Source organism: Carassius auratus, unplaced genomic scaffold, assembly GCF_003368295.1.
Source record: "Carassius auratus strain Wakin unplaced genomic scaffold, ASM336829v1 scaf_tig00031568, whole genome shotgun sequence".
In the NCBI taxonomy this organism is placed as follows: domain Eukaryota; kingdom Metazoa; phylum Chordata; class Actinopteri; order Cypriniformes; family Cyprinidae; genus Carassius; species Carassius auratus.
In genome coordinates, this window is record NW_020525933.1 from 1 (window position 1) to 108,557 (window position 108,557).

A 108,557-nucleotide genomic window follows, 5' to 3' on the forward strand; every position below is an offset into this window, starting at 1 on the left:
AGAAGCAGCACTCAGCCAGAAAACTCATGGCAGGACCCCACAGTCAGGAGGACAGGAACATCAAAAACTCTCCAGTATGTTCGTGTTTCTCCTCTTCTCCTTCCTGTATATCTTTCTTCATCTCCTTTATTAGATTCTGACAATATCTTCAATCTGGTTTTCCCAATTTTACAGGAATCGCGGGATCTCTATGTCACTAGACGATGTGTCCAAAATAGGCTTGGGCGGTTCATCACAGGTAATGTTGACTTGATTTAACTAGGTAACACGATGATGATACATGAAGAAATATATCGATTTCTGTGCCTTGAAGTTTATGTTTGACTGGATAAAGGGGTCATATGACGTTGATAAAAATAATTTTATGCTATTTTGTGTATTTGGTGTAATGTGTGGTTTAAGGTAAAAAAACAACATTATTTTCCACATTCTGTACATTATTGTTTCTCCTCTATGCCCAACCTTTTCTGAAATGTGTCGATTTTTACAAAGCTCATCCTTCTGAAAAGCGATATGTGCTCTGATTGGTCGGTTATCTAGTGTGTTCTGATTGGACGAATACCTCAAGCGTGTGACGGAAATGTTATTGCCATTTTAGTAAGGCATGGGCTGAGTTTTCAATTTTATCAAGAATATCGTTTTGGGTTTGAGACTTTAATCTTTGCGACTTTGCGGATCTTCTGAATGCACGAACACTTAACATTCCGAAGACAAAGGTAAACATGATGTCGCATCATATGACCCCTTAATTTCCACTTCAAGCTTCCCATTTGTATGCAACCAGACAATCATTACATTTGGTTATTTAGTATTATAATTTAAACATTCGCTTGAGTTTAAGTGATCATGCTTCTCTGGCTGATTCAGGGCAAAGCTCGTCAAAGACGCAGGCCACGGCTCGCCCTTGCACGTATATGTTTGCCCATTAAAAGTGTTGAAATGGAGGATGCAGAGTACTGGACTTATCCTCTTCCCCCCATGAGTCCATTAGAGGTGGTATATTACAGCCTGAAATTAGATGTTGTCCTGGGATCTGGTGGTGTGGGGGCTGCTGGTGGATTAACCAAATGGAGTCCTGGTGGATTAACTTGTGCTAAGGAAAAATAAATTATACTGGTGCGGAGTGAAGGCCTTAAGTCTGTTTGTTATCCAGTATGCGGTTTTCAGACACTTTATCAAAATTTCAGATACTGTGCTGCACTGACCTATTGCCATGGCAACACAGTAGAGCTTTCTCTGATTGGCTAAAACTTCCTTCACTGTGAATTCTGAAAGCTCAATGGCCTGTAAAACTGGATTTACAGGATAACAAACTAAAATCTCAAAATGCCATGGCAGACAAATTTCAGACTCTGGACTTTTCAACTGTTCTTTACTCTTTTTCAAGTAAATAATCATCACACTTTTTAATTACTCAGTTTGGGATAAATAAAGTGAAGCATTGACCCACTTCAGCTTCCTTTTAAGGTGTTACCCTACACAGGAAGAAGGAACTTTCTCCTTGACCATGTGACAGGGCTACTCATTATGCCATTATCTAATCAGCGGAAATGGTTATGTTCCTGTACACTAAACTGTGCTGCATAAAATTAAGACATTTGCCTGTGCTCATACATTTTTTTGTAGAAGCAGCCCAGCACTGAGGGTGGCACTGATAAAGCGAAGGCCAGCACACTGAAGGAAAAAGCTCATGACAGCCAAAGCCTGCAAGATGTGCCATCTGTCCAGCCATCGACCCCAGAGAGGTACTGTCACACCTACCAGTATTACCAGTTTAACTATCTTCTGGTGTTGCTAAACCGTTGCTTGTCCTAGACAGAACAGATTGTAGATTAAAGCAGTTTACTCTAACATCCTCTACAGCAGAGAGAATGTTAAAATGTTGAGAATGTTATGTTAAATGCATTGTGTTATGACTTGCTTGTTTTTATGTCCTGTGAAGTTGAGCATAGCTACAAATTAACTTTCACATGTTTCATGTCTTTGCTTTATCTGAAAGACTTTCTTTCTCATCCAAAAAATCTTATCTGTATTAGAATGTGGTCACACAGGAAATCTGACTCATTGGTACTCATGGGAAAATATGGCCTGTGATTTACCCTCAGCAGTGCTGACTCGTACGTCCGACTCCTGGCATAGTTTACAGATTCCCTTTTATAGATGCACAGCATCTGCAATGAGAAAAATGGAGAATCCTGAAATTCCGTAGTCTGTGAAAGTTTGGCATCTCAATGTTGCTACAACTAAACTTTATGCAATGGTGCATTTTTGTTCAACAGGACAACAGGGGTTTTTCAGAAAGATTCTGAAGAAGCGTCCACATAAAGAAGCTCAGACGCCGGAAGATGGAGACCTGAGCCTAGCTTCCTTTTTGGATCAAAAAGAAGGTACACACTGCAGAGACCACATGTGATTCTTTTAAATTGTCATACTTTTACTCCATTAATGTTTTTTTTTATGTTTTGTTTTTGATAGCAACTTCTCCATCACGCTCGCCACAATTCAAAACCTAATGCGAGTCGACCCACTCGGACGGCCAGCATCAATATCAGTCACTCAGCAACTCGGGCCTCTGAGCGGTGCAACTCCTCGCTCAAACCGTGTGATCACCAATTCGAATGAGCTACGCCATCTTGATGAGTTCCTAGGCAATCAGGTCTAAAGAATAGATAGGAATGGAAGATGTTTGATTGTGTGGTTATGCATAATAGTGCAATCAATTGATGAGTGATTGAAGACTGTTAAGTCATGTTTATAATGTATACAATTTTCTGAAAAGCTTTATTCTTTCTCTTCTGTGGTGTAGGTGAATGATCTGCGTTCAAGGGAAAGCAGCTTTCAGGAAACAGAGCACATCTTCATTACCGCCACAATGCAGTTCAGAGAAAACATCAAGGGATGTACTCATTCTCTGTGAGTAGAGCTAATACAACACTCCCTAAAACTACAACCCAAACACTACAGTATATACCAAATATGCCATGACCTATCTATGATGCCACTACACCAATTTGTTGGTTTGCTAGGTCAATATGTATTATGGGTATAAAAAGAAACTTGTAGTTCATGTTATTCATTTCTTCTTCACCCAACAGAAACCACAAATTGGGTACGAGGCTTTGATGAAGAGCTACCACAATAAAGTGATCAATCTAGCTGGAGAAAAGCAGAAAGGTGAGGTGCCACTGGTGGTCAATCTCTTCCAGTCAGTTCTGGACGGCTTCATCAGAGCGGAGATTAAAAAAGAAGAGGCCGAACCAGCCAAGGTGAAAGTTCATGCATGCCCTGTTACCCTCTAGACTTTCATTAGCTGATTTAAATGGAAGTTATTTATCATTTGAATGCATGTTATCCTTTTGACTTACCTCGGATAAATCTGTCTCAGCCCCCCAAAGGTCGTAAGATGAGAAGGAAGAAGGACAAGGGCGTAAGTATCCTTTCATCCTTTCATATTGACACTGCTTTGTGAATTGTGAAGGAATGTAAACATCTTGTCTGAATTTAGTTGGAGAATCCATTGGACCATGTGTTTACGAACTACCAAGTCAACATTATGCAGTCTTGTGATCAGTGCACGTCCTACATCTGGGGCATGGAGAAGGCCTACATGTGCAGTTGTGAGTATCTCTGATACATGCCCTATGGATTTGCTTCCATTCAGGCTGAGAACATTGTATGATGAGTTCCTTCTGTTTCAGATTGCAAAATGGTTTGCCATAAGAAGTGCATTTGTAAAATCGCCATAGACTGCTCTACTTTCTGCTCTAAGAAGGTAAGAATCCAATCTTCTAAGCAGTTTGGAGAAGCAGTCATTTCGAAATCTTGTTCAATTGGTCGACCTTTGTGTGCTGTGGGTCTAGTGTGATGATGAGCCAGGATCACAACACTTTGGTGTTCGTGTGGGCCACCTGGTCAACAACAAGACCCCTGTGCCAATCGTTCTGGAGATAATGATGGAACACGTGGAAATGAATGGCCTGTACACAGAGGGCATTTACAGGAAGTCCGGCTCAGCCAATCGCATGAAGGAGCTACACCAGCTGTTGGAAACAGGTGAGCTATCATGGATGGTACCAGAATTCATTGGCACACTGGGAAGACGACCTCTCTGTAGTCTCACACAGTCATGTTTTGTAGCTTATCCTGCCCACTCTTGATAACTTTATTAAATAACCCTGTTTAATGACTGCATGTTTGTGTAGGCCCAGAGAACGTTTGTCTTGAGGATCACCCAATCCATGCCGTAACTGGCCTGGTCAAACAGTGGTTAAGGGAGTTGCCTGAACCGCTCATGACCTTCACGCACTACAACGACTTCCTCCGTGCAATAGGTTGGTCCCCACAACACCCTTTTGGTAGCCCTTAGACATGCTGTAACTCTTTTGTTGTCCCTCATAGAACTGCCTGAAAAGCAAGAACAATTGCAAGCCATTTACAGAGTTTTGGAACAGCTTCCGGCTGCCAACTTCAACACCTTGGAGAGACTCGTTTTCCATCTTGTCAGGTACAGATGACTACATGCAGTCGAACAAATTCTGTTAGTGCAAAACCATGTAGCTAGCCATAAAGTTAACGATCTGGTGTCATTTCAGGGTTGCAAAGGAGGAGAAGAGTAATCGGATGACGCCAAACTCTCTAGCCATTGTTTTTGCCCCCTGCATCCTCCGTTGTCCGGACAGCGCTGACCCACTCATGAGCATGAAAGACGTCGCCAAAACCACCACGTAAGGACTTCATATCCACACTGCAAATTAGAGAGTGTTGTTAAGAACAATGTGAATGAAGTCAAAAGACTTAACCTTTACCTTTCCTCAGTTGTGTGGAGATGATACTAAATGAACAAATCCGGAAATACAATGAGAAAATGGAGGAGATCGAGCAGCTGGAATACGCTGAGGCACTGGCAGTCAATCAGCTCAAGCTTAAAAGACGAAACACGGTACACATGACTTACCTGTCCTAGCAGGATGTCTTCTAGCATTGCTGTATAGTTATTTGAAAGTGGTTTGTCTCCTGATGCCTGTGGAAAAACGTCTATATTTCGCCCCCTGAACAATCACTTTTTCCAACAGTCTGCAACCTTCCATAAGGCTCCTACAGAGAGTAATTTTCGCAACACTTTTTTGCTTCTCGTTTTTATGTCTTTATGTAGAGCTGGAATTTACCTCTCAGGTTTATCACTCCTTACAAAGAAGTGGCGGTACGTATGACCCTGTGGTGTTGTGAAGCCCAGTGGTTTGGCATGTTCATGCATCCGGTGTGCATGCCTCACCAATACTAACTCAAACCACTGCATGTGTTAGTGTTAGTTTAGATCTGTAGACAAGGGTGTCGGGTGGATGTCGGTGTAGATGTGTGCTGGTTTTGGTTGGGCATTGCAGTGAATGGCATGAATTTCAAAGCTACGCAAAGTAAACTGCTGAAGATTACACAATAGGGGGATTCTGTAATGTTTCTTGTTTGTATAAATGCAGACAATAATGCAGAAAGATAAGCAGTCAGGTTTGACTGTTAATCTTTGTTTTTGGTTTCTACAAACCTTTGAAACTCATGCCATTGTAACTTAGAGACTTTTTTAATTGTGTTTAGTTCCACAATATAATATAACATCCATCCAAGTGTTTGAAATTCTCTCCAGTAGACCTTTTCTCTTTCTCCAGATTGACTCACCTTTGAAACATCTCTAGCACTCCTCATTTTCAATCCACAAGGGATTGTTTTTCCCCCTTTTACCTCGTAGACTAACCAAATGGGCACAGACTTGAGTCCAGTGAAAATACTTAGTACTGTAGTCCCTTTACTGAAGAACCTCCTGTCTTTATGTGCTTCCTTTTTTATGGCAACATGGGGAAAAGCATGGATTCATCTGTCTTTATCTCCAGTTGAAGATTGTATCTGTTTGAACTCTAGATCCGGGAGACGCCAGGTTCCGACCTTTGTGCTGTACCTGAGGATGAGCCCCTGGATTCAGATACAGAAGCTGAGCGAAGCCTGATGGAGCGGATCAAGTCCATCAAGCAAGAAAAGTATGTAAATGTAGAAGTAGTCTCAGGACCACATTGCATGACTCTTGAACGTCTTTTTCTGGTTTATGTTGCAGAGAGGACCTTGCCTGCAGGCTACCTGAACTAGAACAGCCCGGTTCTGACCAGGAGAACCTGGACTCGGAGGCATCTGTCAGCTCTGAGAGCCTGTTGGATGAGCGAGCAGTCTGTTCGGACACGGAAGGTCAGTATTAAGGTACAGACTCTCTTTGTTTCTGACCAGTCCTTTGGTTTTCCTCTGCAGTAGTCACCCATGTGTGGGTCCTGTCCTTGTTGTGTGTGGCGCAGGTCTGGACGGGATGCTCCTGGCACATTTAAAGAGGGTGGCGGTGCCATCCGCTCTGTAGCAGGTTGTGATCTCATCTAACCCAAGTGTTTTTATGTGCATGTTTGCGGTGATGGAATAAGACGCTGCATGTTGACTCTCTTTTATGACTGTTGGTGGCATATCTTGGGTTCTGCTCTGGGCTTTCTTCTACTTTGGGGGTTGATTGGTTCTCTTTCCCTGTTGTAGGACAAACAATCGTAATCCCAAGATTATCCAAACCAGCTTGCCTTCCTAAGTCTGTCACCCTGGCCCAAGGAGGCAGCACATGGGCTGACGCCTCCTCTCTTCCTTCACTGTCTTCTCCCAGGCTTCAGCTCCAGCGTCGCTGCCCTGTCATACCCCAAACGGTCAAGCTGCCCCCAGGAGTCTTGTGCCACCCGGCTGTACAGTCCCTCCCTCCCCGCAAAGCCCGGTCCCTCACCCTCGTCCAGCGGCGCGAGCAACCGGGCCGCCGCAAAGACAGCATCCAGTCCCTCTACATCGCCGCTGGAGTAGATCTCCTCTTCCCGCCTTCACCTGCAGCCTCAGACACCGCCAGCGCACAGGAGCTCCAGACCTCCTCACGACGTTTCTCAGACCCAGACATTGCTTTCGTAAAGGACGAGGTTTGAGTTGCAAAGTGGCATGCTCTCGAAAGAGCAATTTGATTTTATTGACGTCATTGGCGCGGACTACTTGCCCCGGTCATAGTGACTGATAAAAGAGAATGGTCTCACCTAGCACTTTTCCATACTAATAATATATTGGATTTTTAAAGATACTTTTTTTAAGACTCAGATTTGGGCGGCATATAGGCATTGACATGCATCAATGCTTTGCTTTTTTTTTAACAGTCTTGCACCTTTGTGTCTTTTTAACGAAGATGAAAACTAATTCAACCATGAGGAGTGATCCCTTGATGGTGTTTTGTGGATGGATTTATTCATACACCCAAAGCTTTGTTCATCTTAAATGGACTTTTAAGTTGTAGATCCTACTTCAATTCCTGCACAAGAACTCAATGGACAAGTTTTGACTAGAAGGGGGAAGGATGCAGCACTAGCCACTTTCCTCTCGGACCAGAATGCCATAACCGAATGCAATTTTACATCATAACTCAGAACTTTTTCTTCTTTTCATTTTGGTAAACGATATGACACTTTGGATCTGCGTGGATGTCTGTTCAGAATAGCTTTGTGTAGGACAGTTATTGGCCAAGCCATTGTGTTGAATACTAAAGTCAAGAGTTACGAGTGTTGTTGATTGTTGAATGAAAAGTATGGAACGAATGCCGGCTGGATGTCTATGATGTAAATTACGTTTTGCATCATGAGGACCGTATGTGCCTACTAGTATCGCTGTTTTTGAGTCCTCAGTGACGTTTTTTGCATTTAATGGAGAAATGAAACTAATTATTTTCCTACAATACAGTTTGTACTTGCCGCAAACCTGTGTGCTTTTCCTGTTTCTTACCCAGAATTCTTTGTAGCTTCCTTTTTCTCCGGAGGTACCACCGACCATCTATTCTTGCTGCTCCTGTCCTACACAATCCTTAACATCACCTTTAAATGAATGAGGACAGAACATTAATTAATAAACACACAAATTATTCATTCATTATAGCTTTCGTATAAATTAAAACATACTCATTTTTAATGCATTATTTAGTTTGAGTTCATCAAAGAGCTGCAGATTGGTGGGTAATATTATAAACATTCCTGTTGTCATTGTGTCTCCAGTGGACTGTCGGTGGTTTTTCAAGTTCAATACGTCTGTGACTGCACTTCAAGATGACCGTCTTCTCCAATGCCTCCAACTACGTGATTCAAAGAGGCTAGAAAACATGACTTTTCTTAGTTACAGAACTTTAATTATTGACTATTATCCTGTCAGCTTAAAGGAAAAGGCAAGCTTATTTATTTTCAAAAAATCCCCACGTTATGCTATTTCATTTTAAAAATGTCAGTCCGAAAAACAACTAATTTCTTGAATGTGTAAACATACTTGATTCTGATATGTCGCCAGCCGAAAAACCCTTCCAAATCTCATGAGTAGCCTACATCTAACCGAAAATGAACACTGAGAAACAGTAATATATTACACTTAACGTGCTGTTTAAATGGATGAAGTCTGTACATGTTGTAGTCTGCTGTTGCTGTATGATAATGATGAGCTGTTAAAAAAAAAAAAACTTGTCATCTCTCTGCTTAGACAAACTGGGTTTTAAAAAAAATCGACTCTTGATTTCTCTGCTGGGGGAGACTTTGTTGTTTCACCTCCTCTCGTAGGAGGAGCGATAAAGTAATGGCTAGACCTACAAATAACTCAATAGGTGCACATCATCTAAATAACATGAAGTCTAATATACTAACATTACAACTAAATAACTTTGCTTTTCTCACAAAAGTTTCTGAAGTTAGAAATACCCAGAAGACAATGCGTTTACCTTGAACTGAAAGAAGCTGATCCATTTCTTCACACGGCATGTGAAAACTTATGTTTAGAGGATTGGTTATGTTAATTTTATTCATTATTCTTTCTTTTTTTCCCCTTTTTTTTTAGGGATATCAATGCATGGTCAAATCATTTTTGAAGGACAATTTGACTGCAGTTCAGTCATAATCTTGAAAACCCCCAGCATGCATTTCTTTAAAAAGAATGTTCTCTTTTAAACATAGGAAGAACCAAAAACATATTTTTGAATTTAAAAATATATTTATTTTATTTACAAGTGTTTAGTAATATATATATATATATATATATATATATATTTAGTTGTAGAAATAAAGCTGTACACATTTTTATATTTATACACTCCCCCCCCCACATACACACAAATTATTCCAAAATAGTGTTATCAAACAAAGACAGTAAATGCAAATTAAATTACATTGATTTTCTTCTTAGATGTGTGTATATATATATAGAGAGATATCTATCTATATCTAGAGAGATATCTAGATATAGATCTATAAATGTAGTTATATCTAGATCTATGTCTAAATATAGTTCTAGATCTAGTTATATCTAGATATAGTTCTAGATCTAGTTATATCTAGATATAGTTCTAGATCTAGTTCTAAATTTATATCTAGTTCTAGATCTAGTTATATCTAGATATAGTTCTAGATCTAGTTATATCTAGTTCTAGATCTATATCTAGTTCTAGATCTATATCTAGTTCTATGTCTAGATATAGTTTTAGATCTAGTTATATCTAGATATAGTTCTAGATCTAGTTATATCTAGATATAGTTCTAGATCTAGTTCTAAATTTATATCTAGTTCTAGATCTAGTTATATCTAGATATAGTTCTAGATCTAGTTATATCTAGTTCTAGATCTATATCTAGTTCTAGATCTATATCTAGTTCTATGTCTAGATATAGTTTTAGATCTAGTTATATCTAGATCTAGTTCTAATATAGATCTAGTTATATCTAGATCTAGTTCTAGATCTATATCTAGTTCTATGTCTAGATATAGTTTTAGATCTAGTTATATCTAGATATAGTTCTAGATCTAGTTATATCTAGATCTAGTTCTAGATCTAGTTCTAAATATAGATCTAGTTATATCTAGTTCTAGATCTAGTTATATCTAGATATCTCTAGGTCTAGATTAGGGCTGGGACAACGTGTCGAATTCATCGATGATGTCAACGCAAAATATGCGCATCGATTCGTCGACCTGTTTTTATTTCTCTAAAAATGTTTGCAAAACTTTTACCTTATGTGCGCTGAATATACGCGATGGCCGGATCAACATTCTGTCCAACGTTAAACCAATCCAGGGGTTTTTCTGCATTGATCTTTTTTTTTTTTTTGGCGGCTGTCAAAGCCTTATTTGATCAGTGAGTGAGGCCGGTGACACACTGGCTGCGTGGCGTCTCTGCTGCGTGCCAGAAGCGTGGGGGCTGCTTCGCGTTTTCTGTGTCTTTACACTCCAGAAGCGTGAAAAATAGGCGTTGGTTCTATTTCTAGCATGCACGCGTTTTCCGCGCGGCTCGAGCCGACACCCGTCTCACGCTGGCAGTCTGCATGCTCTAACCTGTTAACATGTGAGCCGAATTAAAAACAGACACGCCACGCAGCTGAGACGCTTGCACCACGCATCCAGTGTGTCGCCGGCCTGATGTAGAATAGAATGACTGCTGCGCCTGACAGGGCGCGTACGAGAGAGAACCCCGGCTGTGCGCGCACACTCACAGTCTTCAAGCAACATGAGCGCTTCTTGCTCTCTCCCTTGTGCATATTAATCAAAATCATTAAACACGACAGAAAAAGGGCGGAACGCCAAAGTTTCACATGGAGCATTCAGAGATTTTTTTTTTCTCCGTGACAGGCTGCTGGCTCCCACTGTTAATTTTATTTATTTATTTTTTTGGTAAAGCACTCTCTGTATTAGCTTAAAGCCCTCAAGTTTACATTGGTTACTGTATTCTTTCAATTGCTCTAAATAAAGTATTTTGGGTGACCTTTTTTATTGAATGCTTGAAAAATGCATCGAAAAAATTATCACTAGATTAATCGTTTAAAAAATAATAGTTTATCCCAGCCCTAGTCTAGATATCTATCTATCTATATCTATATATATATCTAAATCTCTGTATATCTATATATATATCTCTATATCTCTCGCCTATCATTAGAGTGTTTTGTGTTTAGGGATGTAGGGGGTGTTTATTGTTTTTGGCAGTTGAACTGCATGTGGATGCGATTCCAGTCTTCATACACGGGAAGGTCATCGGTTGTAATCAAGGGCAGGTTTGTCTCCTCTGAAAAGAGCTTAGTGTCCGTTCTCTTCTCATTAGATCCTGTAACAAAAGAAGCATAGAAGGTAAAAATAGTGTTTAAATGTTCCCATCAATCCAAAAATGTCATTAGTTTCCCAATACAGTGATGAATAACTATTCACAATGAATTAAGCCACACTGACAAAGACAACTATTTTCATTAACAGCTTCCATTGAAATGATTTGACCTACTCACATGAGCAACAAAACTGAACGTACGAACGACCATCGCTCCTTTTCTGATGATCTGTAGATTATAATATCCGTAATGTTCAGGGGTGATGCTTGAGATGGTCAGAGATCCGGTACTGTAGTCCAGTTTCAACTTGTCTTTGAACATTTCTTCATTACATAGGTATTCCTCATTGTTGGTTTTATTCAGTCTAGCTATGATAACAAATTTAGCACTATTAGCATCTTTGGAATCAACAAACTTCCACCATATTATGTCAGTTTCCTGTGTTTGAGTCAGATGAGTGTTTAGTTTGACTGAGTGGTCTTCACTCATTTGCACCAAGGTGACGTCATCTTCTTTCAGAAACACACCTGGAGAACAAACAGAAACGGACAACATGATTCAACACGCCGGAGTCTCCTCATCTCTCGCTCTATCTATAGACTCTTGAAACGCCTGTCAGTTGTCAATGAAGCTCATCATCCTTGGCTTGAGAAAGACCCAGCAACACCCTCTTTCTCCCACAACTCCTGCCAAACAAGTGCTGATTTGATAGCTGTGCAATGCAGCATTTCACCAAGTCACTCCCTATAGGATAAACCGCTTAGATTGCTTTGGATAAAAGTGTCAGCAAAATGAATGAATGTAGTCCGAAATGTTCAAACCATCTGTTTGATTTCTGAACGGAAAAGCGAGATGAATCTGTAACTTACTATCTGCCTGCAGCAGACAAATGCAAGTTAGATGGTGAGATTTAGTTTGCACAGTTATGCTATATCTGGGATGGATAATACTCCAAAAACAGTGGCATTTATAGCAAAGTGTGAACAGTTTTGGAGTTTCCACTCTGTCTCAGTCACACCTTTCACCTGAAGACAGTCTGGAACCAGTTCCTCCTGTTATCTGTTCAGCCTCACACCCAGCTAACACAACTTTACGTTCTGGCAAGTTCCTCTCAAAGTGTTCTTCCAGTAACACGAATAGAATGTTCATTCAAAGTTATCTGCTCTTTAGTAGCGTTCAAGAAAAATAAAATGCTTAAAAAAAAAAAAAAAACCTGACATTCACAAACTTAATAAAACATTCAAAAGTTAAATTTGCATAATGTTCATTAAATTATAAAATGGAATGTTTTCTTTTAACATTCTCATAACCAAGAACCTTTATTTTTAAGATTTAAAAGAAAACGCATTTTAAACACTTCAAACGGTTCAGGGAACATTTAAAAAGTAACATTTGCTTAAATGTTTGCTAAATTATAAAATGTAGTGTCCCCTTAATGTTTTCCCTAACATTCTCGCAAGAGAAAAATTGGACATTTTAAATCAGGGAACATTCACAAATAAACTTTAGAACGTTCCAGAAAACATTAAAAAGTTACATTTGAATAATGTTTGCTACATGTTCAAATGGAATGTTATCGTACAGGGATAGTTCACTACAATTTATTTATTTATTTATTTTCCATACAATGTAAGCTGTTTTGTTACCAATATTCTTCAAAATATTGGCTTTTGTGTTCAACAGAATAGAGAAATGCATACAGGTTTAGAACAGCTTGAGAATGATTAATTATGACTGAATGTTTTATTTTGGGGTAAACTATCCCTTTTATGCTGCCTCAAACATCCTCATAACAAAGATTTTTTTTTATTATTATTTAAAAAAAGAATTGGAAGTTTTAAACATTCCGAAGATTTTGCCCTGCCATTTTTGATTTTATGCTATTTATTTTCTAATCAGCTTTACAAAAAACGTTCCCAATATGCTTAACTTGACAAGAACCAGAAATAATAACCACATATTATCACACAGTATCTTACCATTTAGCTCCATAGCTAGCAAAGGAACTAAAACAAAATCACAGACTTCATTAAAAAACACTATTTGATCGGTCTAGTAAGGTACACACAGTTGGACGGTAACTTACCGTTTTTTGAATCAATAGACATTTCTCCATTTGCTGAAACAAACACAGATCACAATCCCTGTGAGTGTGTGGATTTATACAAACACGAGAGATTCAGTAATGAAGTATCTTTAACATTCATCACATGACTTAAATTTCATTTTATCATCTATAGCTATAATATGATTACTTAAGCGTGTAATGATGTTTGAGAATAAAGCCACATACGAGTAAGTTCACATACGTTAAATTGAACCTTACCTTTATTTAGCTTGATAAGTTCTGCATTAGGTTTGTCTGTATAAACAATCAGTTATTTTAAATAAACTGATAACTTCATGCACAACTATATTTTGTAATATTTGCTGTAGGTAACACACACTACCTTCGACTTCTTGTGTAGGCGTCTTGTGCTGACAGTAATAATAAATCCCACACAAAACTGCAACCACAGCCAAAGCACCAGCACAAACCAGTGCCACATGAGCTCTGGACAAACCTGGTGCTATAAAGGAAAGACAGAGACGATATTAATGTAGGACTGAGGTGCTAGAACATGACCGGCTGATATCAGCTCTATGAGAATTAGCTAATAGCTGCCATACCTGGACATGTGTGACAGAGCTGAGTGATGTCCAGATGTTGAGTCTGGTTGCTGATGGGATTGTTGAGCACACAGCTGTAGCTGTTTTTATCCTGATATTCCACCTCCAGAGGTAGAGAGAGACTGATGCTGAGATCAGACACACTGATGCTGGACAATAAACTGTTTCCTTTGTACCAGGAGAGAGTCACATGACCCACATTCACCACTGAACACACCAATGAACAAAATGAAGATGATGAAGAAGAACAGTTTCTGCTGATGACAGGAACAGGAAGAAATGCTGGAAAGCATGAGAGATTAAGGTCTATAATGGATCCACACTGCAATGCAATGAAATCAAGCCGAATGCATCGAGAAAACGACTCACCGGAAACAGCAATGCTGAATTTTTTGGGTGTGACTTCATTTCCATCAAAGATCTGTAGAAATCCATAAACTCCAGTGTGTTCAGTTGTGATGTCTGTGATGGTCAGTGATCCAGTTTGATCGTCCAGCTTCAGTCTGTCTCTGAATCTCCCGTCAAGAACATCCTCATATAATGAGATCTTATTGGAAATTCGGTTTATTTGAGCTATTCGAGTGCTGTCCGATCCAAACGTCCACAGTATCAGATCAGCCTTCTGTATCTCAGTAACATCAGTATATAAAGTGACAGAATCTCCCTCCATCGCTGACACTGACTGTATTTCAACCACAAAACTAAACACGTCTGCAGAACAGAGACTGTTTTAGAGATTTAGTCTAGTCGAAGGGTTAATATTGTACTAATTAATGCAATTTCTTCTCTATTCAGTCTTATAGTGTGGAGAAGAGTGGAGTCCACATTTCAAGGATATTGTGTTTGAATACAATACAATGAATTATTTTATTTTTTATTTTTTACTTAAGCTCCACAAAACAGACCAACAAATTATGTTAATGAGTATAAATAATATCTGTGACCCTGGAGCACAAAAGCAGTCTTATGTCTCTGGGGTATATTTGTAGCAATAGCCAAAAAACATTGTATGGGTCAAAATGATTGATTTTTCTTTTAGGATAAAAATCATTAAGATTAAAAGTAAAGATCATGTTCCATGAAGATAATTAGTAAATGCCATACCGTAATTTTCGATTAGTAATAAGCATTACTAAGACTTCACTTAGACAACTTTAAAGATGATTTTTTTTCAGTATTAAATTTTTTTTAGCACCATCAGATTCCAGATTTTCAGATAGTTGTATCTCCCCTATCCTAACAAACCATACATCAATGGAAAGATTATTTATTCAGGTTTCAGATGACGTATAAATCTCAATTTCGTCCTAAAATTGACACTTAAGACAAAAAAGGTTGTGTGGTCCAGGGTCACTTGATATATCACACAGATATTAAAATTTTTGTGTTTAAGTCTCGAAACCATTTAAATCCACTCACCATCCACGAGCAACAGAATAAAAAATACAACAAAAGTCTCCATATTTCTGAACACCTGAGAGAAAGATCAGTAAAAGTTGTCCATAGTTGTTAAACTGTTCCGTTGAGCGTTCGATCGGTTTCTAAACGAGCTAAACCGCACACGGAGAGATTAGCATAATTACTTTTGCACACGTGATTTTCTCATATTCAACTCAGAGTGACGCTTTGACGTGAATCAATGGGTGTGTTAGAAACGACACCAGTAGGTCAAAGTTCAAGGTTTAATTCAAATATCATACTTAATACAGTTAGTCCTAGGTTTACAGAACTTGACATAAATTCAACATGATAAATGTCATAAGATAAACATTTTATTATTAAAAATTAAGTTGACAACTGTTTGAAACAGTGCAAGTTTTAGATTGTCCACTAGAGGACAGAAAACGATTAAATATTACTCTTTCGTTTATTTACACTAAACAATATTAAAACGAACACTACAAAAAGTAAAAGACATGCAATGCACATAAACCTGCATAAAAAACAAGGTCAGGTTACATCGACGGTAAAATAACAAAAAGTTCGTGTTGCAGCTTCACGCTTTTCACCTGTTTGAAAGCTGAATTGTTTTTTTTTTTAATTCGAAATAAGGATAATGTAACTGTCACTTCATATGCGTTTTCAACAATCTCTCCATTCATCAATGATTTTGCCATCTCTGGCGCATTCATTTATTCTGTAATAAATAAATAAAATAAAAAACATTGACAGATTGTCGTTGGATTAATTGGTCGTTTCAAATCATCTGACTTGTTCAGTGTTGATGGATCTTTATTCTAAATGATCTGAGATTCTCAGTTTCAACCTGTTTTTGAATCTTTCTTCATTATATAGGTCTTCCTCAGTCTTCATTTTATCCCATTTAAACATGCAGGAAAGTCATTTTGGTCAATTTTATCCTCCCACATAACTTCTCCAACTTTTATCTAGTTGCATTGACTGTCCATTGGGTCTACTCTGGCTTCACCACTCTTGTGCTTTTCTGAGCTTTAATAGGATAAATGGTTTTAAGTTGCTTTGTAAATGTAAATGTTCTTTGTAATGGTATCAGCCAAATAGACCCAATTGGGAACCTTTAAATTGTTTAGCTGTCCGATAACTTACAGTTGTGTGAATGTCTCTGCTGATCAGGTGTTTCTGCACCTGCTGAAAACAAAACCAAAAACCACCAATAATAATAATAATAATGTCTTGTGTGTGGATTAATATGAACACAAACATGCAGAGAGATTCAGTAATACAGTATCTTACCATTGTTTGGATGATCAACATCCCCAGCATTCACAGGAACTATAACTAAACAATCATCTAATCCAATAAAGCCATTTTTCATAATTTCAATATTATAACTCTATAGAGTTCTTTGTAAAGAGGTTTGATATATGTGACCGGAATATGAACGCAACACGTAAAGTCTCAAGTTAAGCGTTTTCCTCCCTTTGAAAACCCTTATTTGAAAATGCTATTGCTTAATGAATTAAGAACAGTGATTAAAAAAGCAAAGCATACACCTTATTGATAAAGCATAGTGTAACACTCCAATAAAATTCAAAGGAGTAAAGGAAGAGACAAACAGTTTCCTGACTGGACAAGATCATTTATTTTGGGCATCGATAGCCAAGGAGACTCAAGCACACAACCATAATAAATACAAATATGGCGTTCATTCTTATACAATACTACAAATCATATTAAAGCCTCAAAAGGGCAAAGCAGCTGCTTAAACTGGGTATCACATATAATTAATATTGTATTTGAAAGATCACAAGTTACCTAGAATAAGTAAGCAATCAACGAGCAGAAAGGTATTCAGCAGAGGGTTTCAACATCTAGAAATTAGTTCATGTGCCACCAGTTATACACAATTTCATTGCACAGCAAACACCAAAGGAATCAAAATCTATATGTGCATCAGTTAAATTACACACTTCAATACACACCAAAAGGCCACTCAATACATGCCTACTATAATACTCCCTATACACACACACTAACAATTACAAACACATACAAAGGCCAGAGGACTGGTAACAATTAATCAATCAGAATAAGAATTAAACCAATCACCAACTTGTTTTGGGGCTTGATAATAGGCCGCCACTAATCTCTTTTGATGGTTATGCACCCAGCTGTCAACTGTCCCCAAAAATCTAGCATAATGTCAATAGGCAATTTTGCATGACAGACAAACATGAAAAAATATGGGATATAGCCTGCAGAAGGGTGAAGGGTTTTATTGTAGGCCTGTACCAATTCTACCACATACTGGTCCCAAGCCTTGGTCTGATCATCTTTTAAAGTGTCCAGCATACTCAACAGTGTCCAATTGAAACAAGACTTACTGATATAATACAATGAGCATAGCTCTTTAATGACCCTTGATTCAAAATTTGGGCCCTGGTTAGATTGCAATTGATCAAACCCCCTAAAATGACTGTAAAAAATGTTTCCACAACACCCTTGCAGTAGTCACCGCCTTCTGGTCTGTAGTAGGCACTGCAACTGAATAATTTTTATTTAATTTTTTTTAACCAGGGAAATCCTTTGAGAACAAGTTTCTTTTACAAGGGGCCCTGGCCATGGAAATCATGACCAAAAGAGACCAATTATCAAGTATTAAATCATTCTGTAACAGGTTCCATGCTGATGGGACAGAAATTCTAAATGCTTGCTTCCCCAATTCTGTGCGAGCCCTAGGCACAACCAGGTTAAAATAATCATTAGAGTGTAGAGAGCTAGTGCTGACTTTAAAGGACATAAGCCTACATAAATAAAGGGGCAATGTCCCAATGATGGATTTATATATTAACAATCGCCACCGGGTTAGCCTGCGCTGAGAAAGGGAGGGCCACTGGACTAGATTATACAGTGTGCAACTGTGTGAAAGGCTTGCACCCTGTAATAAATTTCAATGCACCTTGATAAGCTGAATCCAATTGGTGCAAATATTTATTAGGGGCGTGCATATATAAAAAAATCTCCATATTCCAAAAGAGGCAGGAAAGTAGACTCAACTAATTTCTTCCCTGTTACATAAGAAAAACAGGCCCTATTCCTAAAATAGAACCCTAGTTTTAATCTAAGTTTCTGGGCAAAATTTTGGATATGAGCCTTAAAAGTCAAATGGTCGTCAAGTAAAAGTCCTAAGTACTTGTACTCAGCCACACACTCTATTAGATTTCCCTGCAGAGTAATAATGTTTGGAAGGATAGTTGTGGAGTTCCTAATATTTGAGAACCGTACCATCTTGGTTTTACTTGCATTCAACATAAGCTTCAAGTTGGACAGCCAAGATTGTACAGTGTCGAGGCATCCTGCAGATACTGAAAAGTCTGGTGAAGGGTTTCTCCACAGGTGTAAATAATTCTGTCGTCAGTATAAAAATTAAACAGAGCATTATGGACATTTTAACCAAGGTAATTTACATAAATGGTAAATAAAACTGGGCCCAGCACCGATCCCTGTGGGACCCCTGATACAACTTGTAAGTTGAGTCCTGCCTGAGAGGTAATTTTCAAACCAACCAGCTGCCTTCTCAGAAATATCAATATTGAGCAGTCTCTGTTTTAAAATACAATGGTATAATGAGTGAAGTGGTCCATCATAACCAATATATTACAGAGTGCAGTCTCCAGTGACAAAAAAATAAAAACAGAAACATTCTGAAGAGGTTATTCTGATTGTTTAGATACAAGAGGGGCACTCACTTTATTTGCAGGATTCTTGTGCAGGCTGCATCGAACACACTGAAGGCACCATCTCTCCACTTCTCGTACCAGCCCCGGCCCAAAGAAAAAAACGTTGACGGATCAAACCCTGTCAACCAGGCGTCCTGCATGGTCATGCAACCGTTCCAGAACTTGTGAATGCAGACACTGCTATTTGCTTGCATTCGTCAAATGTCTTTGGATCACATACCTCCCTACACAGCAGTCACTGATCCACACAGAGGCGGGCCCAATGTTGCAACAACACTTGGGTAGACCGATCTTCTGCTGCTCGCTCTCTTGGAGAGTGCCCTCTCCCTCTGTCCGCATAGATCCAGAGTCGTAATAGCACTGGATCAGTCCGTTGGGCCCTCCTCGTTGGGTCCTCCTGGTTAAAGAACCAAATCTAGATGGGCAATACGGACCTCCAAAGTCTCATTAACCAATGGTCTTAACTTTACATTTCCCTACGACCTTGATGGACACAACTCAACATCAGACATAACCGACAACTCTGAAAAAGCATCAACGGAACTGGAGAAAGGTTTAAGATTCTGACTATAACTCTACCATTTGAAACCGTGCTCAATGATCGTGCTACCAATAACTGGCCTGGCAATACATCATCTTGACATGGTTCTACCAAGCTCACATAAGCCTTTCTATCAGGCCGAACAAGTGCGCATGCCTCGATTACAACCTCTGACTGTGCTGGTATTATTTTTCCTTTTCCCTGGGGCCAACAAATAGCCCTTATCTGCCCTGACTCAACAAAGTTTACACAGAAAACATTTGGTTCCACACCTTGACTTGTACTTCACTTTTCTACCACTAAACAACCATCCCCAGACTGAAAAAAATAACCATAAAAACAAAAACTAAAAAAGAAACCCCGTCATTTTACTTTTCACAGGCTAATAGCATGCAGTATACATTTTAGAAAAGTTTCCAGTTTTAAAAGCTCATAAAAGCAGAAAGGTTTTATTTAAATGCAACAGTCACTATATAGAAGATAGGGCTCCCTATCAAACATCGTATAGATTTTAAAATATTGCTTATTACTTATAAAGCCCTGAATGGTTTAGCACCTCAGTATTTGAATGAGCTCCTTTTACATTATACTCCTCTATGTTCTCAAAACTCAGGCAATTTGATAATACCTAGAATATCAAAATCAACTGCGGGCGGCAGATCCTTTTCCTATTTGGCGCCTAAACTCTGGAATAACCTACCTAACATTGTTCGGGAGGCAGACACACTCTTGCAGTTTAAATCTAGATTAAAGACCCATCTCTTTAACCTGGCATACACATAACATACTAATATGCTTTTAATATCCAAATCCGTTAAAGGATTTTTAGGCTGCATTAATTAGGTAAACCGGAACCGGAAACACTTCACATAACACCGTACTTTCTACATCATTAGAAGAATGGCATCTACGCTAATATTTGTCTGTTTCTCTCTTGTTCCGAGGTCACCGTGGCCACCAGATCCAGTCTGTGTCCAGATCAGAGGGTCACTGCAGTCGCCCGGATCCAGTACGTATCCAGACCAGATGGTGGATCGGCACTTAGAAAGGACCTCTACTGCCCTGAAAGACAGCGGAGACCAGGACAACTAGAGCCCCAGATACAGATCCCCTGTAAAGACCTTGTCTCAGAGGAGCACCAGGACAAGACCACAGGAAACAGATGATTCTTCTGCACAATCTGACTTTGCTGCAGCCTGGAATTGAACTACTGGTTTCGTCTGGTCAGAGGAGAACTGGTCCCCCAACTGAGCCTGGTTTCTCCCAAGGTTTTTTTCTCCATTCTGTCACCGATGGAGTTTCGGTTCCTTGCCGCTGTCGCCTCTGGCTTGCTTAGTTGGGGTCACTTCATCTACAGCGATATCATTGACTTGATTGCAAATAAAAACAGACACTATTTAAACTGAACAGAGATGACATCACTGAATTCATTGATGAACTGCCTTTAACTATCATTTTGCATTATTGACACACTGTTTTCCAAATGAATGTTGTTCAGTGCTTTGGCGCAATGTATTTTGTTTAAAGCACTATATAAATAAAGGTGATTGATTGATTGATTGATTGATAGAAGTGTTTTTCATAATCTCTCCATTCATTAATGCTGTTGTCTCCTGTTGGACGTTCTCTCCATTTTCTGCAGAATCTGTATAAAAAACATCAAAAGATTATTGTATGGAACATTTATCTCAGATTTGGTGAATTCTACATGAACTAATCAGTCATTTCAGATCATCTATCTTCTGTTAATGTATCTTTACTCTCCTAAATGATTTGAGCTTCTCACCTTGGACGATAAATGTCTTGGAAATCACATTTCTCCCCTTCCTGGAGATATTCAGTTTATACATTCCAAAATCTGTGGATCGGATGTCATTAATTGTAAGATAACCAGTTATTTTATCCAGTTGTACTCTGCTGTGCGTGGATTGCCCATCACAACCACTCAGTTTGGCGATGACGGTGAATGGGCTTGTGTCTTCTGTGTTTAATTCTCCAAACCTCCACTGCAGCACGTCAAAACTTTCTATTTCAGTAACACCAGTGTTTAGAGTCATGGACTCTCCCAACCTCGCGGAGACTGTCTTCAGTTTATGTGTCTCTGTTAAATCATCCGCTGGAGAACCCAGACAGAGAGTAAACATTCAGTACAAGCATTATATTTGATTGAAAACCATGGAAAACCATTGTTTCTTTGTAACTGCATTCAAATGACAGAAAAGGGAGAAGACTGGAGGCGTGTCAGTACATGACATCCACGCATTAGGTCTTAAAGTGACAACAGCCTAACCTGTTGCTCTCTGTCATTAATGTTTACAAAACAACAAAAGAAAAAGCATTAATAAAAATGTATGTATATTTAATTCATATGCTATTGTATTTAACATTTGATTGTTAGAATTATTAGAATATTAGAATTTAAATCACTGTTTATTTCATTCGTAACTTAGTTCTATGGTGTTTATTTGTTCTATTGCTGGTCTTTTGTTTGTTTGTTCTGACGGTTCACTTGTTTTAATTATATTAGTTAGTCAGGTAGGAACTGCTAGTTTTTATTCATCTCAGTTTAGTCTTGTTTAGGAGTCAGACATAAACAATGAAGTAAATCAATTACTTAAATGTGGTTGAATTATTTTGCATTCTTGCACAATAAAGCTAATCTTGCTCTATTTACCTGTTAACTGTCACCTGTTCCCTCGGTAGGACGCCTACGTGTACTTCACTATATTACAATTAAATCCTAATCTTAAACACTATTTATCATTGGAAAGGTCTGAGTTTCCTAAATAGATAGTTTACCAATCTTTTTTATGAAAAATTATGTAGGAAAAGTAATAGATTAATTTATGGCTAGAGTGCACCTCAAAAACCATACATCATAACAGAAGTTTTGACCTTGCCTTTTTCTCTATCACACTTTAGAAATCATCAGAAATTATATATCAGTTGAAAACTGAAAATCTCAAAATTCATCCTTTGAAACCCATTTTCTTTCAAGTCTATGTTCAAAAATGTGAGTGACGGTTAACAGGTTAAATGTGAGTTAACTTACGCAGTTGATCTGTTTTTTTATATTTCCAGGAGTTAATGAACAATCCAACCACAGCAAAGACTGGTACAGCAATTACAACAACAACGCAGATCAGCACCATGTGACCTAACGATAAGCCGTCCGCTGTGGTTAAACTTGATGCATCCACTACAGAGAGAACAGAGAGAAAGAGTTAACAAATACAACTTTTGATGTGCTAGAAGAACAAGAGAAGAACAGAACAAATAATATCATCTCTGCTGTACCTTCACATGTGTGACAGAGTGTAGTGATGTCCAGGTGTTGAGTCTGGTTGCTGATGGGATTGTTGAGCACACAGCTGTAGCTGTTTTTATCCTGATATTCCACCTCCAGAGGTAGAGAGAGACTGATGCTGAGATCAGACACACTGATGCTGGACAATAAACTGTTTCCTTTGTACCAGGAGAGAGTCACATGACCCACATTCACCACTGAACACACCAATGAACAATTCTGCTCTGAGGATGAGGAGGATGATGATGAAGAGCATTGTGAAGAGTTTCTGCTGATGACAGGAACAGGCAGACGAGCTGAAAAATAGATTATTTATTTATCTAGTTCCCTATCAGTATCAAAAGCAATATTATATTACATAAACCATATATTAACCACATATTCCAGAAAAGTATCTTTTTAGATTTTTAAACAGATTTTTTACTTACACAGGTATGGATCAAATTCAGATCACTCACCAGAAACAACAATACTGAATTTCTTAGATGAAACCTCGTTTCTGCTGCTGATCTGTAGTTCATAGACTCCAGTGTGTTCAGTTGTGATGTTAGTGATGGTCAGAGATCCAGTTTGATCATTAAGCTGCAGTCTGCCTCTGAATCTCCCGTCAAGAACATCATATAAGATCTTATTAATCTCTCTGTTGAGTTGAGCTATAGGAGCACTATCAGGTCCATATCTCCAACGTATCAGCTCAACTTTCAGTGTTTCGTTAAAATCAGTGTGTAGAGTGACAGAATCACCCTCCGTCACCGACATCTCTTCATCTGAAGCACCAAACACACCTGTTTCTCAAAAGAGATTCAAGTAGAACATTTGCAAATGACTCCTAAGAACTAAAGTAAACCTTTACAAAAGTAACATTCGCCAATAACTACTTCAATTAATCACGTCTTTACTTGAACTTAAAAATAGCATACATAAACTTGAACTCAAACAAACATGAGCAAGCTAAGTGAAAGAGAAAGTCTCATGATCTCTTTAAACACTTACCTTTCAAAAGTAAAACATATGTAAATAAAAGGAAATTCTTCATTTTGGTGTAGATTCGAGTGAATTGTGATTTAATAATGTTGACTAGTAAATAACCTGTTTCGTTGCGTTCTTTAGTGTAGGCCAACATTAAGAACGTTACCTTTCGAGGAAAACCTGCAGCTCAAGTTATCTGTCAGGAACTGGTTTTTGTTTTGTAATCACGTGAGTAACCCAGTGCTGAAAGTCCTTTAATGCGCACATAGTTGATATGAGCTAGCTATAAGAACATTAAGTATTGCATGAAAAAGGTGCAGCTTTTCTCACAACTTATATGATTTTATTTTTCCTCGATGTTTATGGGAGAGAGGAAATATGATGTAGGGTGTTGGAGCTAGTTATGCAACTTATTAAACGACTGGTTTAAGGATAATTTTTTGAAAGACAACTTAAAGTTTAGTTAATCAATTGTATAAAACCACAATATTTTTTATTATAATACCATTTAAAATCATGGTAACCTGTACAAACAAGAAAAACATGAAAAATACTCCTCTCCCAAGAACACAAGAAAATTAAGTAGATGAACAGCAGTTTTGCATACTTGTGGGTATTGTTAGTTGGCTTTATTTTTAAATCAGATTCTTTCAATGGGACATTCAAAAACACTTAATATCAGGTCAAGCATTTTCCCCCCAAATCAGTTCATTATAATGAAACAACAACGTGGTTTAAAGGAATGATTCAGACATCATTTACTCACCCTCATGTCGTTCCAAACCTGTATGACTTGCTTTCTTATGTTGAACATATAATAAAGATATTTTCAAGATTGCTGGTAATCAAACAGTTGGTGGTTGCCATTGACTTCCATAGTAGGAAAAAACATATTATAAACATATTATTTCAGTTTTCAATGCGGATCAATACGAGTGAAAAGCTAAAAAGTCATTGATGAAACTATGCTGGGAAAACTACTATCGAATTCATGAATTCATCAAACCATACTATCATACCCTTACTATTTCTGCAGTATCCAGTATGTACGGTATGCTGTGCATAGGGTGCAAATTTTTTGTATGCATCAATTACCCGGACGACCTACTATATTTAGCAGAATCTGTTGAATATAATTAAAGTACAATGAAATCAGTACAGAAGCTGTGTTCGGAATGGCATACTTCCACACAACTCCTACTATTTTGCAGTAAGCTGCATGTATACTGTGAATAGTAAAACAATGTTTTGTATGCATGGAATGCCTGGATTAGCTGCTACATTTGCTGAAATGATGTAGCCATGGGCTACTGTTTCCGAGAATGCAACATGCTCTGTGTAATGTTTCATCTTCAAACACGCGAGTGAGCTGGAGACGGGGAATAGTAATTATAAAACACTTTTCTAAACTATCGCTGTGTATCTAAAAACAATACCGTAAGCAGTGAGTGTTGTGCTAGTTACTAAGAAATAGTAACTAGTTACAGTTACTAGTTACTTAATTAAAAAAGTAACTCAATTACTTTGTTGATTACTTACACCAAAAACTAATGCATTACTGTTAAAAGTAACTTTTTAGTTACTTTTTTAAAGTACTTTCTTTAATGTTCCCATTGTTTTGTGCTTTTATGCGTTATGGTCTATACAAACACAAAGTAAAACAGAAAGTAATTTTTAAACACTATTTTGATTAAAGGTCCTGTTTTTTGTGCTTTTTTGAAGCTTTGATTGTGTTTACAGTGTGCAATATAACGTGTTCATGTTTCGCGTGTAAAAAAAACAGTATTTTTCACACAATTCACCTATCTGTATACCACTGTTTTCACTGTCATAAAAACAGGCTGATGTCTTCCTTGTTCTATAAAGTCCCTCCTTCAGAAAAACGTAACGAGTTCTGATTGGGCCAGCGGTTCCTGTGATGTGTTTCGAAACCAATTTAGCACACGCGGCCCTCCTGGTAACGCGATTGGGCTAGTTATGAGAAGCAAGTGGGCAGGATTTGTTTTGAAAACCTGGATATCCTGATCTGAACCATAGACAGTAAAAGAACGAACATGCTGGAGATGTAACGTTACTTATAATCACAGGAGCGTTTTTACTGACGAGATGCGCATGATAATCGCATTGATTATTTTGCACAGCCCTAACATCTAGTTAACAAAGCTAAACAGTGTTGCCCTTTGTGTAATAAGTTACAGAAACTGTTAAACGCACCAACTTAAATAATAAAATTCATTTACCGGTTGTGGTCCATAAACAACGCCTTCTCCAGACAAAGAGGGGAATGCTCCATCTTTCAAGAATAATCTTTGTGCGAATCCGGCATTAAACTGACTGAGATCGAGGAAGCTCGCTGTCCTCGGCAAAATGTGCTGCACATAGTTTTACATGTGGACTATAATTTTCGGGAACCGAGTTAAACATAAATTGTAACCATTAACCCTTTGAAGTCGATTAACGCATATATGCGTTTTGAGTCATTTTCTCCTGATAACCCCGAAAAGAACTTAAATTACACTCTCAGTTTTAATAGCACATATAAGAGCAATACATCAATCGAATCTGTAAAGGGTCAACTTTTTTTTGGATACAGACATAATAACAAAAAAACTTTGTGCACTTATAAAATAAAGGTAACAAACAAGATGCGCTGTCTGCAACCTTTGTGTGCGCTGATCTTCATTTACAAACACGTCATTAAAATGAAGTGTAACTCCGTGAATACTCAACGAAGAGACATGAGAGAGATATCTATAGAAAGCTTGACATGTCTACTTTAAAACGAAACAAGTGCTGCCGAAAACAAATATTCTGAGATAAAGTAATCCATATGAAAACAACGCAATGTCTGTTTTTCATGTCTCCCTACATTATGGGCCCTATCTTGCACCCAGCGCAATTGACTTTGTACACCGACGCATGTGTCATTCCTATTTTGCACCCGCGCAAAGCGCGCTTTTCCCTCCACAGAAGCACGTCGCTAAACTAGTGATTGAACTTGCGCTCCCTGGGCGGTTCAGCGCAAAAAAGGAGGCGTGTTCCGGCGCAAACAATCCCTGGTGCTATTTTGCTGTTCCATTAAACAATTGCGCCACTGACCAGAAAAAAAACTAGTCTAAAGTCAGTGGCGCGTTGCGCGTTGTTCATTATGCTATTTTAAGGGCGCATGCTTGACCATAATGTATAGCGTGCACAACGCGCATACACTTTGCTCATGTAATCTACACAGATGCAACAGTTATTTTTGCAAATCATAAATTGTTACACTAAAAAAATATTAACACATGAGATGACGGAAATCATTGTGGTGTGCCACGAAGATGTGAAAAAATAGGCATAAATCTAGCTTACAAATTATTCAGGCTAATTGTAGTAATTAAGGATCAGACCTGTTTGAGGTCATATATGTATATAAGGACATCTGACAAATTGGTTTGTCCGTCAAGAACCAGGAAAAAAAATCGATGAAACAATTGTGGCTATTTCCTCCCACGCCTGTTTAACCGACGCTATTTTGGGTGGGTTTCTCCCATCCCCATACAACACAACTTCTCTGTCTTTCACTGCTCTTACAAGAACATCAGTCTCCTCGGCTGTGAACCGCTCCTGGCGTGCGCCTGGTAAATACGCCATAATAATAGCAATCCATAATGGAACTTGCGCACCTGCTTTTAAAGGGAATGTTGGATGACGCTCTGATTGGTTTATTTCACGTTACGCCCAAACCACACCTATGAATAATGAAGCTACTTCAGACCAACCCATTTTAGATTTGCGCCGGGCGCAAGAGCCATTTATCCCGCCGGGAAAATAGCAACAGCGCCGAGACCCGCCCACAAAGTTACTTGCGCTTCGCGCTTTGACACTTGCGTTTCAGATCGTTAAAATAGGGCCCTATATCTAATGTGACCACGCCCCCGCGCTGAACGCGCTATTCAGATTCAAACTGGAGCGCGCGGCTTGAATACACCCACACAGAAGAAAAAGCAGCCAGACTGTTATTCTAATCTCCAAGTACAGCATCCCTGGGAAGCCCAAACAATCTGAGATGAAAATAACAGCGTTTTGACGACATGGCGACAAACACAAACGCAGCTCTTCCTCTTCTCCGTCGGAGCTCAACAAGACCACGGCTTCTTTTTTGTGTATTCATGTGGGCGGAGGTTAGTCAAAAAACTGTTTTAGTGACGTCATTACTGCAGGAACTAGAGGGATTTAGTCCAAAGGGTCGTTTTTTGTAGTCAAATTATGTTAAATAAAATATCTCGCTTGGCATTGAACTTTGAGCTTTAGAATTTTACAGATAATATTTATACTCTAACAACAACATTACACACTAACTAAAGTTTAAAACATGGAATCACGAAGAACGGGATCAAACTGAATATAGTATATCACAAGGATTTCTGAAATAAATAACAAAACACCTGAATAATATATTACGAATCAAAAACTAAAGTGGCTTCTGCATCATAAAAGCTGTTGTGTTGAGCCCTTAAAAATGTTCCTTTCCCAGCTTAAGTATGAAAACTAACAACAATGGACAACATACACAAAACATTTTGAAATAAATAAATAAAAGCCATATGAATTATTCAGAATCAATTTCGAGAAACATATATACACATATGTATATATATATGAATGCTGTTTAAAAATGAAATCTATGTTATCATGCTAAGGAGCTGACTGAAAGACAGCGACTCCACAGTAGAGACAGGCTGCATGTTTTCAACAGTGTTTCACCTGTATGAGAAAAACATACAGAGAATCACTTAAGACACTTTGCTGTAGACCCATTCCACATAATAATATTCATTAAAACTGTATGTTAACACGTAGGAGCTTGCTGCATGTATCTGTGAGTAGGCTACAGTTTAAAAAATCCATGGGAATGGATTGCGAAAGTGTGCGCGCAGATTATGAATTCGTGGGTAGATTCAAAAACAGACGGTACGGTTTACAAAATCTGAGCACACGGATTGGAAATTCGTAGGCTAGGATAGGACACTGAACCAGAAAGACACAGCTTACATTTGAATAAAAGGTTTTTGTCTTTATGCTCAACTAAAGTGAAATAATGAGCATATTTCCACTTTGAGAAACTCGTGTTGCTCTCGGCTTGACATACTTGAAAAAACAGAAACACACCCACAGTGCATCTTCGTGTTTACAGTGGTTGGCATCCACCAATCCTAAAATGCAGCGCTGCTGCAAACAGGTTAGGCTGCACTTAATTAATTTAAAATTAAAATTAATTAAAATTAAAATTAATGCATTACAGTATTAGTTACTGTCAAAAATAACTGCGTTACACCCAACACTGCCCAACACTGGACAACACTCTTAAAAAAAGGGTTCATTGGGGTTCTATATAGAACCATAGGGTTCTTTACTCAACTCCAAAGAACCTTTTATGCTAAAAAGGTTCTATGATGAAAATAAAGGACCCTTTTGGCTCAAAGGTTCTTTACGCTATTATTCATTCATGACTTTATCATGTAACTTTACATTAGCCTAAATACGTTCACTTTTTAGGACAAAAAATAAAATAAAAAAAACGAGTTCACATATCACACCTAAACACGCGTGGAAAACGTAATTAGAACTAGCTACTAAATTAGTTAAAAATGTCTATCCATATGATTCGCGAACTCCAAACTGACTCTGATTCGCGAACCAGCTCCGAACTCCCGAAATGACTCAAATGATTCACGCTCCGAACTCCCGAACTGACTCAAATGATTCACGAACCCGCCACGAACTCCAGAAATGATTCAAATGATTCGCGATCCCGCTCCGAAATACCGAACTGACTCAAATGATCCACGAGGCCGCGTCAAACTCCCAAACTGACTCAAATGATTCGAGATCCCTAAACTGACTCAAATGATTTGCGAACCTGCTCCAGACTCCGCGAACCTGCTCCAGACTCCCAAACTGACTCAAATGATTCGCGATCCGGCTCCGAACTGACTGATTCGCGAACCTGCTTCGAACTCTCGAACTGATTCAAATGATCCACGAAGCCGCGTCAAACTCCCAAAATGACTCAAATCGCGATCCCCAAACTGACTAAAATGTTTCGCGAACCCGCTCTGAGCTCCCGAACAGACACAAATGATTCGCGATCCCGCTCCGAACTCCCGAACTGACTCAAATGATTCACGCTCCGAACTGCCAAACTGACTCAAATGATTCGCGATCCCGCTCCGAACTCCCGAATTGACTCAAATGATTCATGCTCCGAACTCCCGAACTGACTCAAATGTTTCGCAATCCCGCTCCGAACTCCCGAACTGACTCAAATGATTCGCGAACCCGCTCCGATCTCTCGAACATTAATTAACATTTTGTGAAATAACAATCAAACCAAAATTGCATCTAATTCACATTACACAATTACAGGTGCTGGTCATATAATTAGAATATCATCTAAAAGTTTATTTATTTCACTAATTCCATTCAAAAAGTGAAAGGCAGTGACAGTCTGTGGTGTTATTGTATGTGGCAGCCTGCTTAAACATATTTCAGTCAGTGGTGTCTTGAAGATACTCTGACAACCCTTCCGGCCACACATGCATCTGTTTGTGAACTGGTTTGGTGACTTTAACGGGTGGTCTGTATGCAGACATTAGCATGACAGTGATGTGGTCTAAGACACTGAGGTGGAAGAGGGCTTTGTAAACTCCTCTCTGTGTGGTGTAAACAAAGTCAATGTTTTTACCTCGTGTTGGAAAGTTGGTGTATTTTTGGAAACACATTCTTTAAGTCTGCATGGTTGAAATCCCCAGCTATGACGAGAAAAGCATCAGGGTGTGCTGTCTGCTGCTCAATGATGTGCTGGTACAGTTGAGTGGAGGGCAGTTCCTCCCACTGGCATGAATACTAACTTCATTTCATCCTTCTCAACAATCACATCTGGAGCACAAACAGAAGCAGTTTTTCAGACAGAGATCAGTGAAAGTCATGCCTCACCTGGATTTCAGTTGCTATTAACCACATTTAAACAATCATTTCTGCTTGTTTTCCTATTACAGTCACTGGCACTAAAATTTGATAGATCTTACTGATGCTGCTGCGTATAAGCAGAAATTCATTTGCTAACTTTTGATGCTCTCTAGAACTTGCATGTCAAATTTTGGGACCAACACAAGCACAAGAAGAAGAAAGGCAGAAGACTAAGCAAAGAATATCAAAGCATGTTTGAGAGCAGTTGTTTTTTGTAATGTTGTTCAACATCTAAAAGTATCAGTCTATTGAAGCCAGTTGGGAAACAGTAACTTGGGAGTGGAAAGTTCTGCAGGTGAATCATAAGAATTACAGAAATTCAATGCATGTCAGTTACACCAGAGAGTAACTGAGAGAGGTCTCTGCATTAAAGACCCACAACTGGCAGATGAACATGCTTTTTCACTTCTCTGTAATACAGTAAATGCAATTTAATGTGCAGGATGTAACAAGGCCAGTATAAAGTATGACAGAATGCATGTAACTAAGCATCAATCCAGTCTGATAAATTATGACAAATTAATAGTGCGTCCCAAAGCCTGACCTTTTCCAAATATCATTAAACCCTAGGCAGAAACTTATGTGATTACATTTAAAATAAGAGGGGAAGCTTTGTAGTGAACATCTTAAATTTAGAACATCTTCACATATTCACATACTAAGCTATTGTACTTTTTTTTTTTTTTTTTTTTACAAACAAAAGTACACAACTGAAACTCAATACGTCAATAACTGGATCACTTTCTTCCTGGCCTGTTTGAACAATAAAGAAATGAACAATGAAAAGGCACACTGTAACTTACAGTTACTTACCATCTGGTAAATCTCTCTGCTGCTGATACAGAAGGTAGTGTTGGCAGGAGCCAAATCCTGCTGGAAAATGAAATCAGCATCTCCAAAAAGCTGGTCAGCAGAAGGAAGCATGAAGTGCTCCAAGATTTCTTGGTAAACAGGTGCATTTACTGTTTTACTGGTGCAGTTACTTTGGTTTTCAAAAACACAATGGACCAACTCCAGCAGATGACATTACACCCCAAATCATCACAGACTGTGGAAACTTAACACTGGACTCCAAGTAACTTTGGCTATGAGCTCCAAAACTTGCTTTCATCTGAAAAGACGACTTTGCACTACTGGGAAACAGTCCAGTTCTTCTTCTCCTTAGACCAGGTAAGATGCCTCTGATGTTGTCTGTGGTTCAGGAGTGACTTAACAAGAGGAATATGACAACTGTAGCCAAATTCCTTGACACGTCAGTGTGTGGAGGCTCTTGAGGTCTTGACCCCAGCCTCAGTTCATTCCTTGTGAAGTTCACTCAAATTCATGAATTGATTTTGCTTGTCAATCCTCAGAAGGTTGCGGTTCTCTCGGTTAGTTGTGCATTTTTTTTTTTTTTTTACTTTTTCATTCCACTCAACATTCTGTTAACATGCTTGGATACAGCACTCTGTGAACAGCCAGCTTCTTTAGCAATGAATTTTTGTGGCTTACCCTCCTTGTGAAGGGTGTCAATGATTGTCTTCTGGACAACTGTCAGATCAGCAGTCTTCCCCATGATTGTGTAGCCTAGTGAACCAAACTCAGAGAACAGCTGCTAAGGGTGGCCCATCTAGTTATTACGTTTAGGGGGCAAAACACTTTTTCACAAAGGGCCATGTAGTTTTGGATTGTGTTTTCCCTTAATAATAAAAACCTTCTTTTAAAAATTACACGTTGTGTTCACTTGTGTTATCTTTGACTAATATTTAAGTTTGCTTGATGATCTGAAACATTCAAGTGTGACACACACATGCAAAAAATAAGAAATGAGGAAGGGGGCCAACACTTTTTCACACCACTATATATATGTGTTTTTGTTTTGCATTTATGGAATAAGGTTTCCCTTAAGGTTTTCCAAAAATGTATAGTACAATTACTTTAATTTTTTTTTATTAAATAGTAATAAAATAAACTCATACTTTGTTCTTAATGATAATTACATTACATTCAGAACAAAGTTGCAGCCTCTCATTCACATTATTAGTTAGAGCTTTAAAAAAAAACACGCCATTATATAAATTGTACACTAGAGGGCAGACACCATAAAAAAATATTTTGTTCATTTACAATAATCAAATCTGTACAATTGATACTAATGTAACATGAATATCTGCATAATACATTTCATCAACTGTAAACGACAAAAACAACAATGACAAAATAGTTAGTGTAAAGTCAAAAGCAACCCTTTGTTATGTTACTTTTCATCGGTTAACAGTATGCAGCATTATTTTAAACACATTTTCTAGTTTTAAAGGCTCATAAAATTAGAGATGTTTTATATAGTAAGGATAATGTAACAGAAGCTATAGACAAGTGTCTGCAGTAGTCTCTCCATTCATTAATGTTTTTGTCTCTTCTTGAACATTCTTTTCGTCTTCTGAGGAGTCTGTAAAGAAAACAAAAAAATCAAACGATTATTGTTATAAACAAGGATGCATGAATTAAATCGATCATTTCAGATCATCTATCTTCTGTTAATGTATCTTTACTCTACTTAATGATTTGAGCTTCTCACCTCGGACGATAAATGACTTGGAAATCACATTTCTCCCCTTTCTGGAGATATTCAGTTTATAAATTCCAAAATCTGTGGATCGGATTTCATTAATTGTAAGATATCCATTTTTTTTATCCAGGTGTACTCTGCGTCTGTAGCTGTCTCTGAGTTTCTCAACACGAGCAGTAAAATCAAAATTGTTTGGTTCATTCAGTTTGGCGATGACAGTGAATGGGTTTGTGCTTGCTGTGTTTAATTCTCCAAACCTCCACTGCAGCACGTCAAAACTTTGTATTGCAGTAACACCAGTGTTTAGAATGACTGACTCTCCCACCCTCGTGGAGATTGTCTTCAGTTCATCGGTCTCAGCCAAATCATCATCTGGAGAATCTAGACAGAGAGTAAACATTCAGGGGTGCACAATCTACTTTTCAAACAAATTGAAGAGATTGATAATAAAATTATTACCAGTGGTAAAACAATGAGTGATAAAAAAAAAACTCGGATGAATGATCAAAGAGTAAGACATGCTTGTTATTAAAACAAGATATTAAAAGTGCAGTAAGCCACTGAAACAATGAATATGGCAAGTAAATCAGTTATAATGAGGTAAATCAATTATAATATATACAGTAAATGTGATCAAAATTACATGACAAATACATCTTGCTCTGTTAAATGTGATTGAACTTACCCGGTTGATCCTTTTTTCTATATTTCCAGTAGATAATGAACATCCCAACCACAGCCAAGACTAGTACACTAACTACAATATTACAGATCAGAACCATGTGACCTAACGATAAGCCGTCTCCTTTGGTTAAACTTGATGCATCCACTACAGAGAGAACAGATAGTTAACAAATACAACTTTTAAAGTGCTATAGAACAAGAGAATAAAAGAACAAATCAACTAATATCATCTCTGCTGTACCTTCACATGTGTGACAGAGCTGAGTTGAGTCCAGATGTTGAGTCTGGTTGCTGATGGGATTGTTGAGCACACAGCTGTAGCTGTTTTTATCCTGATATTCCACCTCCAGAGGTAGAGAGAGACTGATGCTGAGATCAGACACACTGATGCTGGACAATAAACTGTTTCCTTTGTACCAGGAGAGAGTCACATGACTCACATTCACAGCTGAACACACCAATGAACAAAATGATGAAGAACATTGTGAAGAGTTACTGCTGATGACAGGAACAGGCAGAGGAGCTAGAGATGGAAAACACAACAAAATAAACAGACAATCCAAAACTGTGCATCTATTTACCAGCATCCATTCATCTCATTGACTCGGAAATATACAATAATACTAATAAAAAGATAAAAAGTCTTAAACAACACCTACATCAACAAAAAATTTCCACTAGTTTTGTTTCTCTGGGTCACTCGCCACAAATTACACATGCCAGGCTGTGACAAAGGTCTCATATTACTCTTTACACAAGAAACCTGATACTGTACATCCACCTTGGCTTTGTCTCCAAGAGGATATAGGATGATTGAAAGATCGTAAAGTTACAAAAGTAACAACATGTGACTTGGCTAATTTTACATTTTACCTGCTGACCGACTCAGGTGACTAGTCCAGTGTCCTCAATGTGGTTCAATGACTGAAATCAACAGCAATTCAACTACAAAACGACTCACCAGAAACAATAATACTGAATTTCTTGGGTGGGATGTCTTTTCCACCAATGATCTGCAGTTCGTAAAGTCCAGAGTCTTCGGCTTCGCTGTTAGTGATGGTCAGAGATCCAGTCCGATCATCCAGCTGCAATCTGTCTCTGAATTTCCCATCAAGAGCATCATTGTATATGGAGATCTTATTGGCTACATTGTTGATCTGAGCTATACGGGTGCTGTCAGGTCCAAATATCCACAGTATAAGTTCATATCCCCGTAAATCAGTAAGATCAGTGTGTAGTGTGACAGAAACTCCCTCCATCACTGACTTTACATCAGCACCAAACACACCTGGAGAAATACAGAAACAGTTGCACATACTGACAACATTGAGCAAATCCAAATGCTAATCAGCTCATTATATTTAATAAAGGTTAGCAGGTTAGTTGTTTGTGGGGAAACAGTAGTACACTACCACAGAATGAGCAGATGTGTGTGATTGTGGTTATGTAAATATTACACCTACGTATACCCCTCAACAACAAAATTAATTTACATAGGCTAGTTTGATTTCAAATGCACACTCAAACTTAAGCAAAGCTGTTAAAGAGCAACAAAGTGAAACTGAATGTCTAAAGCTTTTTAAATACTCACCTATCGCGAGCAAAAAACATAAAAGTAAAACAGGGGTCTTGGTCTTCATTTTGGTGAGTAAAGATGACCAGTGTAGTTAGCAAACTGTTGTTGTGTTTACGAGTGATTAGCATTTAAATAGCTCGTATCAGACCCAACGAAAACATGCCTTTCTAACTAACATTATTGTATGTAACCGACTTAACAATACTGTATAGAGATATTTTATACCCGGTTAAAATTCATTTGTGAATCATATTCGTCTTCGGAGTCGAAATCATGATTGTTTCGCTGCTGATAAGCCAAAACAAAACGCATTCCGAAGATCGGAAGTAAATATCAGGAAGTTCCACCTGTCAAGTATTGATTCACGCGTCGTCACCTGCAAACAACAACATTAGCTTTAACTGTTTTGAGCTTTAATTATCGTTTCCTAATGATTTTCCAAAATACGTGTAATCACGTGGGCTTCAGATAACAGAGCTCTTTTCAATAAAATAAAGTAACTTTACCTCATGAAAACGACGTAGTCAAACGCATTTGTGTGTCCTAGGTGTGCATTGCAATGCATTTCCACCTCATGACCAGGAAACAGAGTTGGTGTGACTTTTTTTCTTTTTTTTTTTTTTGGTACAGGCTGGTGTAAGTCAACATGAAATCAGATTTACACTTAGAAAAATTAACCATGATTTTATTATAGTAATATTGTAGTGACCATGGTTTGTGTGTGTGTATAAAACCACACTTTTACTACAAATACCATAGTTAAACCATGGTTAGTGTTTCAAAGCCATGGTTAATTTAATAATAACCATGTTTTTTTTTTTTTTTGTAGTAAAACCATGGTTAATATTTGTAAGGGATACCTCTAATCAAGTTAATAAAAAGTATGTCCGTTCTTATAAAATTAGGTCTGGTTTTGAAAATGGTTAATGTTATAATAGGAACAAAAATAGTATTGGTAGTTAGATTGGTTTTCATTATCACACTCATAAAGCAGATCAAGAGAAGACTGACAAGCTCGAACTGAAACCTAGAGCTGATTTCTTATAAAGGTGGTTTTGTTTTGTTGGGTGGACGGAATATCTATGTTGCATGCGGTTAAATGGCTTCTTCCTGTCTTGCTAACATGAACCACAGACTTTTTCCTGTTAAAATAAATAAACTCTTAAAGTAGTTAGTCTGTCAATAATGCTATTTAAAATAAGCTATCGATTTGCCAATGACTATTTAATATTTAATGTAGAAAAAAACATAACCATTATGAGAAATTGCACTTAAGTAGGTTTCAGTTTACACACAACTAGTAAAGTAAGTTATTGACCTTTATTCCTTTTAATATCAGCAGTTTTGACATATAGGCCTGTCATTATCATGATTGGTCAATCAAGATGTACTTTCTACCAACAGATGCATGTAGGACAAAAGCAGATGCACAGTTAGTGCGTGAGCACAGGGAGGGTGTAAAATAGGGGAGGATTCAGACCTGGTCACATTTTGAGTGATGTTCTCTCAGACAGCTCAGTAAACGGCTGATAAAAATGCTTCATGGGTTACTTTTGTTTGGTTTGTGCTTCTGGCGTCTTGTTGGTAAGAAAAAAAATGCCTTTTTTAAAGCCATTTTAGCTCTTGCAGTTTTATAATGGAGTATAAATCTACTGTTTAAAATTAATGATTGTTATTTTGCAATGTTTAGCAAGCTTATATTAGTATAGTAAGCAATTTGGATGCATCTTGTCATTTTAATCTAGTGCTGGTTATCAGTAAACCTATTGTTGTGTGTTAATGGTGTACTTTAAACTTTAAGAAGAAACTTTAAGCCATGTTTTTTTTGACAATCGTATCAATCTGTGGTTTTACTGTGACGACCTGTTATGCGTGTAAAGTGGTAAAGTGGTTTGATGATGAAATCTAAAATAGTGAACCAACAGAAAGTTAGAAAAGCGGTTTAGTCAGTGATTGAAGAAATGCTCTTGCATGTTTCAGTTGTGTTTGGGGTTGAGGCAGATGAAATCGAGTCGTTGTTGGTGATAGAGGGCGATTCTGTCTCCCTACCGACTGGTGTGACTAAAATACAAGAGGACGATCTGATCATGTGGACATGCGGAGACTATTGCATCGCTAAACTCAACATTTCATCCGAAGTCATCGCTGAAACTCATGACAGATTCAAAGACAGACTGCAGCTGGATCATCAGACTGGATCTCTGATCATCACAAACACCAGAACCACAGACTCTGGACTTTATAAAGCACAGATGATTGGACAACAAGTGTCTAGGAAAACGTTCAATGTTACTGTCATTGGTGAGTAAAAACTCACAAACTCAGACACAGACAATTTAATCTGATTTAGTTATATTTTTCTAATATTTTCCAGCTCGTCTTCCCGTTCCTGTCATCACCAGTTACTGTCCTCAAAATCCTCCATCAGGATCATCAGCGTCCAGATGTGTGCTGCTGTGTTCAGTGGTGAATGAGAGTCATGTGACTCTCTCCTGGTACAAAGGAAACAGTTTATTGTCCAGCATCAGTGTGTCTGATCTCAGCATCAGTCTCTCTCTACCTCTGGAGGTGGAATATCAGGATAAAAACAGCTACAGCTGTGTGCTCAACAATCCCATCAGCAACCAGACTCAACATCTGGACATCACTACACTCTGTCAACCATGTTCAGGTAGCATCAAACCATCACTAAACAGCACATCAGCAGCATATTATCAATCATTCCACATACTTATATGTATTCAGTTCTTCTTTTCCTTCAGAATGTGTCTGCTGTTGCAATTCGACTGAAGCTGTGATCCAATTGGTCGTCTCTGCTCTGGTGGGCGTGGCTATTGTTGTCGTTCTGGTTTATGACATCAGATCCAGAAAAGCTGAAGAGAAAAGAAGAGCTCGGAAATCATCATCAGATCATAACTGACTTACTGTAACAAGAATATTAAAAATGGGAGCTGGGTAGTTAGTAACTTTAATCTTTAAATATACCCTTTTTAAAAAGCCTACTGCTATTCTGAATTCTGAATATACTGTATATTCACAAAGTCTTCCAGTTTTGTGGACATTCACACAGAGACCAGTCTCTAGTCAAGTGGCTATAACTCAAGAGGACATACAGCATCCGACCACTGGTTTTACAGAAATCATTTCAGTTTTAATCATTTCAATTGGGACGTTTAAGTAATTTTTATAAACGTGCCTTAAAACAACATTACTGATGCCCCTATGAATACCCAGTTTGCTCAGAGCTAATAAAGAATTTTGATTCTAGTGCAATCACATTTAAAGCTCTGCTTACTTAACACTTTCTGCTGTTCTTGTGGTCTTGGTAGGTAGCAGACCTGACAGGAAGTTGGTTAGTTTTGCAAAAAAAACAACAACTTATGACTTCAGAAGAACTTGCCCTTTACTGGCAGTACATAAATACTTTTACACAAAACTTTCAGAAAGTTTTCTATGGCCTAAACTGACCTACGGGAACTTTTGAACTTTTACACACTTACACACCTCTGTTTGAGAGCCAAGTTTACTTTTTAGCAACCCACCACAGTAAAAGTCTTCTATGGCTGTGTATTACATCATATACTTCCTCCAGAGCACGTATTCATTCTACAGAACTGATGCACCATTAGTACAAGTGGTTACCCTGTTATGAAATGTCATCATTGTTGATTATGATGGTCGTCACTGAGAGATTTGTCTTGATATTGTTTTAATAATGCCATGCAATGCTTTTCTTTGTATTTAATGTAGTAAATAGCTAATCATTATAATCAAAGCCTCGCCATTGTGCATTTATGCGATTATCAGTTAATCTTTTAACGGTGTAATTATTTATTTAAAACACACGTGGCATTACAATTAGCTTCTGAGGAGAATGCACTTGGCATTTAAGAACAGTTTAATTCGTATGGTGACGATTCGAGTGGGCGGGGCCAGGCGTGACTCTTCGCTATTCTGAATTCGTCATCAGAGCTGATCCTCGCTGGAGAACAGCCAACGCCTGGATAATTCACGCGCGTCAAGTTAACGTGACGATTGCGGATACGCGGATCCGGGTGCAGCTTTCATTAAAAAGCAAGACATCGGCATTGGAGCTGACATTGCCTTCTATTACTGATACCATCGAGGAGTTGTCATTTATTTCGTCCTTTGCTGTGCTACCTGAGGTGGATGTATCGCCAGGTGCTCGTGCTCGCGGTGTTCGCCGCTCTTCTATGCGGTTTTCCAGCATCATGCGCTCGTAATTTAAATTACAGACCCATCATCGGTAAGAATAAAACGATTATTTTTAGCGGTTTTATCACTTTTTAATGTCCCGTTATATGAATGCATGATGTCTGATAGCTGATGTTAGTTGTAATATTACGTCTCTCGCTTTTTGAATCGCAGCATCCTTCTCCGCGCGGCTCTGTTGCTAGAACCTTCTAGTTTCTTCTGGATTCTTTTTTTTTACTCTTAAAAGCACTGTCATGGCAACAAGTTTTAAACACGCTTGGAAGACCACCTAACCTTGACGAAAAAAGGTTAAACCAGCCAGTGGTTAATTGGTCTGCTTTGATGGTTTTAAAAGGGTTGTGGGCATCTGTGGTTGTGGCACCAGCTGCTAAACAACAGCATGACTAATCTGAAAAACCAACTAAACCAGCAAACCAGTACAGCCTTAATGACAATTAACTATTGGTTTGTTAAAGTAAAAGCAAAGTAACCATGGTTTTTATGCGGATTGATTAATATTTGGGTAGCACTTTATTTTACAATCCTGTTCCCCATGTACATGCTATGTACTTATTATAGTAATTTCAATAACTATGTAATAACTAGGTACTTACCCTGAACCTACCCTTAAACCTAACCCTACCCCATGTAGTTACCTTGTATTACCAGAACTTTCTTAGATAAATACACTGTAAGTACACTATAAGTACATGTTAGAACACGTACTGTAAAATAAAGTGCAAACACTATTTGCATACAATAACCATTTTTTTAGTACAAATAATAAAACTATGGTTAGTGTTGCAAAACCATGGTGAATTTTTGTCAAAATTGAGTTATTCACATTCTTATGCTGTGACAATTTATTTAGATTATGATTTTTTTCAAGTTGAGTACATCTTGGGAATGTTGTAGAGACTTGTTCCCCATATCACTATATGGAATGCAAAAACGTTGCAAATGCAGATAGAACCTTATATGTATGTGTGTGTGTGTGTGTGTGTGTTTGCGTTTCAGGAATTTTAGCCCAGGAAAACTTGGAGGACGACCCTCATGCACAGGGATCTTCTTATATAGCTGCATCATATGTGAAGCACTTGGAGTCAGCAGGTGCCAGGGTTGTACCAATTCGGTATGTTAAATACAGGCTACATACAGACTACATTAACACAAATATAAATATATATATATATATATATATATATATATATATATATATAGGGGAAGAATACATAAAAATAAATATGTATGTTTGCAGAATAAATCGCACCAAGGAAGAGTACGAAAAACTGTTCAACGCAATAAATGGGTGAGTGTTTCTGAATACTTTGACTTTTCTGGTAGATGTGTTTGGAAAATGGAAATTGGTTTATATTTGGTTATATTTGGTTTTTCTTTGAATCTGTATTTACATTGATTGACTGCTTTTAACCCATTTAGTTTGCTGCTGCCTGGTGGGAATGTGGACATTGAAAAGTCTCAGTTTACCAGAGCGGCAAAGGTTTTCTATGAACTTGCAATAAAGGTTAGTTAAAAAAAAAACATCATGTGAAAATTAGTTTGAATTGATCTTGATCTGACGGATGTGGTTTGATGGTTCTTCTTTATTAACCATGGCAGGCTAATGATGCTTCAGATTATTTTCCGATCTGGGGCACCTGCCAGGGCTTCCAGCAGCTCACGGTTCTTACCAGCAACAAGAACTTGTTGACCTTGACTGACACCAAAGCAGTCGCCCTGCCGTTGACCTTCAGTCCAGGTTGGTAACAGTGCGTGCTTTTCTCCAAATGTGTCACATTCTTACTAGTATTACAGCTCTGTTGTCCATTATAGTGATTACAAGTGACGGTTAATGGGAGGGAACATATAACAACGCATACTTCTATTGTTTGTGTTTATATAAGCATATTTATATATTTATTTCCAAAACCATTAACTGGATGTACAACATGATGTGGCTTACTAAATATATACGTTTGTATGACTTGCTAATTTTCACAAATAGGTGAGCCGCACCAAAAATGTCCAAAATTGCTAAGGACAGTTTGTGCTGTCTGCTTTTACCAAAGTCTTGCGTTAGCTCATTAATGTTGTTTGCTATGAGTTGACATTTGGTCAATGATTTTGACTAATTACAGGAGCCCAGAAAAGCAGGTTGTTCAAGAAGTTTCCAAAGGATGTCGTTCAGTCCCTGGCAGAAGAAAACATCACGTCTAATTTCCACAGCTGGAGCTTGTCCATGCAGGTAGCAATCTAGTAATGTTTTTTTATACATATGAGAATTTTGTTTTTCAGATGTAATTTCACTATGCATCAACTGAAAAAAAAACCTTCTGTATTTCACACACTTCTAATTTTTGCATACTGACCAGCATTGTTGGGGAAGGTTACTTTTAAAAGTAATGCATTACAATATTGCATAACTTTTTCTTACATGGAGTGGGCTTGCTAACAAATATAATAAATTTGATCAACAAACAAAAAAAGTCAACAGTGAGATTAAATACATAAAGATTATTTGTGCTATTTAACAGATTTAATTATTGCACAATATTCTTACTTTGCATTGCACATTTTGTATTAATTTCTAGGAATACTGAATCTGTTTTTGAGGAAGTGAGATCATGTTTACACAGGGCACACGGTGCATATGCACCTTTCTCATGATTTCTCTCAACATGGACATTAGAGCTGTTGGCCAATAAATGGGAAAACAAAGTAATTGGAGTTACTTATTTGGAAAAACAACTATTTTATTGTACATTTAAAAACTTTACTAGTAACTTGGGAAAAGTAATCTGATTGCGTACTTGTAATGCATTACCCCCGACACATCTGACCAGTCACTGTATACCACAACTGTTGTATGTTCTTATTAGAGTTGTCTGAACATGATTTGCTCTTACAGAATTACAGTAGCAATGCCAAGCTTAAGCGTTTTTATCGAGTCCTAACTACAAATACAGATGGCAAGAAGGAGTTCATTTCCACAATGGAGGGTATGAATGCTACAGAGCATCTCTTAGTGTATGTGTGTGATGTAACCCACCAATCATTTCACTCATAATACAGTGCTGTAGTGAGCTAATTGTTTGGTTTAACATGTAGAAGTAAATATGTAGATGTCGGTTTGTTCAAATGTTCGGTAAGTGATCACTATGTAAATAATGACATTTTCTTATGTGTTGCTCTGTCATTTATCCTGTAGCGTATCGATATCCCTTCTATGCTGTTCAGTGGCACCCAGAGAAAAGCCCATTTGAGTGGATTGAGAAAGCCGGTATGGTGCACACGCTCTCAGCCATCAAAGCCACTTTCTACACTGCCCACTTCTTTGTTTCTGAAGGTTAGTCTTCTAAAAAATGGAAAATACAATATGAAAAATAAGATCCCTCATCTTGGCTCTTTGATTAACCCTTTTAATTTGACTTGGTGTTAAACTTGGTTTTGTTTGTATATGTAGATTCTTTCTGACCGCTTAATTTATGCATTCATGTGCTAATTGTCTTTTTCAGCAATGAAAAACCATCATCGGTTTTCTTCGCAAAGCGAAGAAGAAAAAGCTCTGATTTACAACTATCAACCCATCTTCAAAGGCCTGAACAGCATCTTCCTGCAAAATTACTACTTCGATTAAGTGCTTACAGTATCTTTGTGGCAGAAAAATTATGATTAATAATAATTTATTTGTTTTTAAGTATTGTTTTTATTTCGTTCCCCAAAGTTCAGCAGAACTTGATGTTTCGAATGCTGCGATGCATAATTGTAACGTTCATGCTTCTATTTCACTCATGTTTCTCTTGATTGTAGATTCTGGATGTAGATGTGAAGTGTTCTAGAATCATCATGGCTGAATGTATAGATGCAGTTATGTCCAATTCAGAAGTCAAATTATATAATATATCTTCTAGCGCCATCATTCAGAAGTTGAACATTGTAACGTTTCACAGGGTTCAGTGGCATGACCAATGCAATGTTTAAAAAATCTAGTACTTTATCAATATCAGAGAAATAAAATATGGATTTAAACTTTAATCTTGTTTTAACTGTTCGAAATCCATAAATATTTGAATTGTAGATGGTAATTCATTCATTATTCAGTAGAGGGCAGCAATGACAGTCCGTACTTTGTGGTGCATTTAAGAAGCACCGGACAAGAGTTCTCAAAACATTTTTTATTTTATTTTTAATTTTTTTTTTTTTTTTTTTGCATTTTTAAGAGGTGGGATAACATATAATTACCAGAAAATGACGAGATCTAAACCTCCTTACAATCAGATACATAAAGCAGTTTGAAGTACAAAATCAAAATGGAAAAAGTGCAAATTTGCTAATAGCTCTTGTACCAGGACAGAAAGATACAAAACAAGCGTTCAACACTGGCGTCAAACTCTCCTACGTCGTCAAGGCTTAATAAACAAACAGAATGCATGTATAAAACTTTCTGGAGTCCTAACCATTTAAATCCGTAAAACATCAACGGTTCACGTTTGCTAAATTGTGTACAATCAGTTGACCCCTGACGTGTGCATAGACAATACATTTCTTCATGCACTTAAAATGAATAAAGAAAAGCCTTTCTGTTGCAACAAATAAGATTGTTCTTTGACACATAGGTGTACCATGAACAAGATCATCACAATGATAACTATTTTTATATAACCGTTTACGTTTAAAAAATTGAACGATTTCAATGAACACTGAAAAATATAAAAGAAAACGTTACCTAGCACAATTCAACACTTTTCAATATGAAAGATTCTTTTGTAGGAAGAATCTTGTTCTGCTTTGGAGTCTGTTGGTGCTGAGCAATGTTAAAGGTGCAATATAAAAAATATAATAAATAAATAGCAACATTAATCTAGTGCAGAGCAGCCATTCTTATGCACAATAAATGAGCAAGGCTAGGCGACCATCCACCATCCAGCATGAAAACACAATATGCAGCCTGCTTAACTGTAAATACTTGCATTGAAATACATATAAAACGAGAATGACTGATTATAGTGTATTAGAGATACACTGTCTACTGTACATCTAGAAAATAACCTTGGTTCAATCTGTCTTCAAGTACACTAGTGTTTTTTTTTTACCGCAATTCACCCAAAAGAAAATAATAATAATAATAATTTAACTGCCTTAAAGCTATGCCACTTTTCCATGAAAAAAGATTTTAAGAATCTTTATGGACAATTTCATAAAACGCATTTTAAAGTCTGTGTAAAGGCTTATTTTTTCAAGATTTGGATTACCTTTATGTACCTTTTTGTTCACATTCAAATTTGGCTGGTGGTTAATAATCTTTCTGTGGTGTGCAAACTCAGAACACATTTAATATTGCTATATGCAGATTTTTAATATGGCGTTAGGTTTGCTACCATTGGTAAAAAATAATGAAAATAAAATAATCCACTATTATTATTATTATTATTATTATTAGTGGTCACTATGGACTGTTTTGTATGGAAACAAAATGTTATGAAGATCCTTCAAAATTCTCAAAAAAGTAAAACAAAAAAAGTCAAGATTTTTGTATAAATTTGGAATGATGAGAGCGAGTTAAACGACATGTTTTGGATTAAACTATTGCTTCAACAGTGCAAGAAACGATTGCATAAGAAAATTATAATTAATTTTAAATTGCCTCACTGATTGTTTGACACATTCGATTTAAATAAATTCTGCACTGGTCTCATATCATACAAGTCGCATTTTAATGCACTTTTTAGTCCGTCTGAATTTATTAATACAGATAAAGAAAAACGTCAAAGAAGCTAAAATACATCACATTTTATAGAGCAGATGTTTTGAAAAAGCTTAAAAATGTTTTGTGCCTTCACAGTCTGTAATGTGATGCTTTCCCGCGCCGTTTTCTCTGACAGTATTCCCGCGATTAAAGGTGCGTGTCTTCCTCCTGATCGTCTTCCTCGTCTTTCCCGGGTTTATTGACGAGCACCCGCCATCCGCTTCCCGCGTCTCCGCCCGCCGCCACCCCATTGGCGCTGTGCTTCTTCTCCTGCGTCTCTGATTGGCTGTCGCTGGTAACGTCCAGTGTGGGGTTGTCATGGCAACCGTTCTCCACAAAGTTAAGTTCCTCGCCTCTCGACTTCGGACGCGTCGTATACAAGAGAAGATGAGGGGGCGGGGAGGGTAATTAAGTTAATGATTTTGAACCCGAGACGTCATTCAGAGATTGTTAAGGTTAGTAATAAGAATTCGAGTTGCATATTAATCGCGCTCGAGGTCTATTGGCAGCATCACTTGTCATTACCACACAATATTTGTACTTATAATGTACCTCAGATTAACGTTATGAGGACAAACACCCTATCAAAGACCTACCATGTTTTTGAGTTTGGGTAAACGTCGCTGCCAGCAGATATAGATGATTCCAGAAGCAATAATGAGCACACAAACCGATCCGATGATTACTAGAACCACAAACAGATTTCCGAAGTGGCCACGTGACTGACTGGGCCTCGAGTGGCACGTGCTCACGGTCGAATAATTCTGAATTCCGATCTGAATAAATCAATAATAATAATGAAATAAAAAATAACAGTGTTATGAATAATAATGTATTATACATATTGCATAAATGTAGTTATTTTATGATTATTTGCTGCATTTCAATCTCACCTCATATAGACCTCTTCTGATTTCCCCCAGCATTGACACAACATCTTTTGGAGGGATGATTTCTTTAGCGAAAAGACATTATGAAAAGAAATTAGACTAAAATACTATAGAAATACAAGTTTGGGAACCCCTTGCAGAATCTGTGAAAATGTGAATAATTTAAACAAAATGAGAGAGATAATATACTAAATGCTGGAAAACTGATTTTCCAGTTTAACTGTTCAGAACAAACAAGGAACTCATGCAAAACCATCACAAAACAGAAAGACAGTCGAGGATCATCAGGTAACCACACACAGTATTCAGAACCAAGGGTTCACAAACTTTTGAATGGGGTTATTTTAATAATTTCAGCATTTTTTTTTTGTCTTGTGGACTATATGCAAACATATTTTATGAATAATATCTTAATCAGGACAGTACTAAATAAATAAATAAATAACATGCATTTAGCATAATCTCTCTTATTTATTTTTTTTACAAATTATTCACATTTTCACTGATTTTGCAGGGGGTTCCTAAACTTCCGCATGCCACTGTATATGCATTGTGACTTTATGTAATAACAAATAAGCACATTTACCCCTAAAATCCTCAATGCGATCCACAAAATTATAATTATCAAAATTATGATTATTCTAAATAAATTAAACCACATTCAGTACAACAAATATTACAATATCAAATGAATACTTCAATAACTTCTAGTAACATGTTATTTTATAGTGTCTTTGTTACACGTAATGTAACAACAAAATAAATAAATAATTTACAAAATAAATGAAACATTAATGCATGCAATAACCCAAAACCAAGCCCTAATCCTAACCATACAGTAAGTACATGTTGTTAATTAATATGACTGAGTACTTGAATACAATGTACACTGTATCTCTGACACCGTAAAATAAGTGTAACCTAATTTTGGTAATAAGAATTGAGGGCATAATGGACTTCACTGACATAAAGAAGATTATAAAAATGTCACAAATGCAAAACATCTTAAAACACTGGGAATATTTTCTTCAAACAAAACATTATTACTCATTTTATTCTTTTGATTTTGCGAACTCGAACAAGCCTTTGTCAGGCTTTCTTAGATATTACTAACACCTCTCATTTTAACAATGAATCTTACATTACATGTGACCACAGAGGCCCCGAGTAAGTGTGTGTGTGTGTGTGTGTTACCCTGCTCGCTGGCTAAAGCCATCAGGAGCTGGTGGTCCTGTTGTGTGGGTTTGCTGAGGAAAATAAGCCAGGAGCCTTGGGGGATGTTCATCTTTCTGGAGAAAGTGTTTTCCAGCATCTCCAGGAGTCTGTCGCCGCTCTCCATACGAAACTCATCCTGTGAAATACACATAAGACACACACCATCATGTAAATGTCACTGTCTTAAAATGATAAAACATTTACATTTAGACATTTACATTTATATGTGTATGTAGGGATATAAAATCCAAAATTAGATATATAATGAAAATGCACCATGAAATGCAGCAATAAATAAATACATATAATAAATTGATGGTATAAATAAAAATAGACAAAAACTAAATTAAGTACAGCATAAAAAGGTGTAATGAATAAATAAAAAAAAAGTAAAATGTGAGCATAAATAAGGCGTCGGTTGCATTAATGTAAATAAAAATACACACTGAAATGTAATATAGAGGACAAATTAAAATACATATAGAATTATTTAAGCTAATAATTAACAAAATTAATTGGGAGTATAAATGTGCACAAAAATATTTTTTTTTAAATAAAATATATTTTACTGTAATATAGTGGACAGAATAAAAAAATAAATAAACGGTGTAATCAATTTAGCAAACAAAATTTTAAAACATGATTATATAATTATATAATGCACCATGCAATGTTGCAGACAATAAATAAATAAATGAAAATGGAGAATAAATAATCACAAATCTCAAAGCAATATAGTGGACAGGAATATTAAATACATCATAAAATGGTGTAACAAATAAATGTAAAAATATAGTAAAATGTGAGCATAAAATAGACATAAGTTGCATTTACCTAAATAAATAACATGCAATTTGTCAAATAATATAGATTTCGAAATGTGCTATAGCAACCAAGATAAAATAAAAATATGATCATATAATTATACAAGCTGTAATGCATCACGAATGAATAAATACAATAAAATGGGAGCATAAATGCACAAAATTTATGTAGAAATAAAATGCATGTAAATGTAATATAGTGGACAGTATGAAAAAGATACATCATTGATGCATCAAATAATTTAATCAATAAATAAAATAAAATGTGAGCATTCTGAGAATGCACATGGAGTTTGTCAGAAAATAGGTTAGACCCTGAAATGTAATATAGCAAACAAAATCGAGTAATAAATCTATGATGATATAATTGCATACCTATTGATGATTAAAAGGAAAAGTGACATAAAAATTTCATTTGAAATAAACTGAGAACCAGTGACCACCTAAAAAAACCAGTCTGCTTGGTCTGTTACTGAGACGTCATGTCTACGATGTTTCTCCACCTTACGTTTGCGCCCAAGAGGCTCAGTAACAGACGTCTTCTGAACAGAAATCAGACTCAGTTTTCTCAGTCTCTGAGCTCTCGTGGTGTGGGCTGGACTGGTTTCTGATCAATGGCTCTGCAGGCGTCGGGTTCAAAGCATAAAGCAGGGCTCCATCGCAAGAGATTTGGGAGTTTAGCGCGCATCTGTCGGAGCACCGCCGGGGGGAAAGTTCTCCGTGATCGTGCTGCAGTTACGTGGCACTGAAGCGTTTCATGTGGAAACAGACAACCGGCTTCTTCTACACCGACGAGAACGTGTTTGTGCCGATGAAACACCACCGGGTCGCTTTAGACAGCAGTGAGACTCAACAGAGAACTGAAGCTGAAGTCTCGGATGAGAGGATGCTGTCTCCACTCATCAATGTCTCAAAACACAGTGATTCCAGTCAAAGACACGGCTGTTATAAAACCAAAAATACCTCGATTGAAATGAATTACATTAAAAAAAAAGAAGATATTAAGAATTAATTCCCATGATCGATTCATTGTGAAAGAATCCATTAATTATGACTGAATTCACTCCCACTTCTGATTAATTTATTAGTTTGCTAAATTTAGTAAGTCACAGCCACATTCACTAATTTGTTCCTTCATTTTAGTTAAATCATGGCTGTTGATTTACCCAAATTTAAATGAGGGAATGAATAGCTACAACATGGCCAGGTTTTACTGAAAGAAAAGAGAACAAAAAGATAAAACGTGGACATGAATTAGTAAGTCGAGGAAACAAATTGTTAATGGGCAATATATATATATATATAAACTGCATGTAATGTGTGGGACTCTATATATTTCAGTTAGTTGCGGAAGTTAAAATATTTGTTTAAAGTTGAAGTACTAGAAGTAAAACTGAAAGAAAAAGTACTTACAAAACAAAACAAAATACTAATTTAGTTACAAAATAACCAAAATTTGATGTAATGATACTAAAATAACACTGATGTGACATCTCAAAATGAATATCTCTGATCAAATTGTCACAAATCAAATGATCTGCTTATGATCTTTATTCTTCTATGCCAATTATTAACCATAATGAATGGGACTGTCAAGCTCCAAAACATCACATAAAACTGCCACTGAACCATCGTAAAAGTTGCCAATATGACTTTATGTGAAGAACAGACACTGTGGTGAATGGGTGCCGTCAGAATGAGAGTGCAAACCGCTGATAAAAACATCACAATAATCCACAGCACTCCAGTAAATCAGTTAATGTCTAGTAAAGTGGAAAGCCATCAAGACATTTTTAACTTCACACAATTCCTCTGTCCATAATATTGCTTTCTCCAGTGAATTTTTTTTTTGTCTGAATCAGGAAAGAAATATGCACAGATCAAGCACCGTTTATAAGTGAACTTATATGTGGATGGATTTTGATGTCGGGGGACAACAGGGGATGGACGTTTTCTTACTTGAATGAAGCATTATTATGCAATATCATATTTTGGCCAGAATACATAGTTTGAAGTTAAAGTTTGTTTCTTACAAGAGAACATCTGTATGCTTCTCAAGATGTTAGTTGATGGACTGGAGTGATGTTTTTATCAGCTGTTTGGACTCTCTCACTTCTGACGGCACCCATTCACCGCAGAGCATCCATTGGTGAGCAAGTGATGTAAAATCTGATTTTTATGAAGAAAATGCAAGTGGCTGGGTTCTAGAGAGTTCTGGGTTGGGTTTTGTAAAAAAAAAAAAATTATAATAATAAAAAAAAATAATAAAAATGGCTCTTACACAGTCAAAGTTGTCTGTCATGTTGAGTATAACGTAGCCCTTTCCTGCGAGGTTGCTCCAGTCGACGCAAATCACCTGCATAGAGAGAAAAGTAAAGAGGATGTTTAGCAGTCGAAGGATCGCAGTGAATTGTTGTGGTTTAACCAAAATTCTAGCTGACAACAAATCTATAAACGCATTACTCTTCAAACACTGTCAGATGAAATCAATCAACTGTGAAATCATTTCCACAAAGACATATTTCATCCAAACAAACAAAGGAGAATTTTATAGTAAGAACCACCTGTAGATTTTATTAAAAGTTGAAATGAAAAAAAAAAAAAAGTACATAACATTCTTTGCAGCGTTGTTATTGTTAGCTAAAATTTAAACTATTAAAGATCATTTTTTTAATTCGGAGGGTGACATGATATACAATATATAATAGATATACAATGGATGAAAAATTTTAAATTATAAACAACAAAATGAAAATAAGAAATATTGCGCTGGCACTTACTGAACTAAATAGCTTTTAAATTGAAGTACTAAAATTAAAACTGAAAATAAAATCAAACTGAAATAAAATGTTAAAGTTATAGCAAAAAAAATACTAATGAAAATTACAAAACAAAAGTACTATAACTTGAGCTGAAATTATAATAATAAATGCTATTTCAAAATAAATACTTTAATAACACTGATTCTTTAAAGGCATTTCTTGTTATATATATATATTTTTTACAGCACTTCATATATAATATACTATATATATATATATATATATATATATATCTATATATATATATATATATATATATATATATATATATAAGATACTGTTATATATAATTTAAAATAAAAATATATTTTATTCAATAATACTATTATTATTCAATTATACTATTACTATTATTCAATATTTTATTTTTATTTTTTTATCAAACCGACAGCTGAATTCTGAATTCTTTGAACATTTAATGCAAGGAGGATTATAATATTGTATTATATATTATTGCAGGGCTCAATTAATTTGTCATTTTCTGCCATTGAGTACCTGCTCGGCCTCCTGGGATAGCTCGGAGTCGTGAAGCTCCGTTTCGGCGAGATATTCGGTGCCGCCGTGACGAAGCTCCGCCCCCTCCTCCGCCATTGTGGTGAGCAGCGCCCCCTGCCAGGCGGTTTTGGTGAAGACCACGGGTGGCAGGTCTGAAGTTGGGGAGGATGAGGGTGCGGTTGTTAGCGGCTTGAGGTACCGCCATTCATTCTCTTCCTCCTCATCCAGTGCGGTGGGGAAAACCACCAACTCTTCTTCATCCTCCTCTTCCTCAGAATCATCCTGGTGTGGTTTGTCAGGCTGCAGGGGCTCCAGGCTGGGAAGGGGGCCAATTTCAGGAGCCGTGGGTGCTTGTGTTACCTCATGGCTCCTCTCATCATCAAACAGGTCGTCAGACGTCTGAATCCTGTCAGGCCCAGCTGTGGCCTCAGTCTGGTTCTGACGTGTGACTCTAAGGAGAGGGGGCGTGGCAGTGGTGTGGGCGTGGCCTTCAGCACTGGTGATTGACGGCCCCGGGGAGGTGTGGGGTGAGAAGCCACTCGATTCTGAATCACGCTCCCACCGCTCCAGGTCCACAGACTCAGTCGTAGGGACAAACAATGAGGAAGAGAGGTTCGTCACAATGGGCTTTTGGCTCAGAGAAAGTGGTGAAGATGGTGGTTCTGGGGACGAAGGGTTGTAATCTATGATGAAATAAAGCAAGAAAAGTAAACATTTCAGAGACATAAAGTATAAAGTACACATGTACTTAACTATTCTAAAGTATGTTTATACTTAGCTATAACTGTATTGATTGTATCTATAGTTGGTTTTTCAAGTTTGGAAATATTGGATTTTAGAGACCAACCGATACTGATTTTATATGATTGATACAATACCGATTATTTTAAAATGTGTCTGTAAGCCAATGATTATTTCTTTATTTATGCTATTAGACTACATCAGGGTCATTATAATTAACTAAAACTAAAAATTAATAAAAAAATTCGGTTAGTAAGATTTATTATTTATCTAAATATAACATCTGAAATTAAGTGCATTAATGAAACTAAAACAACACTGGACTACACCAATAAAATAATGATATGCATTACAGATATTTAACAATATGATATATTATAAAAATGTACTAGATTCACATTTTTTTAAATGTTTTAATATGAAATACAAAACTTTATTTATGCCATTATACTTATGCAAAGTTGTGATATAAATAGTCTTAAACTTATTTTCATCTTTTTTTAGGGCTACATCTAAACATTAACATCTTAACATTGTCTTTAGAGACCCACCATTTATCGGTAGACTTAATATTAAACAACCGATAATCTAAGTTTAAAAGTGTGAATATCTCTAAAAGTGTCAATATCGGCCATCTCAAGTCAGATACTGAAAAGCATAAAATATTCTAAAGCATGTTATAATATAGCATAGCCTTGTAAACATTTAGTTAGTTGAGTTTTACATGATAGTTCATTGATATAGAGCAATCAGGTACATGATTACAAAACACTGATTAAGAAAATGCTGTTTTCACAGTTTAGTATAGTAGGATGTGGTATAGTAAGATCTGACGGGAGCATGCTGTCTTATTCATCTTTAGTTTCTTGAGTACAGCAGATTGGAGCAGCTGCACTGCAGCACTGCACCTGCGTCTGGCACAACACACACATCAGGGACCCGAGAGCGCTCGAACGCAGCCTGATTATTCATGAGACACACACACTGCCACACTGAAGCGCTGTAATGAGGAGAGCTATTGTCTAGAGTCAGCAGGAGGGAGACCATCTATCTATACTTTATCAAGAAAATTATCATAACTGGATGTAATAAAAAAAAAAAAAGCAGCGTACCAGAGAGTGTGTGGCAAGCTTTGGCACACTCCTCCAGTGACAGGAAGTTATTGTGATTTTCTCTGCAGCCCCCAAATATGAAGTTTTCACACTTTTTAGTGACGGGGTTAAAGTGCCAGCGAGGGATCGCCCCACGACAAGGTCCCGCCTTCTTGGGCATCAGACAGCGCTCTGAGAACAAAAACAAACAGAAACATCTACTACTTCTGAAAGCATCTTTTAGAAAACAATAGTGTTTCTCAACATCGCCTAAGATCCAGTGGAGTCATTCCTCTGCGTTTAATAACTACACTGCTACTGGCCTGGGATGAAAACATCAGGTAACTGGAAAACTTCACACTAATTAAAGACAGTGGATGTGTGAAAGGGATAAGAAGACTGAAAACTCCAGCGACACAATAAGAGCACATGGATGGATGGATGGATGGACTGATGGATGGACTAATGGACAGATAGATGGATGGACGGATGGATGGATGGATGGACGGACTAATGGACTGATAGATGGATGGATGGATGGATGGACTACTGGACTGATGGATAGATAGATAGATGGATGGATGGATGGATGGATGGATGGATGGATGGATGGACGGACTAATGGACTGATAGATGGATGGATGGATGGACTAATGGACTGATAGATGGATGGATGGATGGACTACTGGACTGATGGATAGATAGATAGATGGATGGATGGATGGATGGATGGATGGACGGACTAATGGACTGATAGATGGATGGACTACTGGACTGATGGATAGATAGATAGATGGATGGACTGATGGATGGATGGACGGACTAATGGACTGATGGATAGATAGATAGATGGATGGACTGATGGATGGATGGACGGACGGATGGATGGATGGATGGACTGATAGATGGATGGATGAACTAATGGACTGATGGATGGATGGATGGATGGATGGATAGACGGATAGATAGATAGTTGGATGGATGGATGGCAAAATGTCTAAACAAACATCTAGACAGACTGAATGATAGATCGATAGACTGAGCAAAAGAAGATCTCTGTCTATTTACTGAACAGATGAATGCTCATTTCATTTTGAGAAGGTACAGGCAAAGAGCCAAGAGAGAACACCACACCTGGAAGTGTCTTCACACACACACACACACACACACACACACACAGGAGCTCTCAGTCATAGTTGTGTCCACCTGTCTCTCCATATGGCTGATCAGTCGAGTCTGTTTGCGGTGTGACACGGCATGCGCGTTACTCATTCAGCAGCGGTTGACTGTGAACGGCTCTCGTGTTCACGCTCAGATTTACTGCTGTGCGCGCAAATCCACTAATCTTCCATATGTGCTTGTGTAAAACAATTAATCGAACATTTTCACGTTTGTCTCAAGTTCTAAAGCTAAAGATAGTTGTGTTGTTGTCTATCAACCTAACTATCAACCTAAAACTGTTTCATGAGAGTGAGTTACGTGCCAAGGTTTAATACATAGGATTATGGGTTTGCTCAAATCTCTAATATGATAAATTATAACAGTAATGTCTCATGAGAGTGCCACGAGACATTACTGTTATACACACAAAATTTCACTCTCCTCATGGCAGAAAATGATTGGATAGCTCCGTCCTTCTCTCCGTCTCATACGCACACACCGGAAACAGGCCACTGCTCTTAGCGAGCTAGCAGGTGACTAAAAATAATACTGTTTTCGGGCACATTAATTCCCAGAAGTTGTGTAGAAAGTGGGTATATTTTCTCTACTCACTTGCTGCCAAACACGTCCACGAGCGCAAGGTGGACTGAAGAATCATCAATGGAATTGTTAAAGCCGACAAAACTCCAATCAACAAAAATAAGGTAAACATCAGGAGGGGACCGTAGGCGTTGAGGAAATGACGCACGGTAATGAGTACTAAAAGCTGCTGTTCACACCACTTTACACCTCTAACTGGAGTTTAAATAACTGTCTAGAGGCTGAGTCATAAAGATATACCGACTTAATATGAATCTGTCGTCATTCAGTTCAGTTTATAGAAGCAGTGTATCATTTTGCTACCATATTCAAACATAAATATGCCACCAAATTAGGAAATTAAATGCGTCAAATAACAAACCCATAAAAGCTTAGTTCGTCATCGGAACACAATTTAAGATATTTTGGTTGAAAACTGGGAAGCTTGTGACTGTCCCATAGACTGCCACGTAAAATACACTGTCAAAGTCCAGAAAAGTATGAAAGACATCATAGAGTACTCCCATCTGCCTTCAGTGGTTCAACCGTAATGCTATGAAGCGACTAGAATACTATTTGTACACAAATAAAACACAAATAATGACTTTATTCAACAATTCCTTTGTCAACAGTTACAGTTTACATCTCTACTTGACAAATGAGATTCATGACATCAGACGAAAAAGGAAAGGTCTTTATGCCTTTGAAAGTTTACATAGACAAACTTGATGAGTTTGGAGTGACATGCATGAATCATGTTTTGACTTACTGCTTCTACTCACCATTAATGGCACTTAGGTCAACACCGCTGTCTTTGGTCTCGATTTGAGCGTTCTTGCCATCCTCGCTGTCTTCGCTGAAGAACCCAGAGCTCTCCTGTGAACTCTCTATGAAGCCAGGCCTGCGATCCCTCGAGACCTCATCGTGTTCCTTAAAGCCTACGTGAACATCCAGACCTGGACCAGCGCTCAGAACCTTGGCACACACCAGAACCAGGAGAACTGAACCTAAATGAAAGGAAAAAGAGATTTAAAAAGCTCACTTTTTGAACTCAGACTCAAAAACACAGATCAAATTCAGCATTAATAAACCAAACCAACTCTTTTACTGCAAATAAATAATTTTTAATTGATTCAACAGTGACCGATGCTTTCAAGGATCTATAGATCCATCACTGACTGGAGACGTCTTGAGTCCTGATGGACTTCAACCACAGATGGCTCCTTATCATGGCGGCTTAGTGTTGTCTTTCAAACCACCCGGTCTTATCTTTCCTCACCATACCAGGTCACCGAAGGATTAGTGCTGCTTTTAACACTGGACAGCCAAAAATGGCAACAACTGGGGGGGGATCTGTTTGAGCCAAGTTGGAGTTTCAAAGCCAATTAGAGAGTTCTCTAATTCTGTCAGTGCTTTAGTTTTTATTCATTGATCAGTTTAATGAAATATATTCTCTAGCAAGGCTTGGTTTAATTAGTGAGACCAGCAGGTGTACGTCTCGGTGACTCTGGTATTATATCTAGCAAGTGTGTGACTGTGTGGTAATTAACAGGATGGATAAACCAGGCACTTCATGCTCCAATTCATGAATTGACCAACTTTGTTTTCTGGAAACTTTCCAGTGCTTTTACAGACCTGGTGCAACCAGTGAACTCAAGCCATGCAATGCTGCGGAAACTTTCAAAATGGGATATTGCTGGAGAGTACAATACCAATTGACTAAATTACATTAACTCAGTATTTCTACATTCAAGTTTGAATTCTGCATTTGGATGTCTGAATATATCTTGCATTCAACATGGAAAAGTTCAGTGAAATGTCACCTGAAGATAAAAATCATCACTTGTACACCTGCAGAGTAAGAGCTAGCATACATACCATAATTCTCCACAATTTGGACATTATATAACTTTGTTGCCATGGTACTTTCTTACTTGCATTCAAAAATGGCGCAAAAACTCGTTGCACGGCTTGATGTCAATAATGCTGAACATTCTTGGATCTTGATAAGTCTAAATGGCATTTTAGAGCCAAGATTAGCAGTGAATAATTACTGAACTTAATGCAAAACTATTGACTTCAAAAGACTTGGAATACAATGGGATTTCATCATGCCTTTATTGTCATTTGTGGAGCTTCACAATCCCTACATGGTCACTTGTCAACAATGGTCATTTCAGTTTACAATAAAAAGACTAATGACGGAATAAAAATTTTGGGGCTTTTCCTCCAACTTTATATGCTTCCTAAACATGTACCACTGAATAGACCAGCCCAAAAGTGTTGTAACAAACACACATTCAGCTCTATCTCTGTGATGTATGTCATTAGAAACCGTCAACGTCCCACCCCAGTAGATCACATTAATTATGGTCGACGTAATCGAATAGTGCCTCAGTGGACTCCGGTTTCTGCAAGGCAACTTCTGACCTTGGTTAAACAGCAAATAAAGAGTGTGAATTTGCTGATGGCTGAACCCAAACACATCTATCTCTCAGGAAGCTTCTTGGCCTTGTGCCCCAGAGATGCTCTCAAAGTTTGACGGTACATTAATCACAAAATCTAATGAAAATCACAAAGATGAATCATTTGCACATAAACTTGGAAGGACAAAAGAAGAACTTTAGGAGGTAATATCTTGCCAAAAATGTTTGTAAGAAGATCTTCAAAAAAAAACCTTTTCCAACCTCTTGATGAAAATACTAGTGATCGACCGATGTATCGGTTTACCGATATTTTTCCCGATATTTAAGCATTTTTCCATAATCGGGTATCGGTTTTGTAATATCGGATTCGCCGATTTACGGCGCCATCTTGTGGCCGTTTTGAGATTTCCGCCATTGCAGCCCGGGCGTCTGAGGAGATCAGTCAACAACAACTCAGTGCACAGGTAAAGTATATGTTCTACTTGGTAGTAGAGTAAGTATATGTTCTCTGCTTTAATTAATCAACTTTATTTAACATAACAGACATGCACAAATGAGATCTGAGACATAAATTCCTGATATAGTTAATTTATGCAGCTTGTTTCTAAACAATTGAGACGAACTCATTGAGTTACGTAGTGTTCGTCATGTCCTGCTCCAATAAAGACGTATCTTTACATGAATTAAATAAAACAGACATGAATGAGTGCATGTTGAAAATAAAAAAAATGTTTTTTTTTTATTCTTTTATTATGTGTTTTATGTTCTGTCGCTGTCATTCTGTTGTACTTCGGAGCTTCTGTCACGAAAACAAATTCCTCGTAGGCTATGTGTAAACATACCTGGCAATAAAGCTCATTCTGATTCTGATTCTGAAAAGCGTTGAATTTAATTCTCTATCTGTTGTATTTGCTCACCATTAGTCTAGAAGAGAAAGTTTGTTCATATTGCTTAGCAACTGACGGATGATCTGGAGGCTTAAGCACGGCCACTGAATGAAACTTTTGACAAGATTATCTTGTTTAAACACCCTAGATTATATTATCATTTACTACATAACAATTATTTCGCTAATACACATATAAATATAGCCTACCGCTTTGTGGAAATTAATTATTTATTATCACCATGCGCGATCGCGGTTGATTATAGCAAAACAGCACTTTGTCAGTTGGCATTTCATGATTAAACATTAGATTAAATTTAGATCATATGATGCCAACTGACAAGTGCTGTTTAACTTTATATAGTCTCGGGAAAAAAAGTTCGTTCATATTGCTCAGCACCTGACTGGGTTGATGATCGGAAGCCTCAAGCAATGCCACTGAATGAAACTTTTGACAAGATTATCTTGTTTAAACACACTAGATTATATTATAATTTACTACATAACAATTATTTCGCTAATACAAATATAGGCTACATATACTGCTTTGTAGAAATTAATTATTTATTATCTCCATGCGCGATCGCGGTTGATTAAATAATAGTCAAACAGCACTTTGTCAGTTGGCATTTCATAATCTAACGTTAGATTGAATCTAGATCATAAAATGCCAACTGACAAGTGCTGTTTAACTTTATATAGTCTCGGGATAAAAGTTTGTTCATATTGCTCAGCACCTGACTGGGTTGATTATCAGGAAGCCTCATGCACGGCCACTGCATGAAATTTTTTTATGGAAGCAGGCTTACAGGGCAGAATGCTGAAAGACTCTGTTTTCTACACTAAAACCTAGTTCTGCTTAACTGGGAGTATTAAGTTACACTACTAAATAGCTATGCACTCCTAAATAGCCCTCCCGCCCCCACCAATATGTTAGAATCATTTTTGTGCTTTATTTTTTTACCTCATCAAAGCTTTTATTTTAAAACAGAGACACTTAGTAACAGTGCACTTAAATTTTTTGGACTCAGACCCCTCTATTTATTTGTGTATAAATATAATGTTTTTTTTTTTTTTGGTATGCAAGGAGGGAGTGATTGTTATAAATAAAATGTTTTTTTTTTCAGCTCATTTGTGTTGTAATAATTGTCAGAAACAGAAGTATAACAGTAAATAAATATCGGTTCTGCATATCGGTTATCGGGTACATAAACATGCAAATAATCGGTATCGGTTATAAAAAATCAATATCGGTCGATCACTAGAAAATACAGGATATTTGGTAATTTAAGGTCTTTTTTCAGGAAGATTTGATGCATACAGAAAATAATTCAATTGATCAATAAAAACGTTCAATAACCGATCTACAAAATGTCACTCCAAATAAATAAATAAGCAATAAATATCATGAAAATAATGTCAAATGACCACCCAAAAAATCCAAATGGCAATGAATATGAAACAGACATGTTCTTGACATCTTTAACACTCTGGTTTCATATCAAAGCAGTCGCAGCACGTCCAGCGCCCACCTGTTTCTGTCTGACTGATTTCAGATGTCTTAAAATAGTGCACATTCATCCGTTTAGACACAGTCCTTTTGTGATATCTGATACGGTTACACAGATCCGTCACATAGCAGCTATTGTACTAAATATACGAGCACTTCAGCCAGCGCCAGCATCAGACGCTCTGAAAGAGACGAGGAGCCTGAACACAGAATAAAATGATTCATAAATCATCAAACCCAATAAAGCTTGGACTTCAGGCAACACACAGTGAATACATAAAGCTGCTAATTATTTCCCAGTCTAAAATCCTCTCCGTCTCTTTTCTTACCTCTCAGAGAAAGAGCCACGTCTGATGCGAGCAGCTCAAGACGGGCTCAGTGGCGAGATAAATGGTGTCACCTGACCTGAATGGGTTTACAATGCAGCAGTGCCTGTGGGTGTAGGTGGCACTGAGCGTTAGGAGTCAGATTTATAAGACTGGCAGCTGGTGGTCTGCAGTGCCTGATACTGCTGGAGAGTGAATGAGTACTGAATGATTACCAAATACCATGCTATTTCTAGTGGTACAATGTTCAATTAAAGAGGACATCTATAAACACAACTGTACTGTAAGTATAACCTTAATTAAATTTCAATACAGTACCTTGACCAAGGCATCAAATGTTCTCAATATTGTAAGCCAATATACTTAAAAAAAATACCATTGTATAAGTTCCAAAAACATTGTATTAGTAAACTTGTTCCACAAAAACAGGGTAATACTTTGGTATATACTATAGCATTAGGTGATTATTTCAAGAAAATACCAGGGTATCAGTGATACTGTATTAATAACCTAAATTAAATGGCAATACCTTGGTATGTTCAAGTACTTAAAGAATACCATGAAATAAGCTTAAAAAAAACAAAAAAAACATGGTAATCTCACAAAAACTGTGGATGTGTCAAACATTGACACCAAATGTTTACTATGTGGTACAACCAAGGTATACAATGAAACAAGTACAAAAAGCATTGTATTACCAGAGTTATGCCACAAAAACGGTGATATTTTGGTATAGTATTACCACTGATAACTGGGTACTCCAAAAAACATTTTTTTACAAAAAATTACAGTAAAGGTGTAACCATGGTATTTGGAAAATTGATTACCATTCGTATAACCACATTTTTACTACAAATATAATGGTTAAACTATGGTCAGTGTAGCAAAACTATGGTTCATTTGAGGCTACCATGGATTTTCTTTAAGGGACAGTAACTATAAAGTAAATATTTATACAGTATTTTGACATATACCAAAATATATCATATTTTGATATATATGATGATATTAGTGAGTGATTACCATGCCTAAAAAAAAAAAAAAAAAAAAAACACGCGACACCATTTCCAGTATATATAGCAAATGGTAGTCTAATATACAATGGTACCATCATAATTTCCTATATACTCCATGCCATTTGCACGTAACTCCAATTTACTTAAAATAAAATACTAAGCTATTACCATGGTAAGTTATAAAATACTCAAAGAGAGTGAGGACAGAATTAAATTTCAGTTGATTTCAGGGTGAAATTAGGTGTTGAACGGAGACTTGTCTTTAGCCTGAATCTGTGCTGCCCATTAGACTAAACAAAGTTGACCTATGATTGTTGTGTCTGGTCATCGGTCTGTCTGGAGCGGCTTTTGACCAGCACAATCTGTCAGCCGTGGCCTCATGGGCATGACAAGCCCTCACACACACGCCGTGCCAAACACAATCAGCGTCCACAACAGCTGCGAAATGTTCTTTTCTCAGTTACACGATGAATCATGCTGACCAGACCTGAATACATCAGCTCGGTCTCCAGATAGAGAGGAAAAAGGGGCGTGTGCCATAATCTGCCAGATCAATAACACAAATATCTGAATGATTTCAATGACTGGACTCTTCATACTGGGGATGAGGACAAGCAAAGCACATCAAACAAATCATAAATGATCATCTCAGAAAATTCTTTTTTTTTCTCTCTCCTCATTGTTGCCAAGTGTTGATGATCCTCATTGGTTTCAGACACAGTGTAACGCAAACAATGTGATTACTGTGCAAGCTTACAAAACTAGTAGTCTGTTGATTAAACAATCAGAATTTGTTTTTAACCACATATTAACATTACATCAGAGTAAAAAATCTTTTTAAATTAATACATTCTCATTTAAAACAGATTAGTATAAAAATATAATAGCGAATAATAATAATACCAAGCAATAATAATAACACAATGCATTGATTTTCTTTTATAAAAACAATAAATTAAATATGTTGTAATACATTTACATATGCATTTATACAACACAAAGATGTCTGAACTCACCAAACATCAGGCACTGGACAGACGCGACTGACATCTCTGCAGCTTTAAATGATCGCGGTGAGAAATAATCGTGTTTCAGATTGTTCGCATGTGCATCATATGGGACTTACTGACCTCAGCGTGCGCTAGACAAGACGCACGAACACGAATTAATCATCGGAACTGAAACAAAGCGTGGGGTGACTGCGAGGGAAACTAGACGGTGGGTTTGTCTGCTGCTCTTCTTGCAGTCAATGGATTTGCAGCGATAGATTATTTTGGAGTGTTTGATTCCTGGCGCAGTGACTGCAGGCGACCCGTTGCAGCGACGCAGGGTCCTAAACTCCGCCGAACTTAATGTTTTACCTGTCAGCGATGGAATCCCGACATCGACCAATCAGAAAGCCCCGATTAAGATAAACTACGCCCATTCCACACAGTGCATAAACAATAATGAAATACAGTAAAAAGTTAACCCTTTTCCTTTTCTTTTTATTTGCTTTTGGTACGTTTTGCGATCTCGTTTCTGCAAACAAAATAAAAGCTAACTGCAACGGTTTGTATTAAATTGATGGCGCTTTATTAAAATAAAATACTAACGTTTCTCAGAACTACAAGTTTATAACCTCATAATTGAAAGTTTACATCTTACAATTCCATTTTTTCCCCTCGCAACGTGAACTCAAAATTCAGAGGAAGTCGGTTGGAACGGCGATATATAAAACCTCAATTTTGAGGTTATAAACTTGCAGTTCTGAGAAAAGTTCGAATTGTTAGAAATAAAGCACCATCAGTTCAAGACAAACAGTTGCAGTTACCTTTTTGTTTGCAGAAACAAGTTCCAAAAACATTTGCAAATCAAAATTGCGATTTATAAATTGAGAGAAAGTAAACTCAGAATTTTGAGAAAGTCAGAATTTTATAAGTTTACAACATAGACCTTCAAGGTATAAACTTAAAATAAGGAAAGAAACGGAACTGTGAAATAGTTGCAATTACATTTTTTATATTTTTATTCACGGGTGCAGGCAAGCTTCAAGTAGAGATTACGCTACTATAATAATATTGATATTGTCTCTTTCAAAGCAGTCAATAACAGTTTAAGATTAATTGTTCAGAACATAAACCATACAAAAGTTATTTTTTTTTTACACCACAAATTCGATAAATGCAGTACTTCTGCAAAACTGACATTAGAGAAATTTCAAGAATGACTTCATTTCACAGTATGAGCCAAGCAGATCACTACAACCGTAATGACTACGGTAACAAGTTAATTTAAGGACCAAAAACAATGTTCAATCCACACAACAGCTGCTCCGACAACCGCATGACAGAATATATACAAGTCCAAGGGATTCTACGCAACTGCTTGAACAAATCCATAACAAATGCCTAGAACTGCTGTGCGATCAGCTTTTTCTTGGCATCATGGGAGAATTTGTTAGAGCGGAACAGGTCGCTGTCGTAAAATGAAGACAGGTTGTGGATGTTGATCTGTCGGGCCTGAGGACAAAAAAAGACGGCGTTACAACTCAAATTCGCAAATGACATGTAATATCGTACTTAACAGGGATTTTTCAGTTGAAACATTTATTAGATACCTTGTCCACCAGATCCTTCTCAGGGATCTCGATGTTGTCCTGCTGGGCTCCGTAACGGTTGCGCTGATATGAGACCTGCTCGGAAACCAGTTGCTTCAGGATGAAAAGCAACAGCTCGTTGTTGTCTCGTCTGAAGGCTAGATACCGTGCGAACGTCTGTAGTAATGCAATAAAGGACTTCAGTTACCAACTTAAGCAGGATAAGAACGAATCCTTGCAGTCGCAAGACATGCGCAGCCATGCACACATGAAAACCAACGCCTGATCAGTTTGCTCACCTTCCGCATGCTCCTCATTACACTGAACTTCTGCGTGTCGATGAAGCTTTCCAGCATGACACGGATGGCCATGTTCACGTCGTCCTCCAGCACATAGTCTCGCAGATGCATGCGGGCGTGTGCCTCGGCCATGCGGATCATGGACTCTATGTGACGCACCGTGATTGGGATACTTCCTGTAGCCTGCAAGACAACATACATGATTAAAACTTGCCTTGAATGGCCTGAAAAATGGTGGAACTTCTTAAAATTGCCTTTAGCTATAGATGCTACTCTCACCATAGACTCTCTTCGAAGGTCGCTGTAAATCCGGGCCACCTTGTCCTGGTCCATCTGATTGAGTTTGGGTCGCACGCGCTCTTTGGCATACATGATGTACTTCCTGAGCAGCTCCTGAGGGATGGGTGGGACATCGAAGGTGTTTGGCAGCACCACCTCCTCTAGACTGGCCACGCCCCCTTCTTTGTTGCTTGGGTGATGTTTGATGTGGCTGCCCACCACGAAGCGTGCCAGCATCTCATCCTAAACCAAAGAGAATTATGGGTAAATAGATTGGCAAAGCTTGGGCAAGTCATGTTTACATGACAACAATGTATTAAAAAATGAAAAGTTAGCCTTTTTGATAAGGAATGCTACACCTCGGCATGTACCTATAGACTGAACAGGTCAGTTTTTTTTACAAACTTGTGTTTCTGTAGTTTACATAGAAACAAAAAGGGGTATTGTTTTCCAAAAACTGCCCTTTGAAAACCAGTTTTCAAATTTTCACATCTTCAGGCCCCCAAAATGCCATTGATGGGTAAATGAATGGCAAAAATGGATAAAAAGTATTACATTTTCAGTTAAAAACACTGTGTTACTCACATCAAAAGACATCAATGGACTTACCTGCACAGGGTCTATGGTGTCTCTTACAATGCACAGAATGTCAAATCGAGAAATAATGGGCTCTGTCAGGTCCACGTTTTCCGAGAACGTGAGTGACGGGTCGTAACGCCCACCTTTTAAGAGAAAGAAAACTCTTAAGAAAAATTACAGCTCCCAAAATCTTGGCTGCAACTTCTAGTCCAGCAGAAAGTAATTAAGAACATGACTGTGCTTTAGTGCCGATGGCAAAATTGAAATTATGACCCTCATTTAGACTTTCATTAAACGCTCCCAGAACGCACCGATGGGATTGGCGGCAGCGATGACCGTGCAGCGAGCCTGCAGCGATGTGACGATCCCTGCTTTAGAAATGGAGATGCTTTGCTGCTCCATGGCCTCATGGATGCTGGTCCTGTCCTGATCGTTCATCTAAAAAAAAAAATAAGCTTCACCTAAGTATTCACCTAAAAAATTGCTGGTCCAAAAACTGGTGGAATGGCGCTTCAAAAACTTCTTAATGCAGTAAAACCATTCCCAACTCAACACACGACACCAATTTTAACGTTCGCTCACCTTGTCAAACTCATCAATGAGACAGACACCTCGGTCCGCCAGCACCAATGCTCCCGCCTCCAGCGTCCACTCTCGACTCACGGGATGACGTTGCACGTAAGCCGTCAGACCCACGGCGGAAGCACCCTGACCTGTAGTGAAGACCGCGCGACTCGCAACCTTCTCGACGTACTTTAGGAACTGGGACTTGGCTGTGCCTGGATCTCCACAAAGGAGAACGTTAATATCACCACGCACCTTGTGCTTCCCACCTGTTGAGAGAACCAGAACACGATTGAGCAACTTAAAGGACTCGGACGTGTAAATTAACAGCTTTGAATGGACCATGAGCAGGATACCTGGATTCTTGGCTTCGCCGCCAAACAGAGCAAGCGCCAAACCACGTTTGATGTCCTCATGCCCATAAATGGAAGGACCAATACTTGCGAAAATCTGTAGAAGGAAAATTAAGCTTAATTTATAACTTTTGGATTTACCTCAGAAGTTCAAGATTAGAAGTTCACTCGCTCACCCGTTCTCCGATGCGCTCGTCTTTGGACAGCGCCATGATGGCTTTGATGTCTTCATCAGTGAGCTCCGCCACGGCCACGCCCTCATCCTTACGGGCAATGTGATTGGCCAGGATTACAGTAGCGAAGACAGGGAAGCCGTTAGCCATGTTGAGAGAGCCGTCGTAGTTGTTGTGGTAGATTCCTGTGAGCTCCTGCAAAAACAAACCATTTTAAGGATATGCAGTATTTAAATGTAAATTCAAGTATTACTTGCAATGTTATATAGTGGAAAAAATAAAAAATAAACTTTTAGAAGAACATATTGTACTCGAATATTACTTATTGGGATATATATACACACGATGTTGTGGTGGAAGATTCAGCCAAAATAATTAATTTGTGTATTTTATTTAAATTCATATTGAAGCATTATAAACGGTGTAGAAAAATACATTAACATGTAGATGGGTATACTTTACTTGAATTTTAGATTTAGCTACATTAACAAACATTATAAGATGATGTAGCTCGTGTTGCTCCAGCAAAAATAATACACATTTAGGGACTCTTTTGTACATACATATTAGTTATATGTATTTTTAATGATGCTAAACAAATTTTTTTTTCATGTTTTAATGTTTCCAGGTCCAAATTGACAGATTTGGGGGCATGTACTTCTTACATACTTACATTAAAGGAGATTTGATAAATGTTGTATTCATCAGTGTCTGTTGACTCACAATCTCGTCTCCGGGTTTGCAGGTGTCCACCAAGTCGGCCAACAGGATGGCATCTTTAGAGCGAGGCAGGCGGCCCGCCGCGACTTTGCCAGGGCTCTCCTGAATGGTGATACGCTGGTAGTTCTGGTACACGGTCTGTGAAAAGCAAGAACCTTAGTTTACATCAGAGGGAAAAAAAATAAACATCTGCTTCCTGTTGTTATGGCAACAAATGGCAAGAATGAGATGGCCAAAGCTGTGCTCTTAAGAGCACATTTACATAAGTAGATAAACAAGGACGCAATTTATTTTCTGAAATGTATTGGTTTATTATTGAATAAGCTTGCAGCTGCTAAATTCTGTTTGGATCTGATAAAATATAGATAAATAAATCTCTCAAAAATGTGGAAAATGGTCATTAGGTTTGTTTCAGTCAATAGAAAAATATATGGTTTCTTTCGAAATTTTAAGATTCTGCCAAATACATGTTACACAAATCGCACAGAAATGTTTATCTCACGCACCTGCTCCATGTTGATGTCAAACGGACCGAGTGACTGACACTCGGGACAGGAGCCAGGCTTCACCTCCTGGTTCTGGGACTGGAAGAAGGGTCCCAAGATGAAGTTACACTTGTTACAGTTATATTTCACCATACCGAGCTGCGGCAGAACTCCAGTGCAGCTAGTTACCACACCACTAGTGCGGATCAACTGGTTCAGGTGGAGTTGTCTGAAAAAAATTTACAATTTTAAATAAATATCAATGAATAGAGATCACAGCTGTGCACTGTGTGTCTAAAATGTATTACGAATCCTGAAGACATGAAATTGTTTGTACCGGAGAGATCGAAGTTCTTCGACCAATGGCAGGTTGCCGATGCGAACGTGGATTTCATGCGCGATTCTGTCGTATTTGGGGTACATTGCAAGCACCACCTCTTTGGCAGCTTCGTCGAAGATCTTCAGCATCTCGGCAGGAGCCTCCGGCAGAAAATACGCCAACACATGCTCCCTAGATGCAAGCTCTTCATAGTTCACCAATAAACTCTCCTTATTTTCTGTAAAAGTCGTAAAATATCAAGTCAAATCAATGCATCTGGAATATATTACAGTTTTCCCAGACGACCATCCGCCTCCCACCTTTGCACATATCGCTGATGCGCTCTTTGAAGACGTTGTGTCCGTGCTCGTCCACGTGAGTGCGCAGGAAGTTCTTGAAGCGGTGGTAGATCTCCAGTCGCGGGGCGGCCATTGAAACCCACTCCCTGACCGTGTGGCCCTTCATGTCCTCAAGGTTCTCAATGCTTTCAATCATCTCTTCATCCTCGCCATCGATTGCGACGCCTTCAGCTGCCCTCTCTGCGAGAACACGCTGCCTCTTCGTTGGTCGTTTGTCATCTTCGTCTTCACTGTCTGTTCATCGCAGAATCACAAACAAGGTTTAACCGAGAGTTTTTTCCTTAAGTGGCTTGCGCTAAAATTATGTTTCGATGACTAGAGCACCCACCGTACAGAAGTCCACGTCCGATGCGGCCCATACCAAGTCCCTGTTCTCTGTCGCGCCGTCTCATGGCCGCTTCAGCTTCCGCCCGAGCGCCGGGGGAAAGTTCACTGAGATCTTCATCCTCATCCAGACCCTCCTCTTCGTAGCGATCCAGTTCTGGGATAACACGGTAGTCTCTCCAAAAATACAGTAATACATTTTGCTTGTTAGCTGTATTTCCATCCAAAGTTAACTTGGATATCGCATTAATCGTTTGCATGTAAAGCACCGTTTTCATCCCATGAAATCAAGTGAACAAAACTGCCAATGCCCTTGTAAATCAAAACAAATTTTGATAAAAATAAGAGTTGCTGCAACTGAGGAAACCCATTAATAGCTTGTTTCCTACATAACGCAATAATAAGCGACGCCATGTGGACTAATAATTTCATACACCTGATGTTTGGAAATGCAATTGGGTGTTTTAACGCACCATCCCAAAATTTGCATAACAATAAGGAAGCGGTAAGTACATATTTTATATCACTGCATCAGGATATAAAGTCTACATATTGTATTTCTTTGGGTTATTACCATAAAGATGCCCCCCATCAGAAGCACAGTCTCTCACCTCTCCATCCCATCTCCGATCAGCTCCTCTCCGTCTCCGTCCTCCTCATCAGGAAGTGTGTCTCCCAGAAGCCCCTCGGACTCGTCCTCAAACGGGGGCAGATCTCGGCCGGGGCTGGAGGTCAGGTCACCCCGCCGTGAGCCACGACTGGGGCTGGTGGCCATGTGAAACGACTCTGATGAATCCTGTTTTGGAACAAACAAACAAACAAAGTCAAGCCTTTGCACTAGAATTTGAGGAGAAAGGCCCAATGTCAATGAGGAAGATGCATGTGTAATTAGCTCAAGCTGAGGTAAAAATACTGAAATAACAGAATAAAATGGAAACCAAGTATCTCAATAACTTCTAAAAAAACAGACCTGTCATTCTGCCAATGTGTTACACACTGAATCTCTACTAGCACACATAGACTGTATAAAGCTACCATATTATTTGAGAAAATCTGTTATAACTTGTAACAACTGCTGAACCACAACAAAGAAAATAGTTTGAACCACGTGGGACCTTTTTAGCCCAGCATAACTCTTCGACAGACACGATTATTAATATATTTATATGAATACAGTATAACATAATTCGATTTTTAGTAAAATTAAGACCACACATTTCTATTATATTTATATAGTTAACATTTCCCCTAATCAATTATTTGACAGTTACGGTTGTGACAAAAATTTTTACAATACAGAAATCGAATTGAGATCACAGCGTATGTTTAAATGTGAACGCATATTAGTTAATGTTTAGTGCATTGCGTTAATTGTAATATCAAGACCAGTACATTTGAACTTTACTAAGACAATCCTACGAGACAAGCAAAGCACGCATAATTTCGAACACGTTTGTAAGCTTACGATACTTTAAAACATATCTGAGCTATCGTTTGAACTATCTTTTTAAATAAACATAATATTACACAGAAATACACTCACCGCCATCTCCTCACGTCCGTGTCGAACAGAAGCAAGTCTGTAAACTAGTTTTTTTCCCGGGAAGACTTTTCGCGCGAAATGCTCCACGTGACCACAAAGCGCGCGAAGCGCTATGAATATGTAGCGAGAAAGAGTCTCTGAGCGCTGTGATTGGTTCGGAGGCAAATACGTCATTCCGAGCTGAACGTTCATTGGTTTGACGCATGAAAGTAAGCGGAAGTTGATAGGAAAAAACTACAAAAAGCACAATAATAGGTTCACATTTTCTGTTAAATAAAATAATCAGTCGGAACTACAGTGAAGACTCACATAAGTGGCAAATTATGTGACTCCTCATAGTTCTTTAGTCCACAGTTTTTAAAGTTTATAATAAATTTTTTTTTTTTTTTTACATTTTCTAAAGAAAACATGAGTGGTGTTTCTTTGTGGAACGGATATCATTAAAATTATCACGTTCTTAAGTACAATATGTTATTTGGTTTAGTATGAAGAAGTACACAAAGAATGTACATACAACAATGAAACTTAGTATTGACAATTTTTAATCAAGCCTCAGACAATACATTGCACTCTTAAGTTACATTATTCTCTAGTGTATTAATTGGCCCCTAAAGTGCACAGTCTGCATACTTTTCATGTTCCTCTTAACAATATATACAGAACTGGCACAGTCACAGCAAAAGCAGCACAGGTCAGGACTGTATTGTATAGACTTGTTTTGTTGATCTGCGCCTCCAGTCTTTTCTCTGTTTGACCGAGGCCTTGAACGACTGTCTCTGTATCGCATACAAAAAGCTGCGCATCTTGGGTTTGAATGACTGGCTTCTCCGTGGGACGGTACTGAAGGGTCTTCTTGACTGCCTGCAACTCCGTCTCGACCTTCCCGACATTCTCCTCCAGCTGTTCCAGATGTGGTGTAAGGCTTTCAATGAGCCCTTGGGCTCTTTGGCTGTGCTGGAGAATCTCTCGGATCGCTTCTTCTGAAGCACTGGATGCAGAAGTTGGGACGACGGCAGCTGCTGGCGAGACAAACGCTGGTTTGACTGTTTTCACATCTTTTCCGCTGCCTTTCAAAGCCATCCTGAGTGAGTCGATGAGGATGCGGAGTTCGTCTTGTTGTGTTTTGTGCATGCTGGCCTGGTCCTTGATGGCTTCCTGAAGACTCACCGGTCCCTTCTGGGCCTCCAGCAACAAACTCTTGAGTTCCTGCAAACGCACCCGGTTTATATAAGTCGAACCCATCACGCCAATGACAGCGCCCAACACTGAACCAATAACAGACCAGTTTTTGGTCCGTTCAGCCCTGGTCCGCTCTTTCTCGTGGCTGCCTCGCACAGCAGCAGAGAAAAGCGCAAACTTCTCTCGCTCGCCTTCTTCTGCATTCTCATAGGCTGTTCTGAGACGCCGTTCTTCCTGTAAATGAGAAAAGATAGGTAAAATATTGTGCAATCCAAATATGTATGGCTGGGCAATATAAAATGATAATAATAATTGTGATATAAATTTACTTTATAAAACAATAACAAGAGTTTGATACAGTGATTATGCACCAAAAGCAGAACAAATCAGTCATACTCATGTGATCTGTGTCACACGGACCATTTATATGCTCGGCTCAAACTCCAAATGGCAGCGAAGAGCGAGTTTACTAGAATATTGGTCACGTGACACTAAAAGCACTGTATGATCCAGAGGGAAGTGCTTGAATTCAGAAAAGAACACAAATGATCTTTTTGAATTTATCGTTCCCATATACATTACTAGATCCAACTCACCTGCAGTAACTTATGTTCCAGTGTGGCTAACTCTAAATAATGTGCTTCTTCACGTGACACGCGGTCCAAACGGTCCCTCACTTCCTTCAGCCGAACTTGGAGAGCCTCCAGGCTGGCGTGAGCTTCTCTGACGATTCCTCTGGCGACCATGAAGGCCTTTTCGGCCTACCAGCAAAACATAATACAGATTATACTCTCACTTAAATACATCTAACAGTAGTTTGCATGCACTCATTTTTGTCAATTGTAATGAAATGAAAAAAAAAATGAATCCAATTGAGAAGTAGAGGTGGGTCTACATTAAAATATGGTTGGCAACCTCAGGTGTCTAATGGATTATTTGGATACATGCAAACATAATCTTTTTTGGGTCATCGGTCATTACCTCTGTGACATTGGACTGAGCATCTCGGACTTCATTAAGCCCGACAAACTCCTCATATCTCTCCCACCAGTAGTTCACGCTCACTGTTGCAGTTTTCACCGCATTTCGTCCCCACTGCCTTCCCAGCTCTCCTGCATATGTTAACACAGACGCTGTGCGCTCCTTAACAGATGTAATTTTATTCTGCTCATCTTTGGGACCTTGCTGCTGGGTGCAATAGGTTCTGTGGAGGTTCCATTGGACCGGACCGGACACCTGGTGTCGATAGAGACACATGGAGCCGCTTGGAAATACAGTTTTCGCTCTGAACCTCATTGAAGAGCCTCATATGTGGAGCCAATGCACGTCAAATAGGCAACCTGTAAACATACAAAAAATGCTTCATATTTCATGAAATGATTCATAAGGTGGTTTCTAGGTTTATTTGCATTGGCAAAACATGTACAAGAAGCAAAAACATAAAATAGAGAGGCTAACCATGATAAATCTAGACTATATAGGACATTTACTTAAAATTAGTTTCGGATTCAGTTTGCATTTTTGCGAGTCAGAAACACAACATAAATTAAAGTTGTCTATGTTGGTCATTTACATGTGAATTACACATAAAAATCATTAGGTTTAAAGTAAGTGACGCTGATTTTGCTGTTATATATGTGTACCGAAACAGTTTTTATAAATTCATTTAATCTGATTGTCGAGCGGATGAATGAATCGGCAAACAATGTTTACAGTTCTGAATTCATTTCAGGATACGAACCAACAAAACTCATACCAGCGACTCTCCGTTTCGATAAGTTTCTGCTCTGGTCAGTTATTTCTCATGTTTACAGTCTGTATTGTATATAAAATATCTGTCTAGTTTCCTGAAATATCATTCTGCGGCACGACAGCATTTTTCTTCAGGCACTGGCTGGTGCTCTTTCAATAGATTCTTTTAACGATTCAATTGAATCGATTCGCAAATCATTTGTTAAGAACTCGACTATAAGATTTATTTACACAGCATTAACCACAAAAAAAAAAAAAAAACAACAGCGGGGAGATAATAATATCGAGGAGGGGAAAACGTTTCCAAGTCCTCTAGGAACTCCACGACTCGTACGAATCAAATTAGCTAATGATCCAGTTCATTTCCACTTACCGTCCGAACGAACCGATTCGCTAAGACATATCAGGCACTTTACAGGAGCACTACATCCGGGTAACCGCTGGGGTCCTGACAGCGCGGGCGAATAAATCGTTTGCTCAATATTCAGAGCAGCATGTCTGGAAGAGAAGGTAAAAATCGAATAAAATACAAAGACCGTTTTATAATATTGTAGAACGTATTATGGAATAAAAACGAGAATTTAGATAATGTTTTCCCGGGTCTTTGACTTTCAGATTGTAAACTCGTCGATTATTAAACATTATATTCAGCATTAGCCGTGTTAAGACATTTCACATTTTAATGAATGGGTCGGTTTATCTTTTTAATAATCAATTATTAAATCATTATTAACTTTAATAAATGTATTATCTTTACATATTGATGTTATAATGGTATCCAAATACTTATTTCTGCAGGAGGTAAAAAGAAACCCCTCAAGGCTCCCAAAAAGCAGTCGAAGGATATGGACGATGTAAGTTAACTTCTAATGAAGTGTTTTTCTACATAAACTCTGAGAAGAGAACGGTTTGTGCGCAGATAAACTGCTTCAAAAGAAGTTATGACTTGGGGAAATTCAGAAATAATAATGCTTTGTGCATTTTCATGACTTGCATTCATTTCTACAGGAGGACATGGCTTTCAAACAGAAACAGAAAGAGGAGCAGAAAGCAATGGAACAGTTGAAAGCCAAGGCTTCTGGAAAAGGACCTTTAAGTATGAGACATTAAGCCACCAAACAATCTTCCTATATAGTTTTTTTTGCAGACAACAAACAATTCTGTTTTGTTTTCATTCCATAGCTGGAGGTGGAATCAAGAAGTCTGGGAAGAAATGAATGTGTGTTCGTGTATATTTACTTGACTTTTCAACCAACTCATAACTTGGGTCCACAGTGGCAGCGTAAAGCTTTTTTTTGGTAGTTTATATTTCTCTTGTAGAGGAATAAAGTTTGTAATGACTGTACATTTTGATTTTTAGATGTTTAATGTCTTTGTGAAATGTTCATGTGACAGTCAAAGCTCATGAAAAATAACTACAACATTGACACATTTCAAGCAGATTTCAGTCCCATGTACACAAATCACAAAAGTGTTAATCTTATCCATCTCATCTCTGGAGTCGTACTTTTCTTGTCCAAGAATGTTCCATCTCACAATATCATCTTTGTTCAACCTAAACAACAACAACAACAAAGAAATTGATGTTATTTAATTTTTTATGTATAGTATCAGTCATTAAGCTGCTCTTCATGTGGCTTACGTTGACGTTTAAGCTGTTTTCGGTTTTTCTTCAGTTCCACTTCTACTGGATAGTGGTCACTCACTTTCAGCGCCTGTGAAGACATTAAATCTGTGTGATAAAAAAACTATAGCTACAGTTCGGTAATAATTCGTGTCTTTATGGTAAGTCTGATTAAATATCAATTAAAAAGTAAAATGATTCTTGTTTACATCCTCCTCTTTCAGTTTGTAGGCCTTCTGGAAGTTGAAAGGTTTTGCCGAATTTGGAACGACAGCATTCAGCATATCGTCTCCGTATATCACGATCCTGCGCATGAACATGTCACATGAATGAGTGACTTAAAATTATATTTCTTTCTCTTTTTTTTTTTTTTTTTACACCGTGAGTAATTACCGGTCGTAAGTGTTGTCGTTTTTGGTACTGGCTGTGGTGTCCACATCATCCGTGATCAGCCAGTGGAAGTCCTCGTCACTTCTAATGCGTATCGTTTTCATTTCCTTACCAGACACGTAACTGCCGTCTGCATTGAAGTCCCCCAAAATCATGATGTTCTGTGTGGATGAACAACATTTTTTTTTAAGTTTGTAAATGCAAAAATGCATGGTATGTGATTGCACAAGGTTCACCCAAAAATTTTAATTGGTTTAAATTGTATTCACTCTCAGGCCATCTAACATGTAGATATGTTTGGTTCTTCATCAGATTTGGAGAAATGTGGCATTGTATCACTTGCTCACCAATGGATGCTCTGCATTGAATGGGTGCCTTCAGAATGAGAGTCCAAACAAGATATAAAACATCCAAGTTATGCACACAACTCAAGCCCAACGATTCATGTCTTGTAAAGTCATATGCCGCTTGTAAGAAACAAATCCATCATAAAGGTGTTTTCACTTCAATTAAAAGTCCATAATAGTCAATAATACTGCTTTCACCAGTGCAAAAGTGATTTAATCTGAATCAGGAGAGAAATATGCACAGATTGACCACCATTTACAAGCAGAAACCGTTCTAAACAAACATGTTGACAGATTTTGATGTGAGAGGAAAACATGGCTTTGACTTTCATCACTGGAGGAAGCTTTATAATGAATTTTGGATCACAGTTTGAAGTTAAAATGTCTGGATGGATTTGTTTCTTACAAATAGGGATATCTTAATGCTTTTCAAGACATTTGAGATTTTTCTCCAACTCCGTTCCAATAAAGAAACAAACTCCTCAACATCTTTGATGGCATACATTATCAGCAATTTTTGTCTCAACCAATGGTTGACTGTCATTAAGGTATTATAGTTGTTTATAAGGTTTTACATCAGTCTTCCATTTCGTCTTGACATTCTGAAACACGTCATACAGTTCGTCAAGTTCCTTCACTGAATCTTCAGGCTTGGTGTGGACGGGCATCAGCACCAAATCTTCCAACACTGCAGAGACATGAACATGAGTAAGAATTACAATAATTTATCTCCACACACACCCTCGGTCACAGCCCAAGCTGGGGATTAATGTAAATTAGTTTCATTTGAGTCATTGGTTTCATTTGTCTTTCTGTCAGCTGCGTAAAGTGGGATTTGAGTTATTATACAATACAAGGAAACAATAAACATGTTTTTTCCTTTTGCAGCACAGATTCAAAGTTAGAGCCAGTAAAATTACACCGCATTGTGCATTAATGTACCAAAAATCATGAGATTCTTTCACCAATAATGTTACACATGATAATATGTTGTGCTTTACCTGTTTTATGACATTTGAATCTGAGAACATATGGTTCTCTAGCAAAAGCATCTTCATCTCCAGGCTGATCGTCTTGGTATTGGTAAGACCCAACCAAATCCACCAGGTCATCCCTTTATGTTTAAAACAGACAATGTAGTTAAAAAAGAAACAACCTGAAGGGTTAGTCTGTAAATATTTGAACCTTTACTTTCGCTGAGGTCCACCTGTAATGTCTGCACAATGTTTACGTGCTAATACAGTAATAAATTAGTTTTTATGACCTTTTACGATTCTCTGATCTTTAGAATTCCAGCCTGTTTTATGTTTTTATTGTCACTGTGCCTTTACAACAAAGTAAACAATGCTCAAAGTGAACAGGCATGTTTTTTAATTTAGAATTAGAGCCATTGAAAAATGCATTTATTAATCAGACATAAGAAATTGGCAGAGATATAGACATTATTCAGTGCTACGCCGTTTCCCTGTATTACATTTTTTAAAGGAATGCAAATGAGACAGGGACTGAACTACAGTGTTTTTAATGTATTTTGCTTTTTAACAATGTAGCTATCGATCGTTCAGCTGATGAAACATTTTAAAAAACTTCTAGAAGAGGAAAAAAAAAAACATAAAACAAAGGGAGTTGTTAAAATTACACATTTTGGGGGAGTGGGGTAAGTTCAGCCAGTGGGTAAGTTGACCCACCCCCAGTAACTATCATGTGACCATGTATTTTAGAACCAGCCATAATTTCTGGCAGAAGTTTCATTCCTTTTGAAGTAAAGGTCTTTTGGTTTGTCAAAATAATTTTTTTGCGTAACATGTAATGGCTGTTGCATCAAAGCAAATGTATCCAGGTCTAAAAGTATTTATGTATATAGGTGATTTAGCCACATAAAACCATGAAAATCATTTGGATAAATATTAACCTGAATAAGTAAGCTAGCTAGTTTAATTATTATTGTTATTATTTTTTAAATGGCAGCTGTGCATTTAATTGAGCAGGTATTTTCCTTAAAACACTTGTGGTATGACACAACTAGTTTAGTGCATCATATTATTTGTAGTTTATTTGATAGTGACAGTGTACAAGTGCACCAAATCCTCATCTGATAAGAACCAGATGATTCTCATTATAATCAGATATATCTTTCCACCTATAGACAGTATTGGTATGTTTGACACTCCAGAAAAGCTTTCATGCCAAGAACCTGTTGACTAAAATGTTTATCAGTTTCAGTGACATTGATTCCTAATTCAGTTTTTATTTAATTTTGCTCAATAAACTCTGTTTAGTCTGATTTTGGGAAGGTTACGTCTTATTGTTTCAGAAATTAATGGGTCAGTTTACACCCATATGGTGCATCTCACCCACCAACTTGGATCAACTTACCCCTAAGCCACAGGGGTACCTTTATTTTTATAAGAAGTCATATGTTTAGAACCTTTTGTAATGGATGCAGTCTTAAAGAATTCAAATTGCAGGAAGTATCCTGAAATGACTTTAGATATTTTCACTGTACTTCTGACTCATTTCCCTTATCTTGAGGGAACATTCATTCCTGGCTGTAAAAATAAAACCTCCAAACAATCGTTATGGAATGTTCGGTATAAGTTCCTTTTAAGTTATCGCAAAACAACTCCCTGCAACGGTCTGTTTTCCAAAACAATCTGCAATCTTCTTTTTTGGTTTCCAAAAACTAACCAAACTGGAATGTTAGGGAGTGTTGAGTGTTTGTTTCAGCCTCGTTTGGACCAATTAAAATTTCTACCCTGACATAAAGGGTCTAAAATGACACTGTTACCTGTAAAGGAACATAAACTGTTCCTTGTAGTTTCCTCTTCCCAGGCGTGTGCTGATCTCCAATGTGTAATGATGCGTCTTGTTGAACCTGTTGATGAGTAGTCAGTCGTGGTTACCTAAATCATGTAATAACGAGGGTTTTAAAGAAAAAACCAAACAAACCTGTTTGACTCACTTATTCAGCTCTTCGAGAAAATTATCCACTGAATCTCCGCTAGAATCCACCACTTCTAGAATAACAATGATGTCATAGCGAGACACAATCTGAAGAAAGGGAGCGATGAAAACACAAACCCATCAGCATCATCAGACTGCACAAGCAGCTTCTCCCCAGAAAGGATTATGAGAAATTACGATAGATGTCATGTAACAGACTCATTCAATAGGAGGTTAACTGTCCAAACTGTCATGGATGGGCCTCACCTTGATCAGGGTTTTCAGCACAAACGGATCTGAGAGTTTAGATTTCCCAAATTTCTGGATGTTGAAAGCGGCGACCTTCATGATGCCTGATGAACATGAAAGAAACCAAATGAGTGATTTATAATGGCGCTTTCAATTAAACTAATGCTAAATAGATCGAATTTATGGCCATACCTATGGCAGTCATGACATTTACACATTCATGAAAGGCTTTATTATACAGCATTCAACAAATGAAGTGAAACACTCTTTCTTCTTTTCTTAAAAAGCTGTTGCGGATTATTTTTAAAGCAATTACAAGTGGAAGAACTTGTTTCAGGAGTTGCCAGAGCTGCTTAATAAGAGTTTGAGATCACCAGATGGTTAAAACAACAGCTTAAATGTTGTCTAAAAAAAAAGGTCAATTTGATCTAGTGTAGAAGGCAAATGAAATTCTAAACCCAGACAGAGGAACATGTCTGTATTCATCCACAGATGCAACCAGATGAATGCAGCAGTTTGACTAAACAAGAAAGACCATTTTAGTGACTTGGTTTCGGCCCAATTGGTGCAGAGGGTCATTATGCCCAGAGGGTTTCTATATGGCTTTCTGTGAATGGGACAGAAATTAGTTCCAGTGCTCGGACGTTCCTATACAAGGAACATATGGACGACAATCTGTCATGAACATGACACCACCATCGGAAACCTTATTTGTGTCAATGACTGTAATTCAGATCCAATGTCATGGATTTAAACAAAGAGTTTTCACATTCCATCTCATTCAACACACAAGCGAAGACAAGTTTGGGGGCTTCATTTTCCGGCTTTCAGCTTGTGGGTGTGACTGAGAGTATTCTTTTTTACATTCCAAAAAAACAAACAAAAAAAAAGGCATACATTTTTTGAATATTTTACCAAATAACATGGCAGGAATATAAAAAACACAAGAAGCTTGTTTGATTCTCACACTGCAAAAAAAAAAAAAAAAAAAAAATCTACTATAAATATCTAAACCTTCTTGAATCAAGATAAATTTACTTAAGCAATATGACTGTTAAAAAAAGTCTTGTTTTCGAAGAAATGTATAAAAATTTTGTTTGTTTTTGCTTAAAAGAAGAAAAATTACGTTGTTTTCCCTTTTAATTAAGATTACTTCTCTTATCCCATAGGGAGATGTTTTTTTCTTGATATTTATCAAGTAAAAGTCAGCTAAGATTTATTTTATTTGTTTGCAGTGCAAATGCTTGGATTAAGTTATCTGGACACTTTTTAAAGAATTCTAAAAAATTATGATTATTTAGTCCCAAGAACAAAACTTAACTTACACCAAATATTATATATATATATATATATATATACACACACACAATATTCTAAATTTAAACGCCAAACAAGGTTGGAATCTAAAACACAAGAACCTAATCTTGAATCTGTGGTGTTTTTAAATGGTACAAATTAAGATAAAGATTTAAGGACTGAGAGAACATAACTTAACTTACCCAAGTATCGGTCTGTAGATGGACTAAAGAAAAGGACTGTGGAGATTCATAAAAACTGCAGCATTGCTTATATTGGACACCTGTGACATGATTGGCTTGACGCAGGAACCAGTCGAGTGATTTGGCCCAGCCCCAACATGGACATCCCTCAAAACAACAAAACAGTCCCTCCCTCTGGGCAAACATTAACTCGGAAGTGGAAGGCTAAAGAGTACAGGTGAGTACAGACAATACAATCATCCTCATTACAGCCACAACACATTTTAAGATGTACTGCAAGGTTGAGAAATAAATCCCATGTTGGACAGAATGAGATCTTTATGTTCTTCGAGAGCAGAGTAAACCTGTAAAGTAAGAAAGAAGCGACAGAACCTGTTTCCATCAGTCAGGTGTAACATGAAGCTGTCTGATGCATTGTTCTTATTTTTGGAAATATATAGAAACTGGATTACAAATTCTGCATTTGAAGGTAGTAGCTAAATCAAGGAGACATTGTCTTAGACATTAATTAAAGTGGATGTTTGTTCAATTATTATAACTTAAAGCATACGTTCAGTGTCAAAGTTGCTTTGTTTTCATCGAGATGGATTCATGTCGAGACAATCCAGTTGTATTGTTATTTCTGCTTGAAATGCATTCAGTGCCTTCATAGTGAGCCAAAAACAACATGTCAGCTACAACAGGTTTGAGGAATTTAAACAATAACACAAAAATGAATCTCAGGAAAATGGCGGGAAATGTATATTCCGGTTTAGACCGAAAGATCAGTCGTGTTAATGTACAGCAAAGTTATCACTTTAAACTATTACATTTTTTAAATACAGTAGAGTGCCGCCAAAACACTGCATTATGGGAAACCAAAGTCAAGATTCATTATGAAGTCACTTGTTTTAAGGGAATATGTAGTTTGCAATGCATATAGGGAAATCAGGTGGTTTTGAGGTCAAAGCTAGTGACATTTTATACCATGCTTTAAAAAATATAAAAATGAAAAACCCAGAGTGCATTAAGTGCTTCTGCATGTTTGAGTCTGAACTGCACAATTATCCTGATGGGTGTGGTGTCACAAGTGCAAATTCATTCAAAAAGTCCCTTGTTTTTGATAGTCAGCTCAACTTATCTTTAAAGCCATGGCTATATGGTTACCTTTAGTCGTCGAGCCTGCTGTAAATAATTCTACAACCAAAGAGATTTTCTGTTTTCAATTGTTTTCAGTCTCTATAAATTCCCCATTTTACGAGACATCTGTGCCACAGAAACCCAATCTGATTTAAAACAGGAAGTAGGCATGGGCTGTTGTTCAAATGCCATTCATTATTCACTAGCTGCCTAACGGACAACACTGGAAAACAATTGGAGTCTTCACAGCAAACAAAAGCAGCTTCGGTAAGAGCTGATTATGTGTTTATTTATTCATATTAAAATAAATGGAAATACATAGCATGTTTAGCTTGTATTAAATAATAGAATATAAGCTAGATCAAAAGTGATCCTTAAATGTGTTAATATGCTGTTTTTCCACTTCATATTGGAGCATTGGAGCTTCTTTTAAATCTTAGATGAATTTATTCAATTAAAACAAATTTTGTGTTGTTTTGAGTACATTTTGCTTTCGAATTCTTGGAACGAAACCCTTTGAGGTTTTCCTTTCGGTCTCTAAAGGACCTCCATTCAAAAAGTTCTGCGTAATCTGACATTTCAGCTGTTAATAAACTATATGTACTTCCTGTGAATGAACAATGCATCCTTGAACTGTCTGCTAAACTTCCTTGGGCATTTTACAACAGGAAACTGGTATAGAAATGCATTAAAAGTTTGTTTGCGTAATGTAGCGAACAGACCTGAAAACATCCAGTGTTTCTTGTCGTGAAACTCAATTTGCGATGTTTTTCTGGTCTTCTGAAGGTGGACACAATGAAGATCGCATCTTTTAACATCAGACGTTTGGGTCCAAGCAAACTGGCAAACAAAAATATTGTAAATTATCTCATAAAGGTGAGTTTATTATCTGATTGTTTAAGAAAATCACACAATAAAAGCTCACAGGAAGTTTATTAAAACAGACCACAACACTCTTTCCCTCAGATCTTCTCTCGATACAGTATAATCATTCTTCTGGAGGTGGTGGACAAATCGGGCAAATCTATAGACAAATTTCTGCAGGAGCTCAACAGCACCGGGTCTGTATTAACCTTCAGAGATAGTCTTCACCATCTCTAGCTCAAAAGTCTAAACTTAGCCCAAATTTAACAAACTTTTTCTCCCACTATTAAGAGCTAACAAGAAACGCCCTTTCACAATGGTCGGAAGCTCCAGGCTGGGACGGACTCTTTATAAGGAGCAGTTCGTCTGTTTCTACAGGTACAACAATTGGAAATTAGTAAAAATGAATGTATTATCAGCATAAAAATTGGAGCAAAAAACAAAAGCATTGAATCATGCTTTATTTTATTTTATTTGTAGCATGTGATGCACCTTCCTTGCACCTTAATGAACTTGGATATTAAATTCTGAATGAATAGTCATTCATATTACATGGTGAAAAAAGTTGTTTTGCTAATTTCTTATACAGAGAAGATGAGGCTGAACTGGTTGACACGTACCAATACGAAGACAATCAAGTGGGTGACGAGGACGCTTTCTCTCGAGAGCCTTTCATCATGCGTTTCCACTGTAAACACACAGGTAACGCTTAAATTTCTGCTTCAACCTAAAAGTTTTCAGTGGCGGCATGATTTATATACTTCACCCAAAACGAAAAGTCTGGGACTCATCCACATGCCATCCAGTGCGAATGTCTTCTGTGCAATGGGAATAAATGGGATTAAGGAGCTTTCAACTTCATCAACAGTGAACTAATTTAAGAAACTGTTCAAAACTGAAGGACGTATTCACCCGTTTCATTGCAATTCCATGCTTTTACACAACCGGTAATATTTCCGGAGGTTGATGATGTGCTCAATCATTGCTAATTGTTTTTGTCCGTCTCTTTCAGTGCTGAAAGATTTGGTGCTGATCCCCGTTCACACAAAGCCTAAAGACTCACAGAAGGAACTGGACGAACTGTACGACGTCTTTCTAGAGGTCATAGATAAATGGAACACGGATGTGAGTCTAGTCCTATGCAACACATTTCAGAGAAAATGTCATTTAATTGTTTTGGTTAAAGCAAAATGCAAGAATGTGACACATTGACCATAGTTTATCTAATGTGGAGATATGTGTAAAACATTTTGTCCAACTTAAATTGTGGACAAACATTGATTACACTGTTTCACAGAACGTCATGATCCTTGGCGACTTCAACGCGGATGGCGCTTACGTCTCTAAGAAGAAGATGAAGGCCATCAGGATCCGCACCGATCCCGATTTCCATTGGCTGATTGGAGACGATGTGGACACCACAGTCATTGAGTCCAATGACAACACCTACGACAGGTGAGGCAGAAGAAATATAAGTAATGATTTACTCACCCTTCATCTGCTGCCTTGATCCAATCCAAAAAACAGCAGTCTGCAATCCGAGCCCCAGTTATATTTCTAACATGCACTACTTATAACAACACTACAAAAGTGACCCTGGACCACAAATCCAGTCTTAATAGTCAATTTTTCGAAATTGAAATGTATACATAATTTGAAAGCTGATAAATAAGATTTCAATTGATGTATGGTTTATTAGGATCGGACCATATTTGGTCGAGATATTATTCTAAAATCTGGAATCTGAGGGTGTAAGTAAATCTAAATACTGAGAAAATCACCTTTAAAGTTGTCCAAATTAATTCTTAGCCATGCATATTACATATCAAAATTAAGTTTTAATATATTAACAGTAGGACATTTTCAAAAAATATCCTAATGACTTTTGGCATAAAATAAAAATCAATCATTTTGACCCCATGTTTTTTTGGTTGTTGCTAAAAATATACCTCAGAGACTTAAGACTGCTTTTGTGGTCCAGAGTCACAAATGTATTCAGAATTATCACTTTGATGCATGTAGTGTAGACAGCACAGTACAGCGCAACAACAGTTGCACCTAGTGTGCGAGAAAATGCAAGGCTGTGATGGATAGACTTGATATACAAACAGCTTGCGCCAACCCAAACCCTCTTTTGGCTTTGAAAAATACTGCCAGGAATGGATTTACTATATACATGCAGTTAGACATTAGTGGTGAAAATGCTACTTTTGTGTCTGACTTGTTGAATATGCATTAGTAAGTTTTAGTCACTTTCGTGGATCCATGTAAAAGGGGATTTTTTAAATAAAGTTGTCATCTGTCTGTATGTGAAACATTAAAAAAATGTGAAATAATAACTATACTGTTGTTGTGTAAACGTCAGTGATAGGGGTAGCACATTACAAGTAACGCGAAATAAGATTACTTTTTCAAGTAACAAGTAAAGTAATTCATTACTTTTTATTTTAGATGAAAATATCTGACAGATTTATAGTATATATAGTGATAGTATTCATCAAAATGATTTAAAACTTTCCCAAACACTGGTAAATGTACCTTTTAAAGGACAGTTCAGTCAGCCAGTCAAGTGAAGGCGAATGTTGATGACAAGTATTTTTTCTTTCTAGGATTGTGGTGTATAAAGACGACATGTTGAAAGCTGTTGTGCCAAAGTCTGCCAAACCTTTTAACTTTCAGCAAGCCTACAAACTTTCAGAGGAAATGGTGAGTGTATTAATTACAGTACATATGTCAATTTTTGAAATGGGAATTTGAGGTTTGCATAGATATAAAGTAAATAATATATTGATATGATTGATCTACGGCAGGCCCTGGAAATCAGTGATCATTACCCAGTGGAGGTGAGTCTGAAGAAGTCGTCTGCGGCAAAGACCAGCGGCAAAGCCAAAACCAAAGCACAAAAACGCAAAGCATGATGGGATACCAATCTTAACTTCACTCTTCTGGAGGAGAGATGCTACCCCTTCATAAGGAAATTCAGGGCTTAAAATAATTCAAAAGAAATTACCTTTTCAAGATATTTTTTCTCAGTTTGCATGCCTATAAACATTTGAAATGACTGAAATCTCAAAATAAACGTTCATTTTTAATGTATTTAATGCCATTTTCCCGACATGCTTATGATTTCATCCACATACACTGAAGGATCAGCATCTTCTGTAACTACATCAGCATTTAGCATCACCATTAACTTTCCTTCATTAATGTGTCCAGAAATAATTTGATTTTCAAATAAATACATAAAATATACAGTTGTGCTCGAATTTCTTCATACACTTGGTATATATGATCAAAACTGTGAAAATACGTCTGAATTGTTTATCCATATGATCTTTCATTTAAACGTTTCCAAAAAAATCTAATCTTTAGTTGAAGAATAAATAAATAAATAAATAAAAAGTAGGGGGAATGACATTATGAAATAAATATTTTTCTTAATTACACAATGGCTCGGTACTTCTAGAAATTCTTCAGATTAAAATATCTTAATTCATATTTGCATTTTTATCACACCAGGGTGACTATGAACATTAAATTATCCAGCCATGTCTTCCTGTTTCACAGGAATATATTAGGAAAGTCCAATCAACAGAAAACCTTTCAAATCTGCCTGGAAGAGGACGTGCATTTATTTATTTATTTTTATTATAAGCTCTTCATATTTTCAGCCAGGTTTGCTGATACTGTTGCTAGGAACTAACTGGCTGAGATATTTGGTACCCAAAGGCATGAATCTATGAACATGCACAGACAGGTAAGTTCACACACCACAATCTTGACACGTAGATTCAATATTGACTATAACTGCCTTTACAGGAACTTAATGAAGGAGATACGAGGGAGACGGATGATGGAGATAAGGGAAGTACTTCAGGTAAGTAAAACACAGTTTGCCTGCTTTATCACAATTGCATATCGCATTACTATAAAAAATAAATATGACTTGGCAAGAGGCCCATTGCAGTATTCTCCCAGTGAGCAAAAATATATTTATAGGCCTATAGTGTTATTATGTAATCAATCATGCCAATAAATTGGAATGGTCACACTCACACACAATAGAGAAATGCATACTATATCTTTTTTTTTTTTTTTTTTTTAGAAATCCTCAATGATGAAATATATAGGGAAAATTGTATTTTACACAAAATGCAAAAAAACTATTGGGTGCATTCTGAAATCAGCTTGAACTTTATGAAATCAAACATATATTTTTATACATTTGATGCAGTAATAACATGTAAACACTGCAGAAGATTTTTGCAACAGACTCAACTGACAGGCAAGTAATAAATTATAAATAGTGTAAATAAAAATAAATAAAATACAAATATCCCTTTAAAGTGGAAATTAAAGTGAAGCAGTCGGTCAAGTTTATTATTTAATAAACTGATTTCCAATTTAAAAAAAAAAAAAAAAATATATATATATATATATATATATATATATATATATATATATATATATATATATATATATATATATATATATATATATTGTATATAATAAACATGTAAAATATTATATAATATTATAAAATCCATTTTAAAGATTAAAGCAGTTGTTTCCAAACTGGGGGGCACAGCAAGGATGAGGGATAGTTAGGGCTTTATGAAATCCATATGATTTATTCCTAAATCTAAAATATATATATATATTCTTTTTCAAAATTACTATTTTTTCCAATTAATTTCTCAACTACTTTTTAAGTGTCAAATAAAATTTTATCAACTAGGCATGTCAAATTAAGTAAAATATTATAAAATAACATTTACAGTGGGTATGGAAAGTATTCAGACTCACTTAAATTATTGTTATATTGCAGCCTTTTGCTAAAATCATTTAAGTTGTTTTTTTCCTCATAATGTACACACAGGAGAAAAAAATGAACTTATATTATTTATATTTTCTTTTGTTACCAAATTCTGTGTTTTATTTTTTCTTAAAGTAACCTTGTGATTTTTCATACAAAGGGGAAGTACTATTCAAATTAAAACATGGAAGAAATGTTGTGATTTAATCCAAAAAAATTTTTTAATAAAATATTATTATTAATATATATTAGTGCTGTCAAAATTAGCACGTTAACGCATTCGATTAATTTGAAATATTTAACGCGTTAAAAAAAAAATAACGCAATTAACGCGGTTGCAGTTTTTTTTATTTCCAGTTGTGGCCTATGTGTGTTCAACGTGCAAAGAAATATGGTTAAGACCAAGGAAGGACTTTTAGACGGAAAGTTTCAGTATAAAACTCTGCCGGATTACTCTTCAGTCTGCCACAAGAAACATTACTCTTCAATTAGTCTGCCACAAGAAACAGCAACATTAAAATCATGAACTCAAATGTCATTGTTTAAAAAAAAAAAAAACAATGACTGTAACAGTGCGTAAATCAGACCTTTCTGTAACGCTAACGTTAATAAGCTTAAACGAAAATAACGAAATAATTGTGTAGCAGCAGTGTTAATTTTGACACAAAATTTTAATTTAGTTTTAGTCTTAGTCTTTTGACTATAATTCTTTTTAGTTTTAGTCAAGTTTTAGTCATCTGATTTGTTTTAATTTTAGTCTTATTTTAGTCGACTAAAATTGCTTGGTATTTTAGTCGACTAAAATTGCTTGGTATTTTAGTCGACTAAAATAAGACTAAAATCAATAACAGATTTACTAGACAATTTTTTACAGCTGGTATAGGAAACAAACTTAACCAAAATATATAAAACACTACTTCAACTATATTTCAACACAACTGTGTCTTTATTTCGATTCAAAAGCTTTTATGCAGCAACAAACACTGTCATGATAATGTAAACAATAACTAGCTGCCAATTGACCATCAATAAAAGAAAAATAACGTTAGGTCCAGGACCTTAAAGCTTACAGCTGAGCTGAACAATAAGTGCATACATTTAAAGTAAATATTTAATAAGTTGGGTGGATAAAAAAAGTAACAAGATTTTATAAGGTATTCATTTGTCTAGCAATATTGTATGTTTTAAATACTACAATATTGCTAGATTTGTATGTATAATGATAGGATGTGAACATTCATGTTTCACATGACTAATATAGAAATATTTGTGATATTGTCAACAAGTAGAACATTATAAAATATACTAAACATTAGTATTAATCAAATGTATTTATCATGATATTACGTATTAGTATTGTGCTCTCATCTAATTTGAAGAAGGGGCTATTTTACAGTACTTTTCAGTTCGTAATATTTAATGCTACAACATCTACGCACTGCACTATTCCAATTTTGCTTAGCTCAATAAACAAAAGAACATCGTTGTGAAATTACATTTGAGAAAATGTCCGGGTGGCTCGTCTGTAAATGTCTTTTCAAATTGGTTGTGTTCTTGCCACGAATGAGCGCTCCGCGTACTTTACACTTTGTTTTGTTTTGTTCGTCGTCAAACGTGAAGTGAGCTGTGGACATTTTGTCGCTCTTTTAGACAGTAGGGACTTTAAGCAACAGCTGCGAATGGAACGGCTACAGCGACCGGAAGTTTGCCGTCACACCGCTGTAGCCAAGAACGTAAAAGTCACTAAGCAACGGTAAAACAGAACAGCGCAACGCAGCATTAATTCATTTATTGAGATCCAAAAAAATATATAATTTAAAAAAGCAAGAGAAGGATTGCTTTTGGCGTTAAATGACAATCTTTTGTCAGAAGAGGAGTTTTTAATATTGTATGATGTAAATAAGTCTAAAAACATAACATTTATTTACCTAACCTCTCACGTTGTAGCGACTCCGGCAAATCAGCTGTTCTCCCGTAGTAGACCGTTAAATTAGAACGTCACAAAGTAGCAGTTAAATTCGCGCAGGCGCAATACAACGCCAGAATGGCGTTGCCGTTCCACCAGAGGCTGTTGCTTAAAGTCCCTATCACCTCTTCGAATGCCGACTTCCCGGGAGCTCATAAAAACTGAAAACCTTCGCTTCACGTCTCAATAAGTCAGGCTCTGATTGGTTCTCTTCTCTCATGCAGTCTGTTCTGTTTTGCCGGTTCTTTTGCTCATTCCTCGCATCTCTCCCGTCTGCTGATTTGATTTTCGTCACAGTCTATTTTCGTCTCGTCCTTTATTCGTTGACGATAATGTCAATCAATTTAGTCATAGTTTTAGTCTCCATCAGTGCCTTCTATTTTAGTTTTCGTTTCGTTTTCGTCGGCAAAAATATATTCGTGACGAAAATAATGACGAAAATATTTAGTCAACGAAATTAACACTGTGTAGCAGAGTATTTTTTGTACACAGTGCCGCGAACTGTCAATCACTCCTGTACGCGTGCATCACTGTCCTCCTCGCAGCTGCAGCAACTTGCGCTCTCTTCATCAAGCTTTAAAACAAAAAGGGGACAAAAAGATCATATTGTCTTTGTGCATAGGCTATAGATTAATTAGATAAATGAATATCTAAATTTGTGCCTTGCCGTCTATGGTATTTTTTTACAACTTAGAAAAAAGATGCTGCAGCCAATGAACAGCCAGCGGGGGCTGCAGGACGACTCAACCTCCGCAGACAGTTTTTAATGTTTATCAGACAATAAATACTCAAGATTTTGCTTTAGTATAACTCACAACGAGTTTCACACACCTTCTCCGGCCACGTTGAGTTGTTGACACTTAACAGTGGGAAAAGCGACACATGCGCAGTGGTGGACAGTAACGGAGTAGCTTACTTCGTTACTGTACTTAAGTAAATTTTTCAAGTATCTGTACTTTACTGGAGTAGTTTTATTTTGAGTAACTTTTACTTTTACTTCACTACATTCCAAAGCATAAGATCGTACTTTTAACTTCACTACATTTCATAAAACATATCGTTACTCCCTCTAATATATCACGTGCTCCGACACTCAGAAGCGGTGTCTGATTCATCATGAACGAACTGAGTCTTTTCAAAATAAACCTTTAAATCGGATCGCGAATCGCACCAAACGATTCGTTTACGAATTAGAATGATCCGATTGCAGCTGTTCTGGAGTCGACCACTCACTGATTCAAATGAACCGTTTAGTGTGAGTCTCCAGAAGTAAGAACATCTCGGTTACGTATGTAACCTTGGTTCCCTGAATAGGGAACGAGATGCTGCGGTGACGTCACCACGTATGGGAACACCTCCGGTGTGACGAATGTCTGAAGCCCTATACCATCCCGCCAATCCTATTGGCCAAATGGCGCATAGCACCACCCTACGCATGCGCACGCATGATATACCTGGGTGCAGCGCGCCATTTCGCTCAGATTTCATGACTGAAGATGAAGAAATTATCAAGGTACGGAACGGCCAGAACCGCAGCATCTCGTTCCCTATTCAGGGAACCAAGGTTACATACGTAACCGAGATGTTCCCTATCATAGGTCACTTCGATGCTGCGGTGACGTCACCACGTATGGGAACGATATACCAAAACGCCTGACGTACCTGATAACTGAGATCCGAGGAAGCATCTGCTCAAGCGGAGAGAACCCGGGAGCCAGGAGCCATACTCACATCCAGACTGTAGGACTTGATAAAAGTGCTCGGTGAGGACCATCCTGCCGCAGCACAGATATTATCCATAGAAGATCCACTGAGAAAAGCTTGAGAAGAAGCCACAGCTCAAGTGGAATGAGCCTTAATTCCTAAGGGAGAAGCGAGTCCGCGCGCCTCATAGGCCAAAGAAATTGCCTCCACCAGCCAATGGGACATGCGCTGCTTTGTAACCGCATGGCCCTTACTTTTATGTCCAAAACAGACAAACAGCTGGTCAGATTCATGCCAAGGGGCTGTACGATCCACATAAGTCTTTAAACTCTCACAGGGCAAAGACTTAGATCTCCTGACCCAGCCTCAGCAGGTGAAAAAGCTTCCAGGAACACTTGCTGAAAGCGAAAGAGGTTGGATGCGACCTTAGGAACATAGTTAGGCCTGGGCCGCAGCAGCACCTTCACAGAGCCCGGTGCAAATTCCATGCATGAGGGTGAAACAGAAAGAGCCTGTAAATCCCCAACTCTCTTGAGGGAGGATAAAGCCATGAGAAGAAGTGTCTTCAGTGTCAAGAATTTATCCGATACGGTCTCCAAGGGCTCAAACGGATGCCCTGATAAACCTAGCAACACAATGGATAAATCCCATGAAGGAACTCGCACAGGGCGGAAAGGCCTCAGTCGTCGCGCACGCTGTATGAAACGAGAAACTAGTGGATGACGCCCCATAGAGGTACCGCCTATGTATTCGTGGTAAGCTGAAATGGCTGCCACGTAAACCTTAAAAGTGGCTGGTGTTACGCCATCCGAAAAAGAATCCTGGAGGAACTCCAGCACTGAAGCCACTGGGCAGTAAACATTACGATTGCCACACCAGGCTGTAATCAGTCTCCACTTGAAAGCATATAAGCGTCTCGTAGAAGCTGCTCTAGAATTCAATATAGTCTCAGTGGTTTCAACAGAAAGACCGGGACATACTAATGCACTCCGCTCAGTGGCCACGCCCACAGTTTCCACAGATCCGGCCTCGGGTGCCAAATCAGCCCCTGTGCTTGTGATAATAAATCCTGTCTGAGGGTAATCTCCACGGAGAGCCCGCTAGCAGACTGATCAGATCCGCAAACCACGGCTGCGTGTGCCATCGCGGAGCCACCAGCAGCAGCTGTTCCACTCTGTCCCGCCGTATTCTGCATAATACCGCTGGGATCAAACGAATCAGAGGAAAAGCATACAGACTGGTCCTAGGCCAGCTGTGAGCTAATGCATCCACGCCCAGGGGCGATGGGGGACATAGGGAGAACCATAGCGGGCAATGCGTAGTCATGTTTGACGCGAATAAATCCACTTTCGCTTTGCCGAATATCCGCCATAAAAGATTCACCGTCTGGAGGTGTAATCTCCATTCTCCCTGTTCCAGAGCCTGTCTGGATAGCATATCCGCGCCGAAGTTCAAACGTCCGGGGACATGAACAACTCGGATCGACAGAAATTTTCTCTGAGACCAGAGAAGAACATGTCTCGCCAGCCTGCACAGGGGGCGAGAGCGTAATCCTTCCTAATGATTCAGGTATGAGACAAACGCTGTGTTTTCTGATCTGAGCAGCACAAGACGGCCGATCAGCTGATTCGCGAATTACTGGAGAGCCAGAAAACTGCCAGTAATTCCAACCGGTTTATATACACCAACTGCGTTGTGCAGCTGTCCACACTCCATGGGCTGGTAGCCCTTGACAAACAGCTCCCCAACCGGTCAAAGACGCATCCGTCGTGACGGTCTCTGGGAAAGCTCAAATCCCGAACCCCGGTAGGAGAAACTCGGTTGGCATCCATAGCTTTAATCACATCACACAACTCCGTGTCACCGAAATCGTCGGATGCGGAAGACAACGGGGTGAAATATTTCGTCTTTCCGCCCACTTTTCACTGAAAAGGGCGCATGTGAAGTAACCCCAGACAAATTACGGGGAATGCCACTGCCAATCGTCCAAGTGGTTAACAGACGGACGCCCTGGAGCCGCAACGGGGCCAGAGCTACATCCATGCATTGAGAAGTACGGGGTCTACGACTTCTATAGCCCCTTTGCTCAGCAGAGTTGACATCTCCTGTCACAACACTGCTATTACCATCAGTCTACCACCGTGAAAAGAATTCAGCGGAAAGAGGCGGGCCTCTAAAAAACGAATTGGTGTATCCGTGACAATTGTGCGTAACACCCATTGAGAAATGCCGGGCAAGCTTTCCACGCGACCCAAAACGATACTAGCAGTCTCAAATTTCCGCTTTCTGCAACGCTGTCATACACATAATATCCGTGCACGGAAAAGCCTGCGGCATTCGTGCACAGGGGAAGTGTATGCATAAGAGCTATTGCGTCCCGTTGTGTATAATCCTGAACGTGTCCACGGCAGGAATTAGACCAACGAATTGAACATCAGGCTCTGCCGCTAACTAAAACGGCGGCTGTGCGAGCCGTCATAAACGGGTCGTCTGTGTAAGACCCTTGAATCGCCCCTCGAAATCTGAAAGCTGGATTGCGCAGTGTCTGAGGGATTATTATTTATTATTTACGCCTGGCGTCACAGCCCGATCCAATGCTGCTCGAAGCGCTGTTTGCTGCGAGACAGTCAATGTTAGAGCGTAGGGACGGCAGTGAGAGTGTTGGATGCGCATTAGCGGTCCAACAGCACTCTATAGTGGAGGGCACAGTCCCTGGCGAACATGAAGTAAAGCGCATGCGTAAACTCGCTGTGTTTTGTTGTGTATAATCCTGAAGCGTATCCACGGCAGGATTTAATTCACCAAGATAAAAATCGGGCCACGTCGCCATTGCGAGAACGTGGCGGGGTGTATGAGCAGTCATAAACTGGCCATCTTTGCCAGCCTTTTGTGCCGTCCCTCAAACTCTGAAGGCAGGATTGTGCAGAGTGTCTGAGGGGGCGCTCAAATGATAGCTCAATCCAATGATGCTCGAGGTGGCTTTGCTGCGAGACAGTCAATGTTAGAGCGTGGGGACTGCAGTGAGAGGGTTGGATGTGCATTAGCAGTCCAACAGCACTCTCTAGTGGAGGGCACAGACCCTGGCAAACATAGAAGGAAAGCGCAAGCGTCAAACTCGCTGCGTTTCGTTGTGTATAATCCTGAAGCGTGTTCACGGCAGGATTTAATCCAACAAGGTAACATTAGGCCACGCCGCTAGCGAGAACGCGGCAGCTGTGTGAGCCGTCATAACTGGCCATATTCGTCAGTCTCTCGTGGCGTCCCTCAGACTCTGAAGGCTGAATAGTGCAGAGTGTCTGAGGGGGCGCTCAAATAACAGCTCAATCCAATGATGCTCGAGGTGCCTTTGCTGCGAGACAGTCAATGTAAGAGCGTGGGGACTGCAGTGAGAGGGTTGGATGTGCATTAGCAGTCCAACAGCACTCTCTAGTGGAGGGCACAGACCCTGGCAAACATAGAAGGAAAGCGCATGCGTCAAACTCGCTGCGTTTCGTTGTGTATAATCCTGAAGCGTGTTCACGGCAGCATTTAATCCAACAAGAAAACATTAGGCCACGCCGCTAGCGAGAACGCGGCAGCTGTGTGAGCCGTCATAAACTGGCCATCTTTGCCAGCCTCTTGTGGCGTCCCTCAGACTCTGAAGGCTGAATAGTGCAGAGTGTCTGAGGGGGCGCTCAAATAACAGCTCAGTTCAGTGACGCTCGAAGTGCTTGTGCTGCGAGACAGTCAATGTTAGAGCGTGGGGACTGCAGTGAGAGGGTTGGATGTGCATTAGCAGTCCAACAGCACTCTTCAGTGGAGGGCACAGACCCCGGCAAACATAGAAGGAAATGCATGCGTCAAACTCGCTGTGTTTCGTTGTGTATAATCCTGAAGCGTGTCCACGGCAGGATTTAATCCAACAAGATAAACATAGGGCCATGCCGCTAGCGAGAACGCGGCAGCTGTGTGAGCCGTCATTAACTGGCCAAATTCGCCAGTCTCTTGTGCCGTCCCTCAAACTCTGAAGACTGAATTGTGCAGTGTCTGAGGGGCGCTCAAATAACAGCTCAGTTCAGTGACGCTCGAAGTGCTTGTGCTGCGAGACAGTCAATGTTAGAGTGTGGGGGTAAGAACGAGAGGCTTCTCGTAATAAGAGAATAAAATTTGCCGAAATAGACCCGACTCGATACGTCTTAGACGAGACTAGGTCGCGGCGGAGTTTGGCGCGATCCGTTCGGCTAGAGAGGTAGTCAAACGGCATCGCTATATAATGGCAGTCCGCCATGTCACTTAATCGTGGCAAAAACCCGCGCCGTTCGTGATATGCGCTGATAAGGCTGCTTCCAGGACCTCGAAACCTCTTGGTGGAGGTCCGTGAGAAGGGTAGTTTATCCACCGCGTGGATAGCCACATAATAGCACACTGAGGAAGGGGAAGCGCGTTTCTCCTGTCCGCTCGGAGGGAGAGAACCGCTTATGCCGGTCAGAGCCTACTCTGAGTAAAAGCTCCGGTTAGACAACATAGTATAAAAGCAAAACTGCTCTGATTAACGCGCTCGAGTAGGGAAGAGCGAGCAAGTGGAAAACTCCAGTGCATCACTGTACTCATAGTCAAGCCGCACATATCGCCCCTAACCAACACCTCGTGCGGGGCCTCGGCGACCGCAGAAGCGAACGGTGGGGGTTAGACGCGAGGCGACTGAAGAAATAGACTCCAGAGCGCGGATACTTTTCTTTATTTTACCATAGCCGTAGGCTATCACAGAGAGAACATGAGAGAGGCTGCAAACGAATCTCTCATGAGTGCCTCCCTGTGATAAACCCATATACGGCTCTTACCTTTCGTTGACTCATCGCGTCCGCGAAAGAGGAGTTAAACACTGCTCAAAGAAAATCGCTGGAGAACGCGAGATGATAGGGCACAGATGATTCGCTATTCCTGAAGGAATGAAATCTGAGCGAAATGGCGCGCTGCACCCAGGTATATCATGCGTGCGCATGCGTAGGGTGGTGCTATGCGCCATTTGGCCAATAGGATTGGCGGGATGGTATAGGGCTTCAGACATTCGTCACACCGGAGGTGTTCCCATACGTGGTGACGTCACCGCAGCATCGAAGTGACCTATGATAGGGAACCGTGAGATATTGTGAGCGCGTGCGTCTGATGTTGCTAAAAGTAAGTTATTAATGTCGGAATTTAGGATTAACTGAACTGAAACTGAAAATGATATTTTTTATTATTTATTTTATATATTTTATTTTGATAATTTAGAATTATTACTGAAATACAACCTTTTTTTGTTTCAAACAGTTCATTGAACAATAATAAATGAAGTACCTGAAGCTGACAATGAAGTAAATGTATAATAATTAGCAAAGATGATTAATTTAGCGCTGTAAACGCGCGTGTGAGGGGCGGAGACGCGCCGCGGACCGTAAGACGCGCTTGAGGACCAAATACAGCAGAGCGGTAGGAAACTTCACTCCTCTTATTATTTCTCTTTTACTATAGCGATTTATTTTTAGATACGTGATCTGAGTCTTTCATAGAGTTGTAGAGTTAGAGTTATTAGAGAAATATAATTATTTTTTACATTCTTTGGTCGAAGTTTTCAGATCGGCGATTCGGAGCCTGTTCGCGACTAGGTTGATTCAGATCGGGACTTCTGGACTTCGGAGCATGTTCGCGACTCCGTTGATTCAGATCGGCACTTCGGAGCATGTTCGCGACTCGGTTGATTCAGATCGGCACTTCGGAGCCTGTTCGCGACTCGGTTGATTCAGATCGGCACTTCGGAGCCTGTTCGTTGATTCAGATCGGCACTTCGGAGCCTGTTCGCGACTCGGTTGATTCAGATCGGGACTTCGGAGAATGTTCGCGACTCGGTTGATTCAGATCGGCACTTCGGAGCCTGTTCGCGACTCGGTTGATTCAGATCAGGACTTCGGAGCATGTTCGCGACTCCGTTGGTTCAGATCGGCACCTCGGAGCATGTTTGATATTTTTTTTTTAATTCAGATCTCGAAGCAGGAAGTGTTTGTCAAACAGTTAATTGGTGATAAATGAATATTTGGACTTGAGGCTTTTTTTTTTTTAGACGAGTAACGTTAGACAGACATGAATGTTTATTCAGAACGGTACTGAAAATAAGTAAATATTTTAGCTGATGCTAAATGTCTAGCAGGCTTGCTGGTGCTAACTTGAGGTAATTTTTATAAATAATGTCCAAATATTTTTATTCAACCACCTATATATATATATATATATATATATATATATATAGGTGGTTATCTATATATATATATATATATATATATATATATATATATATATATATATATATATATAGATAGATAGATAGATAGATAGATAGATAGATAGATAGATAGATTACATCTGGGGAGAAAAGAAAGGATGTGATGTTCAGAACATGGTAACTACAGTAATTATCAAAGAGGGGAAGAGATGCACCCCGTTTGGCCAGGGGTGTTTTTACACCGCAGACAAGGTTTGAGAAGGAAAAAAATTATTAAGAAAATATAAATTATATTTTCCTTAAGATGTTCTTCCTAACTGCAGGCCTTATTATCTTGTCATATATAACTGAGGTGTTCTGTAAAACCACAAACTTTAAAATACTTTTTTCTTACTGGTGAAGATCAGATTATCATCTGTTTTCTCTCAGGTACATCACAGTGTAAGCTTCACAGTGAACATTACTCTCGTAAGCGTAGTCCATATCAACAACAAAAATATATCTAGACTCCATGGTTATTTTGGAAAAAGGTATTTTGAGCAGTAGGATTATAAAAAAAAAAAGTGCTAATATAAAATTAAATTAGCCTATATAAAATTGCAAACATCTATCTTTCAGTACTTTTTTACTTAAGTACATACAAAATTGAGTACTTTTGTACTTTCACTTGAGTAAAATTGAAAAAGGAGTACTTTTACTTTTACTGGAGTAGTATTTTATTATTCGTATCTGTACTTTTACTCAAGTACTTGATTTGTGTACTTTGTCCACCACTGCACATGCGCTATTCACTTGTATAACTTAAGGGTGAATGGGTAATGTAGTTTCTGCTCTGGGTGGGATGAATTAGGAAGCTTGCATTGTGAAGGGCGCTCTGAAAATCGGCAGTGCAGGTAAAAGATTAAAACCTCTATTAAAACAGATGTCCAAATGAGCGTACCGGTACGCTACAAGCACGTTCTGGGCGCACGGAGAGGTGGCGGTACGCTCAAGAGCTATATTTGGAAGTGAAGGTACTAAGTACTGGTGCGTATCGGCCCACTTAAAGCACTGGCAATGACTATACTTTGGAATTTTTTTGCAGTCCACTTAGAATTCAACATGGAAATCATTTTTGTTTTTTATTGGCATTGATTGTTTTGAAATTCAAATGGTACTTACATGCCTGTGTTTTTATTTCTGTGATAAATATGGCTTTCAAGCCAACAGTTAATTTGGAGGATATTGATGGTTTATTGCAGGTATGTTGTTTACATGAGAAAATCTGTGTTACAAGTTAAACAAAAATTCCAATAAACAATCATATTTTGAATTTAAATAGTTTCTTTGTCTTGAGTTTACATTAATTATTTACATTTTACATTTACATATCCAAAAAGTTTCAGTCTTTTAATTGTGATTAATCGCGATTAATTTAAAAAAAAATTGTGCGATTAATTAGTTAATTTTTTTTAATCGATTGACAGCACTAATATATATATATATATATATTAATATATATATATATATATATATATATATATATATATATATATATATATATATATATATTAATATATAAGTAACAGTAGGCTTTGTACATTCTACTGAAAAATACTAGTAGCGAATTTTGACGGGTTGCTGCGAATACTTTTACAGTTCTGTGTATGTGATATGACACTAATTTTACTTAATCAAATGGTAAAATGCACACAAAGTGACTCTCTGAGCAGTTCTGGAGATATTGTTCATGTGTTTCCGTCCTCAATTTCGTGAGACGATAAAGTCCGTGAGAATCGCTTCAGTATTTGTAAGTTACTAAATGAAACTATTATAATAGTTTTTGGTGTTATTATAATATATAACACTTCCAAATCAACAAACATTACATTTAAAGGGAAAAGACTATTTTAATTCAAGTCATTAACTAAAAACTAGGGGGAAAGTTCCCAGTATGGATCCACATTTAGGGGGTGGAGAAAGTTGGGTTTAGGGGTGGGGGGTTGATTTAGGTAAGGTGGGGGAAGTACTTTGCTACTCAAATCTAGACCAGAGCAATTTACTTTTGCGGCTTGATATTTAAAGTGAAAGTGAAAGTGAAAGTGAAGTGACATTCAGCCAAGTATGGTGACCCATACTCAGTATTTGTGCTCTGCATTTAACCCATCCGAAATGCACACACACAGAGCAGTGAACACACACACACACTGTGAGCACACACCCGGAGCAGTGGGCAGCCATTTATGCTGCAGCGCCCGGGGAGCAGTTGGGGGTTCGATGCCTTGCTCAAGGTCACCTAAGTCGTGGTATTGAAGGTGGAGAAAGAGCTGTTCATGCAGATAACGTAGATAACGTACATATCGAGATTAGATTTAAGTGAAATGACCAACATTTGATTGATTTATTAATTCAAAGTTTAACAAAATCTATGACATTACACGTTAAATTCTGTTTTTGTGACTGGATAAAAACTACACTTCGTAATTTCCCCGCTCACCATGCGTCCACTTGCCTGATGTGAATATAATATATATTAAAAACCACCTCAGGTAAAAGGGAGTGTAATGCAAATATGTGTGTACGGTCTGGACGAGGATATCGGCACATTCTCGCAAGACCAGTCAGATCTCGCGAGGCACATCGGATCTTGCGAGATCTCTTCAAACACCTAATACCTAAATATATAATAAACATTATAACGTGATAAAAATTGGCGATTATTTAAGCATCGGTCTGATAAATGTTAGAAGCTGCCTGTATTCCTAGAAGTTCAATCATATCCAGATACAACTCAAATTTTACATTTGATTATCATTTAAGTGATTTTTTTTCATAAAAACATAATTATGCAAGCTAATGATGTAGTGGAACATTTCTACGGTAAATAGGTAAAGTACCACATATCCTCAAAAGCATAAAAGGCCTATGCATTGTATTATATATTATACAATTGCACTCTCTCTCTCGCTCTATATAAATATAAAATTCCAATAAACTATTTTAAACTGAGATTGAGAAGCACACACAAGAACAAGAAATATACAATTGTTAGAGGTAGAATTACGTTGTACATTTATTTCAATTTATATCTCATACATGTACAACACAGTTGCAAAGCCTTCCAAACCTTTGCTAAACTGAGGGGAAACATAGTGGGAACAGACGTCGACACAACAACGGGCTCACACTACAAGATTTTTGGTTGGATCTTGCAGTTCTGGACAGATTTCCACAGTCTGCGACAAACCCCCAGTACATCACCAAATCTGTGACCAATTTACGACCAATTCACACTAGTATGAAAATGTCATGCTCCAGTTCTGAGTATTGTCTTGTGCTTGATGTTGCACTCATCTAGGAGTTTCACACTAGACACAAAATCCCACTACTTTAGTCATTAATCGTTCTCATTCTCGCTACTGCTATCTGGGTTATGCCATTTTGTGAAACAGTCACGCTTAGGAACGAAGCAAAAAGGTATTTCACAAGTCACGCACATGACTGGAGTTTTGTTCTGGCAAACTTTGCATCTTCGTCTTCCACTGGTGCTGTCCCCACTGATGTATTTGGGCAAATGGGAGTATGGGGTAAGAGTCGCACGTACTGGTGGAGGGGGAGATGCAAGCTCATTTACAAGCGCCTCCCTGAAGGCTTTCTGGGACATAGGCTTCTCGTTCTTCATCTTGGCCATCTGCTGGTGCAGAATGAAGGCATTGACTACAGCGATGTCCACAAAATGGAAAAAGAAGGTCCGATACCACCTTTGTGTCTTATGCAGAACCGAGTAATACCCTATAAGTGCGTCAGATAGATCCACTCCTCCCATGTGCCTGCAATAAGGAAAATTCATTAATTCATCATAAGATATGTAATTTAAAAGGTACAAGAACAATCTTCACACCACTGAAAGAAATCTACTGACTTGTTGTAGTCCAGTACTGCGGCTGGAACGGGGAATTCCTGAGGAGCCCAAACTCCATCGGCTCCTTTCACATTTCTCTTTATGGTGTCCCCATTAAAGGCTTTATGAAAGGTGGAGCACATCAGCACGTCCCTCTTGTCCTTCCACTCAACAAACAGCAGATCTTCTTCCCTAAACCAGCGAATATTGCCACGAGGAGCCTGTGTCTTTGAGTGGCCAATGCGGTTAGAGCGAACCGTGCCACAAGCCCAGATCTTTTTACGGAGCAGGTCTCTGAAAAGTTTGGGACTGGTGTAAAAGTTGTCAACAAACAGCTTGTAGCCGCTTCCCAACAACCTTTCATTTGCCAGAATCATGACAGAATCATAGCTAATACCCTTGCTCTCCACCACATTGGCCTTTCCTTCATAAATGAAGAAGTCCCATGTGTAGCCACAGAGGGAATCCGCCAGTACAAACAGTTTGTACCCCCATCTTGTCGGTTTGTTTCTCATGTATTGTTTGAGTCCATTTCTAGCCTTTGAGGCCACCATTCGTTCATCAATGGCAATGTTCTGAAAGGGATGGAAAGAGGCTCTGCAGGCGTCCCTGATGTCCTGGTACAGCGGTTTGATCTTACACAGACGGTCGTATTCAGGTGTTCCCCTCTTCTTGTCATTCTCTGCATCCACTTTGGGATCACTAATATGGAGAGCCCGACTGATTGTAAGAAATTTTTTCCCAGTCATGATTCGTGCAGGATAAGGCAGACTGTATAAGTCTGATGTTTTCCAGTAGTCTGTCAGCGAGAAGCATTTCAGCACTCCCATATAAATAACCAGTGCTATGAATGACTTCAGATCTTTGATTGTAATATCCTCCCATGGCATCTTCTTTCCATCTTGACGCATGGCTCCATTCGCATTTGTATTTTCTAAAATGGTCTTTAGCACTGATTTTGAAAAGAACAACTCAAAATACTGCAGAGGACTGCATGTTGCAGTGGAGATTAACTGTGGGCCGGGTGTGTTTTTAGGTCTGAATATTGGCTGTGTCGGCTCGATGTCAGGCTCATCTACACTTCTCCACTTCTTTTCAGAGATGTTATTGGAGAAAGGTAGGGATCGCCTCGTGCTGCTTTTCCTAGCTTTCCCTTTGCTGCTTTGCACAGAGGCAGGGGATCCAGACCTGCAAGACTTTGCTGGAGATGGTGATACAGAAGACAGACCAGATCTCTTCTTTTTTCGTGGAGTGACCTCAGGATACCAGTCATCATCATCATCATCATTATCATCTGAAAATCTTTTGCATGAGGCAAGAAGAAAAAAAATATATAATTGCATACGTGCTGGACTTGCTACAACAAATGAGTTACGCTACATTTTGAATTTATATCCCTTATAATGTGGCTTTCAATAAGGTGGTATAGCTTTTCTAGGTTTTGTATGTGCGCATTACAGCTGTATTGAAATGTGTGATTATAATAACACAAAATGTAGCGATTAAATTAACCACACTTGGTCCTTAAATAAATTTTTGGATGTATGACACACCCAGGTCTTGCACCAAAGATTGGAACGAGAATATATAACATCCATGCATGTTTTTGGGATATCACGATTCGCACAAACTTGCTACACGTTGGAAATAATGAACACCTTTCTAAACATGTTTGGCGTTGTAAGTAATATGGTGAGCGATCTTCAGAAAACATGCTCTGCATTTATCTCATCCAAGTGCACAAGTCTGTTCATTCACTCCCTCCACCTACGCCAGTGCTGAGACTCAAACCCATGACCTTCAGGTTACAAGCCCAAATCACTAACCGTTAGGCCAAACTGCAAATAAACCTTTTAAAGTTTAATATTTTGAAAAAAAAAAAAAAAAAAAAAAACTTAATTTGTTAAATTCTAGCATTTAATAATGTCTAAATAAATATTCAATGGCAAAACCTAAAAAAAAATAAGTCAGGACAGTCAATTTGATTGTTATAGTAATTTTCACAGTGTATACAACACTCATAATGGAAGAATGCAAACACTATTCTCTTGCTGTTACAGACAGTTGAATTGGTTTCTTATGTATAATGGCAAGTTAATCTACACTGCTAATAACTCTATGCCAGAGACATGCACATTTTGAGGAGCCTTTTCATTTTTTTTCTCAAAAAAAAAAAAAAAAAAAAAAAACGTTAAATATATTAACATAATTTTGACTTACCAATTTATTTTAAATCCCTCCCATCCAAATGCATCATGACATTTCACTTTCAACAGATGTTTACAGAAGAATCAGTTCACGTAGAGACAATGGTCATTACACAATGTGAATGTCTTCTATGCTAGTTTCAAGTATATATTTAGAATAAATTACTGCACAAAGGAGAGAGTCATATTTTCACTAATAATTTATTTTAGTTTTTGGTGTTATTATAATATATAACACTTCCAAATCAACAAACATTACATTTAAAGGGAAATGACTTTTAATTCAAGTCATTAACTAAAAACTAGAGGAAAGTTTCCAGTATGGATCCACATTTAGGGGGTGGAGAAAGTTGGGTTTAGGGGTGGGGGGATGGGTTGGTTTAGGTATATGTAAGGTGGGGGAAGTTCTTTGCTACTCAAATCTAGCCCAGAGCAATCCCAACTGCTCCGGTAAAAATCTCGAACCGGGTGATAAAATGCTTGGGTTTTTTGGGGGTAAAATTTGCATCCCAGGGGGTAAATATCACGTTATTGGGGTCGCTTCAACCCGAAAACCGCAGACTTGGCAACATTGGTGGTGATATGCTTGGGATATTTAGTTTATCCTATTCATCTGAAATGCCTTTTGTCAAAATGTGTAAAAACTAGCGAAGATATGGAGCTTAGAAAAGCATATAAATATTTCCGAACCAGACGTGCGCAAACGCACGCACACACATGCTATATTCATTTGTATATAATAATTTAAAAAAAAATCCCCAGAAAAAAAATACTTTTTCTCGAGGAGGAAAAAAGGACAGGTAGCAAGCCCCCTTAGAGGTGTATGTTTGTACACGTGTTCATTCATTCATTGCGTGATTTGAATTGATTAGAATCCAAGCGAGACAAATTAACAGTTAAATCTATGTCTCATTCGATCAATCATTCATTCACGTGTGATTTTTGCATGCACACTTTTCGTATAGGTATAGGGTAGTTAACTTACTCATCCAGAAGGGTTTCGAGATAATCGCTGGACATCTCCTCCACTGCAGAGTCCACGCTAGAAGCTACACTTTCACTGTCCGATGACTCATCCCATTCTTTCTTCTCGTGTTGCTCTTCATCTCTATTCACGCATTTCTCCGAGCCGTCCATAACGATATTATCCTTCCTTTTTTTGCGCGCATCCATCGTTAAAAGCAGCGCTAAACAGGGTCGCTCCAACAAACAGGAAAAAATGACCAAAGGGAGTTTTTTCTCCCCTCCCATATCATTGACCAGCTCCGCCCTGGAAAAACAGCAAGTATCCCGTACAGAGATTTGTGGCCCTGATTGGATATTTTGAAATCAAGCACTTCACGCCCCCATGACAACAACATTTAAAATAATTTGAGTGTTAGTATCAATATGTTAGTCTTAAAGTAATTTATAAGGCAGTGTGCTCCAAAACCGTGCATAAATTCTTATTTAGAATATATAAAGCGTTGAAAACTTGTACTTCGTCACTTCCGCCAAAAACGGCTCAAAGATTTTTTGACGTCACATCGTACTTCATCGTCTCATCAAATCTACTGACCAGTCAAATGGTCTCAAGAATCCGAAGCGCCCGCCCCCTGCACTATAGACGGTTTGAACGGCAACAACATACACAAGTCACTGCGCATGCGCGCTTTTGTGGCCCTAACTTGGGATGGGCGATACCACAAATTTGTTTGCAATACGATACCGATACTTTTAATGGCCAGTATCATCGGTATCGAATGATACTTCTAGACTGAACTTTTAGATTATGAAATTTAATTATTATAGTACAATGGGTAATAATACCTACTTATAACTTTTTATCTGAAATGCATTTTAACATTCAATACGCCTTAATTGCTACTTATTAGGTTATATTGTTTACACATGGTTAAAATATGTTTACTGTAGAGGTAGGTAATCAAGGAAATGAACAAATAATATAGTTAAACTATGTTTACTCTACCATGGTTCATCGTCATAATGGATTGTCAGTAATTGGCTGTTGCATGCATAAAATGCAAACTTTTTATTCAGAGAGTGTATGATTTATATTAACAATACAGAATATAACATGAGCAATATGAACTTTTAACATTCAAATTTAAATAAATGTACTGCACATACTAGGGTACAATTTCAATAGTTTATTGTGAAATAACTCAAATGTATAGCCTATGTTTTTCCTGCATTGTTCTGGGCTACCTTTTCCAAAAAAACAAATGCTTTCTTATTATGCTGTGTTCACACCAAACGCGAATAGAGCGTCAAATTCGCGTCCACCGCGTCTAGTTTGCCGCTTGAAAATTTTGAATGCATTCACACGTCTAGAGCGAAATAGACGCATATAGAAAGCAAAAGTTTGAAGCGAAATTGAAGCGCGTCGGGTGAAATCCGCTTCTTGTGGGAGGGGCAAGTGCTAGCGGTTGTCTGTTTGCAAGATGGCTGATATTGATCGAGCACTCTGGTCTTTTCCACTTTTTCCTGCACACGTCCTCTTAATAAACGCATTATCTTTTTAGCGAAAAGTAGCTGTAGGCTATATTAGGGGGAAAATAGTTGTAAAAAAAACAGCGGGAAGGCCGCGGGTCGATAAATGTGTACGTAACTCAAAAGTTAAATGTGTATTACAACACACTCTTCCAAGCGAGGTCCTTTTTATTCCTGAAATATGAACTTGTGTGTGATACTTGTGTCATAAAGCTCCAGTTGACTGCTCGCTGACAACATCATTTGTTCCTCCATTTTGAATGAGTGACTCCTGAACAGGCTCCTGATTGGTTAACGCGGCGCGAATTAAAATTTTTCAACTCGGGTGGCAGACGCGAATTCGCGTCCAACACATAAATGCACAAAAGCACAATTCGCGCGTAACGCGCTCTCTGTAATTGATTGATTTGATTTTTATTTAATTGATTGATTCTGCCTTGTGTCCAGATGAGCAGGATAATCCTTTCCACACAATTATTTGCTAACATATGTTATTAGTCCAATTTAAGGCATATTGTAGGCATTATTTTTTGTTTAATAAATAAAAACAATTGTAAATAAAAAAAAACTTAGTATCAATATTTTTTATTTGAGTATCGATATATTGATACTTCAGGATTGATTCGCACATCCCTAGCCCTAACTTAACTCCGGTAGACTTCCAAATAGAATCAATAACAACAGCTAAGAAGTCCCTCTAGAGTAGATTATTTTTGATAACAAGCAAAATATGTTTGCTGCTGCGTACATTAGATTTACTGAAAAATGTAAATGTATTCTCTGCCAGCAGGAGGTGCTTTAAAGAAACAGGTTTCTTCAATAACTGCTGTACACAAAGCAGTGCTGAGCTCACAAACACTGCTTTATCAGGCATATAACATGCAAGATGAAATGAAAATTACATTGAAAATTTACTAGACTAATTAAAGAGAGTCTTCCTTTATGAATACTGTGATATGAAATACCCGTGCATCAATTTAATTTTTAATCGTGCAGTACGTGCTCATGTTTATTCAGCAAAGCCTTTTGGAAATTCGGTCAGTTTTGATATTGTGAGCGTCACAAATTGTTAAATTTATAGGAAACAAATCTCACAGCAAAACCAACTGAGCCCAACTTCAGTCTACTAGTCAACTTAACTTTAATTGCTTTTGTAAACGGCGCTATAGCTAAACTGATAAACAAACACAGACAGGAAGTTAACTTAAGGACAGGCGTGTGCACCTGATGAAACGGTCTATTGGCAATTTTTTTTAAAGGGTAGGGGTTTACTATACATGCCCCACCCTTTTTTCCTGTTTCAGTTGAAATTATGTCACCACATATGAATAATGCAACATTCCAGACAAACGGTAACCCATGTTTTCCAAACTTTTACCCGTGAAAGTGCACTGGAATGGCAGTCAAACCCATGACTTCCCACCTGTGAACTCATGTCACATAGCCCGCGAAACAACAATGGCAACCCCTACGGATAATATTGCCTACGGATGCAGTGTTTATACAAGTGGTACACATTGAAAAAATTATTTTAGGACAACATAATGTTGCAATAAAATAAATAAGCTACAATTCCTTCTGGCCAGGAAGTTTGGCATAACTTGCCTGGAACGCTATAAATTTGTGGTTTGAAGTCTTGACTTACGGACTCAAAAACCTGCCTGGAATGCAGCATAATGTTGCATGTTTCGAGGTACTTAAAGGGACCTTTTAGTTTTATACCCCGAAGACATGTTTGCAACACAGGAGAGGACGTTTTTGAATGAACATGTCTACTGATGAAATAGGGGAAAGTGTGCGCTATGGAAAAAATATATGTTATGTATATGTTTGTGTGCATGCATATCCAAAAAGAGACTCTCTAAAAGAGCACTTTAAAACAAATGTGTTTAATGGCATGCAACAATTTACAAACAGCTCATACATCTCTTAAACTAGACAAAGACATTTCTAGACCTTTAGAATATATACAGTGATATATTGTGTTTTGAATGTCTATTCAGTTGCAAGACTAATATAAAGCACTTTTCTATCATCAGGTCACATAGCGCAGTATCTGACAGGGTTTGGTATAATTACAAACCGTTCTACGCAGAAAAGCTTCAGCAAAGCTAGCTAACGGTGCTCATGACAGGAGAGCTACAGTGGTCAAAAGGTTTTAGTCACATGACTAGCCACATATATTCTAATTTTGCAGCACCACAATGGACAAAGAAACTATAACTGTGTTAATAAGTCTGGATCGGTTCTGCAGTTTTAAAACACATGGTGTAAAAGTCTTGAATATACAGTTCCAGTGTGGTTCAAGTGCAAAAGAATATAAAGGGGAGTTTTTTTTTTCTTCGTATATCTACTTACAATGTGAATTCTTTAAAAACCTACCAGTCTTTTCCAATATTTTCCCAGTTTATCAGTTTTTATAAGCCTCAAATGCCTTTAGACTGACAGACGCCTGTACTGACATGGGATTATGAGGCATAACTTTAGTTTAAAAGAGTACAAAGATATTTTTATCAGTCAAAACTTCTAAAGAAAAATACTGTAGACACTAGAAAAAAAACACTTTCTAGAGGTCATGCGTCAACCACCTGCACCAAACAGTGTTTACTTTGAAAGGCTATTCGTTCAACAGTACGCAAACTCTAGTAAATGATGTAGAACTTGGGCATTACTCTTCATCCACCTCATCATCTAATTCATGCCATTTAATGTAACAGTTACGCTTTGGAACAAAGCATAAATACACCTTGCAAGTTACACATACGACTGGAGTCTTGTTTGAGCACATTTTGCATTTCCGTCTTCCATAAGTGCTGTCCCCACTTAGGTAATCCGGCAGGTGGGATTCTGAAGTAGGAGTTGGGCGTACTCTTTCAGAGTCTTTTGCAGGCCCCGTTTCCGCAAGCCCTACAACAAGCGCCTCTCTGAAGGCTTTCTGGGACAGAGGCTTCTCGTTCTTCATCTTGGCCATCTGCTGGTGCAGAATGAAGGCATTGACTACAGCGATGTCCACAAAGTGGAAAAAGAAGGATCGATACCACCTTTTTGTTTTATGCAGAACCGTGTAATACCCTATAAGTGCATCAGACAGATCCACTCCTCCCATGTGCCTGGAATAAGGAAAATTGTGATTTATTAT

At 38.1% G+C, this 108,557-nt stretch overlaps 13 protein-coding genes and 1 long non-coding RNA gene across 28 annotated transcripts in view; 5 read left to right on the forward strand and 9 right to left on the reverse strand.

The window, feature by feature from the left end:
• The first annotated feature begins 2,826 nt into the window (after positions 1–2,826).
• LOC113080547 (unconventional myosin-IXb-like) lies at positions 2,827–7,794 on the forward strand. Of its 11 annotated transcripts, none has more exons than XR_003281896.1 (15): positions 2,828–2,913; positions 3,096–3,266; positions 3,386–3,427; positions 3,506–3,617; positions 3,699–3,772; positions 3,861–4,053; positions 4,203–4,331; positions 4,399–4,504; positions 4,593–4,724; positions 4,816–4,939; positions 5,153–5,200; positions 5,911–6,026; positions 6,101–6,240; positions 6,333–6,394; positions 6,680–6,723. XR_003281896.1 is itself a non-coding variant. In XM_026252706.1 (15 exons), exons 1-14 carry the CDS (start codon positions 2,899–2,901, stop codon positions 6,389–6,391), a joined length of 1,449 nt encoding a protein of 482 aa, XP_026108491.1. In that variant the 5' UTR covers positions 2,828–2,898; the 3' UTR covers positions 6,392–6,394; positions 6,680–6,810. The 11 variants fall into 11 exon arrangements, 9 of the variants coding, with proteins under 9 accessions (XP_026108487.1, XP_026108491.1, XP_026108489.1 ...); XR_003281895.1 differs by lacking the exon at positions 6,680–6,723 and adding an exon at positions 6,559–6,637; XM_026252706.1 differs by having other exon boundaries at positions 6,101–6,228; positions 6,680–6,810.
• Positions 7,795–10,946: 3,152 nt separating this feature from the next.
• LOC113080564 (uncharacterized) lies at positions 10,947–15,431 on the reverse strand. The gene is made up of 8 exons (XM_026252726.1): positions 15,255–15,431; positions 14,205–14,546; positions 13,836–14,117; positions 13,616–13,735; positions 13,492–13,527; positions 13,252–13,284; positions 11,343–11,692; positions 10,947–11,167 (listed from the first exon to the last, which is right to left on the reverse strand). The coding sequence occupies exons 1-8, from the start codon at positions 15,295–15,297 to the stop codon at positions 11,108–11,110; spliced, it is 1,266 nt and encodes a 421-aa protein (XP_026108511.1). The 5' UTR covers positions 15,298–15,431; the 3' UTR covers positions 10,947–11,107.
• A 2,666-nt stretch (positions 15,432–18,097) lies between these two features.
• LOC113080568 (uncharacterized) lies at positions 18,098–19,340 on the reverse strand. The gene is made up of 3 exons (XR_003281901.1): positions 19,215–19,340; positions 19,004–19,128; positions 18,098–18,857 (listed from the first exon to the last, which is right to left on the reverse strand). It is a non-coding gene; the product is annotated as an uncharacterized LOC113080568 (long non-coding RNA).
• A 1,792-nt stretch (positions 19,341–21,132) lies between these two features.
• On the reverse strand, positions 21,133–23,909 carry LOC113080562 (SLAM family member 9-like). Its single transcript, XM_026252723.1, has 5 exons — positions 23,836–23,909; positions 23,301–23,633; positions 22,833–23,138; positions 22,637–22,734; positions 21,133–21,180 (listed from the first exon to the last, which is right to left on the reverse strand). Exons 1-5 carry the CDS (start codon positions 23,876–23,878, stop codon positions 21,133–21,135), a joined length of 828 nt encoding a protein of 275 aa, XP_026108508.1. The 5' UTR covers positions 23,879–23,909.
• Positions 23,910–37,082: 13,173 nt separating this feature from the next.
• LOC113080561 (SLAM family member 5) lies at positions 37,083–39,113 on the forward strand. Its single transcript, XM_026252722.1, has 4 exons — positions 37,083–37,214; positions 37,611–37,931; positions 38,005–38,301; positions 38,393–39,113. The coding sequence occupies exons 1-4, from the start codon at positions 37,166–37,168 to the stop codon at positions 38,548–38,550; spliced, it is 825 nt and encodes a 274-aa protein (XP_026108507.1). The 5' UTR covers positions 37,083–37,165; the 3' UTR covers positions 38,551–39,113.
• Positions 39,114–39,564: 451 nt separating this feature from the next.
• LOC113080560 (gamma-glutamyl hydrolase) lies at positions 39,565–43,899 on the forward strand. Its single transcript, XM_026252721.1, has 9 exons — positions 39,565–39,897; positions 40,863–40,977; positions 41,104–41,154; positions 41,286–41,370; positions 41,466–41,604; positions 41,984–42,090; positions 42,754–42,844; positions 43,054–43,191; positions 43,361–43,899. The coding sequence occupies exons 1-9, from the start codon at positions 39,801–39,803 to the stop codon at positions 43,480–43,482; spliced, it is 945 nt and encodes a 314-aa protein (XP_026108506.1). The 5' UTR covers positions 39,565–39,800; the 3' UTR covers positions 43,483–43,899.
• Positions 43,900–44,503: 604 nt separating this feature from the next.
• Positions 44,504–63,005, reverse strand: LOC113080550 (podocalyxin-like protein 2). 3 transcript variants are annotated; one of them, XM_026252712.1, is made up of 9 exons: positions 62,590–63,005; positions 56,192–56,416; positions 53,691–53,861; positions 51,838–52,520; positions 50,802–50,876; positions 47,676–47,832; positions 46,485–46,546; positions 46,188–46,367; positions 44,504–45,951 (listed from the first exon to the last, which is right to left on the reverse strand). In XM_026252712.1, the coding sequence occupies exons 1-9, from the start codon at positions 62,621–62,623 to the stop codon at positions 45,739–45,741; spliced, it is 1,800 nt and encodes a 599-aa protein (XP_026108497.1). In that variant the 5' UTR covers positions 62,624–63,005; the 3' UTR covers positions 44,504–45,738. The 3 variants fall into 3 exon arrangements, with proteins under 3 accessions (XP_026108497.1, XP_026108499.1, XP_026108498.1); XM_026252714.1 differs by lacking the exon at positions 62,590–63,005 and adding an exon at positions 60,561–60,642; XM_026252713.1 differs by lacking the exon at positions 53,691–53,861 and having other exon boundaries at positions 62,590–62,991.
• A 549-nt stretch (positions 63,006–63,554) lies between these two features.
• Positions 63,555–70,221, reverse strand: LOC113080549 (DNA replication licensing factor mcm2-like). Its single transcript, XM_026252711.1, has 16 exons — positions 70,149–70,221; positions 69,217–69,401; positions 68,610–68,782; positions 68,243–68,515; positions 67,941–68,160; positions 67,625–67,832; positions 67,122–67,256; positions 66,402–66,593; positions 66,229–66,322; positions 65,891–66,141; positions 65,620–65,746; positions 65,339–65,451; positions 64,730–64,972; positions 64,451–64,633; positions 64,173–64,328; positions 63,555–64,074 (listed from the first exon to the last, which is right to left on the reverse strand). The coding sequence occupies exons 1-16, from the start codon at positions 70,152–70,154 to the stop codon at positions 63,964–63,966; spliced, it is 2,670 nt and encodes an 889-aa protein (XP_026108496.1). The 5' UTR covers positions 70,155–70,221; the 3' UTR covers positions 63,555–63,963.
• A 452-nt stretch (positions 70,222–70,673) lies between these two features.
• On the reverse strand, positions 70,674–73,225 carry LOC113080563 (coiled-coil domain-containing protein 51-like). 2 transcript variants are annotated; one of them, XM_026252724.1, is made up of 4 exons: positions 73,084–73,225; positions 72,309–72,667; positions 71,924–72,088; positions 70,674–71,561 (listed from the first exon to the last, which is right to left on the reverse strand). In XM_026252724.1, exons 2-4 carry the CDS (start codon positions 72,621–72,623, stop codon positions 70,782–70,784), a joined length of 1,260 nt encoding a protein of 419 aa, XP_026108509.1. In that variant the 5' UTR covers positions 72,624–72,667; positions 73,084–73,225; the 3' UTR covers positions 70,674–70,781. The 2 variants fall into 2 exon arrangements, with proteins under 2 accessions (XP_026108509.1, XP_026108510.1); XM_026252725.1 differs by having other exon boundaries at positions 73,069–73,225.
• Positions 73,226–73,492: 267 nt separating this feature from the next.
• LOC113080546 (translation machinery-associated protein 7-like) lies at positions 73,493–74,424 on the forward strand. The gene is made up of 4 exons (XM_026252700.1): positions 73,493–73,589; positions 73,878–73,933; positions 74,088–74,175; positions 74,262–74,424. The coding sequence occupies exons 1-4, from the start codon at positions 73,574–73,576 to the stop codon at positions 74,294–74,296; spliced, it is 195 nt and encodes a 64-aa protein (XP_026108485.1). The 5' UTR covers positions 73,493–73,573; the 3' UTR covers positions 74,297–74,424.
• Positions 74,425–74,426: 2 nt separating this feature from the next.
• LOC113080545 (deoxyribonuclease gamma-like) lies at positions 74,427–80,268 on the reverse strand. The gene is made up of 10 exons (XM_026252699.1): positions 80,132–80,268; positions 78,651–78,736; positions 78,403–78,491; positions 78,229–78,315; positions 76,442–76,554; positions 76,016–76,128; positions 75,097–75,254; positions 74,913–75,009; positions 74,722–74,794; positions 74,427–74,634 (listed from the first exon to the last, which is right to left on the reverse strand). The coding sequence occupies exons 2-10, from the start codon at positions 78,729–78,731 to the stop codon at positions 74,630–74,632; spliced, it is 816 nt and encodes a 271-aa protein (XP_026108484.1). The 5' UTR covers positions 78,732–78,736; positions 80,132–80,268; the 3' UTR covers positions 74,427–74,629.
• On the forward strand, positions 80,260–85,366 carry LOC113080544 (deoxyribonuclease gamma-like). 2 transcript variants are annotated; one of them, XM_026252696.1, is made up of 10 exons: positions 80,260–80,348; positions 81,457–81,517; positions 82,037–82,126; positions 82,217–82,311; positions 82,406–82,492; positions 82,704–82,816; positions 83,127–83,239; positions 83,412–83,569; positions 84,724–84,820; positions 84,925–85,366. In XM_026252696.1, the coding sequence occupies exons 1-10, from the start codon at positions 80,269–80,271 to the stop codon at positions 85,030–85,032; spliced, it is 1,002 nt and encodes a 333-aa protein (XP_026108481.1). In that variant the 5' UTR covers positions 80,260–80,268; the 3' UTR covers positions 85,033–85,366. The 2 variants fall into 2 exon arrangements, with proteins under 2 accessions (XP_026108481.1, XP_026108482.1); XM_026252697.1 differs by lacking the exon at positions 81,457–81,517 and having other exon boundaries at positions 80,291–80,348.
• A 14,499-nt stretch (positions 85,367–99,865) lies between these two features.
• LOC113080543 (piggyBac transposable element-derived protein 4-like) lies at positions 99,866–104,162 on the reverse strand. Its single transcript, XM_026252695.1, has 3 exons — positions 103,911–104,162; positions 100,740–102,020; positions 99,866–100,647 (listed from the first exon to the last, which is right to left on the reverse strand). The coding sequence occupies exons 1-3, from the start codon at positions 104,096–104,098 to the stop codon at positions 100,215–100,217; spliced, it is 1,902 nt and encodes a 633-aa protein (XP_026108480.1). The 5' UTR covers positions 104,099–104,162; the 3' UTR covers positions 99,866–100,214.
• A 3,924-nt stretch (positions 104,163–108,086) lies between these two features.
• LOC113080540 (piggyBac transposable element-derived protein 4-like) overlaps positions 108,087–108,557 on the reverse strand; it is a 4,138-nt gene continuing 3,667 nt past the window's right edge. The window contains exon 3 of the mRNA XM_026252693.1: positions 108,087–108,528. Coding sequence (XP_026108478.1) covers positions 108,087–108,528 — 442 coding nt within the window. The remainder of the gene's footprint in view (positions 108,529–108,557) is intronic.

What these genes read in the sequence shown, in the direction of transcription:
- LOC113080562 (XM_026252723.1), bottom strand. Translation starts at nt 23,878, where the DNA reads ATGAAGAATTTCCTTTTATTTACATATGTTTTACTTTTGAAAG. An exon ending in ATATGTTTTACTTTTGAAAG is followed by an intron (nt 23,634 to 23,835) that starts GTAAGTGTTTAA and finishes ATCTCTTTTGAG; the next exon opens with AAACAGGTGTGTTTGGTGCT. An exon ending in ATTCAGTATTGTTGTTTCTG is followed by an intron (nt 23,139 to 23,300) that starts GTGAGTGATCTG and finishes TCTATTTTTCAG; the next exon opens with CTCGTCTGCCTGTTCCTGTC.
- LOC113080563 (XM_026252724.1), bottom strand. Translation starts at nt 72,623, where the DNA reads ATGAGGTTCAGAGCGAAAACTGTATTTCCAAGCGGCTCCATGTGTCTC. An exon ending in CTCAGTCCAATGTCACAGAG is followed by an intron (nt 72,089 to 72,308) that starts GTAATGACCGAT and finishes TTTTGCTGGTAG; the next exon opens with GCCGAAAAGGCCTTCATGGT. An exon ending in TGGAACATAAGTTACTGCAG is followed by an intron (nt 71,562 to 71,923) that starts GTGAGTTGGATC and finishes TCTCATTTACAG; the next exon opens with GAAGAACGGCGTCTCAGAAC.
- LOC113080543 (XM_026252695.1), bottom strand. Translation starts at nt 104,098, where the DNA reads ATGGATGCGCGCAAAAAAAGGAAGGATAATATCGTTATGGACGGCTCG. An exon ending in CTCGAAACCCTTCTGGATGA is followed by an intron (nt 102,021 to 103,910) that starts GTAAGTTAACTA and finishes CTCATGCAAAAG; the next exon opens with ATTTTCAGATGATAATGATG. An exon ending in GCAGTACTGGACTACAACAA is followed by an intron (nt 100,648 to 100,739) that starts GTCAGTAGATTT and finishes TCCTTATTGCAG; the next exon opens with GCACATGGGAGGAGTGGATC.
- LOC113080564 (XM_026252726.1), bottom strand. Translation starts at nt 15,297, where the DNA reads ATGGAGACTTTTGTTGTATTTTTTATTCTGTTGCTCGTGGATG. An exon ending in GTCTATTGATTCAAAAAACG is followed by an intron (nt 11,693 to 13,251) that starts GTAAGTTACCGT and finishes TTTGTTCTCCAG; the next exon opens with GTGTGTTTCTGAAAGAAGAT. An exon ending in CGTTCAGTTTTGTTGCTCAT is followed by an intron (nt 11,168 to 11,342) that starts GTGAGTAGGTCA and finishes CTTTTGTTACAG; the next exon opens with GATCTAATGAGAAGAGAACG.
- LOC113080545 (XM_026252699.1), bottom strand. Translation starts at nt 78,731, where the DNA reads ATGAAGGTCGCCGCTTTCAACATCCAGAAATTTGGGAAATCTAAACTC. An exon ending in AGACGAAATGGAAGACTGAT is followed by an intron (nt 75,255 to 76,015) that starts GTAAAACCTTAT and finishes TCATCCACACAG; the next exon opens with AACATCATGATTTTGGGGGA. An exon ending in AACGACAACACTTACGACCG is followed by an intron (nt 75,010 to 75,096) that starts GTAATTACTCAC and finishes GTTCATGCGCAG; the next exon opens with GATCGTGATATACGGAGACG.
- LOC113080546 (XM_026252700.1), top strand. An exon ending in AGTCGAAGGATATGGACGAT is followed by an intron (nt 73,934 to 74,087) that starts GTAAGTTAACTT and finishes TCATTTCTACAG; the next exon opens with GAGGACATGGCTTTCAAACA. An exon ending in TTCTGGAAAAGGACCTTTAA is followed by an intron (nt 74,176 to 74,261) that starts GTATGAGACATT and finishes TTCATTCCATAG; the next exon opens with CTGGAGGTGGAATCAAGAAG.
- LOC113080547 (XM_026252701.1), top strand. An exon ending in GAAGGCCTACATGTGCAGTT is followed by an intron (nt 3,618 to 3,698) that starts GTGAGTATCTCT and finishes CTTCTGTTTCAG; the next exon opens with ATTGCAAAATGGTTTGCCAT. An exon ending in CTCCTTACAAAGAAGTGGCG is followed by an intron (nt 5,201 to 5,910) that starts GTACGTATGACC and finishes TTTGAACTCTAG; the next exon opens with ATCCGGGAGACGCCAGGTTC.
- LOC113080561 (XM_026252722.1), top strand. Translation starts at nt 37,166, where the DNA reads ATGCTTCATGGGTTACTTTTGTTTGGTTTGTGCTTCTGGCGTCTTGTT. An exon ending in GTGCTTCTGGCGTCTTGTTG is followed by an intron (nt 37,215 to 37,610) that starts GTAAGAAAAAAA and finishes TGCATGTTTCAG; the next exon opens with TTGTGTTTGGGGTTGAGGCA. An exon ending in GTTCAATGTTACTGTCATTG is followed by an intron (nt 37,932 to 38,004) that starts GTGAGTAAAAAC and finishes AATATTTTCCAG; the next exon opens with CTCGTCTTCCCGTTCCTGTC.
- LOC113080560 (XM_026252721.1), top strand. Translation starts at nt 39,801, where the DNA reads ATGTATCGCCAGGTGCTCGTGCTCGCGGTGTTCGCCGCTCTTCTATGC. An exon ending in TCTATGAACTTGCAATAAAG is followed by an intron (nt 41,371 to 41,465) that starts GTTAGTTAAAAA and finishes TAACCATGGCAG; the next exon opens with GCTAATGATGCTTCAGATTA. An exon ending in GCTGGAGCTTGTCCATGCAG is followed by an intron (nt 42,091 to 42,753) that starts GTAGCAATCTAG and finishes TTGCTCTTACAG; the next exon opens with AATTACAGTAGCAATGCCAA.
- LOC113080549 (XM_026252711.1), bottom strand. An exon ending in GCAAACCCGGAGACGAGATT is followed by an intron (nt 66,594 to 67,121) that starts GTGAGTCAACAG and finishes TTGTTTTTGCAG; the next exon opens with GAGCTCACAGGAATCTACCA. An exon ending in CGCTGCCGCCAATCCCATCG is followed by an intron (nt 65,452 to 65,619) that starts GTGCGTTCTGGG and finishes TTCTCTTAAAAG; the next exon opens with GTGGGCGTTACGACCCGTCA.
- LOC113080544 (XM_026252696.1), top strand. Translation starts at nt 80,269, where the DNA reads ATGGACATCCCTCAAAACAACAAAACAGTCCCTCCCTCTGGGCAAACA. An exon ending in AGCAAACAAAAGCAGCTTCG is followed by an intron (nt 81,518 to 82,036) that starts GTAAGAGCTGAT and finishes GGTCTTCTGAAG; the next exon opens with GTGGACACAATGAAGATCGC. An exon ending in CAGGAGCTCAACAGCACCGG is followed by an intron (nt 82,312 to 82,405) that starts GTCTGTATTAAC and finishes CCCACTATTAAG; the next exon opens with AGCTAACAAGAAACGCCCTT.
- LOC113080550 (XM_026252712.1), bottom strand. Translation starts at nt 62,623, where the DNA reads ATGTCAGTCGCGTCTGTCCAGTGCCTGATGTTTG. An exon ending in AGCTTGCCACACACTCTCTG is followed by an intron (nt 52,521 to 53,690) that starts GTACGCTGCTTT and finishes ATTTCATCATAG; the next exon opens with ATTACAACCCTTCGTCCCCA. An exon ending in TATCCCAGGAGGCCGAGCAG is followed by an intron (nt 50,877 to 51,837) that starts GTACTCAATGGC and finishes CTCTCTATGCAG; the next exon opens with GTGATTTGCGTCGACTGGAG.